At 45.0% G+C, this 144,179-nt stretch overlaps 2 protein-coding genes across 4 annotated transcripts in view; one reads left to right on the top strand and one right to left on the bottom strand.

Moving 5' to 3' along the window:
* RBM17 (RNA binding motif protein 17) overlaps positions 1-13,783 on the bottom strand; it is a 25,577-nt gene extending 11,794 nt beyond the window's left edge. The window contains exons 1-6 of one of the 2 annotated variants that reach the window (XM_075599405.1): positions 13,625-13,783; positions 8,379-8,516; positions 7,691-7,807; positions 6,789-6,955; positions 1,720-1,820; positions 136-192 (exon numbers count right to left, since the gene is read on the bottom strand). In XM_075599405.1, the coding sequence (XP_075455520.1) occupies positions 136-192; positions 1,720-1,820; positions 6,789-6,955; positions 7,691-7,807; positions 8,379-8,501 (565 nt within the window). In that variant the 5' untranslated portion in view covers positions 8,502-8,516; positions 13,625-13,783. Of the gene's footprint in view, positions 1-135; positions 193-1,719; positions 1,821-6,788; positions 6,956-7,690; positions 7,808-8,378; positions 8,517-13,528 lie in introns of both variants that reach the window. The other variant, XM_075599406.1, reaches the window with a different exon arrangement.
* A 60,285-nt stretch (positions 13,784-74,068) lies between these two features.
* On the top strand, positions 74,069-134,133 carry LOC142494356 (uncharacterized). 2 transcript variants are annotated; one of them, XM_075598914.1, is made up of 7 exons: positions 74,069-74,306; positions 113,215-113,406; positions 115,210-115,302; positions 118,468-118,653; positions 128,578-128,604; positions 131,782-131,851; positions 132,873-134,133. In XM_075598914.1, the coding sequence occupies exons 1-7, from the start codon at positions 74,240-74,242 to the stop codon at positions 133,000-133,002; spliced, it is 765 nt and encodes a 254-aa protein (XP_075455029.1). In that variant the 5' UTR covers positions 74,069-74,239; the 3' UTR covers positions 133,003-134,133. The 2 variants fall into 2 exon arrangements, with proteins under 2 accessions (XP_075455029.1, XP_075455030.1); XM_075598915.1 differs by lacking the exon at positions 131,782-131,851.
* Positions 134,134-144,179: the final 10,046 nt, after the last annotated feature.

Here is a 144,179-nt window from a genome sequence, read left to right as displayed (position 1 = left end):
ACCTACAGACGTAGCTACTACATCATGGGGTCCCCAGGTTGGGGTACCCCTGGTCACGCTAAAATAAAAATGTTAAAAATAAATTAACAGCGAGCAGCACAAACTGGTCCTTCAAAAACTATCCGCCATACTCACATTCCCGGTCCTTCTCAACAAGACACGTAGGTGGGGCAATTGCGGCTCCTCCCGGAGCTGTGAAGAAAAGAACATTTCTACTAATGTATTGATCCAAACAGGACATGAGATAGAGCACAATATTTATTTCTGCTGCATGAGCACAGGAACGGAAAGCATACACAAGCCTGCACCTGAAAGCACCATTTAAAGCAGGACATATGCAGGGGGTAAAACCGCACCATCCCTTCCAAACAAACAGTGTTTCTATTCACATGATTTCTCCCACGCAGAAACTGATGCAGATACAAACTGCTCTGCTATTGGAGTGGAGAGGCTCAGGTCTTAGAAGGCATTACAAGAAAACCAAGAGGATCCGCAGTTCAAGTGCAAGGATTTGGGGTTCTTTGGGGTATGTTAACAGCTGTATTGAATCTGAGCCCCTTCAGTCTACATCTGCGTCGCCCCAAAAGGCAGACAGCCTTTGGTGCAGCTAAAGGGTGTGAGCCGTTTGCTGATGTTAAAGCTTCTCTATTTCCATCTGAAAATCACCAGTCCTTTTATCCCCTGTACCCATTTTTCCAACTTTATCTGTCCATGAAATGTCTGTGAATTGACTGAATAACCCTGTTATTTTAATGTAAACATGTATTGTTATAACTCTGTGCCCAGGACATGCTTGAAAACGAGAGGTAACGTATTACTTCCGGGTAATAAAACATTTTTATAAATAAATAATACCTAGAATCACAGCCCGGACAGAGCACAGTGCTGCAAAGTTGACATAATACTGTGATCAGGGAGGAGATTTGAGGGAAAGAAACCCGCTGCAGAAGCCATTTTTAATGGTCTCCACAATTATTATTATTTTATTTGAAACTCAAACTGTTATTGAAGTTTTTCTAGTGAGGGGAGGGATCACAATGATTATTTTAAGGTTTGTAACAAACAAAAACAACTACTAGAGGGTAAAGATAATATGCAAAACTTAATGTTTTGCGCTGCTGATAAGCGCAACCTTAATCTGTATAATGGGGTCTTAATCCCACCATAAAAACACTCAAATATTTGTGCAAGGCGACACACATGCAAAATATACAGTAATACACCAGGACTTTGGTAAAAACAGAGGAAATCAGAGCTCCTAGATGTTCCACTTTGGACCTTACCTCCAATGCTTAAATAGAACGCTCTAATGTAAAAAAAAAAAACTATCCTGTTTATATTCGGGGAACATCTGCCCTTTGAATTATAGAAAATGTAGCCTGGGTATTAGATGATGGAATCTACCAAAATAATATGGATAAAGGATGTCAGCATCTGCATTTAATTGCACGTAATGTTTAATCTTTAAATCCTAATCCTGGGAGCAATATAAACCGCAGCATTCAGAAGAATGTGGTTTTTATAGGAGTCTCAACCTTACTCTAGCATGCAAACGGCTGTAAAACACACAGGGCAGTTCTTATTTTAACTGGAGCAGGAGGTAGACTATTTGAAGAATATTTATATTGTGTTACAATGAGATGTGTGGTCTGAGAACACATCTAATCAAGCCGTATGCTTCCTGGTCTCACAAGAAGCAATAGAAAGGCCAGGCCATACCCCTTTTCCGCTTTTCTTGTTCATATTCTTCATCCTCCTCTTCTGACTCTGGGTCAGGCCGTCGAGAAAACCCGCTGGCTTCATGCCGGTCCTTGCGCCTCCTAAAATATAAATAAAATAAAGAAGTAGAACAGGAGGGGGCAACTCCAGTCCTCAAGGACCACCAACAGGTCAGGTTTTCTGCTTCAGCACATGTGGCTCAATCAGTCCCATCCCAGGTGGCTCAATCAGTGGCTCAGTCAAAGTGCGAGCCACCTGTGCTGACGCAGGGATATCCTGAAAACCTGACCTGTTTACAAAGTATAATGGTCCTCTTCCAGCATGCCATTATGTATGTATGTATTAAATAAATACAAAAATTAAGACATATTTTATAAGTGTGACTTTTCTATCCTTATTTAAGGATATGGCACCAACATGTTCAGAAGGACAATACAGTACTGGAGACAAAAGTATCATAAATACAAGGCACATGCATAACATTGGAAGTATCCTAGCCATACACATATCTTAACTATTATCCGTCTGCAGTTCATGATTTCGCCAACATTTTTACTTTAGTAATGCAACCTTTTCACAAAGCTATATGGCAAAATAAAAGACAAAATAGCAGCCAGAATGGAATTGGAGCATTATACTGTATACTAATTAGTAGCACTACCCTGGAGATGAATCCAAGCAGTACATACTAATTATGTAATTATGGTCAAACTATAGACCTAAAAACACTACAGTATACAACAGGATCGCCCCTTTTCCGTCCCCGTCAAATCTCTGTATCCTAGTGGGCACATGTATCAAGGCAAAAGTGGCGCAATTCTGGGGCAAAAGGGTGCACCGCTGTGTTTCAAAGAAAAAAAATCCTATTAAAAAGCAATAGGATTTTATTCCTTGGATTTAACTTGTAGGCCCCTAAATGAGCACTTCTCACCAGACACCTCTTTTCACCCTAGTCTTTAACATGCTCCTACGTTGCAAGCTCCTCCAAGCAGAAACATCTTTCCTTATCTTTGTGACCATTTCCCATCACATCTCTATTATTTGGACGCCACAACCTCTCACAGTCAGAGCATGTTAGCACCTTAGAAGCCCTAGTTACAAAGAAATGAAACTGCAAAACGGAAAATAGCCGAGGCTGCCTGAATTGGTCGTATGATGTTACACGGATCTTTCAACTAATATATTCGTTGAGAGATAAAACCATTAAGAATTTCTCTCTCTAAAAAGGGATCTGTTCCTCCTTCCTGCACCAGTCACTGGGAGTGTGTGATAGTGACCCGAACAGCACTATCGCAGCTTAGGTACCAATATTAGGCAGTGATTCAGTGCTTGCAATATTTTCTAATGTAAAAGGCTGCATTCATTTTCGCTATAATATTAAAAATAACATTAAATTGTGTTGTCGTGTTCGGAGACACGACAAAGGGTGGCGGAGGTGATAATTCCACCTTGTAAGCAGGAAACGAGCTGACCTTACATCACTCAGCTGTCTGTATCACGGTATTTGAATACACGTGGCACAAGAACGATTACGAGGATTAAACCCCAAATCTCTCCCAGTAGCACTGTTGATTCGATGCTGCTCTATAAATATAGCTAGACCTGGTATGAGCTGTGTAATCCGCACTGTTCTGTTACTATAAATGCCACAGCAACTAATCGGGAATTACATTAAAATAGCTGCACTGAACGGTTGTTAATTGCTTTTCACACATTTAAGAAGGTCATTTAGTAATCTTAATTAAAGAAGAAATGACATCCGAAACGTGGGAAGCTGCAAGGTCGGCAGGCTCGAGGCAATTTGATTAATGGAGATATGTAGCTGTTAAATGAACATTGGTCTTATATTCTGTACATCACACACACACATATTATTGGGCTACCTTCAACGTGACCAAACCTGGGTGAGGTAGAGTCATGGGGGTGAACAAACCCATTGGGTTGATCATCAAATGACTTCTGGTCTCACATGGAGATGTCAAATGCACCCAAAAAAGGTACAAATGTACTCCTATTATTTCTGTAGGTCTCCCACCAATTGGTAGTAAGTTCTCAGAAGACATGGATTTATATGTATGCTCTGCTTCCATTTCTGATGTCCATGTGGCTCTCTCTGTTTTAAATGGCTAGTATTTTTAGCGGAACCCTTTCGCAACCACGTAATCACTTGGGGTAGCGATTATGCGATCGAGCCCGGGCACCCAGCAATTCAAAAAGGAAGAGGAAGCCCTCCACTTCCCAATTCCATTATCTGCTCCAATACCAATCTCCTTCTAGAAAGGTTATCTAAGTACAAAAGAAAGAGACGGATCAAAAAGGGCCTGACGTTTTACAGCGGGTAGGAATATGGCCAGACTAGGTGAGCCACGTGCTTCTTATCTGATATCTAATTCTATGTTTCTAGAAAACTAGCAATAAATCACATGGCATTTCCTGAACGTCATAAGGACGCCTAGAGTACAGGCATACCCCACTTTAAGGACACTCACTTTAAGTACACTCGCGAGTAAGTACATTTCGCTCAATAGGCAAACAGCAGCTCACGCATGCGCCTGTCAGCACGTCCTGAACAGCAATACCGGCTCCCTACCTGTACCGAAGCTGTGCGCAAGCGGGGAGACTATAGAGCCTGTTACACACGCGTTATTTACATCAGTTATGCACGTATATGACGATTGCAGTACAGTACGTGCATCAAAAGTGGGAAAAAGGGAGTGCTTCACTTTAAGTACATTTTCACTTTACATACATGCTCCGGTCCCATTGCGTACGTTAATGCGGGGTATGCCTGTACTACCTTTGAATGATGTTCCTTGAATGTCATAAGGGCAGCCTGGGGGTACGCACTGCATATATAGTATATAAATATACTATATAAAAACAATAAACTCCCAAGTGGGGTGTGATATGCATATTTGAACACACGCATATACAAAAACAAAGTATCCACCATTAACACAAGATAAAAGGGTACTACAACAAAGCAGCTGAGGAAAACCCAACGTGGTTTTCAGTGTCTTTAAAAAGTCTAAAATAAAACCCCACCAAAATCAACAAATTTCATTCAAGACAAGAAAACGGAGGTTGTGATGAAAGTCATTGGCAACGCACAACTACATCTGCACAAAGTAAAACGGACGGTTCTCTACTTTCCCAAAGCGCTTTATATCAGTGTACCGCTACTTGATAGAACAGTTCTATTTTCCAAGGACCAGATAAAAACAGGAATACAGAAGTGTGTGGGGGGGGGGGGGGGAAGGATGGAATACTCAGAAATATTTCAAAAGAAAAGTTGGTTGGACACTCAGATCCATCATTTAGTCATGTGGGATCGAAATCAGGGGTGAGCAAATCCAGTCCTCAAAGGCTACCAACAGGTCAGGTTTTCAGGATATCCCTGCTTCAGCACAGGTGGTTCAGTCCGACTCAGCCACCTGTGCTGAGGCTGGGAATAATCGAGCCGCCTGAGCTGAGGCTGAGATATCCTGAAAACCTGACCTGTTGGTGGCCCTTGAGGACTGGAGTTGCCCGCCCCTGCTCTAAACAGTGATAAAAGTTAGCATCTACACAATAAAGTTATCACTTTCCCCAAACATTGTTTTCTCTTTCTTGTTAAGCCCGGGTACAAATCATGCAGAACCACAGTTGTCTTCCAACCCGCACTTTAATCCCCTGCAGCCTGGTTCTGTTCTAACCACGCAGGAACAATAAGCAGTGGTAGACAGGTTAAATTGTAAGGGGGAAAGGGGTTAAATTGTGAGGGGGGAGAATTGGTGAGTAAGATAAATACATGGGGGAAGGGTGAGAGAAATAAGGGGAGGGGGAAGGATGAGAGAAAGAGGGGGGGTTGACAGGGCCGCCGACACAGGGACCAACATAAAAACGCTAGTCCTGGGCCCCTTGAACGCTGTCGGAAGCCCTACCTGCTCCACACAGACTGCTGTCGTTCCCGCCCCTGCACAGTAGCACCTCCACCCCCCCCACCTTTTTAGCATGACCCTTCCAGGTGTGCCGAAAATATAAAATACCAGGGAGCCAGCCAGAATTTTTAGAAAAAAAAGTTGTTAGGAGTGCGTGGGGGGCACTGTGTGTATCTGTGACACACACACACACAGATACACAGACACACTGTCTGACACAGACATCTCAGCTACCAGCTCTGACTAGCATCGCCTCTCTGTCTCCTGTTCTTCGATCCCACCACTCTCTCCAACACTCACATCTCTACCGCTCCCAGCCTTCGCACGCTTCCTGCTCGCTGATACCTCCCCTCACTGAGCGGTGCAGCGGTGACTTGATCGATCAAATCAGTCACCGCACAGGCGACAGGGACAACATTTTAGGTGGTCGCCAGGGATTTTGTCATCCCTGGTTTACCCACGACATGTCTGTCCGTTCCCTTAGTGTTTCCTGTGCTGCTACTACCTATTCTTAACTTCCATAGGGCTCTCATCTACAAGCTGTCCCTTCTGAGAAATAATCCTCTCACTGGGTTTTCACCATCACACATATGGGTACATGTAACAGGGACTTACCCCTATTCGAGAGAAACTGCCTCTAAACCCAGCAGTGTGCTGGTTAATGGCACACAGGCAATCAAGCAGACTCCACCTGGCTGATTAGGACTTTAAGAAAAAGCCTGATCTGAGAAACAGGAAGGAGATTCCATAGCTCACAATGGAGCTGAAATAAGGAAAAGGAGGGCTAAGGTCTGAGAGCAAGACAAAAGGGGACCAGACCTCTATGTCTGAACCCTCAAGCAGACACCTGCTGAAGGGCCACCTGCGTTAAGGTACCGCTGAGACTTTGGGGTGATAAGTGGGTAAGGGGCTTTTCCCCCCCAGCCTTGCAGAGAGGGACTGGGGAAGTAAGTTAGCCCTTACACAGGGATAGTTGTTTGTTGTTTTATGTATATTTTTGTTTGCTGTATTGTTTAAAGGAACAGGCTATAAAGCCTTATTTTAGTTTCACCTTACAAACGGTCCCCATTGCGTACCTCTGCAATCTCTTGCAGTACATAATTCACAGTTTTATGTTGCTGTTCCAACAAGACAAGCATATTTTCATACTTCTCTCGTTCTTCTATTTCCTTCTGTCTTTCCAGCTCGCGCAGCCGCTGCCTCTCTTCCCTCTGGCGCTTAACCACTTTTTCATATTCGCTCGGGTACATGGGATCATACTCATCAGCCAATGGGATGAGCACATCCCCCGCAGAGAACCCACTGGGCACAGATTCCTGAGGAAGAAGAACAAGGGATTTATCTAAAGCACTGCACAGATCAGCGGAACAGTCTGAACAGCGGCGCTCACCGACGCAAGTGTTCTAAACTCCACAAAGTAACCAGAGGAAGATTGCCCCACTGGGAAAGGCAACTTCACTCTTAACTTCGTATAGCCTACATGTTTCTGCAGCAATTTCAATATATGTTAGCAAATATCAGTTACTGGGAACTAAGCGAACAAGGTTTTAGGATAGATTACGGTTTTAGAAGACTGACAGTTAAAAATGTAGCGTGGGCCACAGATCACAATGGCATTTGCTGAAGCAGGGACTGATTGAGCCACCTGCGCTGAAGCAGGGATCTCCTGAAAACCTGACCTGTTGTGGGGGGCTTGAGGACTGGAGTTGAGCATCCCTGCCTTATCCGACTGGAGGTCTCAAATTCTTGGGACAACTGTTTGACACGCTAATGTTTTTATTTTTCTTTAACGTTGGTTCCGTGAAAGTTTTTAGAAACGTACAAAACTCTACTTATTTTAAGTATTAAATGAATAATTTAGTCCAAGTTGGTAAATTGGGTATACAACCAATGAAACCGTCTACATGCCAACATAATGCTAAATGTCGGTAAGTTTAGAATTATTTCGGAGCGCCTGGACAACTTATATTCTCACAAGTGCCTTCGCTCACCATACGGATCCTAAAATGCATTTTATATACCTCCAATAAAGCCATAAACGAAAACGTTACCTTTAACCCGACAGCTACATGGGGTGGGGTGTCCACGACCTGTCGCTCATCAGTGACGCTGCCTCGTTTAAGGTCAATTACAGGAGCGAGTACGGAGCTCTGTTTTGTCCTCTGTGTCTGTAATAAAATATATGCAGATTTCCAAGTGATTCGGTTACAACAGGACTTGCAATTTGTGCAAGAGGGTTATTTCCCTCCTCTTCTGGAAAGACATAACACAAATAACTCCTTTCACAGTTCACTAGGCCCTTTAGCGAGTCATTTCCAAAACATTAATCTCTTCTGGCAGCGAAAGGACTAATTATATCAAAACCCTTTGCCACATTAGCATAACAAAATCAGATGTCAACAAACACCAATAACAAAACTTCCTGCTGGTGTGTATTAAAAAATAAACTGGATGATACGTGAGCAGATACCAGAATCACCCAAAAATCCCTTACTAATGATGTCAAACGGTTACACAGAAATTCACACACACAAAAAAAACATTTGAAATTATCCACAGACCAAAGAAAATAAAGTCCAAGCATACACATCTGTCAACACAATATGGACAATGCATACTATGACCACAACAAGGTTTAAATAGCACACACACGAATAGAAATAATAATAATTGACTTTGCATAGATTTTGGAGGAGTACACGAACGACTGACCCAGGAAAACAGCCACTGCCCACTTACCTTCGCCTGCGTCAGCGCTGCTTTCTTCACTTGCAGCTGTGACTGCAGGAGCTTGAAGTTTTTCGACCATCCTTCTGTCTTTGAGTCGCTCGTCTCCACACCGAGGTCGTCATATAGAGACATTTTCCAAGTTTCAAACTGCAATACAGAAAAATGTATGGGCATAAATATTTGATGGCGATCCGTGTTACCTTGTTCTTTGCAGTATATAATTACAAATATAAAAATTCTACACGTGGGTTAAAAGGAGAACATTGTTGCTATACATTTAAGGTGTGTGTGTTCGGGAGAACAGAAATGCACAAGTTAAATCAGGGGTGGGCAACTCAAGAGTCACCAATAGGTCAAGTTTTCAGGATATCCCTGCTTCAGCTCAGGTGGCTCAATCAGTCTCAGCACAGGTGTCTCAATTGAGCCACCTATGCTGAAACAGGGATATCCTGAAAACCTGAGCTGTTGGTGACCAACCCCTGATTTAACCTGTGCATTTCTGTCCTCCCGTACACATGGAAATGCTTCGCTAAATAGCACTACAGAAACTAAGATGCTAAATCAAAAACGATCTTTGGTGTTATTTGCTGCACAAACCCATAACCAGTGTGAAAAAAAGGATCGTGATGCTCACTTTTTATAGCATATTACATGTATTTTAGACAGGGCCAAGACAGGGCTTAGCCAAGACATGGCTGTTGTTACTAGAAAACAGAAAAAAGCGAGAACAGGGGGAAAAAGGAATTTAATGTAGCCATGGGGTTTACACTGTTACATCCCTGTTTCAAGTAAAAGGCATTTACAAGCCATAATAGATGACAATTTTGTATCCATATTTTGGTCCAGGTTGATATACTTGTTTTTCTGTCGATGACTTTGGACCTGCTGAATGTGATTACAACGTCCCATTTTCTAGAAAAACAGCAGGGCCTCATTTACAGTGTTCGACAAACCTATACATTTGCTCGCCCCGGGCGAGTGGATTTAACATCGTGGCGAGCTCCTATTGGCCCAAGCAGCACACGTTTGGTACTAGGTGGCGAGTAGATTTTTGGGTGATTTGTCGACCACTGCTCATTTATATGTAAAACTTTGCATTTATAGCAATAGCATTGATTCTTATATATTTTTATCGTGAATCACACAGTATAGCTCTACTAAAAATGTAGCTATGGTTTTTCTGACTGAAACAAAACATTATTTGGCAGCATATACTTTACTGTCAGACGTCCAAGGAGAACCGATAGCTCACAAACGGAGCTGAGCATCAGCTTAAGCCAGTGTTTTTCAACAAGGGTTCCTAGGAACCGTTGGGTTCTCTGGGCACCCTTAAAAAGTTCCCTGTTATTTTCAGGTCATTTTAAAATTGTACCAAATACAGAAGAATTTACAATGCATCTGATCTCAGACACGCTATTAGAGAGGGTTGTGGTTCCTTACAATGCATCTGATCTCAGACACGCTATTAGAGAGGGTCGGGGTTCCTTACAATGCATCTGATCTCAGACGCGCGATTAGAGAGGGTTGTGGTTCCTTACAATGCATCTGATCTCAGACGCGCTATTAGAGAGGGTTGGGGTTCCTTACAATGCATCTGATCTCAGACGCGCTGTTAGAGAGTGCCCCAACCTATGGGAAGTGATGGTAGTGCCGTGATAGTGAAGTAAATACGCAAATAAAGAAGTGCAATACAATACACTTGATTGCTGCTCAACCCAAATAGCATCCTCATAGAAGTGAATAGGTGTTGGAAGGAGAGCGCAGAATTAAATATGGAAGAAATAATGAAAAGCATACATAATGCAAATGTGTGCAATTGACATTGTGTCTATCACCCTTATTCCCCTCACTTCACTGTGCTATTGCACAGTATTGCATTATGTATGTTTTCATTATTTCTTCCGTATTTGATTCTGCGTTCCCCTTCCGACAACTATTCATGAAATAACTCATGTAACATCCATTTTACTGCAAGCTAGAGGAGCAACGCATTACAGGCGAATCTGGTAGATAAAGGGTTAAAAAAAACAATAGATATGAGCAACAGAGAGGTGCAATACTATGTTACAGAACCAGGCTGCAAATATAGACCGCCCGGCCTGCGTTATTCCTAAACGCTGCGTATCTCCAGTCCCCATTTCATCCCTGACTTTTTTATATTTACAATACTATGTCTATCCCAAGCAACTATGGACTGTGTTACAGGATGAATCTCCCCTATTCCTGCTGGGAGTCTGTTACATGGATCCACTACTTCGTGACTTGTCCCTATTATGGCTAAGTCCCCGGTGGTGGCTGCTGCATGCGCGCCTAGCGTCCTGGCGGCACGTGCACAACTTAAAACCGTGATCTGCGGTCTGGAGGGAGCGATGGGAGATGCGGGGCCGTGGCCAAGACAGGGGGCGCAGCCATGACGTCAGACACAACAAAGCACAGCAGCTCAAAGCACTGCTCTCCCATTGGTCCAAGCTATCTGCCCTGCTATTGGCTCCCAGCACACAATGCACGGGAAGACAATTTGTTGTCTCCCCTGCTAGCTGACGCGCCATCGCACTGCGTGAGCCAACACGCGAGAACACACTGGGGCCTGCCTGATTGAGGTTAGTGTCTGGTGCGTGGCGTTCACGCCGCCATCACCACCTGGGACTTAGCCTAAGGCCCGTAATATACTGTGCGGCCGTGCGCGTGCGAACGCGCGGGCACGTGCCGCACACTATGTGTGTATGCTGTGAGCGACACAGTGAGGTACACTGTGTATTATAAATACGTTATATCAAAAACACAAAGGACACTGTATGACGCAAAGACACTGTGCATGCAGATAAGGCCCTAAAAATTGCACTCAAAGTCTGATACAGGAGAACACCCTGCTGAACATGCAGTGCAACAGAAAAAACTGGACCAAACGAAAAATAGTTGTAGTATAAAAGTATTTTATTAGAAATAACTAAATAATGATTGGTACCAGAAATTGAAGTAAATAAAGTGAACTGAATTTGAATACAGTGCTTACTCCCCTTAGGGGGGTCAAAAATTGGCAAAGTGCCAGAAAATCCAAAATACAACTATAAACATAAGCACTGTAAAATTCCAGAAAGCACTCTCACCTATGCCTGTGGTATAAAGGCTATAGGGGCTGTTTCTGGTGCATGACGTCACTAGAACTCTATAAAGTATAAGCACTCACATAAAGCACTAGTGTGTATATGAGCCCTATTGCACCAGTCTGTAATTTTGACCCTTGCGGTCATACTATGTTGAGCGGGTGCATCTCTTCTTTGTCTCCAATAAATACGTTAGCAAGAATAAATTGTTTATTAACATTGTACACACAAACACACATTCAGCGGCACGAAATCTTTATTTTCCCCATCTTCTCCCCTGTCGGCCGGTTCCACGCTCACTGTCGTGCGCACGGTCCCATTATAGGAAGACTGACTAACTACAGCCAACTATAACTGCTGCGTGCGAGCACGGCGCAGCAAGCGCGCCCTCTACAGAACAGCCCTAAGGCTACGACCCCAGTGTCAGCTGCTGCACGCGCGCTTGGCAGGCTGGCGGCGCGTGCCGCTGTGATCCCCAGTCTGTGGTTGAGCTGCAGGAGATAGCGACGGGGGGCAGCCATGACGTCACCCTTGTTCACCCTCTCATTGGCTGAACTGCCCCATTGCCTGGGGCCTGGCCAGCACTCCGTCGCCAGTTCTGAAGACAATTTTCCTGTCTAGAGAGAAATCTTGTCGAGCAACGCTGAGCGCCAAGGCAGAAAGTGGGCCGGCCCCATTGAGGGGCGGTTCTTGTTCCTGTGGTGGTGGGGGGTTGGACGGCACCACGATCTAAGACCTGCCAAAATTTTACCATGCCCCCCACCCCGCTCCCTCAGTCTGCGCGCTGACAGACACAGACCGCGATATGCGGTCTGTAGGGAGCCGGATGGGGGGCGTGGTTTGAGCGGAGGGGGGCGTGGTTTGAGCGGAGGGACCCGCTACTCCCCCCCCCCCCCCCCCCACGGTCTCGGTCTCCCGGGCTGCTGGAAGGTAAGCAGCAGCTCCCTCCCTACACCCCCCCACCCCACCTTGTGTAGGAAGCTATCTGACAGCTCCCGTCGCTGATTGGCTCATCAGCGCACCACCGCTCGGGATCACAATTTTCTTGCATCCCCTGGCGGCTGACGCGTCACAGCTCGTAGTGAGCCGTGCAGCGAGGGGGGACTGGGACCGACTCAGAAGGATTCCCCTGCTGGTGGGGAACACTCACGCGGCCGCCCAGCCCTAAGCCTCCCCCCTTATATAGTACGGCTCTTCAGTTCATTATCAAATGGAGTCAAATAGGAATTTCTTTTTAAAAGCAGGAGGTCTCCATTAGTATTGCTATGTAAACTTAGTAGACTTTAAATTAGTACAGTTAAAATTTTGCAAGTATTAACATCTATAATTACATTATTTACACTTGGCAGTTAAGTCCAGGATGTCTTCAACTGTCCAAGGGCCACAAGTTGAATAGCCCTGTACTATATTGCTGACCGTGTACTCAGCACTGCACGTAGAATTTTGGAAGCACAAGTCCCCCCGAAGAGCTTACAATCTAACTTTAGGTGCCCAAGCTGCTGGGGCTGTCCCAAAGTACACAAGGACAATCCGACACTGGGATTGGAACCAGGTTCACCCAATTCACAGGTAGCATGCTTAGCACTATTTAGCTACTCACCCTTATGTTGGCAGAGGGGGCGGCCAATGCATTGTAGGCCCCTCAGGCATTGAAAGGTTTAACCCAAATGAAGCAAAACTGCAACAGTTACTGTGATCTGACTCCATGTGAGGTGCAGCTATGGGGCCATATTTACTAAGGGGTGCTACGTCATACATAACCTCTCGTGCCAGAAGACACCTTGTGGTCCTATTCAAGTGAACGGGGCCATATTTACTAAACGGTGTCACTTAAGTACCGGACAAGTACTCATGTAAGGGGCTATATTTGCCAAGGCTCAATAAACAGGGTCTTATGGCGTAACACAGCTTAGTAAACATAGCCCTATGGCCCAGGTCTCCTGCCTCACAGCCCAGCTTGATCACCACGAGGTTCTAGGTTCTTACCTATTTATATACATACACACATTTATTCTGTATCTCCTAAATCTGAGGCGGTCTCCCGTAACTGCTCACCCACACTAGGCCGCAAGCCGGGTCCTCGAGTAGCCGTGAAACCGGGGCAGAAGCCGGGAACCGCGGCCGGATTTCACGTCCCCCTTGGACACTCACCTGCAGCCCGCAGCGGCTCCTCCATATAACGCAGATAACCCCCGGGGACCGGAAGGGGAAGGCGGGTGCAGGGCCGTGTATCACAGGCCGCCCTCTGCGCGGTGTACGGACAATGCGTACTGCAACTACCAACCGCGCGAGCCAGCGCACGTACCACTACGTAAACTGCGTAGCCAGGCAGCAAAGGCTGAGGCAAAGATCAACGCACGCGGGCAACCAGCGTAAACGTGCAGACGTTTTACACGTTCGTGACGTCAGTGTGGGCATGAGGGTGGGAGCCATCTTTAGTGTGGGCAAATGCACCCATTTATCTCCATTGGGTATTTTTTGGTGGGGGATCACACAGGAAAGTATTGAACATATGAATCTGCCCTGCTTTTACAGATAGTATCCAGGAAACAGAACAATGATATTTCTCAGCTGCCTACCATTATAACACTATGAATAACACTTACAGGCCTAAAGCGGCGCTTATATTGACGGCGACGTCACGCTGCGGTCGCTGGAAAAATGAAATTGACTTGACTTCCAGCGATCGCGACCAAGCCGTCGGTGCGTCGTACCGCCTCCACTATAAGCGCACGCGACGGCAGCAATGCATTTGTTTTCACGCTTGACGTCGCGTTGCCGGCACTATAAGCGCGGCCTCAATGTCTCTTCCAAAACGAAAGTGCAACTTCATTAGGCCGCGCTTATAGTGCTGGCGACGGCAACGCGACCGATGACATCACCGGTCGCCATCGCCTCTAGCGAAAATGAAAATTTGATTTTAAGCGACGTCGCTGGTGACAAGCCCAGTGACGTCACGAAAGGGGGCGGGGCCCCGGTCTCTGATTGGTTTAGAGACAGTCACATGTTGCGACTGTCTCCAAGAAATCAAATAGACCCGGCTTCAAAATTTTTGGTTGTTCCGTCGCGCTTACTATAAGCGCTTGCGACGGAGTCAATGTATTTGTTTCGGAGCGACGTAGTCAAAAGGCACTATAAGCGCAGCCTTAGTTAGTGTTAAAATTGCTATGAAAGGGGCATTTCATAACCAGCTCCCAACTCATCCTTGTTGAAAGGGAATCTTCCTCACTTGCATGATAATCACTTTCTCACACCATACATTGCAATGAGACCACCTTCCCAAAATCAAGGTCCTGAAACTTGAGGTCTCCCCGAGAGATGAATGGGATATCCTTTAAAAATCAGCACTCACTCACACATGAATCTATAGGCTTAGAGCGGTGCAACAGGCCAGCAACGCATCATTCAGTGGCGTGTGCATAGGCCGGCTGGCTGTCTCTTTTCTTAGTATTAGTGCTCTCATTGACATAAGTTACAGAGATGCTGTTAATTAAAGTTACTTCACCCAGTGTTTTTTTTCTTTTCTTACTAGATTTGAGGCAGGGGGTTTCTCCGGAGCTGAACTGCATTGATGTCAGCTCTGGGGTCCTCTTCTTCCCCTGATACATCAGAAGTGTCTGCCGGTAGCAGCTTCGTCTGGGCACAGAAGAAGTCTGTTTAAAGTTCCTGCGGGCTAATAGGATCGACATTGCTTTGTGGTCTTCGTATTTTCAGGGGAAACCTTACAACTGGAAGGTTTTATGTATTTATTTATTTATTTTGTAACACCCTTCTCCCCCAATAGATTTGTGAAGTCCCTGTAGGAAAAAACTCTCTTCCCTCCCCCTAAACAACTGCATCCTCAGGCAGGAGTAAAACAACGGTATTTATTGCGTCACAGCATACATCTTCTGGATCCCTGGAGCCAACCCACGGAGCTTGAGACCCCAAGAGTCTCTCCACAGATCCCTTACCCCCTGATGGGATAAGGGGTATCATCTCCCACTCCCCTGAGGGAGGGGACAGAACCAACCCCTGGCTCAAGAACAAGACACACAGACTCTAAATTTGAGCTGCAAGCCATTTTTATTACCAGGGGAGGGTCCCAGGTCTTAGCCCCGGTAAGTGGGCAGTACCTTAGCCGTCCCCGTCCCCCCCTACCCCTGTAACTAATAGGGAGTTACTGCAGCAAGAGCCAGGATTAACCCTAACACTGCCTGCGCTGGTACCAGGCAAAGGAATTTAGTAGCCAGGGGTCAATGACTTGATTCCAGACACTATGGGTATCCTGGGAGGGTTGGCAAAATCTTTAAGTATTTTTGGGAGGTAATAAAATATTGGTATTCTAGGGGACTTAACATTAATATATTTACATTCGTCTTTACTACGAATTCCTTCTTTCAAACCTCCATTTAGCAAGTTTAACAACTCTGCCACGTACATTTCCGTTAGGTTTCCATTCAAAATTACATAGTGTATGTCTCTTGTTTATAGTCATCTTTGTTTAAAATACTTATCCCACCTCCTTTATCAGCGAATTTGATTATTATTTCCTAATTTTTTGTCAATTCTTTTAATAACGCTTGTTCTCTTTTACTTAGATTTCTTGAACCTTGCTTATGTTTTTTGTCAAGTTTTTCTATATCTTTGCTAAAGGTGTCGATGTGACCTCCCTCAAAATAACCAGGGTAGATCTCTTTAGGATAGATCTTTTCTTAAATGAACAGGCCGTAGTCGTGTTATCTTTGTCACGGCTGTGCTCGCCACAAACCTGGGTCGGACCGCGTGGCTGAGGTGGGGTTGTAAAAGCACCGACCTTAGACCGTGCAGGCTGATCCGGATTGCGCAGTTCGTAGTCGTACGTAGCAGGATCAGGATAGGAGAAGACAGCATCGTCGGTGGACACGCCAGGGTCAGGACTGGAGACATCAGGGTAAACGTTGTTCAAGCAGTTCGGCAACAGGTAGTCAGGAGAGCCCCGCTTCAGCTTAGGAGCGCGGGAGTGGCCTCTGCGCGTGCGGTGACCATGGCCCATGGTACTGGTCTCAGGAGGTGGTAGACAGACCAGAGTAGCACACCGCCTAGCTGCACTGGTAAACCAGTGCTTCAGCGCAAGAGTCCTGAGCGGGCTGGGAAATCCTCTGTTTCCCTGCAATAGGGAAAGAGCAGCAGGCCCCAGGAACCAGGAAGCTGAAGAAACACAGGGGAAATCTCCGCTTCAGCACAGGCGACAGGAACAGACCGCTGCGTGAATATAGCAGCCGGTCACAGGAAACAAGGAGCTGAAGTAACAAGGAGAGTACTCAGCTTCAGCACAGGAAACAGGAACTGACCGCTGCATGAGACTAGCAGCCGGTCACAGGAACCAGGGAGCTGAAGACAACAAGAAGAGTACTCCGCTTCAGCACAGGAACAGACCGCTGTGTGACACTAGCAGCCGGTCTCAGGAACCAAGGAGACAGACAAGGCAAGGCTTATGGCAGAACACAGAGACATCCAGGAAGGACTATGCTCGGCAGGGAGCATTGTGGGAAAGCAGTACTTAAAGGTCAGAGAACCAATGGCAGAAGGGGCGTGTGGCAGTATTGCTTTGGTGAGTGAATCCAGGCTGCAGTAAATATCAGGGGAAGTGTTCCAGGACTGCACAATTCTGCAAGGTAAGGCAAACAGTAAACCGAGGAGCGGATTCCTTACAGTACCCCCCCCCCTTCACGTGAGACCTCCGGGCGAACAAGACCACTCATAGAGTTGGGGGACCAGGAGTTGTTTCTGAACCATCTAGGATTGGTGTTAGAGTCATGGTCCAGAGACTCGTGGTCACTCCTTTGTGTACCCCCACCCCCCGGAGAGAACTGCGGCCAGACAGGGCCATCCATGGGTCTCGGGGACATCGAGTTGTTCCTAAAGTTTTTTAGGCGGAAAGGGGATCTATAAACAGGCAGCTCCTTGGTGAGTATTGTTCTAGGATATGAGAGGGGTGGTAGAGATATCATTGCTACATGGCTCGCCCCGCGAAATGGCTTGGGAATCCAAGGCTGTGAAGAACCAAAGGGTTCCGGAGCAGAAACGGCAGAAGAACCCCCACTGGGAGCCCAGTCTTTAGTAATGGGACCAGAATTTAGGATAAGCGGCCTTGATAGTTGATCGAATATACCCGGGCGACCTTCGGGACAGACAAAGTCTTGGCTGACCTCTGCATGTAGGAATTTGAGAGGGTCTTCTCCTCCAGAGGTCTCCCAGGTAGTGGTCAGCGAGGGTATAGGGTGGGTGGGAGCATTTCCCGGTATTGGTATGGAAGGTGACAAGGCAAGCAGTAAACCAGACATAGAGACCGAAATCTTGGGATACGTACAGAGTATTTCCAACTCAAAGGAAATGACAGGGGCAACAGAAGGTTCCGAGGGGGAAAACCATGGTTTCACAGAGGCAGAGAAGCACTCAGCAGTGGAGCTCCCAAATACTGGGGAACCCTCAGTGGGAGAAAATATTGTCTGGGGAGTAGGAATAGGCTTTGGGGCTTTAATATCAGAAACTTGAGAATCAGGCAGAGCAAGGGTAGCGGAGGGAGGGGAACTAACCTCAGAAGCTGAAGTCTGTACTTCAGTGACCTGAGAGACTACAAAAACAGCAGCGAGTAAAGGAATTGACTCCGGAGCTGGAGGCTCGGAATCCATAACAGAAACATCTCGCAAAGCAGGGGTACCGATAGGAGAACTAGCGTCAGGAGCTGGTGCCTGGGAATCAGTGACTGGTAATGGGAGAGTAATGATGGGAGTTAAAGAGACAATAAGCGGTAAGTTGGAACCGTGGAAACTCTCAATAGCAGAAAGCTTTGAAGTAAAAGGAGTCTTATCCAAAACTGCAAGGGCCCTAACAACAGGGGTGCTTGTCATGACAAAAACAGATTTAGGCGTGTTTACTAGTGCAAAAATTCTGATAACGGGACTCCTAGCCAGTGGTGAGGGTGTCAGGGTTTGACTAGTGAGAAAATCAGATATAGTGATAAGTGACTTAGAATCAATCACTGAGGTTCTAGGTTTGCTGGACATGTGTGAGAAAGTACCCTTTAAGACAGGAATTTTAATTTTTACCCCGAGTAACCCAACGGTTGCTGGAGCACGTTTAGCTGCAGTGCTGAGGGACTGAGGTTTAGCAAGGGCAGTAAAACTAAATAGCTCAGATTTAAACACCAGGACTTGTAATATAGGCAGGGTGGTCTCAGACTGTACTAAGGGGGTAACAACAGATATGCTGATCCCTGGAGGGTTTGCATGGGCAGAGAAATCAGGGGAACTAACAGCAAGGACGACCTCTATAGAAAGAGATTCTGAATCTGAAGGGAGGTTTTTACCTCTCTGAGTATCAGGGCCGGCAAGGCAAATTTCAGAGAGGGGAAACTGTGTGCAGGCTTCTAGCTAGCACATATGAAAAAGCGTCGCTTTTGCGAGAAAACAGTGTGTCAGCAAACCCTCCTGGGAACACCACATGAACCCCAGGAGGGGCATACTGACCACTGTACGGTTTTAACCCTAAGCTTTGAGAAGGGGAGAACACAGACAGTACACGGGGGGTAATCATAACTGTACTGGTCTCTGAAGTGGGTATTTGGTAAGGAGTGTCTGGGAAACCAGAAATGACTGCAGATTCCATGATGTGGGGACTATGTGCTGAAGCAGGGATCATCGCTCTCTGGGTGACAGACTGGTTCAGCGAAGTACCCGGGAATGGGAACTCTGCGACCAAGCTTATGGAAAAACTTGGTAACTGAATACATTTAACTGGAATCAGAACTTTAGCCGAAGTTTCAGGGGGCACAGCAACTGAGACTTGAGCTAAAGCAGGGGTTTTATAGCAAAAACTAACTAAGGATTCAGCAACCTTGGGGAAGTCATTTAATGCAACCTCTGCTGTAGGACTTGGGGACACATTCTCTGAGGCTAGAACGAAGGCATTAGCTTGGAGGCAGCAAGAATTTACAGGAGTTAATGCAGACAGTACCTGAGAGTAGAACATAGAGAGTTTTTCCTCTGTAATAGGTGAGACAAGGGATTTTTCCTCTGGAGCTAGGGACGTGACCATGGCTGGCGGAGAACAGGGGGTTACCAAAGGGGACTCAGAGAGCTGCCCCACAGGGGTTAATACAGGAATGACCCTGGGAACAGAACTTAGAAATTCAAACTGAGTACGTGGAGGTAGGAGGGATTCATTCTCTGACAGGGAAGGCATGCAGAACTGCCTAGCAGGGGTTAAAGCAGGAAAAACTTCAAGGGCTGAAAAGGGAGATTCAGAGTTAGGAATAGAGGGAAAAAGGGACTTGTTCTCGGATACTAGAGCCTTAGTGTTGGCTAGAGAAATATACGTATATTCCAGGGGAACCTCACAAGACTGATCAGCAGGGGTTAACGTAGACGTATCATTGGTGTCAGAGTACCCGGGTATACAATCAGGGCTAGGGACCGTGGCAGCTTCTACGTTAGGGGGCAGTGATAGTGGGTCAGTTTGGTCATTTCCTGGAGAGGGAGATACATCCCCAGGTTTAGCGACAGGACTGGCAGCACAGGTGGACTGCCAAGCGGCAGCGTAGCTGGCGATGAGAGGGTCCTGTTCCTTTATGCAAATGTCCAAAGTCAGGGAAAGTACACGGAGTGTGTCTTGAGCATGAACCAACATGAAGAGAGGGTCCTGTTGTACTACGGGAATGTCCAATGATAAGGCCAAGGCAAAGAGAACATCTTGGGCGTTGGCAAGTTTGATAGGATTCACATTATCCCAGGTTAAAGGGGAACCAGGGGAGCAAATACAAGCGGCCAGAGACTGTTTTAAGTCCTTGAGGCAGTAAGCCTTAATAATGAGATCGTTACGGCGTTGTCTTTGCAACGGGGTTAAACCTTCATACATAATCTGTTCTTCAATCAGGGGTAGTATTTCGCACAGATCCTGGTTTTCAAACTGGGACTGGTCTACAGGCCGGGACAGGATTTCAGACAGAAACATACCAACCCTCACCACAGGGCGGTCCGAGTTTGTGGGGCCGAGCATACTGTCACGGCTGTGCTCGCCACAAACCTGGGTCGGACCGCGTGGCTGAGGTGGGGTTGTAAAAGCACCGACCTTAGACCGCGCAGGCTGATCCGGATTGCGCAGTTCGTAGTCGTACGTAGCAGGATCAGGATAGGAGAAGACAGCATCGTCGGTGGACACGCCAGGGTCAGGACTGGAGACATCAGGGTAAATGTTGTTCAAGCAGGAGTTCGGCAACAGGTAGTCAGGAGAGCCCCGCTTCAGCTTAGGAGCGCGGGAGTGGCCTCTGCACGTGCGGCGACCATGGCCAATGGTACTGGTCTCAGGAGGTGGTAGACAGACCAGAGTAGCACACCGCCTAGCTGCACTGGTAAACCAGTGCTTCAGCGCAAGAGTCCTGAGCGGGCTGGGAAATCCTCTGTTTCCCTGCAATAGGGAAAGAGCAGCAGGCCCCAGGAACCAGGAAGCTGAAGAAACACAGGGGAAATCTCCGCTTCAGCACAGGCGACAGGAACAGACCGCTGCGTGAATATAGCAGCCGGTCACAGGAAACAAGGAGCTGAAGTAACAAGGAGAGTACTCAGCTTCAGCACAGGAAACAGGAACTGACCGCTGCATGAGACTAGCAGCCGGTCACAGGAACCAGGGAGCTGAAGACAACAAGAAGAGTACTCCGCTTCAGCACAGGAACAGACCGCTGTGTGACACTAGCAGCCGGTCTCAGGAACCAAGGAGACAGACAAGGCAAGGCTTATGGCAGAACACAGAGACATCCAGGAAGGACTATGCTCGGCAGGGAGCATTGTGGGAAAGCAGTACTTAAAGGTCAGAGAACCAATGGCAGAAGGGGCGTGTGGCAGTATTGCTTTGGTGAGTGAATCCAGGCTGCAGTAAATATCAGGGGAAGTGTTCCAGGACTGCACAATTCTACAAGGTAAGGCAAACAGTAAACCGAGGAGCGGATTCCTTACAATCTTCCTTTTAAATTCTGCTTAATAAAACACTTCTTTAAATTTACGTTTCTGGAGAACTTACTAACATCTATTTATGTATTAAAAGTATTGCCCTTGTTGGCCTTATTGACCTTGATGGATGACGCAAATGATAATACCCCATTCAGTTCTTGTTCTTGCTCCTTAGTTGCACTAATTTTACTGAAGTTGAAAATCCTATATGATGTATAATTGAATAAATTTGTCTTTTTGAAGGCTTCGATACCTCTTCTCTTCTCTCTCATGACTGGAATGGTGTACAATCCAACAGGAATCCACAACCACTATTTTTCTACACCATGGTTCTAGCAGTGTGAGCTAAACCAGCTGATGGCTAGCAGTGCGCACTGTCTACTAACAGCATACCTCCAAGTGATATCTATTTTGTTGATTGTAACCTTGAAAGCACTTCAAACACAAAGTAATAATATGTACTGAGGGCTATGAGTTACTGAGGCCAGGTGACATTAAATAAAAGATGAACAGAACACAAGCAACCTCACTCTACTGGGTTAGAAGAAAATGGGTGCAATCTCTGCTGCTTTAGGGATTACACAGTTATAACTGCGGTTTGACAAGCAAGCGCTATTATTATTTGTAGACTAATATTCTTAGTACTACCTGGATGTTATAGATTTCCATTTTATTAGACCAGATCTGAGCAATCTCGTTTGCTTGATTGTACAGGGGGCATTAAATCCCTTCTATGTACCTATCTAATTAAGCGGATAGGGTTTATTTCAGGGTGACCGCACCTCTGAAGAAGCCAACGTGTGATTGAATGCATTTTGATTTTTCAATCTGCATTATCAAACAAGCTCTAAATCAGGAGTCTTTTGTTCTGCAAATATAAATATATACCGGCTTCGTTCATCGCTTAGCATTTTGCTTAAATTACCACTCTGTACTAGGTCTCACTACCAGGACCGGTACATATTATGGTTAATCACCCTCAGATCTTGTGCTTTTTATAATTACATTTTCTTTTATTATTCACTTCAATCTGTCTCTTAATAAATGTATAACTTTTTAACTCAGGTTAATACACAATGGAAATATGTGGGTGTGTAGCACTCCGAAAAGATGCAAATGAATGCAAAAAAACTGCGATACTTGGGGAATACCGGAGCTCCTTGTTCAGGGATGGCTATCTGCAACAATCCAGGGATACAGCAACAAGAGAGATGATCCAAGGCTCCACGGATTTGTAGAAAAAGAATTTATTCAAGATACGCAACGTTTCGGCCTCACTTAGGCCTTTGTCCAGTCACTTGACAAAGGCCTAAGTGAGGCCGAAACATTGTATATCTTGAATAAATTATTTTTCTACAAATCCGTGGAGCCTTGGATCATCTCTCTTGTTAATACATAATGGATACATTGTATTTAGTTAATGTATCCTCTATGTTGCAGCTCTTTGGAGGTCCTTTCTCATTCTTTTTAATTGTATATGTATTAAAAGTGACATTGTTCAGGTCATTATACATCTCTAAGGGGTATTTTAGCACCCACTTGGAGTATTTATAAGTACAATTCCTCCGTAGGATTGCCTTTTCTCTTTCTTCATATTCTTATAAAGATGAAATAAAACACAGGTTTTCTGCCACACACACACACACAAGTAAAAACAAGGTGTAGCACAGCAAATACAGCAGATGCAGAGAGAAAGTAATATAACAAAGTGAGATTGTGACTTGAGTTAATATCTTATAAAGGATAAAGACAGTGGGCCATATTTACTAAGCAGTGCTATGCTATAAAGCACCTTCGGGGCTGAAATACATTACAGCCAAATAAAATAAATGGACTGTAAGTTGTCTTCCGGTGCCAGACAGTGTCTCATGGCTGAAGACTGCTTATAGATAGTCTTCTTTATTCCAGAATAGGGTCAAGTGCTTTGTACAGGTTTGAGCACTCAGTGAGAAGTAGAGCTCAAAACTAAGTATACTGTGACAGTGGTGCTAGCCATCAGCAGGTTTAGCTCACACTGCTAGAGCTGTTGTCCTGAATAACAGAGGTTGTGTGGGTTCAACTTCTGATCCTGCTGGGTCTGACACCATACCCGATTCCTCATAAGGTGCCTTAGACTTGTCAACCTAATAACACTTTGTGTGCTGTGGGAAGCCACCCATCTCCTCCCCTCCATGACCTTTTTGAGTCAGACCCCTCAACGGGCAATATCTGGTCACCTTCATTTGCAAGGGTCTATTTGAGGATGGACTGTGATTGAGAACCAAATGGAGTGTGGTCTGACCAGACAGCTGGGTCTATTGTTAGTTCTGAGACTTCTAAACCGGACTGGAAAACAAGATCAAGTGTGTGTCCACTTTTATGGGTAGCAGAGCAAACAACTTGTGTGAATCTCAGAGCATTCATTGTGTGGAGGAGGTCTTAACCGAATCGAGAGATGTTATCATGATTCATAACAGATATTTAACGATTTAAAATTCTCCAGTTCAGATGGGACCGACTAAGTTCTGATATTTGAAACACTTAAACTGTGTAAATGCAAAAAAAAAAAAAAATACACCTAAATATAACACATTATATCATTATATCTAAAATTGTATTTCTTTTTATTTATAAAATGTGTTACCAGGAAGTCATACATTGAGAGTTACCTCTCGTTTTCAAGTATGTCCTGGGCACAGAGTTATAATGACGAATACATGGTTACAAATACATAGTTACAATAAGTGAAAAGGGTTATACATTATATACAAGACATTGCATGCACAGTTAAAGATAATATATATAATAGGCGTATGTAACAGTTACAGACCAGATTAAAATGTGAAACAGCTTTAGTTTTGAAAGAACTTAGACTGGTGGTGTCTGTGAGAGTCTCCGGTAGACTGTTCCAGTTGTGAGAGTCTCCGGTAGTGTTCCAGTTTCGGGGTGTACGGTAAGAGAAGGAGGAGCGTCCGGATACTTTGTTGAACCTTGGGCACATGAACAGTCTTTAGGAGTCAGATCTCAGATGATAAGTGCTGTATGTGTTAGGGGTGAGGAGCTTGTTCAGACAGGCGGGTAGCTTGCCCAGAACGTATTTGAAGGCAAGAAAGGAAAGATGAATTTTGCACCTAGACTCAAGTGATGACCAATCTAAAATAACAGAATATGGAGTAGCTAGGACACTGTACCAGATTGTCAGGGACAAATTAACAAACTGCTTATTACTTTCGAAAAAGAAACAGGATACAATGATAAATGCGATTATCTCAGAAGAGGATTAGAGAAACAGCTGGAACTTTGCACAAAAAAACTTTTAACAATGTGCAGTATACAAAAAAATTCTTATATCACTGCTATATGATATAAAGCAAACTTAAATCTATGTATTTGTTAACAAATGATAACTCCTCGATATGTGGGCAAAATGTAGTGATCCATCTTATTTATTATGGTCATGTCCTAACATTTTTGAATGATGTCATTTTGGTAGCAAGGTTAATAAAAAACATTCCGTTATTTATATTATTCCCACATGAATTCCCCAATCAGTCCCCTGATCGACATGGTAAGTATGCAAACCAGATTAATAATGATTAGGTGGAAAACGACATCTATTCCGTCCGTCGAAGAAATAATAAATGCGTCATCTAATTTGGCTTATTTAAGTTATGTTTTAAAATATATATTTCTACCTTTAACTCTGAGACTGCTGCAGTATATATTTCTGTCGTCCTTACGGAAGCCCTGACGGTGGCAGGTGTCTGCCATTAGTGTAGTGGTGGTGAATGTTTATGGCGTGTGAATGAAGCGCTTAGGCTAAGGCCCCGCTCCCTCAGTCAGCGCGCCCGCACTGCAGACAGGCGGCGCGCTGACAGGCACAGACCGCGATATGCAGTCTGTAGGGAGCGCGAGGGGGGCGGGAGTGGAGGGGGGGCATGGTTTGAGCAGAGGGACCTGCTTCTCCCCCACCTCCCTCCACGGGCTCGGTCTCCCAGGCTGCAGGAGGGAGCTGCTGCTGGCTGCTGGAAGGTAAGCAGCTCCCGCTCCCTCCCCCTTCCCCTTCCCCCACAAATGCCCTCCTCACACACGCTGATACACACGCTGATACACACACACCACCCCCTACCTTGTGGAGGAAGCTGTCTGACAGCTCCCGCTCCCCCCCCGCCGCTGCTGATAGGCTCATCAGCGCACCACGTGACGCGTCACCGCTCGGGATCACAATTTTCTTGCATCCCCTGGCAGCTGACGCATCACAGCACGTTGTGAGCCGTGCAGCGAGGGGGGACTGGGACCGGCTAGGAAAGGATACCCCTGCTGGTGAGGACGCAGGATATTCCCTGCACGCCGCCGGACGCAGCGGGACCAAAGCCTTATCATCAATAAAGCACTCGAACTGCTTCTAAAAACTTGTGAATAGTAAATAGAACTGTAAATAATAATCTGTGTGAGTGCCGTACTACGGTACACATTTGGAAGTTTTTTAGCTGTGTTAGTTTGTATATAAATATATCCAGGGCTCGACAAATGCGGTCGCCACAGGCGGGAGCATTTTGGCCGCTGTCGACTGCTTACCTGCGGCGTCTCCCGATCTCCTGCAAATTCATCTTTTCCCCCTGCAACTCCAGTTAAAATGGCGGTGCAGTGTCAAATGACGCCGCGTTGCCACAGCTACGCAACGTCATGACGTCACACAACGCCACACCGCGTGATGTCATGACATCACCGCGTCCCGTTGCCATGTCGTCATTTGACGCCGCACAGCCATTTTAACTGGAGCTGCAGGGGGAAAAGATGAATTTGCAGGGGCGAAGACAGAGAAGGCCGCACCACGCCGTCAGACCCGCAGCGGACCCCGCCGCAGCTAAGAGTTGTCGGGGGGGGGGGCAGGGGGGTAAGGGAGTGTTTTGGGGGGGCTGCGACTGACTTTTTTGGGGGAGGGGGGAGCGACTTGGTTTTTGCCCAGTTTGTCGGGCCCTGAATATATCTATACAAACTAACACAACATATTATATACATTGAATAAGATTTTGATATAAATCCTTCTATGAGGGATATGTATAAGCTTTGCAAGTGGAGCAGATTTGTAATATTGCTGCAAAATGACATTTCCTCCAATACGTTTTTCTACAATCGGTCAAGATAAATGCAAATAAGAATCTCACTTGTGAGCACATTCACATGTCTCAGACAGGTCGACAACCCTGCTATTCCCCATTATCTCCTAACATAGTGCTTCTACTGCAGCCAGGGATTCTGGGAAATTGCAGGCACATGAGCACAATGTGTCACCTTTTACTTCATGTCCATTTTAACATGGAACCCCTATATGCTTATGCCTGCCGCATTACACCGCTTTTTAATGCAGCCTGGGTTACAGAAGTGCAGAGCCAGTAAACGTACTCACAGACAGCTTTTTCAATCTTTTGCGTCTCTTCCCTGTGACCACTAGGTGGCACTTGGACACTAGTTTTCTTTTTGTTAGCACTGGTGTTCCCATACCCTGAAACTGTACCTATATACAGTATGTACATATACCTATGTATATATTGTATAATGTACCTAATAAATACCAACTGCACCTATTCAACCTATTTGTGCCAGTATAGGAGAGCAGAACTCTGCTGCTCTGTGCACCCATTGATTGGAACTCAGAACCTTTAACTAAATCATCTGTGGAATGTATAAAATACTTAATACTGTACTTCTAACATATATTTTGTATCAAAGTTAAATATTCCCCCTATGTGGTGTGTACATGTAAGTGTATACAAATACATACAAATGGTTTCATGGTAAAATGCTGTTGTGTGTAGATTTAAAGGAGAAGTTCCACTTGCTGTTTTTTTTTCCCACCACTCCCCTTTTTTGAATGTGTGAGGAGCAAGGTATTTCTGGGGCTGATCCACGTTCATTTAAGCCCCAGGGTTCCCCTCCCCGTTTGGTCCCAACTAGGCTAGCTGGAACCACCAGAGCCATTTGGGACATCTCTGCAAAAGATAGAGGGTCTCTGTTCCAATAAAAAGCTGGAAATAATTATAATATCCTCTAGGCGTATTGAAAGTATGTGAGTTTGCTCTTCTAATATACACAGGAAAAACTATCTAAGAGGGAAGGACTGATGACTCTGCAGGGGAGTGGATATAAGAGGCTGTAACATTTTCTAGAACTTTCTCCCTGAGTCTGAGAACTGATTCCTGAAAGAATTAACAGCAGTCCCCTTCCAAGGCTCCAGATCTTCGCTTTAAAAACTTCAGCGTCAGCTTGAGTTGGGAGACTGGATTGCTGTCCGCTGGGTAAACCCCTCCGAGGTTTAGAGCAAAGCTAGGAAACATCCAGCTATGTATTCTAGTAGAGAGGGTACTGTTCCTGAGTTAGACTCCTCACCTTATTAGTAGGCAGGGCTGCCGACAGCAGGGGGGAGCCGGGACAAGTGGCTGCGGAGTGCCCGGCCGGCACTGGAAGTTGAGCCTGGCCAGAGGTTGGAGGGTGAGGTTTTCTTTCTATTTGCAGGGGGGGAGGGGGTGTATATATTTTGTGTGGGGGGGGATTGTGTGTGTGTGGTCGGGGGAGGGAATGAGTGTGAGAGTGAGCAGGATTGAGTGAGGGGGGTAATTGATGTAGAGGGGGAGGGAGAGAGAGTGAGGAGAGGGGGTGTGAGGGAGTGAGGAAGATAGAAGGTTAAGCGGGGGACAGAGTGAGTGAGGAAGAGGGGTGGGGGAAGAGGAGTGAGACGGGGGAGAGAAATACATGGGAAGAGGAGGGGAAATAGATGTAGGGACTCGCGAGGTGTTAAATGGGAAGGCTCGCAAGACCACCGACATGAGCGGGGCATCGCCAGCATGGGGAGGGGCCATATCAAAACTCTAGTCATGGGCTCTGGGAAATCTGTTGGTACCCCTGTTAGTAGGGACATAAGCTCCACATACTTGGAGGATCTTTCGAATAGAAGGAACTGGACAGAGGATCATTATCCCAATGTGTTTACGTGGACCTTGAGAAGCGAACAACCGGAGTGTGACTTCATCAGGGGTGTACGCCTTCCACGTTATACAGTTAGATAGATACGGGATCAGGGCGGTGGCGTAACCATTGAACACATTATATAGCATCTCCATCTTGACCAAGGGTATGGAACTGGTGGTAATGTGGGATAGCAGTGCACGGCATGTTTGTTTTTTGTTGGACAATATTTGGTGGACACCTTTTTCTGTATAAACTATACAATCCATAATCTCTTTACTGAACTCAGGACATAATTCTACTTTTTGTGATGTTCTAGCTAGAAAGTTGAACTATGTTTATCATGACTCATTTGTTTACTAGCAGTATAAGACATGTAGTGGGTGTGTCGGGGGTTGCTGGGCAGATTACCATTCAAGTTCTGGTCTGGCTGCCAACTGAGTTGCAACAAAGTATACTGTAACTCCATAGACAGCCCCTTGGCATTTAAAGCACCAGTCGAAGCTGTGTCCACCCCCCCCCCCTCTACCCCTTTAATATGTGCATCAATACAATCCACACAATGATAAGTAATTAGCTAAATTGCAGATCGATCAATTCTCCTGTGATCAATCTGCGAAGATTCGGCTCGGGGGTTCACTAAATGGCTGTCAGTGCAGCAGAAGAGGACCAAAGATGCAAAGTTGTGTGGGGAAGATCTTGTGACCAGGCAGTCACTAGATACAATTGGGGCACTGCTAGAGAGGACAGGGCTCAAAAAGAGGTGTGCAAGAGCCTATTACAGAAGAGGAAGGGGAGGCAACTTTGTAAATGGTTGCTATAGACTCAAAAAATGCTTGTTACATTATAATACATTCAAAATGTAATTCAGAGTTGTTTTAAAAAAATGCTACAAGTATTTTCTCATAGTACAGAACTGATTTATTACAAAAACACACATGTAGGATATTGCTTGGTCTGTAGCTTAAATAACTCCAATATAACTCATTTTATCACAGCAATAAGTGAGAAAATGAGCATACAAATAAAGCATTAATGGCTAATTACCTATTTAAATGCCACTCATAAAACTCCAACACCTGCCAATATCGAGCTACCAACCAAAAAATATCACCTAGCCAAGACTAGTGTTACGACTATCTTGCCTATGTATTTAATGGTCAAGAGAAGACTAGCCAATCTAGAATAGTGGATACAAATAGATCATAGTAACAATGTTTCACTTATTAATATATCTACCCCGTAGAAATCAAAGTGGCTAGCTAATTATGGTTAGCAGTGCACCATTTGTATCTAGTGACTGCCTGGTCACATGACCTTCCTTGCAGAACTTTGCATCTTTGGTCCTCTTCTGCTGCACTGACTTCCATTTAGTGATCCCCCGAGCCGAATCTTCACCGATCGATCGGCAACTTAGCTAATTACTTATCATTGTGTGGATTGTATTGATTCACATATTAAAGTGAAAAAATAATAATAATAAAAACGGCAGCTTGGACTGTTACTTTAAACGTTAAACCTTTTATAAATACGGCTGTAAAAAGAACTAATTTTTTACCAATAATACACCACGGTATCAGTGTCTAAATCTAGCCCATATGCATTCATTTCGGGACAGGTTAATGTCTGATAGTGGTCACCTCTTGGGACCCTTCTGGGCCTATCTCTGGGGTTCTCATCTTGGATCTTTGCTTCTCTCTTAACAGAGCTTCTCTCTTAAAGTTTTTTACTCCATTCCTGGAGAGATGAAAAAAAAGACTTATTGATAATAGCAGACATTGTTGGGGGCTATTAGTTTATTAACTGCTGAATTCTGTGAAAGGCAATTTCAAATTGTTATGTTTGCGTACATCATGTTGTACTGTCCAGGAGACCGACCAGCTAGGCAGAGGTGGAGAGTATAGACCAACCCATACCAGGGATCTAGATCCTGAATCAGTAGAATCGTTTCAGGGTCTGGGCAGGAGAAAGGCAGAATGGTCGAGGGCACAGTTCCAGGGCTAGGGCAGGAGAGAGGCAGAATGGTCGAGGGCACTGTTCCAGGGCTAGGGCAGGAGAGAGGCAGAATGGTCGAGGGCACAGTTCCAGGGTCTGGGCAGGAGAAAGGCAGAATGGTCGAGGGCACAGTTCCAGGGTCTGGGCAGGAGAAAGGCAGAATGGTCGAGGGCACAGTTCCAGGGTCTGGGCAGGAGAGAGGCAGAATGTTCGAGGGCACAGGTCTAGGGTCTGGGCAAGAGAGGCAGAATGGTCTAGGTCACAGTTCTGGGGTCAGGCCTGGAGAGAGGCAGAATGGTAGAGGTCACTGTTCCAGGGTCAGGGTACGAGAGAGGCAGAATGGTTGTGGTCACAGTTCCGGGGACAGGGCTGGAGAGAGCCAGAGAAGTCCGGCAGCAGGCAGGGGTCTGAGGCAGGTGAAACAGCAACAGGGCTTCCAAAAGGAGATGTGACGCCGGTGCTGCCCGCAGACAAGCGCAGGGAAAGGGAAGGGACCGTTAGCGAGGTGGGGAGGCCGCAGGGGAGACGAAGGGAGTGAGTTGCCGCGCAGCTGGGGATCGGCGCACGTCGTCACGTGACCGTGCCGCATGCAGGAGAATGCGCGACGCGTCCGGAGGTGCGGTGCCTGGCTCAGAGACACGAGTGATCCAGCTGCATGTGCGCGCATGCTCTGACAGCAGAGCGGGAGTGCGCGCGTTCTCAGGCATCAACGCGGGGGTTGAAGGAAGCCACATGTGAGAAGCAGGGGAGGTAGTATCCAAAGCACACGGTCACTATAGTGGAGTGCATCCTGGAGGATGTCCAGCCTCCTTAAGGACAGAGTGCCAGTAGGTCACAATAGTGGAGTGCATCCTGGAGGACGTCCAGCCTCCTTAAAGGCATAGTGCCAATAACTGAAGAGTGCAGCAAAACTAAATATAAACATAAGGGTTCTTAGTCTAATCCATTGGCCAAGGAATTATAAACCTGCCACCACGTCAAGGTGAACCCTACTAAGCAGGTACCTACACTACCCGACGGTAAACTAACATCAGTAGTAACTGAGTGACTGTCCCAGTCTTCCGGAATCCACAGGAGATGAATAAAGATCCCAAGGAGGTCCAGGCAGGAGCAGCATACAATGGTAGGACATGCAGGAACCCAGACAGGTAGCCACTGAGTGCTATTTAAAGGAAGCAGCAGCTGTAAGCAATGAGAAAGTCAGAGAGAGGCTTACTTCCTGTCAGGAGGAGGAGGGCAGGATTTGCCAGGAAGCAAGATGGCGTCGTTTGCTTCGGAATCCTTAAAGACACAGGATCTTGACTCGCAGCTAGAGGGCGGCGATCAAAAGTAAACAGGTAAGGAAGGAACACGCCGCAGGGTCGTGTTCCGCACATCGTTACAGTATCCCCCTCTTAAGGATCGAACCCAGAGCGATCCAACAGACAAAGGGGCAGCGATGCATAGGAGATAAACTCGCAGCTTGACGGCAGCGCCCGCCACACAGAGAATCAACAGGGAATCTTGACTCGCAGCTAGAGGGCGGCGCACGCCATACAGGAAGACATCAGGGAAACTAGGCATGGGTAGAGAATACGCCAAAAGGGAGCGTGAAACTTGACCCGCAGCTGGAGGGCGGAGCACGCCGTCACGTGTACGCGCCACGCGTGAGAGAATGCGTGACGCGACCGGGGGTGGCCGGGCTCCGAGGTACAAGTAGGGAACCGCGGTTGCGTGCATGCTCTAAAGAGAGCGGGAACTGAGATGCGGCAAGTAAGGAGGGAGCACGCCGCAGGGGGCGTGTTCCCCGATTCCTTACAGGAGACAAGGAAGGGAGCACCTTGAACAGGCAAGGAGAGAGGGGAATGGAAGCCTTATAACGGGAGAAGGCAGGTGTGAGCAATCCAGCTCAAGCAGAGGCTGACTTCCTGCCTCTGTGGCCATGTTGGTAGAGGCAGCGAAGTCAGGGGGCATCCATGTTTGAGATCCTTATTCAAATATTACACAGAGCTCATACTGTATCTTGCTCTTGGAACAAAGTATATATTCAACAGATCTTGCTCTTAACTGTACCGAATGTTGAGGGTAAGGTGTTACACTTATTCACTGCTTTTGGTTAAGCTGCAAAATTAGGAAATTCTGGTACAAAAACCTTACAGTATATTAACACCGTTACCGAGATAAGACTTCTTAAAAATAGTAACGCCGTTGTTATTGGTTACACCTCCGATTGGAAAGAGAAGAAAACCTCCCTTCAGTATGGGTAATAATAAACCTAGGCTTACCTGCAGTTAGAAAGGCGATTTTAACATTAGATAAACCCCCTCCCAGCTACAATTTTCCAAGTAGATAAACTAGTAGTTGAGCTGAGGGTAAATCAAAATAATTATTTTAAAAAAATGGACTCTCTGTATTAAAAGAACAATCCAAGCACTTTATTTAAAACATTTTATTTCTTTTTTTTGCAAAGGATTGAAGTAGAAGGTCTCCGGTGCTGATCCCCATTCATTTCAGCTCCGGGGACTCCCTGCTTCCACAGATACCTACCTCCATAGTAGGTGCCAGTACCCGCTCTGGCTGAGCCAGCTGGGCTTTAAAGTTTAAAGCTCCCATGTCACGCGGGCCAATAGGAAAGATGAACCTGATGACGTCACGGCTTCCTATTGGCCGGCAGGGCGCAGGAGCTTTGAAACTCCACCACAATGTGAACCCTGGTAGCCGAGCAGAGTGGCTACTGCCACCTACTGCCATGGGCAAAATGTCCCATTCCGGTGAGAACACCACCTGGGAAACCCATTAACCCACTGGATATCCCAGTGTTAGCTTTCCCTGTGAACGTGGGGTGTTTTCTCCCTATGCCTCAGGAGCCTAACTTTGGGGAAGGTACTTTTGTGCCAGCAAATTTCTATACACAACGCTGTGTACACCTTCAGTGCTATATATGAAAAAATATATATATTAATAAATGTAACCCCACCTTGTCTGGCTCCCAAAAAGGATGGTCACATCGATGTGCATTATTTATATACAGGCACTCAGTGTCTTTGGTTATCTTTCTCAGGGTGCTGGCATCCGGCTGAAAAAACACTCCAACGCACAGCCAAAATAGAGTGGGTCCCAAACAAAAATGATAAAATAGAATCTTTATTGGTCCATATTAAAAAAAACGGAGGTAAGTACCCTCCTACGCGGATTGGCCGAGGGTAGACCCGTGACCTACAGCTCTATAGGGAGGATGCGGGTGTGTTGCTATGCCAGGAGCGGGGGGGAGGGACGAGTGCGCATCGGGGCGCGTGATGTCATCACGCATGGTTGCGCATGCGCGTCGATGCGTGTGACGTCATCGCGCATGGGTGCGCGCGTCCGTCAGATGGTAATTTTGGCGCGAACTGGGAAAGCTTGTATGGTATTTATAGGCAGGCATAGGAGGAACATATCACTCCTTGATAAAGTACCCGTGGGTACGAAACGCGTAGGAGGGTACTTACCTCCGTTTTTTTAATACGGACCAATAAAGATTCTATTTTATCATTTTTGTTTGGGACCCACTCTATTTTGGCTGTGCGTTGGAGTGTTTTTTCCTTTGGATTTCTACTTATTCTCCTGTTTGCATGCCTACAAGATACACTGGACTGGGGCAACTATATGTGAGTACATTATTACAATCTATGTGAGACTAGGACTCTCCCAATGAGGTTTTAGGTCTGAGTTTACCATTCTCAGTCTTTAGCCTTCAGGGACAGAGATATCCTGCTATTTGACTTTGCAGTCACCAAAGTGCTATGGTTATTGTTTATACACCTCACTAGCCCCAGCAGCCTATCCTTTGCATCTTCAAAAGGACTTATATTATTGAATTGTCTTTTTAAGACTGAAAGCAAATGTTGGAGAGCATATCACTAACTTGCTCTGCTGGCATCCGGCTGGTGATGTAACCAGTTGGTGATACTGTTCATGGTCCCAAGGCTCAACAAAGTATCCGGACGTTAATCCTTCTCCTACCGTGCACCCCAAAACTGGAACAACCTACCAGAGACTCTCACATCCACCACCAGTTTAAGTTCTTTCAAATCTAAGGCTGTCTCACATTTTAATCTGGTCTGTAACTGTTCCATACGCTCATAATATATATTTTCTTTAACTGTGCACGCAATGTCTTGTATATAATGTATACCCTGTTCATTTATGTAACTGTACTTGTAACCATGTATTATTTGTTTTACTCGGTGCCCAGGACATACTTGAAAACGAGAGGTAACTCTCAATGTATTACTTCCTGGTAAAATATTTTATAAATAAATAAATACGGGCACCAGGTACTTTATTAGACAAACATGGTTCTTTATACAGACAGACTTCCAGGATTCATACTTCTAACCCTGGGACACTCTTCCCTAACTTCAAAATAATAGAAGGTGACCATACTCTACACAAAGTTACACATTTACACATAAAGTTACACATATAAGACATATACTTTACACGGTGAGACTCCTCTCCTCCAGAAGTCTAGGGCCTGGAACCTCCTGCAGCTTTTTTTTTATACCCCTTTGAGTGATGTCCTAATCCCACCCTTATCACTAGGCAGAATAAAGACACTTTAACCTTTCATGAGTCTTAGGGGGCTATGCACTAAGCTCCGAGCTTTCGCGCTGGCCTGAAAAAAAATTGCACGTCCGATAAAAAATGAAGCCGGCGGCACGATTCACTAAGGCCCTGAGCCCATTTTCTATCGGACGTGCCCAAAACTGGCTTATCGTGCGTGCAATGTTTTTTCCCTCTGCTAGCGCACTGAAACTTCACGTACGCTAGCTGATAGAAAAAATAAGCCGCCTGTGACATTTGCATGGAGATTCTGCATCTCCATGCAAGGCTGTTACAGGCGATCGTACACAAAATAAATACATTTTAATAATAGTGTACAGCAGCAGGGGGTCTCCGGAGCTGAACCGCATTGGTTTCAGGTCCGGGGACCCCCTACTTCAGGAGATACAGGCCGGTATCCCCCTGCACTTTAAAGCTTCCGCGTCACGTGACCGGGACATTTACATTCTGCAGGAGATACCGGCACCCCATAACGGGGCCTGTATCACCTGAAATAGGGGGTCCCGAGGCTGAAACCAATGCGGTTCAGCTCTGGAGACCCCCTGCACATCTACACTACTGTCAAAACACACATTTCAATAAACAATAATTCCTTACCTTAGCGGCTATCTGCTATGGTAATGAAGCTGCATTAATGTACATTTTAATAATAGTGTGCGGGAGCAGGGGGTCCCCTGAGCTGAACCGCATTGATTTCTGCCTCAGAGACCCCCTGCTTCCCGAGTTACAGGCCCCGGTATGGGGCATCGGAGGCCAATGTCGCCGCCATCTTTATAGCGTCCAAGAAGCGACGTGGACGCTATAAAGATGGCGGCGACACTGCATCCGATGCCCCAAACCGGGGCCTGTAACTCGGGAAGCAGGGGGTCTCTGAAGCAGAAATCAATGCGGTTCAGCTCAGGAGACCCCCTGCTCCCGCACACTATTAATAAAAATACATTAAAGCAGCTTCATTACCATAGCGACTATCCGCTAAGGCAATGAAGGGGTTAAGGCACAATAGCATGTTTATTGGGGACAATTGCCCCCAATAAACATAGCAATATACAACACACATCCCCCCCGCCCCCTAACACATACAATACAGTAATGGGCAAAATAACTATTATCCAGATATGGATAATAGATTATTTTCCCATTATTAAACACATAAACCAGCATAAATAAATTGTGTTCTACTTACCCCCTGGCAATGGTGGGCATCCGGGCATCAAACGACCACCGTTGGCTAAAAAAAACATAGCAAATATTTTCAAATGCCAGTTAACTCCTTAATCACTTTAGCAGGTAATAACCACGACAGTAATTAAGGGGTTAACCCACCCTGCCCCCATTCATTTGTACAGTGTGATATATATATATATATATATATATATATATATATATATATATATATATATATATATATATAATCAAAAAATAAATAGATGATACCGTTCGGTACTGATACCACGACATGTATATATATATATATATATATATATATATATATATATAGCAACTGTAAGTATTCCTGTATATTCATTTGCATGTCTGCAACCCTGTCTTTCACCATTATCACCCAGCAAACAGCACTTCCACTGCAGCAAGGGATTCTGGGAAATGACATGCAAATGAGCACACAGTGCCACTTTTTATCTCATGCTCACATTACATGAGCAACCCTACAGGAATATTTACAGTTGCTTTATGCTTTACTGTGGAGGGTTTTAGTCACTTTTTTTACCCACCATAACCTTAATAGTGGTGGTGATTACCTACTCTTATCTCATTTGAGCAAATGTCAGTAAGCCAACCTCACACTGATGATACCCATCAAGGTTGAAACATGTCTGTGAGTGGGTTAACTGACTTTGCATCTCCCAAGTCCTTGCTTAAAAGCTGTGTTTAAAGCAGCATGCATTGGCTAAGGGTTGCTCATGTAATGTGAGCATGAGATAAAAAGTGGCACTGTGTGCTCATTTGCATGGCATTTCCCAGAATCCCTTGCTGCAGTGGAAGTGCTGTTTGCTGGGTGATAATGGTGAAAGACAGGGTTGCAGACCTGTCTAAGACATGCAAATGAATATACTGGAATATTTACAGTTGCTTTATGCTTTACTGTGGAGGGTTTTAGTCACTTTTTTTTACCCACCATAACCTTAATAGTGGTGGTGATTATATACACACACACACACACACACACACACACACACACACACACACACACACACACACACACACACACACACACACACACACACACACACACACACACACACACACACACACACACACACACACACACACACACACACACACACACACACACACACACACACACACACACACACATACACATATATATATACATATATATACATATATATACACATATATATATATATATATATATATATATATATATATAACACCAATATACAAATAAATGGGTAAGGATTACATAAAAATGAATAAATAAAAACATCAAATCTGAATCTCATAATTATCACATAATAAAATTAAACCAGCAGCACATTGCATCTTAAAATTAATCCAGCAGCACTTTTAAAAAGAAATGATATCTCCTCTCCTAACAGACCAGCAGCTAGACAAATATATACAGTGTTCGACAATCCTATACATTTACACGCCCGGGGCGGGTGGATTTAACCCCTGGGCGAGTAAATATTGGCCCAAGCAGAACACGTGTTCGTTTTTTAAAATTTCCCCCGCTCGCGCTGAAAATTTTCCCTGCTCGCGCTGGCTGAAAAAAAAAACTCCCCCTACCTGACAGCTGATTGGCGCGCGCTCCTAGGCTTTGTGGGCGCGCGGCCAGGCTCTATATGAGCCTGCCTCCAACGAGCGGCCATTTTTTCTGGCCGGAGATCTGTTGGAGAGTAAGTACTCTCCAATACTCCATCTTGCGGCCCCTCAGCTCCTTCCCTGCCCGCGCGGGGCAGGTGTTCCCCCTTCTCTCCCTGTCCCTGCTTACCTGGCTTCCCGCCGATCCCCGCGCGGGGCAGGAGATTGCAGTGGGGGTGTCCCCCCCTTCTCGCCCTGTCCCTGCTTCCCGCGCGGGGCAAGAGATTGCAGTGGGGGTGTTCCCCCCCTTCTCGCCCTGTCCCCGCTTCCCGCGCGGGGCAGGAGATTGCAGTGGGGGTGTTCCCCCCTTCTCCACCTGTCCCGCTTACCTGGCTTCCCGCCGATCCCCGCGCGGAGCTGGAGATGGTCACGGGAGGGTGGCGAGCGGGGCAGTGGTGGTGCTCGGTCCCGCTGCCTTTCCTCTTCTTCCTCCTGTCGTGTATGTCACCCACCCTCTCTCTCTCTGTGTATCACCCACCCTCTGTGTGTCACCCACCATTTCCCCCTCTGTGTCTCCCCCCCTCTGTATCTCCCCCTCTCTCCCACACTCTCTCTCTCTCCCGCACTCTCTCTCTCTCCCCCCCACACTCACTCTCTCTCCCCCCCACACTCACTCTCTCTTCCCCCCCACACTCACTCTCTCCCCCCCACACTCACTCTCTCCCCCCACACTCTCTCTCTCCCCCCCCCACACTTTCTCTCTCCCCCCCACACTCTCTCTCTCTCCCCCCACACTCTCTCTCCCCCCCACACTCTCTCTCTCTCCCCCCACACTCTCTCTCTCCCCCCAAACACTCTCTCTCTCCCCCCACACACTCTCTCTCTCCCCCCCACACTCTCTCTCTCTCCCCCACACTCACTCTCTCTCCCCCCCACACTCACTCTCTCTCCCCCCCCACACTCACTCTCTCCCCCCACACTTTCTCTCTCCCCCCACACTCTCTCTCCCCCCCCCACACTCTCTCTCTCTCCCCCTACACTCTCTCTCTCTCTCCCCCCCACACTCTCTCTCTCTCCCCACACTCTCTCTCTCCCCCCACACTCTCTCTCTCCCCCCACACACTCTCTCTCTCCCCCCTCACTCTCTCTCTCCCCCCCCCCACTCTCTCTCTCTCTCTCTCCCCCCCCACACTCTCTCTCTCTTCCCCCCCCCCCACACTCTCTCTCTCTCTCCCCCCCCCACACTCTCTCTCTCTCTCCCCCCCACACTCTCTCTCTCTCTCCCCCCCCCACACTCTCTCTCTCTCTCTCCCCCCCACACTCTCTCTCTCTCCCACACACACTCTCTCTCTCTCCCCCACACTCTCTCTCTCCCCCACACTCTCTCTCTCTCTCCCCCACACTCTCTCTCTCTCCCCCACACTCTCTCTCTCTCTCCCCCACACTCCCTCTCTCTCTCTGTCACTCACACTCTGGATCTGGATCTCTTATTTACCCTATATATCTTAACTGCCCTATACTACACCAAAATAACCTATACTGCTTTCTTCCAGATCTGACTCAAGCGGGATTGCTGCTTTAGATATTGTGAAGCGGGGACGTCCAGACACTGGTTAATAGGTTCAGGAAACTAGTCATTTACACCTGGCTTTTATTTCTAGATATGACATTTACACACACGTAACAAGGACGAATTGTAGTATAATGTGTGTGTGTGTGTATGCATAAAAACAATAAATACATTTATGTCAAAAACGAATATTGTTCTGACTAGGAATTTATTAAATGTATTTTATTTATATATTTTATTTTAAAGCGGGGTTGGGGGCGGGACTAGGGCGGGGTTGGGGGCGGGACTAGGGCGGGGTTGGGGGCGGGACTAGGGGCAGGGTTGGGGGCGGGACTAGGTGGCGAGTAGATTTTTTGGTTGGGCGAGTAGATTTTTGGGTGATTTGTCGAACACTGAATATATATATCAAATGTCAAACAATTGCATTGGAGTGTGTACATGATGCAATTAATCTGTGCATCATGTAACACTATGCAAAATCAATTTAAAAATAAAATACACTATGAACAACAACATACAATGCCATACACAAAATCAAATAGAAAGTATCAATCAATCAATTAATCAATTTCCTAAATCAATTACAATACAATCCAAATCAATTATACAATTCACTATTCAATTCCTAAATCCAAACCATTGAGAAAATAATTCTACTTCAAAGTAACCACCATCATACAAATCTAACTACCAGAAACAAGCCATTATTTAAAAGCAAGCCCCTGAAATATACTACTGCAAAGAGCATTAAAAATGACATGTAACTAAATAAAAATTAAATTACACACACAGCAATGTAGAAATCAAGCAGCTAAATACATTTGAGATACATGAAAAAAACATAAACATTAGCAAATCAATCATTTATTATCCCTATATGTCTATCCATATATATATACACATTACATACAGGGGCAATAAAAGAGCATAAAAAACAATGCATTTCCATCAAAAAAATCACAGGGGGTTACATAAATATTAATGTTTGCTCCAAAATTGCCTTGATACATCACTCGTTTCTTGTCCCCCCAGCACACAAGGGTGATTTTGTTCTATGGGAGAGGGTAGACTTAGGTGGAAAAAGAAGAAGATAGTATCATATACTCTGCGTACTTAACGTGACACTGCCGTCGTGGTAAGAAAGGTGTGGAATTCCCCAGTGCTGTGTGAGCATGAGGTATGGAAAGTCTCATTTCCACATGCTTCTATTGTTCACCTTAGACTACGCTTATAGTGCTGGCGAAGCGCTTACTATAATCACACGCGACGGTGGCAATGCATTTGTTTGACGCGACATCACGTTGCTGTCGCCGTCACTATAAGTGCAGCCTAAGGGCTTGGTCCCGCTGCGTCCGGTGGCGCGTGCGGCCGCGTGCACGTGCGCCACAAGCCCCTTACCTGCATTCTGTTGGTCCCCGCTGCCTCCTCCCTCCGTGGCTCACTACGTGCTGTGACGCGTAAGCCGGCCAGTGCTACCAGAAGAAGGTGTTCTGGAGCGTTGACGCGTCACGTGGTGCGTGTGTGAGCCAATGAGGAGGTAAGCAGTGGAGCAGGGAAGAAGCTCGTAGGGAGGCCTGCCCAAGCCATGCCCCCCCCCGCTCAAACCACGCTCCCCCCCCCCACACTGGCTCCCGCTCCCTACAGACCGCAGATAGCGGTCTGTGCCTCTCAGCGCGCTGCCTGCATGCAGTGCGGGCGCGCTGACTGAGGGAGCGGGGCTTTAGCCTTAGAATTAAGAACTTCACAAAACAGATACTTTTAGTGGTACCTACTTCTCTATAAGACACAGATGGCTGGCTTCTGATGAGAGACTGCCCCAATTAAAATAACTTAATGCAGGGCCCTTGGGCAGGGAAGAGGTTAATGTTTCCTTAGGTGCATCTTAGTAAACTAATGGCAGTAGCATGTTTTTTGGGTTAAGTATAAATAATTGGTGTCATTTAAGAAATATAAAATCATTTAAAATATTTTTTTTAATTACTGAATACTAACCAACTCTACATTTACCTCCAACTCTTTTGTTATAGGACTATAAACTGTTGAATATAGGGATAGATTGTCGGTGCAGACGTTGCGCATTTGTTAAACTAATTATGCTGCCATCATTATCCAAATATATAAAGGGAGAATAATGATTATTCGTATCAGCCATAGTAGTGGCCAGTCTGTATGCTTCTTATAACTACTCCATGTGCTTCAGTACATACTGCATGTATGTGGTCGGGGATGTGTCATCTTCTGTTACTCCAAAACACAGGTCCATGGGTAAATCAAGCTTCCCATCTAAACATTAGGTAATGGGGTGAACACCCGGTGGAGTCATTCTTGGTACAGTGATACTCGTGGACTGGGGTTATTTATTTGTAGCCATGCATAACAATGGTCTACAGTCATCTCTCCTGCTGGCAGCAAAACCTGGTAAGTTACAGGAATGCCAGCAGTAATCATGGAGGTTTGCCCTCACACCCTGGTGAGGTGCCCTATGTATGGATGGGAGTGGCTACATGCTCTGAGTCCCCGGTTAGTAACATCAGAGATGTGCCTGCCTCCTGAGGTATATAAGGCACCGCACTGCCTAAAGTTAGTTATTGCTGCAGGGTTGATGCTGCAAGGTGAAGCAGCTTGTTCTGAGTTGGAGGAGAATAAGACTTGGGTAAAGAGGGGCCGACTAGTGCCGTAACTAGTGGCCCAATTCTACATCAAGCCGGCCAAGGCCACACTGTGTCCAGGGACCTGGCACAGGGGTGATCTCCCTGCGAGAAAGAGGGGATCCCACTTCATTGGGAGGGCGTACCTTTTTTAAGGGAAGCACGGAGCGATGTGCGGCTGAGAGGCTACCTGTGAGGGGCAGCTGGCCCATACCACCAAGCAACAATAAATATGACTTGTTCAATGAGAACCCCAAGGTGTGAGTGTGAAATTACTCTACAGGGGCGATCACCACCGGGAAGGAGTTCCTCATCAGGACCATCTCCCTGCGGACGCATAGATCCTGATGAGGTTGAGGCGCTGCACGTGATATAGTTAGGACTCGCACCCACTACCTCAGCTGCCTGTCTGGATGACATCCCCTAACACCATCATGCGGGAGACTCAGGAGTCCTGTTGCCAACAGGTGCACCACCAGACACGACCATGTAATGGGGTTTGGTTAGACCACACGGGCCAATATGAGATAGGGTGGGTCAGGCAGGAGGGAATACCCGTTACATATTTATTTATTTATGTAACACATATTCCCCCCCCCCCCCCAATCGCAGATAGAGTGCATGTGAGGGATTCTTTATACGTTACCAGGTGTGGTTCAATATACCTGCAAGCTCACAGGAGGCCTGAGCTTCCGCTGATGGGAAACTGGGGTGCTCCTGGAACATCTGTTCGGTCAGCGCCTCCACCTATGTGGGATTCTGCAAATGTAGAATGGCCCTCACATAGGAACATCCAAAAAGTAACCAGCCCAGAGCAAAGATTATGGCTAAAAGGGTTTACTATAGGGATCAGAAACATAACATCATAACATATACAGAGGCGACACACTTTATTTAAAAACGGCTAGTTCCGCAAGCCGGGAGATTTCCCGGCTTGCTAGCCAAATCCCCTCGGCGTGCCGCGCGTCACCGATGCGCGGTCACGCTTCATCGGGTGCCTGCGCCCTCTGCGCGCATGCCCAGGGCTCCCCGAGGGAGCCCTGGTGTGCCGCGATGTAGGGGACGGCGGTGGGGGGTTCCAGGGGACCCGGCAGACCCGGAGAGGCGAAGGGGAAGCCCCGATCGGAGGACCGCTCCTCCGAGGCTTCGGCGCGCGCACGGGACACCCCGGCGTGCGCCCGTTTACTGTCGCGGCCGAGACCGGGTAAATGTTTAAATAAACTCGGCCGCGACAGTATCACAGAGTACTAACAGCTCTATACATAACACACAGCAACAGCTATATGCATAACACTTTGCCAATACTGACAGCTGCAACACTAGCCCCTAACTAAGCTGTCACCCCACACCTTCCTCCCCCAACCCTGTGTCCCATTAGTCCCAATCCACCCAAGTGTGTGTGATCAGGCCTGTCACATATGAACAGAAGGTTGGTGCACGTGTAGAAGGTGTAGATACCTGCCCAGATGCTCCCAGCACCAGGGTATGACAATCTTCTCAAAGGATCTACCGACGCCGCGATGACTGTGCTCCGCGTGGGATGGGGTCTCGACAGACGATCCCACTGTGAAGACCAGTCTCTCAATCAGCACACAGCAAACAGTGATCTGACCCTCAGACCAGATCCTCAGAAATTGCAGCAGACACTGTGTCCCTGACTATTACACATATAATGGGGCAGGGTCCCTACCTTAGGGCCTGTCCCTATGAGCTTACCCACTAACCTTGGTGGGGAGTGGGGCCTACCTGGGGCCTGGGGTATTCTCTGGCCTAGTACAGCAGAGCACTGCTCTCTGTACCCTACCTTCCCCAATCTCTTCCTGGATCCAACTGACTCGCATGGAAGCTGCAAGCTCTATTGGCTGTCTGGCTGCATGTGATAGGGATCATAGGGCAGTCCCCAAAGGCTGCTGGGTGTTGTAGTCCTTTACAGAGCTCTTTAACATTAGGGCCGCGTGCGCGAACCTCACTGCGCATGCGCGATACTGTAATGCCCGCCGCAACTCCTGACTCTATGCTGCGCATGCACGACTGCACTGCGCATGCGCGACCGCATGAAACATGGCGGCGCCCTGTGGCGAATGCCGCCAGGAGCCCCCGGCGACGCGCTTGCCCCTGCAACTGCCCTCACGCTGTCGGGGGTAAAGTAAAGAGAACCCGAGGTCCGGGGAGCCAGAGAGGACCTGGCTACATTTATAAAATGTTTTACCAGGAAGTAATACATTGAGAGTTTTCAAGTATGTCCTTGGCATAGAGTTATGATGACAAATAATACATGGTTACAAATACATAGTTAAATAAGTGAACAGGGTATATATTATATAGAAGACATTAGGTGGTGCACATGCTGACTCCATAATTTCTTTCCTTGATTATTTACGGTGCCCGTCATATTCAACAGGGTTCTAATGAATCTCTCGGGTTGCGTATCTCCCTGTGGGTGACTTGACTGGACTTCTTTTCCCCACATATGCAAAGTAATTCCTTCATTAATCGGCTTTCAAAGTCCTGTCCTTGGTCAGAGTGTGTCCTGGCTGGCAATCCATAATGGACGAAGTAATAAATAATTAATTATAATTAATATTAATAAAACCGTAGTGGCTAGTTGGTCCTTTGTTGGAAATGCTTGCATAGGGTGAAGTGATCTGTCACCACTAGAATATTACTGGTCTTTTTGCTATCTGACTCTAGGGACAAGAAGTCCAGTGGTCCACTGCTGGTGATATTGGTCAATGGTGTGCTAGGGATGCCAGGTGTCCGATTTTGAACCGGACAGACCGGTAATTTTGCTTTGTGTCCAGGGAAAAGATTGGGGTAATACCGGACACATTTGTGTCCGGTATTACCACTCTCTAGACTGCGAGTGCAGCACAGGAAGCGCGAGTGCGGTGGCAGCGGCTGGCAGGAAGTGCTGGTGCTGAGTGGGGCGGGCCGGGTGCAGTGAGGCGACTCGAGTGCGGAGTGGAGAGGATGAGTAGGTTACAGCAGAAGCTGTCACTGCAGTCAGAGGACGGTGGGGGCGGAGCCCATGACACTGGCGCCAGAAACTGCAGTGACAGCTTCCGATGCTGTCTGCCAGGAGATCCTATAGGTAAGAAGAAATACTATTTAATGGGTTGAGGAGGGGAATGAGATGATGAGGATGATGATGGGGGGAATGAGATGATGATGATGGGGGGAATGAGATGATGAGGATGAGGATGATGATGGGGGGAATGAGATGATGAGGATGATGATGGGGGAATGAGAGGATGAGGATGATGATGGGGGAATGAGATGATGAGGATGAGGATGAGGATGATGATGGGGGGAATGAGATGATGAGGATGAGGATGAGGATGAGGATGATGATGGGGGAATGAGATGATGAGGATGAGGATGATGATGGGGGAATGAGATGATGAGGATGATGATGATGAGGAGGGGGGTGAGGATGAGGATGATGATGGGGGAATGAGAGGATGAGGATGATGATGGGGGGAATGAGATGATGAGGATGATGATGGGGGAATGAGATGATGAGGATGAGGGTGAGGATGATGGGGGAATGAGATGATGAGGATGAGGATGATGATGGGGGAATGAGATGATGAGGATGAGGATGATGATGGGGGAATGAGATGATGGGGATGAGGATGATGATGGGGGAATGAGATGATGAGGATGAGGATGATGATGGGGGGAATGAGATGAGATGATGAGGATGAGGATGGGGGAATGAGATGATGAGGATGGGGGGAATGAGATGATGAGGATGAGGATGATGATGGGGGAATGAAATGATGAGGATGAGGATGGGGGGAATGAGATGATGAGGATGATGATGGGGGGAATGAGATGATGAGGATGATGGTGGGGGGGATGATATGATGAGGATGAGGATGATGATGGGGGGAATGAGATTATGAGGATGATGATGGGGGGAATGAGATTATTAGGATGAGGATGATGATGGGGGGAATGAGATGATGAGGATGATGATGGGGGGAATGAGATGATGAGGATGAGGATGATGATGGGGGGAATGAGATGATGAGGATGATGATGATGATGAGGGGAATGAGGATGAGGATGATGATGGGGGAATGAGAAGATGAGGATGATGGGGGGAATGAGATGATGAGGATGAAGATGATGATGGTGGAAATGAAATGATGAGGATGTTGATGATGATGATGATGGGGGAGAAACAGTGGAGGAGAGACATAGAGAAGGGGAGGGGGAGAAAGACAGAGAGAAGGGGAGAGAAAACAGAGAGAGGGGGGGAGAAATGGAGAGAGTAGGAGCGAGAGAAAAAGAAGGGTGGAACAGAGAGAGAAGGGGGAGAAACAGAGTGAAAGGGTGAAAACAGAAAGAGAAGATGGGGGGAGAAGCAGAGAGAAGGGGGTGGGAAACAGGGTGAGAGAGGCATATCAGACGTGGCGTTACAGTAAATGAGACCGCCCCACCCCCTAAATACTATACACTTGAATAACTTTTTCACAGGTTTGGGTTCTTCCAGGTCTGAAAAGCTTTTCTCAACATCTACAGCTGCCATTCATCATCCAGGTCCATGGGGTGTGAGGTGTCTCCCTGTCACTTGATGCTGGCCCCAAGCTCAGGCTGCACTGCTGGGCTCAGTAGGGTTACCAGGTGTCCAGTATTGAGCTGGACTGTTCTGTATTTGGACACTCTGTCCAGTAAAAAATGAAAGGTAATACTGGACATGTATGTGTCCAGTATTACCTCTCTGGACATAGTGAACTGACCGGCTTGGGAGACCATGGGATTTCCCTCGAGCAGGGAAAAGAGCAGGGCTGTTGCTAGGGGGCTGGGCAGCATCCTCCATCTTGATTGGCTGGCTGCTTTACCCAGAAGCAATCAGGAGGAGGTGTCAAGAGCCTGATGGTGGGGCTGAGAGGAGGAAACAGCATGGAGTGGAGAGAGAAGAGAGGTGTGTGTGTGTCTCAAGCATGTGTCTCACAGTCGTGCGTGTGTGTCTCGAGCGCGTCACACCTTTCACCATTTTTGGAGAAGCCACCTGACAACTCTAGTTGCGGCCCTGCTAGGCAAAGTCCTTCTGGGCACTCACCTTCTGCAGTTCTTACAATATTCCTAGACATTCTGGGCCAATAGAATCGATCTTTCACTAATCCCATTATTTTGTCTGTGCCCAAATGGCCATGATCATTGTGCAGGGAACTTAGGACCACTTATCTATACCGGTATGGATATACCAGTTGCTTAGTTACCTGGTGCTGCGATTTCTTAGCAACTCTGAACATTAACAATTAGGGCATTCCAGAGGTGTGGGGCAGTCAGTGACAAAGGTTTAAGGCGGGAGAGGGCTTTAGATACAAAGGGGGTAGAGAGAAGACATCCTTTTGAATTGTGTGTATGTGGGGGGGGGGAGGGGAGATATTGAATTGTGTGTGTGTGTGGCGTGGGGGGGTTGGGGTTTTTGAATTGTGTATGTGTTTGTGTAGGGGTGGTATTGAATTGTGTGTGTGTATGTTTGTGTGTGGCGGGTTTATTTAATTGTGTATGTGGGGAGGGGTTGTTATTGAATTGTGTGTCTGTGGGGAGGGGGTGTTATTGAATTTGTGTGTGGGGGTGGGGGGGTGGGGAGGATTATTGAATTTGTGTGTGTGGGGGGAGGGAGAGGGTTATTGAATTGTGTGTTTTTGGAGGTTATTGAATTGTGTGGGGGTGGGTAATTGAATTGTGTGTGGGGGAGGGGGGGTTATTGTGTGGTGTGAGATGGGGGGCCTCTCTTTGTAAGCAGACGAATGCTGAATGTTGAATGGTGTGGGAGAGGGGTATTGCATTATGTGTGGCAGGGGGGTATTGCATTTGGGGTGTGGGAGGGGATGGGGTATTGTGGGGAGGAATGGAATGGGTATCGGGGGGGATTGTGTGTGGGGGAAGGAAAGTGTGTGTGTGTGTGAGGCCATGGGGGAGGAAGGAGTGAGTGTGAGGGGGGATTGAGTGAGAGGGGAGGTAATAAAATGGGGCTCGCATGACCGCCAACATGGAAGGGAGGTATGTGGGTGGGGGGAGGGGGGCTCGGTCAAAACTAGTCCTACGCCGAGGTAAATCTGTCGGCAAATCCTGACCTTTATCTGCTGTTATTGGCTCTTGTTCTATTTAAGGGACCAGGGAATTTGGAGAGGGGTCAGAGGGGTTCAGGAGAGACTAAGGGAGGTCACTTTTGTTAGAAAGTAATGAAATAACATATTTCTTGGTAATTTACAGGGTATCTACCTGGTAAATAGAGAATTAGGCAATATGTTGCTCAAAGATACAATGGATGGAAACATTGTCTGTGGTCAAACACCTACAGTACTATCACCTCTACTTCCTGAAGTTTATCTTAAATTAAATCTGTTACATTTTCAGTCTACAAAACACCACTCAAAAGTTCTACTAATGCACCTTAAGATGAGTCAGTACAATAACAAAAAAACCCACAAGAACCCTCCATAACGAGACTCTTAAAATCAGTCCTTAATAGTAATTCTCCAATAATGTACACAGTGGTGTTTTTGTAGGGAAGAAGATACACAAAGAAAAAAAACTGATCAATTTCTGATCTTTATATAAAAGTACGAAAAAGAAGAAATTATCCCCTCCCTTCTAGACTTGTAGCCCCGTCCTTAATGATAGAAGTAATGTGGTGAGCGCAGAGTCAGATGTATAGAATAGATAAAAAGAAAAGCATAGATATGTAATATCATTCAGTCAGCAACAATGTGCAATGGTTACAGGCGTGCGAATCGGGCCAGTGTGGTGGGGTAAATATCAATAATATTACTCACACGGCCATGTGAGAGCAGAAGAGCCCTGCATGGTGTCTTTAAGTGCTATCCCTCATGGTTCCTCTCTCTTCCCTAGGACCGCAACTTGGATCACCGATGCGTGGTAGATGTATGTTCTCCCAGTCTCAGATGTTGTTTCCCAGTGTAGAACAATATACACAGAAAGGGTATGTTTAACAAGAAAGTAGATACATTTATTAAAACACGCAGTAGCATGCACTCACATGTAGTGCTGACTCCGACGGAGGCAGTTTGGCTGCTGGGCGCAGAAAGAACCCTGCTACCGCGTCCAGTATGCAGGGCTGTATCGCAGCGGATCCTACAAACTAAGGTGGCTGTCGGATGCCAAAAGTCCACGTCTACAGTAGAACAACGCGTTTCGCAGATGTCTCTGCTTCCTCAGGTTCTCTGTGATGGTGCATCCTCTGGGGTTTAAATACCTCCCGGATAATTGTAAAATTCAATCCACCTTGCTCCGTGGATTGTTCTGACACTTATCGGCAAATGCTTACAAAGAGATGGTGCACTCAATTGGGTACAATTGTGTATTATCTAAGGTTCAAATTGTATATTCAACATTCTATCTTTAAATGTCCTTATGCATGGTGATGGAATATAAACAGTATGTGAATATAAATAGTACAAATGAAGGTCACTCATATATCCAAAGATTTACATATGTAACAGACAAATCTTCTTCACAATATCTTGATACAACAGTGTGTAATTAAACTACATTTCTGGGATTGTGGTATCTGATAATAAAAGGTGCAATTACAGATACAATACGTATTAATAAAGGGATAGCAACAACGTCCCACAGTTCTTAAATCGTGTAGGTACTGTATTTGCACAATTTTATGCCGCTCTCACCCAGTGCACAATAGATTGCACTGTGAGGGTGCCTGTCACCCCTTTCTGAAATCCCTATCAGTGACTAGTCACACCCACTAGATATATTGCTAGATGGTATTGCACAACAAGTACAATATACATTGTTACATGAGGAAAAAAGGGGTTTCAAGCACACATACCGTTATACTGATACTGTAGTGCTGACGAGTATTCTAAAACAAATCTGGGGCTATCACCAACAAGACCCAGGTACATGCTGGGTACATGCTGGGTACATGCTGGGTACATGCTGCAACATTTCAGTGACATTTCTGCAGACAGACTAATGGTCCATCGGATTAACAGCAGGGGCACCTGGCAGTCCCATTCAATCTGAATGGGAATGCCAGGGACCCTTGCTGTGTTAATCCAATGGGCCATTAGTCTCTGCAGAAATGTCACTGAAATGTTGCAGCATGTACCCAGCATGCACCTGGGTCTTGTTGGTGATAGCCCCAGATTTTCCAAGGCAAGTTTGAGAATACTCGTCGGCGCACCTGTACACCTAGTGAGCACACTAGTGATAATATGATTACATATATCATGTATGGGAGTAGTGTTGCTCCAGAAAAAAGGACTCAATCCAAAGTCCAAACCAGGTACACTGAAGCAAAGTATCAAGAGCGCAAATACTCCCCGGGTATGTGAAAAACAAGAAAAAAACAACAACAATAGTGCAATTCCGTTTGAACCAATAAGTGCAATGACGGTTACAAAGTATCTCACTCCCAATTGTGAAGCTAAATAAGGGTGGCGCGGTTAGAGTCACCAACTCATAGGAGATTTCTTCAGGTGTTTGCTGAAGGGCCTCCCTCAGCAACAGGGTAGGAAGGATGGGGTGGTTCCCATGTGTGAAGAACGGAACCGAGAGGACACAGATAGTGTCGATTGTTTTATATTGATACAAATTAAAGTAACACACTTACATAAGTGCTATAGGTGCCGGCATGTGGACCACCCTGGGTCAGATGGTGGATAAAGATAGTGTCACTTCTTCCTGGCAACGTCACCTGTGGTGGCTGTCCACAGGGAATGATGTCCAGGTACAGTAAGGGGAAAAGACCAAGAAGACTTGGCTCACGATCCTCAGAATAGTTCTCCTCACAACTCCAGGAGGCTCCAAATGGTCTGCACACTCACCCTACGCGCTTCATTCAAAGAGCTTCCTCAGGGGCCACCACATATGGTTTGTATGAATAAAGTTCCTGGCGCCCATCATTGCATTATCAATGCCCAGCCTGCACGGATCCAGCACCAAGACACAGTAAGCAGCACTGAAACGGCCTCCCCGTTCTGTTCCCCCCCATTCTCTTCCCCCCCCATTCTCAAACTCCCCCCCCCCACATTATATTCCTCCTCCCATTCTCTTCCCCCCCCATTCTCTTCCTTCCCCCCCATTCTCCTCCCCCCTCCCATTCTCTCTCTCTCTCTCTCCCCCCATTCTGCCTGTTGCTCCCCATTCTGTGTCTGCCTCTCTCTCCCCATTGGTTATTGAAGTGTCATGTGACCCTGCTAGTTAAAAAATAAACAAAAATTCTGCACATTTAATATAGTGGGATTTCCCCCCCCCCCCCCCCCCCCAATTTTTTTTATTAAATCAATGGTGCGTCTTAGAATCGATGGCGTCTTACAATCGAGGAAATAGGGTATATATCAAATAGTCCGCGGCACAGTTTTTTTCTTAATTTAATCAGGGACAAAATAGAATACATTTTTCACATCATAATTTCAGTTATCATCAGGTTTCATCATTCAGGCATATAGTTATAGAGTGGAGAATCTTCGCTTGTTCTTTGCTTGGTGGTAAAGGATTCTGAATTTCATAAATTCAAATGCAATCTTTATACTTTTCTCTGAAACAGTCTCACTTGTTTTTCTCACTCTAAGCTCAAAAAACTCTTGGTTAATTATCAATCTTAGAACACTGCTTAATTTAGCAATATTTACTGTGACATAGAAGAAACTCTTTGGTCTGTCACAAAAAAACAGAATTAACTTGGTTCTGAATCCTTTAATACCTCTCTCCGTTGTACTGTATAGTCTTACTAACTTATTTAACTAACCTTTCAATTCAAACTCTTACAACTTAGCAAAGTTTTCTTCACCTGCCTTTCTTCAGACTTATTTTATGTTCTTATCATTGCAGCTAATCATTGTTCAATATAATTCTAACAACGTAACACTAAATTAACCAGTTATATGCTGAATATATATGAATATAGAGAATATAGCATAATTAATATTTAGGTTTGAAATCATCCTATCTTCAACTTCCACCTTGGGCAAATCTTGTGAACTCACTCTAGGCTTGTCTTGTCGTCACACCTAGCTGGTCTAGGAACAGGGCTACAGCCGCACAGCTCACTATATTGTGAATCTAGAGCTAAGGGTCCCTGTGACGGGATCTCTTCCCTGTCTAAAGGCTTTGATGGAAAATCGTATCTTTAGCTACTGAGTTCAACTGGTTAACCTGCAGCCTGAAGCAAGTAATCAGTCTGCACCTGGCTCATTAGCAGACTTTGAAAACCCAGCAGGAGTGACTGCAAGGAGATCTCTGGTCCAGGGAGACACCCTGTACTGCTGGAGAGATCAGACAGGGTCAAGTCTCTCTAACCCAGGAAGGCACTGGACCCAGGACCACTGTGGAGAGAAGCCTGCTGGAGGACTTTAAAATTAGTCAGAGAGGTGTAAACTGGGCCAGAAGGTAACTTACCACCACACACCTTTGAACTGTTTGTAAGGGGCATAGACCCCCAACCCTGAGATAGAGACTAAGGGGTTCATGCAGTAAGCAGCGGAAAGGCAATTCTCGCCACTTTCCCGCCCAAAATGGCTACCCCTATTCAGTAAGGGACGAGAATCAAAAAATCGGCCAGTGTGGTTGGCGGTTTTTTTTTCCCGCCGGTGGTGAGGCGAGAAGGCACTTTCCGCTTAAAATTTAAACATTTTCGCCACGCTGTATTCTAGTAGTGGCGAGTAGCTTAGCGGAGCTATTCGCCACTCTAGAATGGCGTTTTTCTGGCTAATCAGGCACGCAAGAAAAAGTTGGCAAGTTGATGGTGAGAGGCTGCTGATGAGTGGCGGATCGGCACTTAGAAAAAATTCAGGACTTTTTCCTGGCTGGGATTGATGCCGAGGGTCTCCTGAGCTGATACCATTAATACCAGCACCGGAGCCCCCCGGCATGCATCAGAGGCAGGAAAAATGCATTTAAAGGCCACTTCATTACCCGAGCGGCTAACCGCTAAGGCAATGAAGGGGTTAAACAGTCGTGCCAGGTTTATTGCAGTTAATACCGCTGCGGTCATGAAGGGGTTAAGGCCTCCCGCTACCAACCCGCAAGCCCTAAACAAACCACCGTTGGGGCTAATACCCCCTTCCCCCACCCCCGCTACCCACAATAAAAAGAAAACACACACAACAGCCCCACACTAATTAAAGATATATATATATACATATATATATTACACCAACAACACCTATACCCCCCTAACATACAGTATATTAATGGGCACAATGACTATTATCCACAAATGGGTAATAGTGCATGTGTCCATTTAAAATACATACAGAACAATAAATTCATTAAATACATGTAGCACTCACCCATGTCCGGCTGCCACGATGAAGGCCATCCTCATCTTCATCCTACCCATGCCCCATCCGCTTCTGCAAAACAGACACAAGAATTAAAACATCCAATGTAATGTCCCCTAACCCCTTAATCACCATAGCGGTTATTAACGCTACAGTCATTAAGGGGTTAACCCACCATCACCCACATACCCTACCCCACTACCCCCCCACCCCTGAGGCCTAACCACCCTCACCCACTACCCACAAGGGAGTCCTACCACATACCTTTGGGGCCAATACCCCCTCCCCCCACCCCACCACATACAGTACAATAATGTGCCAAATAACTATTATCCACATAGGGATAATACATTATTTGGCCATTATTAAACACATTAACTAGCATAGTAAAATAAAGAAAATTCTACTAACCTCTTCAATAAGAAGGCCCCGTCGCCAGCATCATCCTTGTGGTCCGTTGCCAAAATAATACATAGCCAATACATTGCAATGCCATTCACATATCAATGAACCCCTTAATCACCTTATCGGGTACTAATCGCAAAGGTAATTAAGGGGTTAAGCCATCCTGGCAATGCCAATACCACTGATCCATAACATCCTCAATGAAATCAAAAGCAATTTCCTAAACAAATCGAATATAATCATCCAATCTAAAGCATCAAATGCCAATCCAAAGCCTCAAATGCCACTTAACACATTGCATTTACATTGTATACATGCTGCATAAAATGTAAGCTACATGTAGACGCTGCAAATCAATGTTAACAATACAATATTTCATATAAAATAGCATTACATCAAAAGAACTATACAATGTAATCCAATAAAGTCACCATCAATCAATTTACATACATGAATTACATCCCAAAACAATTAAAATAGCATCCATACCAATTACACAATTAACTATAGCAACCGTTACAGAGAACAATTTACCATCATACAAAATAGGACACCAACAATTACAATATACTAAAGCAAGCCTCACCATGACCTAAAGTACAGCATAGAAGCCCAAAAATTACATCTATCTAATTATAAAATACATTTAACACACATCTATGCATAGCAGCATAGCCAATATCATTTACAATAGTGCAAAGAAAGCTTTTAGAACACTATCATTTATTACCCTGTATGTATTGTGACAAACGCCCCTCTTTTGTAGTGCTGACGTCTGTCTGGGTTCTTCCCGACACAGTCTTCTAGGGTTATTTAATACAAAAACAGGATCATGCAAAGTATTAAGCTGCTTAACTCAGGCTTCTGCCTGCTTTATTTTCATCCAAGTAAGGTACTGCAGCTTTAACATGTGTAGGTTAGAGGTACTCAGATACTTTCATTCAGCAGTTCACTCATTTCATTGTTACAGTATTTCCCACACTGTTATTTCAAGTAAAAAGAAACCAAATTATATAACAAAATCCTATCCCTTTCAGGGATCTAACTACACATAGAATCAGTCTCTCTAACAGCTGCTGGCCAACTAACCTGGTTCCCCAGCTTAAAACAATGCCCTCTCATTTAGGGTCACTTAGATACAGCACAGTCTTTTAGCAACAGCAGTAAACATTTGTTTGGTCTTATCTGTTCGTGGTGTCCAGGCAAATCCTCTGGTACTGTCATACGTGGAGAGGCCGTCAACCTCGATACTGGATGCAGGAGAGTAGCGACACCCCCAGCCCCCAGGCTCTAAGGAGAGAGAGAGAAATGCAAAACCTCTCTGCTCTAAATACCTGTGCATGTGATTAGAAGAGCAGGTGAGGGAGAACTAGAGCCATTGTAATCTGTGGTCTGGATTTTCCATCCAGCTGCCTGAGTTAATGTGAAGCTGTGGACCGGATCATTTTTAGCTATTCCTGCACTTTCTGCTCTAAAATGGGGCAGAAAGCTGCCTAACATCTTTGGACTATGTCACATATCCCCCTCCCCAGCTCACACCTACTGGGGTGAGCGGCCATGGACCTCACTGGGGTGAGCGTCCTACCTGAAATACTTGAGCTAACTCCTCAGTACAACATTAAGTATTCACATGATACGAATATGAACTTCATTATAAATTTACCAACCGAAAAGGGCATTTTTTTTTTTTTTTCATATTGTAAGCTACCAATATTTTTTCTCTTATACTACAGCCTTGTAATCTTAAGGGCCATCAACCCTGTATATTAATTTGTAGTTTAGCTATATTTTCAACACAGAGAACCAATATAACTTTGTAATATTGACAAAATGCTTATTTGCATAGTTAAGTGTCCGTGACATAGTCCACACGTGTAATAAAAAAAATAAATCGGTCAGTTCCCCCAAACTTTTTTTTTTTTTTTGACTTCCAGTCTATTGCATCCTTTGACTTTATTTCATAGTCCGCTGCAACCTGCAAATGACTGGACTGTTTCTTTAGCTTCTGATGAGAACCTTGGACCAGATTCTCCTTGGCTCCACAGTGTGGTCCAGATTGGTGAGATATGGAACTATTCAGGCGCCGTGTTAACCTTCGTTGTTTTTTCTTTTCAATCTTTGATTTCCCTTTTGTGGCCATTACCAGGCCTTTGGGTTTTGGAGACCTAGTTGCCTCTGTACAAACGTAGTCCATATTAACCATGTCATCAGGATCTGTCAACAAGTTTGTGTTTTCAGGAACTGCCACCCACTTGGCTAAAACATCTTCTGTGTTGTCCTGGGTGTGTCCACTAGTTTGATAATCTTCTGGACAACGTAAATGAAATTGAGGATCTGGATTTTTGAATTCCAGATCAGGGAGTATATTCTCAGGAGGGTGCCTATCTGTTTCTGGAATAACAGCAGCACAATCAAAGTCAATTCTTTCTCCTTCCTCTTTGTCATCAGTGAGGGCATTGAGTTTACGTTCCCTGGTCTCCTTTTGTGACCGTGTCTCTTTTAGCCTTGGAATCTCTTTCTCCAACTTCATCTTTATAGCAAATCGTAATATTGCAACAGCATTGAAGATACACGTATAGGAACGTACAGCTTGCTTGGTTAGGAGGTAGGATTGATAGCCCGACTGAACCACTTTAGCCGCTTCTCCCATGTCCGTCATCTGTTTCAGAGCGAGGTTTAACTCTGTTTCATTTTCTCTATTCTTGACCTGCAGCTGCAGGTGCTCCTTCCGGGTCTTGTCCAGCTCCAGCTGCAGCCGGGCCCCCTCATTTGCCGTGTGGTCCAGCTGCTTGTAGATATCGGCCATCTCGCTTTTATAGCGCAGTGTCAGGCAAACCACCTGACGGACGGACACCTCCTCTCTCTTGGCGCACTGTATCTCGCGCTCAGCCATCTGCTTCTGCAGCTCTTCAACCTGATCGTGCCAGACCTCCCTCAGGGTCTTCACCTCTTTCTGGTGCTTGCTCTGGGTTTGCATCAGCGCCTCCATTTTTTGGAGCTCTGCAGTTTGTGTCGCCTGGATCGCCGCTGATTCTGTATTCTGCAGTGCTTCCTGCATTTCTAACTTTTCCTGGATCAATTGCTTCTCCACTTTTCCTGCTTGGTGAAGCTTCTCATCACCTTCACTGATCTGGTCAGTCAAGTCTGAATTTTTCTGTGTCAGACTTACATTCTCTCTTTTTACAGTCTCTAAATTACTCAGGGTATTCTCATAGGTTTTCTTCAATGTACACAGCTCTGTGCTGCGAGCGTAGACCTCATGGCATGAGAGTTCCAGCTCTGCTTTAAGCGCGCTAGCCTCTTGCCGAGAAACCCCCAACTCTGTGATGAAGTTTTGCACATCTTTCTGGGACATCTCATAGCATAGTTTCCAGTCAGTTCTTGTTTTCTTTGATTCGCTTGGCTCTCTGCCTATGATGGTAGCAGTAGCCTTTGTCATCTCTAGGCGTGTCGTCATTCCTGGGACGATTGCGCCAGGCCCTCTGGGCTGTTGCTCATCTCGGCGCCTTTCTGACGCATGTCCTGACAGTGCAGGTTCAAGTGGCTCGGTCACTTCCCCTGTGACTTGAGGAACAGTTTTCTTTCTTTTTTCTTTATTAGCTCCAGAGATATCAGTGGTCCTGGGCACACACTCACTGTTATCAGCTTCCACATCTTGCTTGCACTCACAGGGCGTTGCTTGCTTTTGCAGCTGTTTGTCTTTGAAAATTTTGGGGCACACATCTTCCATGTGACCTACTTCACGACAGGCCCAGCATACTAAATTCATCTGTGGGTACGGCTCTCCTCCAGGGTCGTGATCATAGTATGGCCTGAAGGGACACTGTTTTGTATGGTTACGTACATTACACAACAAACATTTCACGTCGGCCATTTTAGAAACCCGGCAGGGACAATTTGCTAGCTGCAATTTCACTCACTTCAGCAGCTTACATACAGCACTTGCTAGCTGCAAATTCACTCACTTCAGCAAAAGGCATTAGCTTTACAAACAGCACTTGCTAGATGCAATTTTTTTTTTTTTAAGCAAAACATTTTGGTTTTCTGTTTGGGTTCAGGGTGCTATTGCATCCACACTTCGCACATTCTCTGTGTATGCTAGAAGCACAACTGATATACACAGTGGGACAGACTTCACTCATAGCATCTGTACTTTAGTTCAGCTCGGCGGCCATTTTAAACCCCCGCATTTATTTGCAAACCCACAGACTTTTTTTTAGTGTTGCCCGCATTCTCCACCATATGTGACAAACGCCCCTCTTTTGTAGTGCTGACGTCTGTCTGGGTTCTTCCCGACACAGTCTTCTAGGGTTATTTAATACAAAAACAGGATCATGCAAAGTATTAAGCTGCTTAACTCAGGCTTCTGCCTGCTTTATTTTCATCCAAGTAAGGTACTGCAGCTTTAACATGTGTAGGTTAGAGGTACTCAGATACTTTCATTCAGCAGTTCACTCATTTCATTGTTACAGTATTTCCCACACTGTTATTTCAAGTAAAAAGAAACCAAATTATATAACAAAATCCTATCCCTTTCAGGGATCTAACTACACATAGAATCAGTCTCTCTAACAGCTGCTGGCCAACTAACCTGGTTCCCCAGCTTAAAACAATGCCCTCTCATTTAGGGTCACTTAGATACAGCACAGTCTTTTAGCAACAGCAGTAAACATTTGTTTGGTCTTATCTGTTCGTGGTGTCCAGGCAAATCCTCTGGTACTGTCATACGTGGAGAGGCCGTCAACCTCGATACTGGATGCAGGAGAGTAGCGACACCCCCAGCCCCCAGGCTCTAAGGAGAGAGAGAGAAATGCAAAACCTCTCTGCTCTAAATACCTGTGCATGTGATTAGAAGAGCAGGTGAGGGAGAACTAGAGCCATTGTAATCTGTGGTCTGGATTTTCCATCCAGCTGCCTGAGTTAATGTGAAGCTGTGGACCGGATCATTTTTAGCTATTCCTGCACTTTCTGCTCTAAAATGGGGCAGAAAGCTGCCTAACATCTTTGGACTATGTCACATATCCCCCTCCCCAGCTCACACCTACTGGGGTGAGCGGCCATGGACCTCACTGGGGTGAGCGTCCTACCTGAAATACTTGAGCTAACTCCTCAGTACAACATTAAGTATTCACATGATACGAATATGAACTTCATTATAAATTTACCAACCGAAAAGGGCATTTTTTTTTTTTTTTCATATTGTAAGCTACCAATATTTTTTCTCTTATACTACAGCCTTGTAATCTTAAGGGCCATCAACCCTGTATATTAATTTGTAGTTTAGCTATATTTTCAACACAGAGAACCAATATAACTTTGTAATATTGACAAAATGCTTATTTGCATAGTTAAGTGTCCGTGACATAGTCCACACGTGTAATAAAAAAAATAAATCGGTCAGTTCCCCCAAACTTTTTTTTTTTTTTTGACTTCCAGTCTATTGCATCCTTTGACTTTATTTCATAGTCCGCTGCAACCTGCAAATGACTGGACTGTTTCTTTAGCTTCTGATGAGAACCTTGGACCAGATTCTCCTTGGCTCCACAGTGTGGTCCAGATTGGTGAGATATGGAACTATTCAGGCGCCGTGTTAACCTTCGTTGTTTTTTCTTTTCAATCTTTGATTTCCCTTTTGTGGCCATTACCAGGCCTTTGGGTTTTGGAGACCTAGTTGCCTCTGTACAAACGTAGTCCATATTAACCATGTCATCAGGATCTGTCAACAAGTTTGTGTTTTCAGGAACTGCCACCCACTTGGCTAAAACATCTTCTGTGTTGTCCTGGGTGTGTCCACTAGTTTGATAATCTTCTGGACAACGTAAATGAAATTGAGGATCTGGATTTTTGAATTCCAGATCAGGGAGTATATTCTCAGGAGGGTGCCTATCTGTTTCTGGAATAACAGCAGCACAATCAAAGTCAATTCTTTCTCCTTCCTCTTTGTCATCAGTGAGGGCATTGAGTTTACGTTCCCTGGTCTCCTTTTGTGACCGTGTCTCTTTTAGCCTTGGAATCTCTTTCTCCAACTTCATCTTTATAGCAAATCGTAATATTGCAACAGCATTGAAGATACACGTATAGGAACGTACAGCTTGCTTGGTTAGGAGGTAGGATTGATAGCCCGACTGAACCACTTTAGCCGCTTCTCCCATGTCCGTCATCTGTTTCAGAGCGAGGTTTAACTCTGTTTCATTTTCTCTATTCTTGACCTGCAGCTGCAGGTGCTCCTTCCGGGTCTTGTCCAGCTCCAGCTGCAGCCGGGCCCCCTCATTTGCCGTGTGGTCCAGCTGCTTGTAGATATCGGCCATCTCGCTTTTATAGCGCAGTGTCAGGCAAACCACCTGACGGACGGACACCTCCTCTCTCTTGGCGCACTGTATCTCGCGCTCAGCCATCTGCTTCTGCAGCTCTTCAACCTGATCGTGCCAGACCTCCCTCAGGGTCTTCACCTCTTTCTGGTGCTTGCTCTGGGTTTGCATCAGCGCCTCCATTTTTTGGAGCTCTGCAGTTTGTGTCGCCTGGATCGCCGCTGATTCTGTATTCTGCAGTGCTTCCTGCATTTCTAACTTTTCCTGGATCAATTGCTTCTCCACTTTTCCTGCTTGGTGAAGCTTCTCATCACCTTCACTGATCTGGTCAGTCAAGTCTGAATTTTTCTGTGTCAGACTTACATTCTCTCTTTTTACAGTCTCTAAATTACTCAGGGTATTCTCATAGGTTTTCTTCAATGTACACAGCTCTGTGCTGCGAGCGTAGACCTCATGGCATGAGAGTTCCAGCTCTGCTTTAAGCGCGCTAGCCTCTTGCCGAGAAACCCCCAACTCTGTGATGAAGTTTTGCACATCTTTCTGGGACATCTCATAGCATAGTTTCCAGTCAGTTCTTGTTTTCTTTGATTCGCTTGGCTCTCTGCCTATGATGGTAGCAGTAGCCTTTGTCATCTCTAGGCGTGTCGTCATTCCTGGGACGATTGCGCCAGGCCCTCTGGGCTGTTGCTCATCTCGGCACCTTTCTGACGCATGTCCTGACAGTGCAGGTTCAAGTGGCTCGGTCACTTCCCCTGTGACTTGAGGAACAGTTTTCTTTCTTTTTTCTTTATTAGCTCCAGAGATATCAGTGGTCCTGGGCACACACTCACTGTTATCAGCTTCCACATCTTGCTTGCACTCACAGGGCGTTGCTTGCTTTTGCAGCTGTTTGTCTTTGAAAATTTTGGGGCACACATCTTCCATGTGACCTACTTCACGACAGGCCCAGCATACTAAATTCATCTGTGGGTACGGCTCTCCTCCAGGGTCGTGATCATAGTATGGCCTGAAGGGACACTGTTTTGTATGGTTACGTACATTACACAACAAACATTTCACGTCGGCCATTTTAGAAACCCGGCAGGGACAATTTGCTAGCTGCAATTTCACTCACTTCAGCAGCTTACATACAGCACTTGCTAGCTGCAAATTCACTCACTTCAGCAAAAGGCATTAGCTTTACAAACAGCACTTGCTAGATGCAATTTTTTTTTTTTTAAGCAAAACATTTTGGTTTTCTGTTTGGGTTCAGGGTGCTATTGCATCCACACTTCGCACATTCTCTGTGTATGCTAGAAGCACAACTGATATACACAGTGGGACAGACTTCACTCATAGCATCTGTACTTTAGTTCAGCTCGGCGGCCATTTTAAACCCCCGCATTTATTTGCAAACCCACAGACTTTTTTTTAGTGTTGCCCGCATTCTCCACCATATGTGACAAACGCCCCTCTTTTGTAGTGCTGACGTCTGTCTGGGTTCTTCCCGACACAGTCTTCTAGGGTTATTTAATACAAAAACAGGATCATGCAAAGTATTAAGCTGCTTAACTCAGGCTTCTGCCTGCTTTATTTTCATCCAAGTAAGGTACTGCAGCTTTAACATGTGTAGGTTAGAGGTACTCAGATACTTTCATTCAGCAGTTCACTCATTTCATTGTTACAGTATTTCCCACACTGTTATTTCAAGTAAAAAGAAACCAAATTATATAACAAAATCCTATCCCTTTCAGGGATCTAACTACACATAGAATCAGTCTCTCTAACAGCTGCTGGCCAACTAACCTGGTTCCCCAGCTTAAAACAATGCCCTCTCATTTAGGGTCACTTAGATACAGCACAGTCTTTTAGCAACAGCAGTAAACATTTGTTTGGTCTTATCTGTTCGTGGTGTCCAGGCAAATCCTCTGGTACTGTCATACGTGGAGAGGCCGTCAACCTCGATACTGGATGCAGGAGAGTAGCGACACCCCCAGCCCCCAGGCTCTAAGGAGAGAGAGAGAAATGCAAAACCTCTCTGCTCTAAATACCTGTGCATGTGATTAGAAGAGCAGGTGAGGGAGAACTAGAGCCATTGTAATCTGTGGTCTGGATTTTCCATCCAGCTGCCTGAGTTAATGTGAAGCTGTGGACCGGATCATTTTTAGCTATTCCTGCACTTTCTGCTCTAAAATGGGGCAGAAAGCTGCCTAACATCTTTGGACTATGTCACAGTATATATCTCTCTAGACATACATACATACAGTGGCAAGAAATGATGTGCAAAAAAAAAAATATACACATGAAAAAAGCAACAAAAAACACAGTTACATTGAAATAAAGAAAGAAAGAAAGAAGAGCAGGGCGTGGCAGCAGACGGGAAGAAGACCCCGGAAGAAGGTAGAAGAATACAAATGAAGATGGATTACAAGTAGAAGACCCCTAGATTGTCGTGTTTTATTATTTTAATGTTTATTATTTTCTGGTTTATTATTTTATGGGTTCCTGTTCGTGGATTGGTTCGCGAGTAAGGTGATCAACGGGAGTCGGTGAGTGGGTCAAGTAATGGTAAGTTAACTAAAGAAATGTATTTAATGTAACTTTGTTTTTTTTTGCTTTTTTCATGTGTATATTTTTTTTATTGCACATCATTTCTTGCCACTGTATGTATGTATGTATGTCTAGAGAGATATATACATACAGGGTAAGAAATGATAGTGTTCTAAAAGCTTTCTTTGCACTATTGTAAATGATATTGGCTATGCTGCTATGCATAGATGTGTGTTAAATGTATTTTATAATTAGATAGATGTAATTGTTGGGCTTCTATGCTGTACTTTAGGTCATGGTGAGGCTTGCTTTAATATATTGTAATTGTTGGTTTCCTATTTTGTATGATGGTAAATTGTTCTCTGTAACGGTTGCTATAGTTAATTGTGTAATTGGTATGGATGCTATTTTAATTGTTTTGGGATGTAATTCATGTATGTTAATTGATTGATGGTGACTTTATTGGATTACATTGTATAGTTCTTTTGATGTAATGCTATTTTATTTGAAATATTGTATTGTTAACATTGATTTGCAGCGTCTACATGTAGCTTACATTTTATGCAGCATGTATATGTAGCCCCCTGTAAACAGCACAGGCTATACCTATCTCCCTTCTACTGTGGTAAGTCCTGTTAAGATCAGGCACCAGTAATCATCATGGGTTTTCCCCCTTCATAGCCCTACCCTGAGTGGTAGACGCAGGCCTGGACTCTGCTGCAGGCGTGAGCAAGAGGGGAGGTTCTGCTGACATCACGAGAGATGGGGCTAGCTCTATATTTAGCAGCCAACTCCTGTGAGTTAGAGAGTTACCAGTTAGTATGCCGAGAGTCTGCAGTGGGACATGTCTGAGTCGTGAGCCCTGCGGATCAGTCCAAGGAGTTGGAGGAGACCGTGGTCTCCCGTGCACAGCCGTGCAGGAGCAGAGAGAGGAGTGGAGAGACTCAGCCACTTTTAGTAGAGATTATTGCGTTATAGACCTGGTGGACCAATGCCCCTCACCCCCCTGCCTGGGGTGATGGGGAGAATCCAAACCCCACCGTGAGGATAACCTCGGGGGTGGGCCGCGGGGTATTGAAGCCTCAGCCCAGACTATCCTGTCGGAGGAGATATCTGTGTGTGAGGAGAGCGGAGTAATAAGTACAGCTTGGCTGTTGTTGCTGCGGCTGGTGGACGCCACTACCGTTGGGAGTTGCTGATCTGCCAATAAAAGAGACTATCCTTTGTTACCAAAGACTGTGTGAATTGGAAGCTATAACCCTGGGACCCAAGGGGTTCTTCTGTACAGGTCCTGTCCCATATTCCTGGGAGTATAGAAGATAGAGGCGCTGCACCACTAAGAGATCATGGAGGCTACCACCCCAGAAGCCCGGTCCTGGCTCCCCAATAACATCGCGGGAAGCTCAGGCCCTCCTGTTCCTCACAGGTATGCACCACACCGCATGTAATCTGCCCTCATGCACCCTAGACACCACCGTAGAGTCTGGGGGAAGGGGGGAAGCAGGGTTACATATGCAATGTAAATGCAATGTGTTAAGTGGCATTTGGGACTTTGGATTGGCATTTGATGCTTTAGATTGGATGATTGCATTCGATTTGTGTAGGAAATTGCTTTTGATTTCATTGAGGATGTTATGGATCAGTGGTATTGGCATTGCCAGGATGGCTTAACCCCTTAATTACCTTTGCGGTTAGTACCCGATAAGGTGATTAAGCGGTTCATTGATATGTGAATGGCATTGCAATGTATTGGCTATGTATTATTTTGGCAACGGACCACAAGGATGATGCTGGCGACGGGGCCTTCTTATTGAAGAGGTTAGTAGAATTTTCTTTATTTTACTATGCTAGTTAATGTGTTTAATAATGGCCAAATAATGTATTATCCCTATGTGGATAATAGTTATTTGGCACATTATTGTACTGTATGTGGTGGGGTGGGGGGAGGGGGTATTGGCCCCAAAGGTATGTGGTAGGACTCCCTTGTGGGTAGTGGGTGAGGGTGGTTAGGCCTCAGGGGTGGGGGGGTAGTGGGGTAGGGTATGTGGGTGATGGTGGGTTAACCCCTTAATGACTGTAGTGGTTAATAACCGCTATGGTGATTAAGGGGTTAGGGGACATTACATTGGATGTTTTCATTCTTGTGTCTGTTTTGCAGAAGCGGATGGGGCATTAGCAGGATGAAGATGAGGATGGCCTTCATCGTGGCGGCCGGACATGGGTGAGTGCTATATGTATTTAATGTATTTATTGTTCTGTATGTATTTTAAATGGACAACTGCACTATTATCCATTTGTATATAATAGTAATGTTGCCCATTACTGTATTGTATGTTGTGTATTGCAATGTTTATTGGGGGCATTTGTCCCCAATAAACATACTATTATGCGTTAACCCCTTCATTGCCTTAGCGGCTATCCGCTATGGTAATGAAGCAGCATTAATGTATTTTAATAATATTGTGCCCTGCTTCCCGAGTTATAGGCCCCGGTTTGGGGCATTGGTTACAGTGTCGATGCCATTTTTATTGCGGGCACGTAGCGTATGGGACGATATAAACATGGCGGCGACACTGCCCACCCGATCACACATACCGGGGCCTGTAACTCGGGAAGCAGGGGGTCCCTGGTCCACAAAGCAATGCGGTTCAGCTCGGGGGACCCCCTGCTCACTGTACAGTATTATTAAAAATACATTCATGCTGCTTCGTTACCGTAGCACATAGCCGCACAGGTAAGGAATGAGTCTTTATTGATATGTGTGTTTTATTCATAGTGTAGATGTGCAGAGGGTCTCCGGAGCTGAACCGCTTTGGTTTTAGCTCCGGGGACCCCCTGCTTCCCGAGATATAGGCCCCTTTAGGGGGTGCCGGTATCCCTCTGCTTTGTTTACATTCCGCGGTCATGTGATCGGGACCTTTAAATGCAGAGGGATACCGGCACCTTATAAAGGGGCCTGTATCTCGGGAAGAAGGGGGTCCCCGGACCTGAAACCAATGCGGTTCAGCTCCGGAAACCCCCTGCACATGTACACTATGAATAAAAATGGTTTTAACAATAATTTTTAATGTGCTGATGTTTGCGCCGAGAGCAGCGGATCTCTCTCTGCTGCAAACACATCTCGCCTGGGGACTGCTTCTCGGCAACTTCTCGCCAGGCAGCCGTCTCGCCACCAGTTACTAGCCATTTTATCAAATGGTGGTGGCTAATTCATTCGCCAGGGATTCACCCTTTACAGCATACAGCCAGTTTAACACGCCAAAACATGGCTAATTGCTAAACTAGCTAATGCTTTTTTTCGCTGCTTACTGCATGATGCCCTAAGACTGATGTTAGTCTGAGCTTCCTATAGGAGCTAGGTGTAGCCCCCTTTCCCTATGCCTAAGGGAAACTACACGTGCTGCTATACCTGTTTGCTCACAGGAGGCCAAGCCTCCGCTGCTGGGAGCCTGGGGTGAGCTCTTCCTCGTTTCAGTGTAGCGCCTCCATCTATGAGGGATTCCAGCATTGTAAAACTAGCAGAAGTGAGAGTCACAGCCAGGAAGCGTTTACATCCTGGCCCTTGGTGGTCAGACTGGATCACCAAGCATCAGAAGTAAGAGACGTTCTAAAGGTGGATCGCTCCACGCGGGAGCCACCCACCGTAGAGACGGAGGTATCGTGGATCATCCTTCTGGATCCGTGGATCCCCAAGTACAGCCCCTGCGCGCTTGGGTGAAGGCACACCTGACAGCTACCTTCCTCACAACACGTGCACCAACCAACAATTCAAATTAGTGGGCAACGCTGTCTCACACTTGGGTGGGTGTGGGACTCTTGGGACACTGTGTTGGGGAATATGGTGTGGGGTTAAGGCCCTGGAGGCCTAGTGTTACAGGGTGACACTACTGTTATGATTGTGATACATATAGTAAACTGTTTTTACCTATAACCTTGTGTATCGGTTACTGTATGTGGGTCCTGTGTCAGGGGTTATTCTACACACTAGAATCCTACACAGGTGGAGGCGCTACGAGCAGACGTTCCAGAATACACCCCAGGTTCCCATCAGCGGAGGATCAGGCCTTCTGTGAGCCGAACAGGTATTGCACCAGACACGGTAATACAGTTAGGTCCGGACATAATTGGACACTAACACAATTTTCATAATTTTGGCTCTGTACGCCACCACAATGAATTTGAAATGAAATATCCGAGATTCAATGGAAGTGCAGACTTTCTGCTTTACTTCAAGGGGTTGAACAAAAATATAGTATGAAACGTTTAGAAATTGCAACCATTTTCATACACAGTCCCCTTATTTGGACAAATTAACACAGTCATAAATATAATGTTCATTTTTAATACTTTGTCGAGAATCCTTTGCAGGCAATGACTGCTTGAAGTCTGGAACACATGGACATCACCAAACGCTGGGTTTCCTCCTTTGTGATACTATGCCAGGCCTTTACTGCAGCTGCCTTCAGTTGTTGTTTGTTCGTGGGTCTTTCTGCCTTAAGTTTTGTCTTCAGCAAGTGAAATGCATGCTCGATCAGGTTGAGATCAGGTGATTGACTCGGCCATTGCAGAATATTCCACTTCTTTGCCTTAAAAAAACTCCTGGGTTGCTTTTGCAGTATGTTTTGGGTCATTGTCCATCTGAAAAGTGAAGCGCCGTCCAATCAACTTCGCTGAATTTGGCTGAATCTGAGCATGCAATATATCTCTATACACGTCAGAATTCATCCGGCTGCTTCTGTCTTCTGTCACATCATCAATAAATACTAGTAACCCAGTGCCATTGTAAGCCATGCATGCCCATGCCATCACACTGCCCCCACCGTGTTTTACAGATGATGTGGTATGCTTCGGCTAATGAGCCTTTCCAAGCCTTATCCATACTTTTTTCTTCCCATCATTCTGGTACAGGTTGATCTTAGTTTCATCTGTCCAAAAATGCTGTTCCAGAACTGGGCTGTTTTTTTTAGATATTGTTTGGCAAAGTCTAATCTGGCCTTTCTATTCTTGAGGCTTATGAATGGTTTGCACCTTGTGGTGAACCCTCTGTATTTGCTCCCGTGAAGTCTTCTCTTTATGGTAGACTTGGATAATGATATGCCTACCTCCTGGAGAGTGTTCTTCACTTGGCTGGAGGTTGTGAAGGGGTTTTTCTTTACCATGGAAAGGATCCTACGATCATCCACCACTGTTGTCTTCCGTGGACGTCCAGGCCTTTTTGTGTTGCAGAGTTCACGAGTGCGTTCTTTTTTTCTTAGAAAGTACTAAACTGTTGATTTGGCCGCTCCTAATGTTCCTGCTATCTCTCTGATGGATTTTCTTTTTTTTTTTTGCAGCCTAAGAATGCCCTGTTTCACTTGCATTGAGAGCTCCTTTGACCGCATGTTGTGAGTTCACAGCAACAGCTTCCAAATGCGAATGCCACACCTGGAATCAACTCCAGACCTTTTACCTGCTTAATTGATGATGAAATAATGAAGGAATAGCCCACACCTGTCCATGAAACAGCTTTTGAGTCAATTGTCCAATTTACTTTTGGTCCCTTGAAAAAGAGGGGGCTACATATTAAAGAGATGTAATTCCTAAACCCTTCCTCCAATTTGGATGTGAATACCCTCAAATTAAAGCTGATAGACTGCACTTTAAGCCCATATTCATTATTTAACTGTAACTTTAATTTATTTTGGTACACAGCCGAAATAACAAAACTTATATCAGTGTCCAATTATTTCCGGACCTAACTGTACATGTAGATTCCCACACATGGTCCCTATCTGCGATTGGGGGGGACGACGACTGTGTTACATACAAATAACACATAATGGGAAGAAGTGCTTCAGACATAAAAGTAACATATAGAAAAAGGAGCTCCAAAGAGCTTACAATCTAATTGGCAGGTAGGAAGAACGCACAGAGACAGTTGGAGGGCATTCTGGTAAGTGCGTCTACAGGCCGCGCTTATAGTGCCGGCGACGCAACATCGCCCGAAAACAAACACAAGCCATCGCGAAAACCTGAAGCCAGCAAAATTTGATTTTTCAAGGGCCGTCGCGTCACGTGACGGCCCTTGAACAAATCAAATTGCCGGAATCCCGCGACCCGGCCGCCCGGCGAAACATAACTTCAGGTGACGTCGCCGTCGCCAACGACAGCACTATAGGCACGGCCTAACATTAGGTAGAGATAGAGCGTCAAAACGCCTTGTTCTGCAGCAGTCGGTGGACCCCGCCTTAGAGGCAATCACAATTTGACTACAGTATCTTTCTGCTACTTTTCATATTATAATGTTTCAGACTATATTTACCAGGCACGGAAACTTTTGAGTATGCTCTTCTGAGGACGTGAGCCAGCCTTTTTATCTGTCTGATGCGATCAGATGATATGAACTCGGTGCCGTCTGGATACAAGCCAGGATCCCCTATGCACAACAATTATAAAGATACAGATGATAAACCATTGCACGCAAACAATAGTGAACCTGATGAAGGGGCAATAACCCCTAACACGTTATCCTATCTCTTTCTCAGCTAAATAAAGACAACAAGAGAATTGTAAAGCTTTTATAGCACAAGTTATTCTTCATGTGTAACAGATTATCATCTGTATTATTTTTACCTGACCCATTGAAGATAATGTTTTGCATTAAATATTTTTCTTCCCCTCGAGTATTTTCAAGACAATCCGGCTATTTCTTTGAAATGCACTGATTATTTGTAACTCCTGAGAATTAATCCATTACTGTGACTTAAAAGGAGCCTGTTAAAAGAGATGTGTTTTAATAGAGACACTTCATTGATTAGGAAGTAAAATGTGTAGTAGTGAATGGTAACATATTTTTGGGGAATAAAGTTGCTATTTTAACCCACCAATTACCAATGTGTTTTACTTTACTATTTTGGTATCCCAGCCTGTTAAATAAGTTTAGTATTAATGATAATTCAATAACCCACATTAGTACTCTATATAAATAAGTAACCCAAGAGGAGACCAACTAATTATACATCACTTTTATCAGCACAAATTAAGTTTTTTTAATCTGTGTGTAATCTTGAATGGATTGTATATTGTGACTAAAGGTGAGAAAATGTATCAACATTTGAGCTGTGAACTGTTTGCTGGGTTTTTTTTTTTTTTTTTTTTAAACAAAATTCAATTCGCAGAGAAATATTCGTAGGCGGGTTGGACAGTTAAACATTTGGGCAAATGCTCATGTGAATGCTGTAAGATTCGATTCACCCAGAACTTCCACACCCTGAAATGTGGGTGAGGGAGGAGAGAGTGAGAGAGAGAGAGAGAAAGAGAGTGAGCAAGAGAGTGAGAGAGAGAGAAAGAGAGAAGAGAGAAGAGACAGAGAGAGACAGAGAGAGACAGAGACATTCCCCTGGCTTCCTTCCTATACTTTGTATACCCAATCAATTAGCATATCTCCCAGGTATCTCAGGTGTTTGGCTTTTTGTGCACACGGCACATTGAACTGGCAACCAGGAAGTGGCAGTGATCGGCTTTTAAAGAAAGCCAGGGGAATACTGTCCATAAGTATGGTTAGCTACAGCGTGAGCAGGGGAGCTCAAACGTATTTGAGGCTCTTCTAAAATAGGGGTCTCGATCTCCCTCTCCTAGTGGTGGCGGGCGGCATTGCAAGCATTGGAACGAAGGTAGGTGAAAGGAACTCCCACATTCGCACCAACAGCCAGTGAAAGATTCACCCATCTCTAACTGTGACCAAGATTAATTTTCTTTTACTTAATATAATCCTATTGTTGCACATTTATCTAGCAAACTTCCTCCTTTCATTAAAAGGAATTTGATTTATTTATTATTTCCCCTGGTTGCTTGAGTACACCGGATATGAATAGGTGTATATACTTTTTGGGACAATACTGAACCAAAATGAGCAAGACTGTTGAATTGTTCAGGGCTGCGTGTACAAGGTACACGCCCTCATTGACAAGGCAAATCTACCCCTTAGCATAAAAATACTTCCACAAAAGTATTATTTTCTAAAAGTACATGCCACAAGGATTTTAAACATGGGTAACATGTCTTTCCCCAAAACATTTTCCTGTCTGTTAATCTTTATTGAAAATAGTGTCAATTTATGATAAAAATATCAATATATCAAGACCATGAGCATGATATAAACCAGGGGAGCGCAAACTTTTTAAGCTGCGCCCCCCTGCCAGGCCTCCCCTGGTCTTGCGCCCCCTCTCTTACCTTCTAGATACGTCAAATGATGCGCCGGGGTCGCATGATGTCACATGACGCCGCAGCGTCATTTGAAGCCGCGTTGCCATGGAGACGTGTCTGATTCCAGGTAAGTTTCCTGTTGCAGGGGCCTCACGCGATCCCCCGGCATTAAATTAAATGCCTGGGGGAAGAGCGCAGAGCCTCTGCAATGGTCCGCGGCCCCCCCAGACAAATCTCCCGCCCCCCTGGGGAGTGCGTCCCCCTGTTTGCGCACCGCTGATATATACAGTGCTATAAGAACACTCCAACTCCTGCACTGCCACAATACCTCGATCTAATCCAGCAGCGACATTGTTTTCTTTAATAGGCTAACCGTGGAGAAATTGTTTTTTTCTGTGTCTTCACTTAAAAGGGGTATACCATATATTCAGTTACTACTATCTCCATATTCAGCCCTCTGCCTGTCTGCTTCTTTAAAAATAGATGTAGTGATTTTTATACACTATTTTGATTGGTATTAATAAAAGTTTGACACATGAACTTTCAGTTTTGTCCAAAGTTAACTCTTGGTGCAAGAGGGGCCCTTTCGTCTCTGCACTACCCCTGCTCGGTTTTTGTCTGTAACCCCCTTGTAATTTCAGGCAGCTGATACACATACACTGCCCCTTGGCTGCAATATTAAACTACAATTCACAGCTTTCTGTGCTGCAGCAGGGAGCCACGTCCGGTACAGGAGGATGTGACTTGTCATGGACAGGGCCTCAGCCAATGAGATTGGACTCTGGAGAGGCGGGACTAAGGAAGGAACTCTCTAAGGCTGCAGCCCCAGTGCGCACGTGGCGCCCCCCGCGATGCGGTGCCTGGCGGTGCTCGTTCCCTGCATCAGTGCAATCTGATGGACTCCAGGCAACTCGCGATGGGGAGGCGTGACAGGGGTGTGGCGGGGGAGCGGCCATGACGTCACGCGGCTTGTTCACCCTCATTGGCTGAACTGAAGCCGTGACGTGGCAAACGCTCGCCTGCCGCGCCAAAAGACAAATTTCTTGTCTTTAGGCAAAGGCGGTCGCTCATCGCGCTTCCTACAGGCACGCATTGGTAGTTACTGAGGCCAGCCCCATAGAGGCCGTACTGTGTGTTTGCCACGCTCGCCGTAGCATGCGCAGCAGCGAACAGTGGGGCCTTAGAGTCCCTGGCAGGACACGCAGGGGCAAAGCTGTAAGGGGAGAGCGGCTACAGCATATCTGCCTGAGCCTGAAGTACTTCAGGATTGACTGCGTGTGACAGTTTGCGTTCCACTAAAGGGAGCAGGCATTGACTGAACGGAGAACAGCAGATCGTGCAGGAGGCCCAGCAGATCGTTGCAGTGAAAGCAGCATGGAGGAGCGAGCACCATCAGAGGGGACCCTCGACGATTTCAGACTAAAAGTGGTACCGAAGTATTTTGCAAAGTACAGGCCTGCTACACTTATTTGCATTAACAAGCTCAAACTGCATGCCGGCACCATCGCACTGGCCTTGATAACCAGGATTGGGTGGCCGCAGCCTCAGACACAGACATACACCAGCACAGCGTTTATGGGGAATGTTATGTAGATGTGTAATAATATTAATGTAGTGATCTTTTGCCAAGGGTCACAAGGTTCCTAAGATTTATCCATTCTTGCTATATTAAAACGGTTATATTACAAGCATCATTGTAGAGCTAAGGGGGCCCACAGGATCCAGTCATAGCAACCCAGATTTGCGTCCCGATTGGTTATAGTAACAAGCTCCATGGGAACCTCAATTCTGAAAACGATATCCTTGTGGACCTCTGGTGCAATGGGTGCATCAATCGCACGGGATAATATGTCAAACATAAAAAAAAACCACAAGTTTTAGAAACCCCAACAGTGAACTAAAACAATAGATCAAGAAAATATTAAAGACTATTTAAAAAAAATAAGGATTCTTAAAGATATATATTTTTTAAATGTCAGGTTGAATATTCCTCTAGGGTCATACTCTATATCTGAGTACGGAAGTCAATTAATAGATCATAATCTACTTCAAATCTCAGTAAGTGACATCACTAATCGGTTATGTTTGATCAGGAATTAATCAGGAGATCAATATATCAGTACCAAGGATCAAAGTGATCCAAAATGACCAAGAGACAGGTCAATAGGGAAATGGAGAACAAGATATAGTAGGTCATGAGGGAGAGACAATGAGTATAACTTGATAATCATGAATATAATTGAGTATCCATAAGCTTGAAACCAGTACCTAGCTAGGAAGTATCTTTCTATAAGTTATTTAATCTTGTCTGAAGGTGAAAACCACTACTGATTAATGTACGAAACCACAATTATCTGCATGAATTCAGAGTAAACAACTTCAAATAACATTGAATCCAATGTGATGATGAACATGATTATACCCATCAAAATGCATCTGTAACAAGCCCTAGACATAGGTAACAAACATGATTAACCCGATTAACACGCTAGTCTTTCAGTCCAAGGGATTTCTCCCACGGTGAGGAACAGGGGTTCCTCTCCTGAGTGCTGAAGGGTTGTCTCTTCGTGAGTCAACAGGTGAATCCTCTTTTGGACTTCTTTCAGGTCTAAGCCATACATACGCACAGACAAAAGTATGTTCTTATTCCAATCGCCTCATTCCGCTTCAGTCTACAGTAGCTCGCACACACAATTCTAAGGCTAAAGCCTGGGACTCTATGAGCAGCTGTAGGTCTCTCCCTTAATCCCTCAATACAATCCTACTCTTCATCTTTCTCCATTTGCCCTTATAGTGTCCTCCACTTTTCTCCCCTCCATTTCTTTGCAATCTCTGACCCAGGCTGGGCCCTCTTTTAGGCTTAACACATATGTACATCCAAGTCTATTCCCATTCCTCTCTTCTCATTCCTCCTCGGTCTATCGTAGGTCACACACACAAACCTGACTTTTATGAGTAAGTCTTCCCCGGTGGCATTAACCAAACTTTCCCAGATACAAAACCGGACCAGTACATGTGCAAAAAGACAGCACCAGCTTTATCAAAGAAAAAAAAACTCCAATATTGTCTATTAGATTTGACTAGTAATCCTTGTGCTGTTCATTGCACCTGACATGCAGGCCAAACGACCTAACCATTATTTACTATAATAAGCACATTAATTCTAGGAATAAAAGGCAATGATGTGTGGTAAGTAAGACTCATCTTTAGTAAGTGAGAACTGAGAGTATTGTGCCCTTATCTAGGTAATGAAACTATGGCTCATTGGAATCTGAATGCCAGAGCACTATAACCAAACCACTTCCTACAAGCGACAGCTTTTTAGTTCTTTGAGTGTGATTTCCTGGCTAAAATGTTAATACCTGTATATTCTGTACAGTGTCACAAAGACCGTGGGCAGGGACGTGATGAGCACATTCTAGCTTTGTCCAAAGTCACGGTGCTCAGTGTGCTTCGATCACACGAGAAAACACACATATATTTTATGTGATCTCAAACACTCAGAGTCAACGCTATTTCACTTCCTTTTTTTTGCCTGGTAAAGAGAAGGGATTGTGTTCCATGGAACTCCTCCTGCCTGTGATCGGACTGATATTGTCATCTTTAGAGGGATGTGCTAGCAACGCAGGTAAGACAGACAGCTGTTTGAGACATGATGATGCGGGTGATATATTAAAGGGATCCATTTACCAGTCTCCTAGAAGCAAAACTGGGACAAATGAGTGTAAGAAACAGCATCAGATTTATACAAGAAAAATAATCCCATTGAAAGCAGAGTAATACGAGTTGTTTCTTTGATACATCTGGTGCACTATATTAGTAGTGGTTTTTCACTCGGTTTGCACATGGGAGACAATGATAAATAAACCCTTTGATAAGCGAGTATTGCCCACGTTTCCAGGTGGCAATCCTTTTTTAAATGTTATCTTTACTGAGTTTTTCATTTTCATAAGAAGAGAATGCATGCAGTTGGTCAGTGTATTCAGACTCAGGGTTGCCTATTTCAAAGGCCTGGCCCTTAACTACACAAGCACTGCTTAATTTGGATTATGGAATAAGGTGTAGTACTGTATATATCCCCAGATAACAGTTAGTACCAACCAATTCAAAACAGAAATGGAAAGCAGGCAAGGGCTGTTTGACCCACTTACACTGCCATGTTTCACATAACTACAACAGTCATAGAATCCAGAAAGGAGGAATTCATTTAGAAACTTCCTACCCCCAATTATATGTCTATGGCTATGCCAAGCATTTTTATTTCATTGTATGAGCTCCTACCACTGGAACTGCAAGGCTGCTCCATGCAAACCATGATCTGGTGGTGAACATGTCCTGTTATGTTTAACTACTAAAAACACTGCACATATATAAATTCCCTATTATTTTGATAGACGAGTAGGCAACATTTTGCTAAGGGGTTTTATTGATGGGTTAATTCAGATTTATTTTTTTACATGTACAAGGAATCTAAAGACACAGAAGTGTGAATGTGAAATGGGCACAGAGTAAGAGATACCGTGGAGAAGGAAAGAGGTAGCACATGGAGAGATTAGCCACCATCCACCGCTGGAGGACACGTTCGGGCCCATTCAAGTCAATGGTCTGGAAGGTGTCTTCCAGCATCGGAGGCGCTTTGAGACAGAAGACTGCTTAGGAAATATGTAGAAGAGGTATTTTAAAAGATAATTGACCATATTTACTAAGCAAATGGAAATTGAGGTGACCCTCAATTACTAGTGCTACAAAGCATATAACCCACTTGAAAAAATGAGTACTGCATCCGGATCTATAGTAATGATGAGGTTTTATGTGGAGCTGTTTGCATAACCCCTAGTTGGAACAAGATCTGGCTAGAAAAATAAGGGATGTCAGGGAAAGGTCCTGAGACCCTCCCAGACCCCTAAATAAACTAGCAACTGTTGATCAAATGAACCTGGGGCAGCTCCCACAATTAAAGAACATGATGTACTCACATAAGTCCATGGCTGCTACCAGATCAGTGTGCTCCTTGCTGTAGATAGATGCAGGCAGAAAAATCACCCTTACCAGAAGAGGGTGGGGGGTAGATCAGCAGGCACCACTGTGCAGGAAAGAGATGCAGACGGCTGGACTGGGCTAAAAAAATACTTTATTAAATCATGAATTTAAAAACCAAGAGGAGGGGAGCAATCCCCTGCACCTCTAACGCGTTTCACCCAGATATGGGCTTTTTAAAAAAAAGAAAAGCTCTTTGAAAAAGCCCATATCTGGGTGAAACGCGTTAGAGGTGCAGGGGATTGCTCCCCTCCTCTTGGTTTTTAAATTCATGATTTAATAAAGTATTTTTTTAGCCCAGTCCAGCCGTCTGCATCTCTTTCCTGCACAGTGGTGCCCGCTGATCCACCCCCCCCCCCCCCTCCTCTGGTAAGGGTGATTTTTCTGCCTATAATTACTAAGCAGTGAGGCACGTTGCAGCCAATACACGCAAATGAGCCTTACATCTTAGTACCACTTAGTAATTATCGCACAATGTCCTCTCATTTGTAAAAGTGTTATAGTACCTACAGTCACACATTGCTGCACAGAAGCTGAATGCTCACATACACTCTTACTCTCGCTTAGAAATGTACAAATATGTATGGGTATTCCATGTAGGAACATCAAAAATAACAGGATAGAAGCTGTCCAGTATCCTGGGATCCCTCTATATCGCATTTATTACAATTCCCCGGTTTCTGTCACAATATATATATATGTGACTGACAGTGTTGGGGTTGGTTGCATAAGATGCAGTAACCCCCTAGGACCCCCACTTGTCCACTCTCCTATGTATGTATGTCGCGGTTAAACTGACAAGAAGACAGTGCGGCGGATAAATGGAACTTACAGGTTCTGAGATAAGAGCCTGTATGTGAAACCCCTTGCAAACAGTGGGACATATTATGTTGATTAAAATACTTTATTTGTTTTCAAATGATAAAAAATGGTGGGGTTTATCGGCACACAATGAACTAAGACACTGTATACAAAACACACAACATGACAAATAATCAGGGGTAAATACTGCTCTGATGGTAAGTGTGAACGAGTCCCATTGTAGCTGTGATCCAAAGACAGGACACGAGTCTAATGCCTAGTGCACCTTATTAACCCTAAACGGTGTGTGTTGTTATTGTCTATTCTGAAACACGCGGCTCGTACCATTTAGAGCCAGCATGCTTGCTAGTGTCCTCGTTGATCGGGGAGCTCAATAGACTGGTTTTATGGTGCTTCCTTTAAGTCTTAAGCCAGTCGGCAGCGTCGGGACTTGTTGACCTATAGGGACTGTGCAATAGTGATAGTGTAGGAGCAAGTACGAGCTTATGTTATTACAGGGGCTTCTGTGATTACACTGAATTAGATATACATTCAATCTTCCTTGTAGAAGAGGTCATACCTATTACATGCTTAGTAGCCAAAATGTATCTCTAAGTTTGTCCTTGGTTGATGCAGTGTCGTGAGGTGAAGTAATACCATTGCTTGTAATTATAGTACTTCTCTCTGGGTTTAATTGCTATATCAGAGAGGTGCTGTTGGCTAAATTGCTGCAATTGGAATACTGCTGTCAGTACAAGTTAGAGCCCTCTTGTGATATCTGCTATAGTTGTCGATTAGCAGGGATCACAGGGAAACATATAACAATATACAATACTCATATTGGTATGTCGCATGAGTATTGGATTGGCTTACTGTAGCAGGAGTACCTCCCGATGGCCGATGGTGTACGTAATGTGCGTTACATTATCTGTGAAAGTGCCTCCATATTGCAACTCTCCACCTCGGAGGTGTGTTAACAACTCAGCTGATTCCCCCATGATCAACGGGGTCTTAATTAAAGCACATAAATCACTCGTATGGTAAGTATAATCTCACTTCACCACAGAGTGTCTGTACATATAATTGTGTACAGCAGAATGGGAGTAGTTCCCCTCAGCTGTTTAGTTATAACATCAGTAAGGTAGGTGTCATATGAGCGCTCGTGATCACTGCCGTAGCGAGTATGCAATCTACTTGCCTAGGAGAGTATGGGTATTTTCCACCCTTCCCCAGCTGTTTTCTGAGCTGTCTGGGCACTTGGTGGTGTGACTTCTTAAGCGCTAAAGTTCACTACCCTAGCGAGTAAGTATTCTATTCGCTATGGAGTGTAATGGTAGCAGTGTGTCCATTATAAGGTATTGTTAGGAGAAGCATAGTGCTTCTTGAAGCCAGGAGCCTTTATGCGGTTGCAGCGGGACATCAGAGATTCGATCGGTGCTGCCTGTTAGTATCACAGCTGACTACAGGACTGCCTACAGAATTACGTAATCACGTCTCCCGACATACGTTTCGCCGATTTCGAGGGAGGTGCCAGACTTGTTAATGGTGAGTTTAAATACACTCCCTGTTTTGAGATGGGGCGGGGTTATGGTTATTAACCCCTGATGATTAATTTAAAGATATAAAGTGGAATGCATATGCAGAATGTCACTTAGACTCTGATATTTGTATATAAGATAATATTGCATGATTACTTCTCTATATTACTTGAGGAGCACTCTGATTAATATTATTGGTGCACATTTATTATTTATTTCGTGCTCAATGATATTTGGATATAAGATATTTCTATGAGCACATGGAGTGATATTATTGGTGCACATTATTGTAGCCATGTATAAAAATGGTATACAGTTCTCTCTCATGCTGGCAGTAAACCTGGTAGGTATGCAGGATTGCCAGCATCAATCATGGAGGTTTGCCCTCACACCCTGGTGAGGTGTCTTATGTACACCAGGGGAGTGGCAGCATACTCTGTGTCCACTGTTAGTGACACAAGAGGTGTGGCTATTCCCTAAGTTATATAAGACACAGCACTGCCCAAAGTTAGTGGTTAAGAAAGGTGTTATTCAGAGTAGGGTTGAGTTCTGAAGGTCTGCAGCAACCAATGCTGTCAGATATATTTTATAGGATCTGCACTGTGATCAGGGACCTGACACAGGTGGTGATCTCCCTGCGGGGAGAGGTGACCCAACTACATTTGGAAGACATGACCTTCTGAAAGGATGAGCAGCAAAGAAATGAGCGGCTAAGTACAACTGCTGTGAGGGGCAGTCTGTCTAACTATGCAAATAAAGATGCCCAAGTTCAACAAAACCCTCATGTGTGAGTGTGGAGTTACTCAGCAGAGGAAGGCACCACGAACGAGTTCCTCATCAGATCCATCTCCCTGCGGACGCAGAGATCCTGATGAGGTGGAGGCGCTGCACTGGATATAAGTAGGACTCAGAGCACACTACCTCAGCATCTGTCTTGCTGATATCCCCACTAACATCATGCGGGAGACTCAGGAGTCCTGTAGCCAAATGGTGCACCACCAGACACAACCATGTAATGGGGACCGGTTAGACCACAGGGGCCAATCTGAGATTGGGTGGGTCAAGGGGGTTCCAGAAAAACCCTTACATTATTTTATATTTCTTTTATTAAGAGAGATCAGAATAGATTTCAAGCTCAAAAGTTTATTGTAGACTGGCCTATCAAAGGAAGGGTGTGGACAAGAAGCCGTCATTCAGCCCTTTATGGGACTGGCTCTGAAGTCGATAGATCCATTTGGTCTCACACTTCAGCAGGTTTTTGTCCCAGTTGCCCCTTCTAGGGCCGGTATAATTACTTTGAGTGGAGCTAACTGGGTTCTTTTCGTTATCCTGGAGTTAACGTGTTGTGCTATATAGCCCTTTCTAGGGCCAATTTTGAGGTAGTCGATTCCTCTGCAGCTCATCACTTTGGTATCCCCTGAATGTATCTCATTGTTGTGACGTGCTACAGGGGTCTCTAATTTGTTGCGAATTGAGCCTACAAGTTCTGGAATCCTTCTGCATAGTTGGGGTCTAGTTTTACCTACGTATTGTTTCCCGCATCTGCAGGTCATTAGATAAATCATTCCTTCGGTCTGAGAGTTTATGAATTGTTTGATATTAAAGTTTTGACTGTTTTCTGAATTTAAGAATTTCTTGGAGGGCACCATAAATGGGCAAGATTTGCAGCGTCCACATCTTAAAAAAAACATTAGTTTTTTCCGGTATCTAGGTGGGTGAACGTAGTAGGGGCATATGGCTGCGAACCAGTATGTCTTTAAGATTCTTAGCCCTCCTACTTACCAAGGTTGGGCGGGGTTTGAGTACTTCTCTGAGATCTGTATCTTCGAGAAGTATATGCCAGTATTTAGACAGGACTTTATTGATGGTTTGCCACTGTGAATTGTAAGTTCCTATAAAACGTATAGTCTTGTCCTCGGGTGTCCCTGATGGTTTTGGAGTTAGTAGTGTGTTGCAATCAGAATATTTCACCCTTTTGTCGGCCTTTTTAAGGCACGATTTCGTGTACCCTCTTTCAAGAAATCTTGATGTCATGTTTGAAGCTTGTTTGTCAAATTCAGTGACCGTAGAGCAATTCCTACGTAAACGCAGGAATTGACCAACTAGGATGTTGAGTACCTGGTGTTGCGGATGATGTGTATCTACTCGAAGGAGGTTCTTGGTGGAGGTCTTTTTCCTAAAAATTGTGGTAGTCAGGATGCCTGTAGAGATTATGGTTGTTACAGTTTAAGGCTAAGATAAACTCATTAAGTGCAGCATCTGTACCCTTCCAGAGCATGAATACATAATCTATGAAGCGGATCCATAGCTCCACATACTGGGAGAGATGTTCCAAGTCTCTCCAAAGACAGTAACTTCTTCCCACCAGCCAGGTACAAGTTTGCATAAGTAGGGGCACAAGTTGTGCCCATAGCTATACACTGGGTTTGGCGGTAAAGTTTATTGTTGAACAGAAAGATGATGGGCCTTAGTACAACATCTAAAAGTTTGAGAGTAAGCTCGGTGTGCTCTATCAGGTTGGTCCCCCTTGACCATAAAAAATGTTTAACTGCCAGCATCCCTGTTTGATGCGGGATGCTGGTGTACAAACCTTCGACGTCTAATCCCACCATCAGGACGTCCTCACTGGTTGATATGCCCTCAAGACGTCTGAGCACATCACTGGTGTCTTTGAGGTGTGACGGTAGCTTGGTTACATAGGATCTCAATATTATGTCAACATATATACTCACATATTGAGTGCTATCAATACCGTATACAGTAGAGGCAGAGATTATTCTAACAAAAAACAGTGGCAATTCCCCAAAAGACCCAGGTACACCCAGGTACATTCTGAATACATGCCTTAAACTTTCCTTAAACTAGCCCCAGCATTTCTGCATTGATTAATGGCCTATCAGATTAACAGCGGGGGTCCCTGGCAGTCCCATTCAAACTGAATTGGATTGACAGGGATCCCTGCTGTGTTAATCCTATGGGTCGTTAGTCAATGCAAAAATGCCTTAAACGTGCCTCAAACTAGCCCAGAACATACCCAGCACATACCCAGCACATACCCAGAATGTAACCCGGCTAATTTACAGCAAATGTTAGAATAAACGTTGCCTCTACTGTACTATTGGACGTCCTGGTGATGGAATCTTGTCTTTGTTGTTTGTCTTTTGATAGGCTATAAAACGTTGCTATTCTGGATACAGATCCCAGGATGAAGTTGTATTCCTTTTGTGTTAGTGTGTGATGGTTCAATCCTTCATTGAGTATTATTAGGAGTTCTTGTCTATACTGATAAGTGGGGTCGCTGTCCAAGATTGTATAGCAGGATCTATCCGACAGTAATCTGAGATTCTCTTTAGTGTAGTCCTCTCTAGTTTGTATGGCAACATTTCCACCTTTGTCGGATGGTTTTATAATAATAGACGGTTCATCCTCAATTTCCTTTAGTGCTAGTCTTTGCGCCATGTTTAGATTACTTTATTGTATTGACGTTGGGACACTATCAAGATCCTTAGTAACTAATCGAATGAATACTTCCACATTTGGACTAGTACTGGAGGATGGAGAGAAGAGTGAACTTGCTTTTAGGTCAGTAAAAGGAGCGGTTGTTAGGTCTCTTTCGTTCTCTCTTAGGAGTGCCATATATTCCTCTAGGAATTGAGCTTCCTGTTCATTCATATCACTCGGTGATGTGTCCCTTTGGGCCAGTCGCTGTCTTACTCTAAAGAATTTATGAAGATACAGCTTCCTCGTGAATAGATGCGTGTCTTTAACCCATTCGAATAGGTCAAATCGTGCTGTTGGTGAAAATGAGAGTCACTATTCGAGGACCTGTTTATGCATCATGGTTAGTGCAAACATAGACAGGTTTATGAGGTGGAGGTGGCTGCCACCAATAAGTGAGCTTATACTTACCATACGAGTGATTTATATGCTTTAATTAAGACCTCGTTGATCATAGGGCAATCTGCTGAGTTGTTAACACACCTCCGAGGAGGAGAGTTGCAATATGGAGGCACTTTCACAGATAATTAAATGCACATCAGTACACCATCGGGAGGTACTCATGCTACAGGAAGCCAATCTAATACTCACGCTACATACAGTACTAATATGAGTATTGTAACATTAACAACACGCACCCTTTAGGGTTAATAAGGTGCACTAGGCATTAGACTCGTATCCTGTCTTTGGATCACAGCTACTATTTCAATGGGACTCGTTCACACTTACCATCAGAGCAGTATTTACCTCTGATTATTTGTCATGTTGTGTGTTTTGTATACAGAGTATTAGTTCATTGTGTGCCAATACACCTCACCATTTTTTATCATTTCAAAACAAATAAATTATTTTAATCAACATAATATTTCATACTGTGTCCAAGGGGTTTCACATACAGGTTCTTATCTCAGAACTTATATGTTCCATTGATCAGTCGCACTGTCTTCTTGTCAGTTTAACCGCAACAGACATAGGAGAGTGTACAAATAGGAGTTCTAGGGGGTTACTGCATCTTATGCAACCACCCCCAACTCTGTCAGTCTATATGTATACCCAAACCCCTGTGCACCCCTAAAATTTACAATTACATAGCTGAGCAGGTGGATCACTCTTCCCTGGTACTCTATCTATATATATATATATATATATATATATATATATATATATATATATATATATATATATATATATACTTATATACTAGCTGAGAGACCCGGCGCTGCCCGGGACCAAACCTCCTGCTCCGTCCTCTCTTCACCCCACCCCCCCACCCCCCAGTTCCCCTCGTCTCTCTCCGCCGCCCCCCACCATGCGCAGCTGTGGTCCTTCCCCCCCCCCCCCCCCCCCCCCCCTCTGCTCCGGTCACCCCCACGCACTATGCGTTTGACGTCACTGTGACGATAGCTTCCACAGGCTTATTAATATTACACAAAGATAATTGGGTTTGAACTGAACGAGGCTTAAGATATAATAAATTGTATTTATTCCTTAGAATAAAGGTGAACACAACAGATAATGCAGTAACAAACAAGAAGTACACTTACATTGGGGTTGGGGAATGAGAAGTATGATGTAGCATTTCTCTCAGCAGTCAGGAAATCATTCAGGTGAGATCAGGTTACCATATCAGCAAACGAATGAAGACTTTGCATGAAGACCAGAAATGAAGACAAAGGATAGATGGGGAACAGCAGGTTATAAACCTTTTGTCCCTCTATCTGTAACATTTAAGAACCTGTGATTGGTTTGCAATTATCTCCAGCCAATCTTTGATGGGGGGACACATTTTAGGACAGGCCCCCCTGCTAGCTGGCACATGTGCAGTAGAACTCTGGGGTCTCCTTTCTGAGGCCCCACATGTGCAAATGGAATGCCAGCCCAGCTACCCCTCCGGATCTTGGACAAGATAACCTGTGTTGGACAGTGATAAGTGGGACACTTAAAAACTGCTATGGTATGCGCCCCCTCCACCCTCACATAGACAGGGTGATAAAACCTTTTGAACAAAGCTTAAGTTCTAGCCATTGGGACCCTATGGCCATCTATCATCCTGATAGCAAGGAATTTCTTTGAAGCTTTGTCCATACCTTGAGACACAGTATTAACGGACTATTAACCCTTGTGCTCCCGGATGGATTCTAGTGTGTGTGTGCAGACACTGATGTACAATAACAGAGAGGAAACAGGAAAATACACATTTACAGGTTATAACAGGGGTGAAATCACATTTCTGGACCTCAGTCCAGTTAACCCCTTGTCTCCCGGGTGGGGTCAGGGGTGGCCAAATGGGGTGCAACCCCTTTAATACCGGGCCACCCCCTTTCTCCCATCTACAGTCACCACGCGATATTATGTTCTCAAGGGGAATGATTTTCAATGTACCATCTGATCTCCTCTAACCAATGAGGCTTATGGATATGACTCCTTGGTAATTAGGACATTATGTCTTTAGGAGAATACTCCCATTTATCACAGCTGCTGTGGATTACATGCTAATTTGGTGCTAATACTCCACCCTTACTTCCCCTATAAATGCTAGCTCATTTCTCCCCTCACCACTCCCAGAAGAAGACAGTTTCAAGTCGAAACGCGTTGGAGTGGGAGTCTGTTGAGGGGGGCCCCTACCTTCTTTTTCTTGACATGAGGCTTTGGCCTACAGTTTGCCCGTGACACATACCTACTGAGTGGTGATGTATACAATATATTGTTGCTTGTATTATCCTTGTCTCCACTCCATACAGCCTTTCATTTAGATTGTGTGGTGATTACCCACTTGTACATGTACCTATCTCAAGTGTGTGTACATGCTTTCACAGGTGTGCTTTTACAGAGCTCCCTGTGGTTTTTGTGTGTCAGATTTGGCTTTATGGTTAGACCCTTGCCTCAAGGTTTATATACTTGGTAGTGTTGAGTCCCCCTCATCTTTTAACTTTATCCCCTGTTTTAATTCACCTGAATAAAATCTGTGTTTACACTTGCCAGGTATGTCCGTGTGCTTTTTATAAGGTTGCTTTCTCTGTTGGTTCAACACACATATATATATACACTGTGAAATTACATTACAGAACGTGTGCACTACATTATATATTTGTAAATACAATGTTCATCTATACAATTGTTACGAAAATTCTCCAAAATATATAAATATAAGTATATTATGTGGTGTAAAATGCCTGATCTATTTTGTATATTTGTTTAGTCTTGGGCAACCCATTCTCACAAGACTCTATTGATATTTTAATACTGGGTTTCCTGGAGCACAGGAGCAAAAATACATTGTACTGTAGATGAGATGTCCCCTTGTCGTAAGGAACTAAAGATGATGTCTGTTCAATTCCTGCTTTGGCCACCATACATTTTCTCAGTGATTTGGGGCAAATTTAATTTGTCTCACTTTATCCAACTGTAATTGAGTATCTATTTGTGTAACATTGTCCTCCTTTTTGGAGACCGCAACACGGACCAAATAGACAGAAAGGTCTTGGTCGGACAGGTTTCATGGGCCAAAGTTGCTGAGAAGTGTGTAGTAAAATGGTTAACTGCTATGGAACATTAAATGATTATTACGGTAATGAGCATTACGGGTTTGCTCTTGAAGATGATTATCACTCTTGAATAGCCCATACTGGCTGAAAAATACCATGTTCCATGAAGATAAAGGTCCATATTGACATGAACCGGTGTCTTACAGTTTAGCACTTCTTAGCCCAGAACTTGGCCCAGAACTACTCATTAGAAAATGCAGAGTTAAAAACCAAAGATGGTGATTGCTCATCTTCCTGCCTTTCCTTCACGCCATAGAGCATGGTGGCCAACTCCCAGTTCTCGCCACCAGGAGGTCAACTTTTAAAGCTATCCCTACTTTAGCACAGTGTTCAACTGAGCCACTGATTGAGCCGCCTGTGCTGGAGCAGGGATCCCCAACTCCAGTCCTCAAGGACCGCTAACAGTGCAGGATTTAAGGATATCCTCTCATTAGAAACGAAGCAAAAGGAAAAAGAGAGTTGAATGAAATCCAGGAGAGCGTGTGCCCATAAAAAAGAATGATTTAATGGAGACCACAAAAAAATACAGCTACATTATGGGGTATACAGACCCCCACCAACGCGTTTAGAGCGTGAGCTCTTTCTCGAGGTGACTAACTAAAGTACTCACCAGTCTGCTTAAATACCCACGAGGCGCGCTGCTGTCCATTCGTCGTTCACTTCCTGAAACTCTCAGGATTGACGCAAACGTAATGACGTCAGCACATGCCGTGGGCAATACAAAATATCACAACTTTATTAACAAGAAACATTTATGAATTAAAACACTATCTATATGTAATGTGACAAACGGCTTACTCCGGGGTTCCGTCGTTTGTCCGGGACTGTTTAGAACACGGTCTTTTAGGGTAGGTTAAATGATGAGGCGTCACGTACTGTTCCTTTAAACAGGCTATGCCTGGTTTATTCAGTCCCAGGCACTGAGACTGCCACAGTGCATACAACAGAAAACAGATCAAAACAAAAGCTGCTCACCTGAGCGATAACTTAACTTAGATATCCCTGACTCAGGGTTGGAAGTGGCTTTTCCACTTCCAACATCAAAACATGGTACTTTTGCAGTCTTACACAAATGAACAGAAAGATTGAACCTGTTTGGGGAAGAGGCTTCTCCCCTCTGTAGTTCAGCAGCCTTCCAGCCTCCTGGCTCTTGTGGGGAGACCAGAGCAAACAGGAAATCAGTCTTTCATACCTGATTCCTAATTAGCATGACAGGTGACAGAAATCAGGCAGCAGACAAACTCTGGTCTGGATCTCTCATCCCTCAGTTCCAGCGCTTGCCAAACTGTGGGATGGAGTGTATGTATTATAAGGCTGCACTCCCAGGCCAAACAGGATAGAAACTGTCTAGTATCCTGGGAGCCCTATATACGGAATTTATTACCATCCCCTGGTTTCTGTCACATATCCTCCCCCCCAGCTCAGACCTCGAGGGATGAGCGACCATGGATATTAGGGAGTGCATCCTTGACAACCCGTCAGCATTGCCATGTTTGTGCCCTGACCTGTGTTCCACAGAAAATTTAAAGGGTTGTAGGCTTAGGAACCACCTGGTCACTCTAGCATTCTTTTCCCTGTTTTGACAGATCCAGGTAAGGGGTGCATGATCTGTGACCAACCGGAATTTTCTCCCCAACAGGTAGTATTTGAGCGTCTCTACAGCCCACTTTATTGCGAGACACTCTTTCTCTACTATGGAGTAATTTTTCTCCTGGGGATTTAGTTTCCTACTTAAATAAAGGATGGGGTGCTCCTCACCTTGAGACTCCTGGGAGAGTACCGCCCCCAGCCCTACCTCAGATGCGTCGGTTTGGACTACGAACTCTTTGGAGAAGTCAGGTGTGACCAACACTGGTTGGGCACAGAGAGCTTCTTTCAGGCTTCTAAAGGCCTGTTCGGTTTCGGGGGACCACTTTACCATTAGCGGTCCTCTTGCTTTTGTGAGGTCAGTTAGTGGGGTTGCCTTAGTTGCAAAATTGGGAATAAACCTTCTATAGTACCCAATTAAGCCCAAAAAGGTCCTTACTTGTTTTTTTGTAACTGGCCTTGGCCAATTTTGTATCGCCTCCACTTTGAGTGTTTGGGGTTTGAGTAAACCTCTGCCAATAGAATATCCCAGATACTTGGCCTCCTCCAGACCAATAGTGCATTTAGCGGGGTTAGCAGTTAGTCCAGCAGACCGGACTGCGTCAAGCACAGCTTGGACCTTTGGAAGGTGGGATTGCCAATCTTCACTATGGATTACCACATCATCCAGGTAGGCGGCAGCATACCGAGCATGTGGTTTTAAAATTTTATCCATCATTCTTTGGAATGTGGCGGGAGCTCCATGTAAGCCAAAAGGCAGCACCCTATACTGAAAGAGGCCGTCTGGGGTTGAGAAGGCTGTCTTTTCTTTTGCCCTTTCTGTGAGGGGAACCTGCTAGTACCCTTTTGTTAGGTCTAGGGTTGTGAGATATCGGGCTTTGCCCAGTCTCTCTACAAGTTCATCTACCCTGGGCATAGGATAAGTATCAAATTTTGACACCGCGTTTAGTTTCCGGTAGTCATTACAAAACCTTGTTGTACCATCTGGCTTTGGGACTAAGACTATAGGGCTGTTCCACCCACTTTGGGATTCCTCAATTACACCTAGTTTTAGCATTTTTTTAACCTCTAAACTTATAGCCTTTCTTTTGGCCTCTGGGATTCGGTACGGTTTAAGGTTAACTCGGACCCCCGGTTCAGAGACTAAGTCATGTTCAATTACGCTAGTTCTACCTGGCCGTATAGAGAAGATTTCTTTGTTTCTTTTCACTAAATTCTGAACCTCTCGTTTCTGATGAACAGACAGTGTTTCAGCTATGCTAACCTCTGGGTCAGTTTCTTGATTCTCTATCCTCCAAGACCTCATATGGCCCATGCCATTTAGCAAGGAATTTACTCTCCACGGTGGGAACCAGAACTAGTACCCTATCACCTGGAGAAAAAATTCTGACCCTAGCACCCTTATTATATGTATTCCTCTGTGCTTCTTGAGCTTTCTCCATGTGTTCCCTCACTATGGGTAGGACTGCAGCAATGCGGTCCTGCATCTGGGCAACATGCTCTATTACACTTCTGTAAGGGGTAACCTCGTGTTCCCAAGTCTCTTTGGCTATATCCAGTAAGCCCCTTGGGTGTCGGCCATACAATAGTTCAAACGGGGAGAAGCCTGTGGATGATTGGGGAACTTCCCTAATGGCAAATAACAGGTACGGTAACAAACAATCCCAGTTTTTCCCATCTTTATCAACCGCCCGCCGTAACATGCTCTTTAAGGTTTTATTGAACCTTTCCACTAAACCATCTGTTTGTGGATGATAGACTGAGGTTCTGAGATGCTTGATTTTTAGGAGTTTACATAGCTCTTTCGTTACTTGGGACATAAATGGTGTTCCCTGGTCAGATAGAATCTCTTTAGGAATCCCGACCCAGGAAAACAGAACTACTAACTCTTTTGCTATGTTTTTAGCTGAGGTGCTACGTAGGGGAACTGCCTCCGGATATCGGGTGGCATAATCTAATATTACCAATATATGCTGATGTCCCCTAGCAGACTTTATTAGGGGACCTACTAGATCCATAGCAATCCGGTCAAATGGTACCTCTATTATGGGAAGGGGTACCAATGGGCTGCGGTACGCCTTGAACGGGGCGGTGATCTGACATTCTGGGCATGAGGAACAATAATTCGTAATTTCTGCCAGAACCCCAGGCCAATAGAAGCTTCGGAGAACCTTTTCTTTTGTCTTTTCCACCCCTAGGTGTCCCCCCAATGGATGACTATGTGCGAGGTGTAATACTACGTTACGGAATGTCCGTGGTACCAACAATTGTTTAGTTGTAACTGATTTCCTTTTATCAACCCGATATACTAGGTCGTTCTCTACCTCGAAGTAGGGGTAAGCAAGTGACCTATCTGGTTGGCCAGGAGTACTATTCTGGTCCCGTATATTTCCCCTTGCTACCGCTAATGTGGGGTCCTCCCACTGGGCCTTCTTAAAACTCCCAGGACTGACCTCTAGGTCAGCGAGGGTCTTATCTGGTTCTGGGGTGGTAAGTGTCTGCTCAACATCTTGATTTGGGGTATTCCCTACCAAAGTAGTGATGGGGAAGGGAATTTTACAGCACTCCTCCTTTTCCCCCTTCTTATTTGGGCCCTCGTCAACCTCCATTTCTGAAAAAGGGAAAGGATTTGTTTCTTCTAATACTTCGTTATGGTCCGCTATTGAACTCTGGGCGCTATTCTGAGCGGGGGACCACATTTTTAGAAAATGGGGAAAGTCGGTCCCTATTAACACATCATGTGCCAGTTTGGGTACAATACCCACCTTGAAATCTAAAGAACCAAACTCTGTTTCAAAAAAAACATCAACAGTGGAATATTCATGATTATCCCCATGTATACAACAAATTGCCACTCTTTGTGAACTGTTTCCCTGTTTCTTCTTAATGGGCAAGAGGTATTCGGACACTAGTGTGACCATGCTCCCAGAGTCAAGAAGTGCCCGAACCCTCTTACCATTAACCTTTACAAATGCCCACAGATGGTTATTCAAGGGGTCCTCTGGGCTAGGGCCCATACATTGGGACAACAGCGAATAAGGTTCCACGCTGTTGCATTGCATGGGCTCATAATTTAGTGGGCAGATTTTTGCTGTGTGGCCCCTCTCATGACAATTTACACATTTAGGTACATAGTCTGTGTCCCACTTAGAGCCTTTTCCCGGCTCCCCATGTTGGCTATTGCCCTTAGTGTGCGAACCACTGTTGCTGGTGCTGCGTGAAGGTGGTCGCCGCTCTTCAGCGCCCCTTAACCCCGGTACCCTTTTACCGTCTCTGGAAGAGTCCTGGAACCTCGGGTAGTGGGGTTGCTCCACGACTGTGGGTTGCGGGTGCTCTTCTGCTGCATTGTACCTTTCTACGAGGGCCACAAGCTCATCCGCATTGTGGGGGTCACTCCGACTGACCCAACGGCGTAAGGCAGAGGGAAGTTTCCTCAAGAACTGGTCCATGACCAACCGTTCCACGATGTGGCTGGCTGAGTTGATCTCGGGTTGTAGCCACTTCCGGGCGAGGTGGATGAGGTCATACATCTGGCTTCGGGTGGCTTTATCCATCGTGAAGGACCATGCGTGAAACCTTTGGGCGCGAACAGCCGTGGTTACGCCGAGGCGGGCGAGGATCTCGAACTTCAATTTTGCATAGACGTTAGCTTCGGCTGGCTCTAGATCAAAGTAAGCCTTCTGGGGTTCGCCGCTTAGGAAGGGTGCGATTAGACCAGCCCACTCAGCTTCTGGCCATCCCTCTCTCTGTGCCGTGCGTTCAAACGTGAGAAGATAGGCTTCCACATCATCCGAGGGTCCCATCTTCTGAAGGTAGTGGCTTGCCCTGGTCATTTTCGGAACTGGGGCTGCCGCTGCCAGTGGAAGGTTACTGATAGTCCCCCTCAGGATCTCGAGTTCCTGCTGTAAGCCCTGAGCGAACCGCTGTTGCTCCTCTCTCAGCAAGCGGTTTGTCTCTTGCTGGTTTGCATTCGCGTTTTGCAGGGCTTCATTCGTCTGTTGCTGGTTTGCATTCGCCTGTTGCTGGTTGGCATTCGCCTGTTGCTGGTTGGCATTAATCTCTTGCTGGGCTATTAGCAGCTGTTGCTGGGTTTCATTCGCGTCTTTCTGGGCAGCGACATTGCGTACCAGCGCACCCACCACGTCTTCCATCTTGTTTGCAGAGGATGAAAAAAACTTTTTTTTTTTTTTTTTTTCAAAGTTCTTCAACCCGCAGACCCCCTAGTGCTCTGCCCGCATTCTCCACCATATGTGACAAACGGCTTACTCCGGGGTTCCGTCGTTTGTCCGGGACTGTTTAGAACACGGTCTTTTAGGGTAGGTTAAATGATGAGGCGTCACGTACTGTTCCTTTAAACAGGCTATGCCTGGTTTATTCAGTCCCAGGCACTGAGACTGCCACAGTGCATACAACAGAAAACAGATCAAAACAAAAGCTGCTCACCTGCGATAACTTAACTTAGATATCCCTGACTCAGGGTTGGAAGTGGCTTTTCCACTTCCAACATCAAAACATGGTACTTTTGCAGTCTTACACAAATGAACAGAAAGATTGAACCTGTTTGGGGAAGAGGCTTCTCCCCTCTGTAGTTCAGCAGCCTTCCAGCCTCCTGGCTCTTGTGGGGAGACCAGAGCAAACAGGAAATCAGTCTTTCATACCTGATTCCTAATTAGCATGACAGGTGACAGAAATCAGGCAGCAGACAAACTCTGGTCTGGATCTCTCATCCCTCAGTTCCAGCGCTTGCCAAACTGTGGGATGGAGTGTATGTATTATAAGGCTGCACTCCCAGGCCAAACAGGATAGAAACTGTCTAGTATCCTGGGAGCCCTATATACGGAATTTATTACCATCCCCTGGTTTCTGTCACAGTAAACAAACATACGAATACTTGGTATCACTTCCAAAAAATAATTTAAACATTAGAAATACAGTAGGAATGAAAAAATGAATGGAAAAATGGTAAATAATGATAACACACATCATTATTTATCATTTTATCATTTTTCCATTCATTTTTTCATTCATATTTCTAATGTTCAAATTATTCCTTTGTTTAAGGTTTTTTTCAATTATATATTGCAGCACGCCTCGTGGGAACTTAACCAGACTGGTGAGTACTTCAGTTAGTCACCTTGAGAAAGAGCTCACGCTCGAAACGCGTTGGTGGGGGTCTGTGTACCCCGTAATGTAGCTGTATTTTTTTGTGGTCTCCATTAAATCATTCTTTTTCATGGGCACACGCTCTCTTGGATTTCATTCAACTCTCTTTTTGCTCTTTCCTGAGAATTAGTGCCGCTTTTTCCTTTTGCTTCGTGTCAAGTTACCCAGAAAAAACGGAAGCACACCCCCTACTGGGAAAGAAGAAACTTGGACAGCCACAAGGACATTATCTACTCCAAATGTTATTTCATCACTAGCATAGACTCCATTCTGATATTACATGCTGGGACACTCTATTGTGTGGCCCCTTACTACATTGCTCGTGGGGGCCCTAGCCCACTAGTCAGATTACAATGGAGGAGTGATTAATACAAGATTGTGTTGTGTCCCATGGATTGGCTATCCCTTAATCATTATCCAGGGGGTTTCATTTCAGGAAACATAATATGCATCTATTGAACTTTGCAATTTTTGTATAACATTTTGAGGCTTTTTTTCAGAGCACCACACATTTTTTCCATTTTCCTATCCTCTCATTAGCACAGGTGGCCCAATCATTTTGACTGAACCACCTGTGCTGTATCAGGGGTATCCGTAAAACCTGCACTGTTAGTGGGCCTTGAGGACTGGAGTTGGGGACCCCTGCCCTAGAGGGCTGGAGATGGCCACTCCTGCCGTAATGTCATCATGTAAAACTAAGAGAAAAGCATGGGTTGATGTGGGGGTGGTCTTTGCTGTTAGTTATAACTGCCGGCTAAACTAAAGGCTGTGCGATATGATACCCCAGTTAAGCATCGTAGGCTTCATTGTGCTGCACTTTATTTTAGTTACATTCTATATAAAGAAGCTGTGGAAAGATGATATACAAGGCGCCAATTTCCTTTCTGGGTAGGAGTTAGCAATTTCCTCTGCCTCACCCCCATCCCCAAATAAAAGGAACTGTCCATTTTCGTGCATTGCTGCTAAATCCTTCAGCTGTTTAACTTTAGGTGATATAAAAAATATTAAACAACATGGTTCAGATATCTGATAACACACAAGTTTCATACATGTCACTCATTACTCATATCACAAGTGACAGAAAGCAGAACCTAAGCCCGTGTTCTTTTTCCACTCAAAACACTTCCTAGGAGAGATTTCAGAATAGAGAAAACAGCAAGTCGTGCTTCAGCACTACAGGCGTCTGTCTCATTTCTCCCATCTATCTCGGCTGAGACGTGAGATCAGAAAGCCCTCGCTCATTTCATCTGCTCAGACTTTCCGTCTGGCTGGAAACCTCGAGGTGCATAAGAAAGAAAATGTCAGTGTGCTTCATGAAGAACAACGCTAAAGGTTATTAATAACTCATGCACATTGTCTGGATGGGGGGGGTAAACTAATGACTTAAGATAGATCGATGCTGCTAAATGCTAAATCCTCTGGTACTTTCCAGTGGAATAACTTTTTTTTAAATTCAGATACAGATAAGCTCTTAAAAAAGAAAAGACACAAATACTACAATATGAAGCTAATATAAACACAAGAAAAACAATACAAATATATATATATATTTAGTCTTTGGTTGATGGGATTTAAATGGCGTAAAAGCAAAAACAGATCTACATTTATCTACCATTGCGGAACAGTTGTTGTTTTTCCAGAAAGTTTTTGTACGATATTTTTTATGCTTAACAAAAGTGTAAAAAGGAGAGAGGCTTCCTAAAATAAATCCATTATTCTTTCAATAGAAAGTGGAACAATAAGTTTGTCAGGGGCAAAAAAAAAAAAGTACTTGTACCCAGGGGTTGTAAATAATAAAAAATAAAAAGTATGTAGCCCGCAGTACCATCATGTTTTGACTACTGTGCATACTGTATTTCATCACTTAACAGTGGTGGAGGCGGCCCCAGAGCGATCCCATGATCCACTTCGGGTTGGGTCATGTGGAGCCCTGACCATGATCTGCCCTAAAAATGAGCAGAAAGCCCATGACATAGCCAGACCTTATGACGTCATGGCTACATTATGGGGCATCCGATGGGTCAATGTTAACCCTAACAAAGTGCTACTAGGCAAAATGCATAATGCGACACAAGAAGATAAAGAAAACATTGTAGGTTAACATGTGCCAATATATGAGTGGGGTAACAACAACTCTTGTCAATCATACATACTGTAATCCACAAATAGGAAATAACCTGTAATCATGACTACGTACGTAGCAGATGTTATGGAAACCGCGACAGGAAATACGTTTACAAATGGATAGGCAGCGGGGAGCTGAAATAAGGTGCTCAAGTAGAGATCAAATTGGGACGAAGGAACTGCATTAAACAAGGCAAAACGGTTATATGAGACAAATGATCCGTACCGTCCCTCAGTGGTCAAGGACATGTGGTCACCGCCGTTTTGCCAAGACCAACTCGCTGTCTGCGTTTTTCCGCCACTCACCTCGCTGCCGGGACATCTCTCCAGAGGCGGCTTTGGTAAGCCCCTAACCATACCCTTTATCATAAACCCCCCACATTTTAACCCCTAATACTAACGCTACCCCCTACCCTAAAAACCTTAACCCCTTACCCTAAAACCTCTTACCCTAAAACCCCTTACCCTAAAACCCCTTACCCTAAAACCCCTTACTCTGAAACCCCTTACCCTGAAACCCCTTACCCTGAAACCCCTTACCCTGAAACCCCTTACTCTGAAACCCCTTACTCTGAAACCTCTTACTCTGAAACCCCTTACCCTGAAACCCCTTACTCTGAAACCCCTTACTCTGAAACCTCTTACTCTGAAACCTCTTACTCTGAAACCCCTTACTCTGAAACCCCTTACCCTGAAACCCCTTACTCTGAAACCCCTTACTCTGAAACCCCTTACTCTAAAACCCCTTACTCTAAAACCCCTTACTCTAAAACTCCTTACCCTAAAACCCGTTACATTAAAACACATTACCCTAAACCCCTTACCCTAAAACTTCTTACCCTAAAACTCCTTACCTTAAAACCCCTTACCTTAAAACCCCTTACCCTAAAACCTATTACCTTAAAACCCCTTACCCAAAAAACCCTTACCTTAAAACCCCTTACCTTAAAACCCCTTACCTTAAAACCCCTTACCTAAAACCCCTAACCTTAAAACCCCTTACCCTAAAACCCCTTACCCTAAAACCCTAACCTTAAAACTCCTTACCCTAAAACCCCTTACTCTAAAACCCCTTACCCTAACACCTTACTCTAAAACCCCATACCTTAAAACCCCTTACCCTAAAACCCCTTACCTTAAAACCCCTTACCCTAAAACGCCTTACCCTAAAATACCTTACTCTAAAACCCCTTACCCTAAAACCCCTTACTCTAAAACCCCTTACCCTTAAACCCCTTACCCTAAAATACTTTACCCTAGTCACTCCTTACCTTAAAACCCCTAACCTTAAAACCCCTTAACCTAATTATCTTCTCTAAAAACGTAACCCCTCACCCTAAAACCCCTCACATTAATTCCCCACCCTATCCGCTAAAACCCCTTAATGTACTTACATTATTGGCAAAATGGCCAGCGTCTGAGTGTCCAGCGGCTGCGGTGAAGGCTCCCTCGGCGGCTAAACTCCGGCGTGGATGGTGTTGCAGAAAAATGGCTGCGACGAAATGTCCAATTCTGCCCTGAAATGCTGCGCCATTTGCTAAAAACCAGTGGGTCTCAAACGTTGCATTTTTGCAGACAATTTATAAATTATTTTTAACAGAAATATTGCTATGACTACTGTCTGTAACATCTGCATAGGCTGTTTCCTTTTTTGTTACCAGATTTACGTAAAGTAGCGAACCAGGTTCTTAAATTATCACTAATCCTTAACTAATTTAATCCCCAAAAAGTATTTTGGCTGGACTGGAACATAAAAGGAGAAAATAATAAATCTCGCCAAACCTCAGGACTACCTTATTCATAAGAACAGCTCCACCCCACCTGTAATTGGAGGGGTTTAAGGGCCTCATGCAGAGAGCAGCGCTATGAACAATCTCGCCATTTTCCGGCGAAAATCGCGCTAAAAACAGCCGAAAATGGCGAGTTTGGAAAAAAGCGCCATTTTTTTTTTCGTTTTTAAAATCTCGCCGCGCGGCTGGCGAGAACCTACATCTCGCCAGTTTTAAAACTCTCCTAATGCAGAGAGCCGCGAACGGCATCTAGCGGCTGTTCGCGCCAAGAAAATGGCGCGATTTGCTAGTATTTGCCTCGCCAAGAAAAGTTGGCAATTACATGGAGCTCGCCGCCTATAGGAAAGGGAAAAAAAATGCGCGATTTTTTTTTAACACATTTCTACAGCGCGCATCTCTCCAATTCTAACTCGCGACACGCATTAATGACAAACATTGCAGAATTCGCACATTTCTGCATATGGAGAATAAAACTCTCCAAAAAAGCTACTTTTTATTAAACTCTCCAATTTTAAAATTCGCTGCTCTCTGCATGAGGCCCTAAATCAGGGATGGCAAAACTTTTTTTCAGGCGTGCCAATATATCGGTACAGACCGTTTGCCGGGCCTCTGTCCTGCTGCCCTCTACATCCGGTTTAAATTAATAGCTAATCCTAAACTAAAGAATGCAAAAAACAAACAAGGATATTAAAAAACATTAAAATATAATAAACCTTTTTTATGGTGAAAAGAAGAAACTTGAAATCCCCATAAAATATATATTTAAAAAAAAAAAGAGAGAGAATCTGAATATAAAATGTCTCAATGGGATTTCTAAACTTGTATTTCCGTCATCCGTTTCTCAATATTAGGACAGATTTTCGAGGTTGATAACAGGAGCAGACGGCGCCCGCATTAGTGTCTCTCAGGTGGCTCAATCAGTCCCTGCTTCAGCACAGGTGTCTTCGACTAAGCCTCTGATTGAACCACCTGTGCTGAAGCAGGGATATCCTGAATACATGACCTGGGTGGCCCTTGAGGACTGGAGTTGCCCTCCCCTGACTTATATCCTAAAAGGCTATGTATATTTTAAACACAATCCGGTAGAAAGCTGCTTGAATTGAATTTCAAAGAACCACCATTAATGTTGATAGGTACAGAGGTGTGGGAGCAACGTAATGTTTGGGCTAGAAGCTCTATATTCAGCTCTATATTCTGGCAACCTACTAATTATGCTCAATATTAGAAGAGAAGAATGACCAATATGCTCAATATGCTGTTACAATTATCAGTACCAGGCATTGTCCTTTAGTACAGTACTTCGCCAGCAATGTCAGGTGACACACAGCTCTGTCCCAATGCCAACTAGAACTGCAGAACAACACTTCTCTGAACATGGCTATAACCATGAGTTGGTTGAATCCATTAATAGTAGGGAGAGGGAGAGGGAGACTTATCATAAAGATTTACTTATTCTAAAAGCAAAATGTATCAACAAAATGGATCTGGCTTTTATTACCAAATATAGTACGTTCTGGAGACAAATTCAAATTCATGCTTGAAAAAAAAATTGGTTGATTCTTAAATGTTATCCAGTGTTCAGCACTTTGCTTCCCAAAAGATCTCAATTTGTTTTAGCTAAGGGCAGAAGTAGGAGAGATGTGCTTAAGATATTTCTTTACTAAAATTAAAAAAACTTACGAGAGCTATAGTTTCCTAAAATCTTACCAAAGTGAGGTTTTAAGTCTGGCAGCTGTCTACAATGTACAGTAAATGTATTGTTTCTACTAATGATTTTCCTAATATTGACGGCACAAACAATATCAGATTAATACCTGGCTGAGTTGTCCTAGTAAATATGTGACGTGCTTGTGGCAGTGTAGTAGGCATTATGTGGGACATACTGTTCCAGATGGGCATTCTGTAAGAGGGTTTATGAGCACCTACTGTATATGCGATTGTAATGGGATAAATAAATAGGTGACAACAGAACACACTTTGTACAAACCTGATGTGGATGGCTATATATATGTAGCCATGCTGTAAAATGGCTGCAGTCATCTCTCCTGTTGACAGTAAGGCCTGGTAAGTTATGGGCATGCCAGCAGTAATCATGGAGGTTTGCCCTCACACCCTGGTGAGGTGCCCTATGTATGGATGGGAGTGGTCACAGGCTCTGACTCCTCGGTTAGTGATGTCAGAGTTGTGTCAGCCCCCAGAGGATACATAAGGCACAGCACTGATCAAAAGAGTTGGAAGTAGAGAGTAAGAGAGTGTTTGCTGAGTTATGGAGGAGGAGTTAAGAAGCTGTTAAAAGGACAGTGTTGGAACTGTGACCATGGACCTGGTCACAGGGAGATATCCCTGCGGGGATAGGGAATCCCTACATTAGGAGGACTATACCTTTCAAAGGGAAGTACGGTGAACAATGGAGGGCTAAATTCACCCATTGTGGAGGGCAGCTGGCCCACCGTGCAAATAAAGATGTTCCTGTTAAAAGATACCCTCGTGTGTAAGTGTGGAGTGATTATGCAGGGGGCTGCACCACAGAGGAGTTCCTCACCAGGACCATCCACAAGCTCAAGCTGGGACCCTGATGAGGTGGAGGCGCTGCACTGGATCTAGGTAGGACTCAAGCACACTACCTCAGCTGCCTGTCTGGGTTGGCAATCCCCAATACAACATCATGCGGGAGACTCAGGAGTCCTGTTGCCAACAGGTGCACCACCAGACATCACACTGTAATGGGGACTGGTTAGACCACAGGGGCCAATATGAGATTGGGTGGGTCAGGCTAGTCCAGAAAACCCGTTACATATATATAGTTCCATAGTCGAAGCTGACTGAATCACAGTAAGTGAAGTTGTAGAGGCCTACACACGGTCCCCCAGCATTTAAATGCCTTGGGGAAGTGCGCGGGGCCTCTGCAACAGCCGCACGTCAAATGTGCTGACAGCAAATACTTACTCAAAATATACTGAGATTCTGCCCCCTTACTCCCCAGACAAAGCTTAAATACTATCTATGGGGATGGGGGGAGGAGTCAGCAACACTAACTAAAACATTCACTTTTTGAGAGTGCTATCCACAAGACTTAGACAGTCACTGAAAAAGAGGAAGTTAGCTATCTGAAACTCACAATAAACTATATACTGGCAGTTTCAGACTGTGTAAGCATAATTACAGCAACAGTAGACATTTTAAACTAAGATTCAAAAATGAACCCATTACATGCCTTGGGTTAACCCACTGCATGCCTTGGCCATCAGAAACAAGACAACCTTAATGTAACGGTGTTTCCCCCACCCTATGGGAGATTCCCCTGTTACCAGCTGTATGATGCATGCTACATGTTGGCTCACAAGAGGCTGAGGTGTCCGCCGATGTTTGTGGGGACTGCAGGACAGAGTTCTGGGTACATACCCGACATTTACTCCATGGTACTCAGCGCCTCCAGACATATGAAGGTAATCTCCCACAGTAGAACAGACTCCTCTCGCTCAGGAAAGATTATGCACCAGGCAGGAGGTATATATAACAGGAACTGGTTTATTCTTCTGCTCAGCACAGTCTCTAGGCAATTCTGCCCAATGCAGTCACAGCTCTGGTCTCTCAAGCTTCAGATGGTCCCTGGGGCTGCACTACGGGTCAAGGGCCCTTCGCAGCAGTCCTAGCTCTTCCCTGATACTCTTGCAGGACCAGAGGAATAGGTAATCACTCACTCCCCCCCAAAGGGAAGAGCACCTGGGCCTGCCAGTACACAGCAGCCCAGTGTGATACCTTGTCTCTCTCACGGTAGAGACCAACTAACAATTTAGAGATGCACCCCCTTCAGTTCAGTAGAGGGAGGGTACCAGGTCTGAACCCAGGATTGGGTAGAACACAGACCTGATTCCACCTCCTCCCCTGTCACTCAAGGGTACTGCCTGAGTGGGGAAAACCCATGATTGGTCCTAACATTGCCTGCTGTTATCAGGACTGATAAGTCAGGACAGGGCAGAATAGTAGCCAGACATGGCATGGCTACACCTATAAAAAAATAATTTATATATATTCCACATATATATTTTTCTATGTATTTTTTCATGAATTTATCGGTAAATGTTTATGTAGAATGTGCACAATCTCTTTCATATATCTTTATGAATATTGTTGTTACCACTGCATTTTTTCTGTTTATTTTATGACATTCTATTGCATAAATGTAACTATATCCTATTTACAATTGGCCCACCTATTAGATAATAGGAGCGTTATGTTAAGCTCAGGCGGTTGCGCAGACCATTCAGAGACGCCATTGTAAACGTGGCACTGCTGGTGTATTTTGTCTGGAGCTCAAGGTTTTGTATTTAATTGTAAGTCTAGATATTGCTTTTATTTCCTACAAACATATTTGATACTTAAGTATGGGAAGACTCCTTGCTCAGCTGATGTGTGGAGGGTAGAATGTACAAAAGGTGCATAGACAGGATAAGTATGAAAAATAATCACAAGAGGGGAAGTCTCTGTATGTTGCACTCAGATATAACGTAGGATTGGACAAGAAGAATATAAACATTCACTTTTAATACACAAAGTTAAAATGTAGTCAAATTATAGAAAACAAACCTGACGGTGAATCAGCCGTGAAGTTTGTGTTCTATAATTTGACTGCATTTTAACTTTGTGTATTAAAAGTGAATTTTTATATTCTTCTCACCAATCCTACATTACATCGGAGTGCCACATACAGAGTCTTCCCCTCTTGTGATTATTTTTTATTTGATACTTAAAACAAGATGAGGATGATCAATATAATTAATGAAATCAGAACTCACCAGCTATGAAAAAATAAAAAAAGGTGTATTTAACTACATAAAAATGATACAAAAATACACAAACTAGACAAAAATAATCTCCTCCCACGCGTTTCACGCCCTCTCTTATTTGATACTTACCTTGTTGCGTTCGCTTTTCTTTTGATTCAAATGCAATGGGCTAGATCACGTGACCCTTTATGCACTGCCATTGACCCCAAATTCGGGTGAAAAAGTGACGGAATTCTGGCGAAATTGGTTAAATCCTGTCAAACGCTTACCACGACTTAATGCCATTTTTGTGTGCGTAAATTTGCTGATTATTGCTACTCATTTCTGAGTAAATAATATAATTTGTCAATAGTAGTAATTAAAATAAATATTGCCGCAAAGTTGTTTCTGAAAACCGTCAAATTTTAAAACAGCAAAACGTGTGAAATCTTATGGGGGGGGGGGGGTAAAAAATAAATCAGTTCTGTACTATTAGATAATAGTGACTATTTATTTTTAACTGTTTAATTTTTATTCAACTTTTAATGAGTATTAAAGCATCCTTTGATTTCTATAGCAGGCTTTAGCCACCTTCCCATTAGTATAAGATCTTTGAAACACTTTCCTGTTTGTGATCATTTGTTGCCAGTGTTCCCAGTTGTTTGAGCTGCAAACTGTAACAATAGATAATGTTACCTTCGTAATATGAGGATACATTGAGCTGACTGAAGGATTGATTGAAACTGAAAAGTGGCATTCTGTTAGGCCAGTGTTTTTCAACCCCTGGGTTTCCCAGGCACCCCTAAAGAGTTCCCTGAAATTTTCTGGTCATTTGAAAATTGTACCAAATACAGAAGAATTTACAATGCATCTGATCACAGAGTTGCAATTAGAGAGGGTTGGGGTTCCTCACAATGCATCTGATCTCAGATGCGCTATTAGAGAGGGTTGGGGTACCTTACAATGCATCTGATCTCAGGCGCGCTATTAAAGAGGGTTGGGGATCCTTACAATGCATCAGATCTCAGAGTTGCTGTTAGAGATGGCTGGGGGTTCCTCAGAATTTCACTTAGGATTCCTTAACCAATAAAAGGTTGGAAACCACAGTTGTTGTTTTTTTTACACTTTTATAACAGGAGCACCAAACAATTGCCAGCTTAGGTAAGACTGTAGCATTATACATTGTCACATGCTTTACATATAAAAGAAAGTGGTGGGGGTGTAGAAGATAGCTGCTATATATATACCTTTAGTGTATCTAGTGGCAAGGTCCATATTTACTAAGCAGGCCTATCCCAAAAGAAACCGGGAGGCACATTACTGGCCATTAAAGTGAAGGGGCCATCCTTGTAATGTGTTCTTATTTATTCAAACGAAAGATTTGTGCCTGTGTGCAGATATCTACCGCACACTGCAGTTTAAGGGAAAGTGATACTAGATTTCCATTAATGTTTTTGTCGGATAAACCATTAAGAAAATGACTTTGCCGTTCTGTGGCTAGGCTGTGGCTTACTCTTTGAAGCAGCGGCTTTTGAAGCCACCTGTCTCTGCACGATAGGTTTGAAGCATTGTCACGAGGCTGGTTCGCTCTCATTGGCTGAACCGCTCATGTGACCCGGCCGTCGTATGACAAAAAATAAAATCATTTGTCTGCTGAAAAATCTGCCTCTCAGCCGCGCTTCCTCGCTTGCGCGCTCGTGCGCTCGTGCGCATTATGGCTGGCCCCCATAGATCCCCTGCATTTTGTTAGAGCCGCGAGCGCCATCGCGCTCGCCGTTGCTCCACCATGGCTGCGGCCTAAGTAACCGAAGTGCCCAGCTAGCCATGGGCATCCCATAATAACATCACGTTGTTATAAAGATAACATAGCCTTATCCTGAAAGAACATGAGGTTACTCTAACACCAATGAGCCAAGTTACTGAATGATATTATTTTGCATATATGTTTTTGTTATTCTTTGCATATATGTAACGCTCGGCCTGCCCACAAGCCAGACGAGACCCCGGGACTGAGGTGGAAAGGAGAAATACCACACACCTAACAGTAAACGGGGGCACGGCCGGAGTGTGGAAGTAGCGTAGCTGGTCCAGGGAACAAAAATAGAAAGAGTTCAGTACTTGCCAACTCCAGTGTAGAAGGGTAAAGTCCGTAAGCCAATGGTCAAGGTGTAGGGAGAGCAGCGTGGTAGAGTGTCCGTAAGCCGAGTCCAAGGGATATAGAAGACTGCAAGGTAGAGAGTCCAAAGCCAAATCCAAGGGGGTCCAGAGAGCAGAGTGGTCGAAGTCCAAAGCCAAAGGTCAAAATCCATAGAGGTCAGCAGAGAATCCAGGGACAGGAACAGGGACTGAAACACAAGAGAGCCAAGCCGAAGCAGACAGCACCAAGGTACAGAAGCTATGCAGAGCAATGTGGTAATGGTGAGGGGAGACTAAATAGTGGGCTGGGACCTATCAGGGGAAAGGGAGGAGTGGAGGTGCGGCCCAAGGGAAGCCCTGATAGGGGAGAAGAGCCTGGGGGCAGACCTGGTGGAGCAGGGGCAGGAAAGCATTCTGATGCGCGCGCCGCACTGGAGGAGGCAGGGTCAGGCTCCTGGCGCCAGAAAAGGGAAGCCTGGGTCCGCGCGTGTCACCATTACGGACCCGGAAGTGCAGGAGCAGCCAATGGGGAGACGTCGAGGACCGGGGAACGCCGCCGGGAACCAGAGGCAGCGGGGAGAAGAGGTAAGGAGGAGCTGGTAGCGGGAGTCCCCGCATCGCGGGTCCTTACAATATAATTTGCCTTGAGGATACCATGTTAATTTATAGAACACCACGTTGGTTTCGGTTTTAGGCAATGTCATGTCATTTCTGCATAACACATCTAATAAAGTAAAAGTCATGGTTAAGGAACTGCAGGGGACCCTCTCAGAGACAGCTGTTGGGGTTATAATTTGTGGTTCTGCATTGTGAAGCAGATAATAACATTATACAAGTAGAATATTGTGTCTGAGATATGTAAAGAACTCTGGAGTGCTTTCTGTATCTTCTTTATGTCTGCTAAGAAAGGCTAGTCTCATATTTTTTTTATCAACCTCACTGTTTATGTTGAACACACAGTAAGGGAATTTAACAATACTTGGGAAAGACCTAAGGATATCCTAAATATGAAGGAGATCCAGGAATCAAATAGGGTTGGACATTTTGTGACATATCCCGTGTATACACCTGTTAAGTACTGCATACCTGTGAGCATGTGACCTACATATGGGACAAAGGTTATAGCCAGCTGTATAGCTAACCCACTTTTCACCTTCCGCAAAGGTCCCTCAAATAAAACATTTTTCCCCTCAATCTGTCCCCCTATCCCATCTGCCAAGAACAGCACACAAGTGACCATGTTACTCTAGCAAATTCATCTTTGTCCTTGGCAAGGAACTTTCAATTAGTTAATATTAACCCCTTACTCGATTGCAATCATATCTATCCGCTTCCACCACCCAAGAAATATGCAAAATATGTAATTAATATATATCTGCCAGGGTCTCAGGATCCTGTGTATTATAGAAAAACCTATGCACTTACAGTAACACAGAAAAATCCGTTGTAGCAAAATGTGTCAGAAAATGTAAACTTCTCTACACAGAGCGTGCAACAGTTAATTCGGAGCCCAAAGCATCACTTATTAAATGTTTTAATATATGTGTACAAAAATACATTGCTTGGATTACAGAAAAAGGATTCAAAGAACATGCAGTTACACTAAATGCAGAACAATTTCTTAAAATCAAAGGATTAAAGCTACATATAAATTCCTATACTTTACCACATGTCATAGGCTATTCCCCAGAGAGGTCACTTGCGTAGAAAGTCGAAAACTCATGAGTCTGATCCCAAACACACCTCTGTTGAATTCTGATTTTCATATTACCATGCTAAGACTTATGTACTATTTTTACCCATTGAAACAATGTAAGCCCAGCCCCTGAAGCACCAGATTGATTAAAATACCTAATAGTTCCCACCATTTTCATTACAAAACGTGGAAACAATATGTCCACCGGAATCAACCTCCCTCTGCCAGCCAATAGAATGCTGCGACATCATCATCATAAGATGATGATGGGGCTTTTGGTGTTCACTTATAAAGAGTAAATGGCAAAGTGGAAACGTTCCATATAAGTTGGTATATGTCTGAGGATAACAGTGGCAGTCTGCTAATAGTGACTGTGAATAATTTGGAGACGTGAAATAATATGATCTGGTTAATTATTAGGGTTTTTTTTTATTTGTGTATATTTCAATTTCATATTTCACCTGCAGAACATAAAAACATTCAAGTAGAAAATAAAGGTCTGCCGAAACATCAATAGTCTGTAAAGTGTCCTTATTTCACATCCATTGTACGTGGCAAAGGCGTTCTGCATGTGCTTATTTCTTTTAGCTCATGACTGATATATAATTTAACATTGAGTCACCGATTACCTGCAATTAAGACATAAATAGCTCTTTAAAATCACATAGAAGAGCATTTTATTAATCAATTATGGCTGCTATAAAAATATAGAAACATTTAATTATCCAAACGTATAATAATTAACAAACCACATTATTTCATCACGTGTTGTAATAATGAATGTTTGTACAATACGCCAGGGGTTGTCAACTCTCAACATCTCACATATAGTTATTCTGTAGGTATAGGACTGCACTGCTCTCACTAATAATGTATACGTGGCAGCAGTGGCAGGTGGTACATTGAGGTGCTATTCTTGCGGTCGCTCCTTTCACTTGCTATATGAATGTTTGCATTTAAATTAGACCAAGGAAAAACGTGAGACATGTAGTTATATGCTTCATTTCCTTTTGCCCAAGGATGTCTTTTACAGATGTTGATAAAATTCACCTACTACAGAATAACTCTGACAATGATGTAAAACAGGGGTGCGTAATCTTTCCATGCTGCCCCCCCCCCCCCCTACCTGCTTCCCTCCCTGCTCGTTCCCCCCCCCCCCTTACCTTGTCTCCAGCTCTCGGCGTCCTTTGACGCTGAGAAGCCATGGCGACACATCGCCGAAAACAAGGTAAGTGAAGTTCCAGAGGCCTCATGCGATCCCCCAGCATTAATTTAAATGCCTTGGGGGAAGAGCGCGGGGCCTCAGCAACCGCCGCACCCCCCCCCCCCTCTGAATAATCTTGCGCCCCCCAGTTTGCGCACCGCTGATGTCAAATTCAGTTAAAGAAAAGGTGTGGTATGCTCAAAACACTGCAATTCATGTAACTCAGCAGTGGCAGCTATATGGTTGAAAGACATGAAATTGAACATACAGTATGTATACAGTATCACTCACAGTACCTGGAAGATCATTGGGGAGGCTTACATCCAGCAGTTGATCAACAAGAGGGGGTTTGGAGGATGATTATATATATATATATATATATATATATATATATATATATGTAACGGTATTTCTGAACCGGCCTGACCCACCCAATCTCACATTGGCCCCTGTGGTCTAACCGGCCCCCATTACAGTGTGGTAGTGTCTGGTGGTGCACCTGTTGGCAACAGGACTCCTGAGTCTCCCGCATGATGGTGTGTGGGGAGGACCCGTCCAGACAGGCAGCTGAGGTAGTGTGCTGAGTCTCACCTAGTTCCAGTGCAGCGCCTCCACCTCATCAGGGTCCCTGCGTCCGCAAGGGGATGATCCTGTTGAGGAACTCCTCCGTGGTGCTCCTCTCTGTACATTCACTCCACACACGTACACGAGAGGGTTTTTGAATGAGAACATCTTTATTGGTGATGTGGGCTAGCTGCCCCTCGCAGTAGAGTATTAGCCACTCATTCTGTAGTCAGTGCCTCCCTTTAAAAGGTGTCTCTCTCCTTAGATAGGGATTCCCTATCCCCGCAGGGATCACTACCCTGTGCCAGGTCCCTGGACACAGTCTCCTCTGGGTCACTACAACATAACCCCCAGTCTCTTAGGCTAGTACTTGAACTTGGATGCAGATCTCTGACAGAACTCCTGCAGAGCTCCTGCAGAACTCTGTCTGAACTGAACGTACACTGGCGACACACTTTATTCGAGCTCGGCTAGTCCCACGAATTCGGGTATACCCGGGTGTATTGAGGTTTGTGACTGTTTTCTGCCCGAGTGCATTGAGTTATTTTCCAGACAGGGATTGAAGCATTTTATTCCCTCTGGCTGCAATACTGCACAGTATATATATATATACTGCATTACAATTCATGAATTTATGCCATCTGGTAGACACGCGAAGCATTGCAGCCTATTAAATCCTAATCATTATCATTTAACAGATCAGCCGCCCATCAGCCAGGCATGAACCCAGGCTGGGAAGGCAAATGCAACGGGGCTTGTCAGAGGTGAGGAGCGGCGCATTCCAGGTATCTGCCAGGTACATACCGGGTATTTGCTCGAATAAAGTGTGTCGGTGCAGTAGATCTGTGCAGAACTAACTTTAGGCTCAGTGCTGTGCCTTATGTATACTCTGGAAGCTGGCACACCTCTGACATCACTAACCATGGAGTCAGAGCATGTGACCACTCCCATCCATACACAGGGCACTCCACCAGGGCGTAAGGGCAAACCTCCATAATTACTGCTGGCATGCCCACAACTTACCAGGCCTTACTGTCAGCAGGAGAGATGACTGTAGCCATTTTACATGTCCGCTACATTCTCCCCCTGGTGAATCCCATCGTCCTCGCTGGGACCTAAATTTGTATACCCTTTTCCAGGAAGCACTGAAATACAACACATAATTGGTTAACTTTTCATACAAATCTTCATGGTGTATAACAAAAATGACTACAGTACATTCCGCCAAGCCCGCCCCGACCAGCAGCCACGAACCCGCGTAATGTATCAGTACCTCCTAAAAATAATGATTCGGGTCAGGCTTCTTGACCTCTCTTCCGCCCATATCTATGACCATGACGTGATAATGCCTAGGCAGTCCCCTCTCAGGCCTATAGGTCACCCGGTGCTTATAGATGTTTCGGCCAATGCCCCATACCCGCACTAAGTGCTCTATGCGCTCCTCGGCCTTCTTCCCTATCACGGAACTCCCTCTTCCCACTAGGAGCATCTCGATGGCCTCCCTAAGCCACCTATCCCGGTTGTCCTCTATCTCATCCATGAGAGGCTCAGGGACATACGGTTACTCCAACCCGTGGGAAGATTTATACCGAGCCATTATGGTTCTCTCGGCCCTACTAATTCTAGTCAGGTCAGCCTTACCTGCCCTCCCAGGCAACACCCATGATAGGGGCTCATCAGGGTCCACGGGGTCTGATATTATGCTAGGACCCATGGGCTCTATTTCCCTATTCTCAATCTGCAGCCACCGCTCCTGCAGCTCTCTGTCCCTCTGTTCGGGGGTAAACTCTCCCACAGCCCACCAGTAGTCCACTACATCCTCTCGCCGGATGAGGAACCGAGTGCGGTCCATCCAGGCGGAGTACCCTTCAAATAATGGGGCCCACCAACGGCTCTCCTTAAATCTATCTGACCTCCCTGACTCCCTATCATCGTCTATGGAAAATATCCCCGATGACCGTGCGGATCGCGGCAGGAACCACCTGGACAACCCCGGGGCCCTTATCGCTGGCTCCGGTGCCGCCGTGACCACCCTCAATTCTCCCCCTCCCCGAGAGTCACCTTCCGTAGCGCCACTGCGCTGTCTTTCCCCAGTCCGTCTCCCTTCTCCCCCTGATGATATGTCCACGGACTCCAGACTAGGCGGGGAACCCGGGGACCGTGTGATTGGAGCAGGGGTTTTAGCTAGGGCGGGGTATTGGGCGGATGGGCAAGGAATGGGACCCCACGGGGTTACGACCCGTTCCTGGCTGTCCGTAGACTGGTCCAATGAGGACACCTCACCCTCCTCAGTCCTTGGATCGCCCCTCCAACTCCTGGGCCTTGTAGGTGATCGGGGACCTTCCCCCGATCGCCGAAGCGTCGCTGCACTCTTCCTTTGGGTTCCGCTGTCGCCACCGGAAGTGATGTCCTCCCCGGAACCGGAAACACCGTCGTCGCGGGTTGGACCCCCATTCGGGATCTCTTCCTCAATGACGACATCCGGAAGCTCCGCCGTCGTCCTCACCGGAAGTGATGCCGTCTCTCCACGTGCGCCTGCGGCCTGGCATGGCCTCTCCGCTCCTACACCGTCTGCTGGGGCAAGGTAAGTGAAGGGACTCCTCTTACCCGTCCGCAGGGGTGCCGGCGTCTCTCGTCCGTCGCCGCCACGTTCTGAGGCGGAGGGACTCCGTCTCTCGGCTCGCCGATCTGCGGGGGACGTCCTGTCTTTCTGACAGCTGCTAGTACCACGGGGTGTCGTCCTCCCCGGTTCTATTCTGGGTGTCGCTGCTACCTCCGCAAGTTCCCGGAGATCCTCGTCCGAGTATTCTCCCTTCTCGTTGCGGTCAGGAGGTGACCCGACTGCTGCGGTTGCGGCCGACCCAGCCGACTTGACCGGCTCCAGTCCCCTTTCTCCGGGACTCGCACGTCCTATCCACAGTGCGCCAGGGGACTCGGCGGTTCGCTTAGCCTGGTCCCCCGGGGGGTCAGCCGATTGTATCGGAATAAACGTTGGCATAGGCCATAAGTACAGTGTCCCGCAAATGGGGCAACGTGCCGCCGTGTTGACCGTGCCTCCGGGCAGCCCGCATTGTAGGCAGAGCCCGACCACCGTCTCGGTGTTAGCCACCCTTACTACCAGTAGCCCGCCGGGTACTGAGTAGGGCTGAGTGGAGACCATAGTTCCCACAGCGGAGGGGCAGGCCATTCTTTTTGTAGGGACCACTTTCAGTGTGGGTCTCTCCAGGTCAGTGGTTCCTCGCAACTGACCGGTAGAAGCCTCTGGGCCAGCCACTTCCTGCCTCGGCTCCTCCTTTCGCTGACATAGCTGGAACCCGCCCCCAGGGGTTGCAATTATGGGCGGGTCCCACAAGGGAATATCATGCCCCGTAATTAAGGCCGCGCCTCTCTCAGTCCTGGTGGGCGCGGTCTGCGTTTTCGCGCCAGTTTCCTCCTCAGAGCTGGATTCTTTTCCCGCGGCTAGTTCCCGCCTTCTCCTTGCAGCAGTTTTGCGTGCAAAATATCCCTCTTTCTTGCAAATCATTTCCGCGGCCGGAACTACCTTTTGTAGTGGCGCCGTCTGGATATCAGTCCCTGGGCCCAGTGGGTGCATTCCCACAGGCCATAGTTGAAAGTCACTCCCCCTGGTGGAAATCAGTGGAGGGTCCCATAGACTAAGCGGTTGACTCAGCACAGGGGCTGAGTTAGTCACTGTCCATGCAGGCGCAGCCATAGCTTTCGCGCCATGCCCCCCATCAGGGCGGGGCTCTGCTGTTCGCGCCATTCCTGGCCAGCTTTTTGCAAGTCCTGTATCAGCCACATTTTCTGTGACTGGCCCATGCGGTTTCCCTAGCAAGCGGGAACCGCCATTTTGGTTGGCTTTTAAGCCCAAAAAGTCACTTTGTTTGTTCTTCTCGCGGGGTTCTCCCCCAATTATTACAATTTCCTCACACTCTTCAAGGGTGGCCCCTCGGTGTCCCAGACAGGATAAAAACGGGGCAGCCACGGCCTTCGCTCCGCTCCAGAGCAGACTGGTTAACGATAGCTCGGCGACTGTTTGCTCTTCAGTGGGGTGCACGCCACGGGTGCCCTCCCCATCAGCCTCTGGTCGCCATTTTGGGTTCTCCGCACCACGCGGATCCTCCATTCTTTGGGTTGTCACACTCTCGTACCAATTATCGTACGGGGCGGGGCAGCCTCCACATCAGTACAATAAAGAGTTGCTCAGATGCACCACCACATGTGTACCTGAACTAGGCTGGACTCATGTTGCACTACCTCAGGCTAGGCTCACTCTCTCAGTGTCTGCTGTGACTCCTTCCTCCCAGTCTGTGCTCCCTATGGTAAGTGCCTGGAATGGGCTAGGTACTCTGGCTCTGCCATGCAGTACTTGGGGCGTCTACCTCTCTTGGTCAGCCTAGCGCAGACCCTCTCCAGGATTCCTGACCAAGTTACAGGCTATCCCTTCTGACGTCCTACCAACTAGCACTGCCTCAAGGTGACTCGGTCAGCTATAGCCCGGCTCCAGACCCCTCACTCCTTTCAGGCCCCTAGGTCGTCCCTGCGAACTGACAATATCCCGTCAGCCCCTTGACCACCCCTAGGTCCGTCCCTACGCAGCACAGAGTGGCAGCAGACGCTCTCCCTGTTTCCCAGTGTGCCTAGCTAGAGCCTGTCCTGATGACAGATCTGATCTCAGCAGCGCCTCCAAATGTAACGGTATTTCTGAACCGGCCTGACCCACCCAATCTCACATTGGCCCCTGTGGTCTAACCGGCCCCCATTACAGTGTGGTAGTGTCTGGTGGTGCACCTGTTGGCAACAGGACTCCTGAGTCTCCCGCATGATGGTGTGTGGGGAGGACCCATCCAGACAGGCAGCTGAGGTAGTGTGCTGAGTCTCACCTAGTTCCAGTGCAGCGCCTCCACCTCATCAGGGTCCCTGCGTCCGCAAGGGGATGATCCTGTTGAGGAACTCCTCCGTGGTGCTCCTCTCTGTACATTCACTCCACACACGTACACGAGAGGGTTTTTGAATGAGAACATCTTTATTGGTGATGTGGGCTAGCTGCCCCTCGCAGTAGAGTATTAGCCACTCATTCTGTAGTCAGTGCCTCCCTTTAAAAGGTGTCTCTCTCCTTAGATAGGGATTCCCTATCCCCGCAGGGATCACTACCCTGTGCCAGGTCCCTGGACACAGTCTCCTCTGGGTCACTACAACATAACCCCCAGTCTCTTAGGCTAGTACTTGAACTTGGATGCAGATCTCTGACAGAACTCCTGCAGAGCTCCTGCAGAACTCTGTCTGAACTGAACGTAGATCTGTGCAGAACTAACTTTAGGCTCAGTGCTGTGCCTTATGTATACTCTGGAAGCTGGCACACCTCTGACATCACTAACCATGGAGTCAGAGCATGTGACCACTCCCATCCATACACAGGGCACCCCACCAGGGCATGAGGGCAAACCTCCATAATTACTGCTGGCATGCCCACAACTTACCAGGCCTTACTGTCAGCAGGAGAGATGACTGTAGCCATTTTACATGTCCGCTACATATATATATCGGGAAACATCGCCCCCCTTTATCTTGTACTTACCCTTTTTTCTTGCCTGATGAAATAACATATATATATATATATATATATATATATATATATATATATGTTATTTCATCAGGCAAGAAAAAAGGGTAAGTACAAGATAAAGGGGGGCGATGTTTCGGACCTCCCGGTCCTTTATCTAGCTCCTTGGACCAGATTTATATCCAACAGAGTGCTACAGTATTTTTTGATTTTTGTGTTATCAATTTTCCTGCTGGATGGTGATACCAGCTGCTCTGCAAGCACCCTGACTTCAAAGATAAGTAACTTATTCTTTTTGATATACCTGCTTGAGTTTCACTAGGGTTAGTCCACTAGACAATAAGAAATAATACACATTTAGTGTAGGTACCTGCCAGAACGGAATTCACCTTGATAGGGTCAGCAGGGGTAATCATTTTTTTTAATTAAAAGATGCAACTACATAACTCATTTTGTTATAAGGATCAAAATGTCAAATGTCCCTGATAAATTGCAAACCAATTCGGGAGGATCGCAGGGTTTTTGTATTTGTTTTCCACGTTAATACGTATGTGGAATGGCGTACGTAGGGATAAGCAGATCACTTCCACTACATTTCTGCTCCGTTTGCCTGAAACACAGGGACTGATGTACTGTATCAAGGCAAATTTGGTGCAACATTTAAGCAAATTGTGTCATCTACTTCTTGCGTCACTTTGTGTCAATGTATCAAGGTCTTTGCTTTACATTTTGCTTCGTTTGTGTCCCCATGCGATTTGGGAAGTTACAATAAGTTAGGGAGGAGTCACATGACACGCAGATTATAATGAGATGCATCAAACTGGGCGTCTTCGTGCGTCACTTTTATATCTTGTATTTGCGTCCCAAAAATCCGCCAGGTCGGAGGTGGCGCAAACTTTTCTATCTAACAATTTGCCTCAAACGTAAGAAACATTTTCTTACGTTTGACGCAAACGCGAGCAGAAAATGAAGCCAATGCATCAAAACAAACTTCTACTCGAAACGACATTGTGAATCTGCAAAGCAAACACAATAAGGTTAGCGAGAGTTAAACAAGTGACACGAGTCTACACTGTACAAAAGATAGCACAGATAAGAAACTCGTGAGTGCATCTGCGAGTCTTGCGCTCAGCGTCCATTTGTCGCATTTCATAGAGTGCTTAAACTACAAGCTGGGATCCTGGGTAATAACTTGCAGTTGAGAACACCGTGCTTTCCTCTTTTTAGCTTCCTAACCATTTTAAACAGGCGTGGTTTCCTAAGAATGGTGTCAAAACCCTTCATACTTAACCCATAGTACATATCACTATGGTTAATTCACTTTAGGCCTTGTTAGGACAGCATCTGCAAAAGGATCAGAGGGATTACTGTAACAAAAGTTTTTATTTTTCATTTTTGCAGAGAAATGTATATGAGCCACAACATCTTTACACACTTGTTGTTAAATCCCGGAGTCCAAAGCACTGAAAATAGATCACGGCACAGATCCATTGACCAGCGTATTTCTTGCTTCTTTTCAATTAGGTTCCTGTAAACCGCCATCTGACCCCACAGAGTTCATTGCTGAAAAGTTTTTGGTTGGAAGTAAAGTGCAATACGAGTGCGAGAAAAACTACACCAGGATTCGTGGGACAACAAACATCTATGACTGTCTCAATTTTACCGGAGGCGCCCGGTGGGAGAATAGGAAAAAACGTGATGAGTTTCAATGCATTCGTAAGTAACTTGCTAAAAGGGAATTTGCATGTTGGTACAGTTTTTTACATGGAATTTTTTCATTAGTATTTGCACCAATATTACGCCAGTTTTACAGCCCAGAGACGTTGAATCATATCCTTTGTTGGGAGATGATGGTTCATTTTTGTTCCAAACCGAATCAAAATGTTCATCGCCATCAATTTGCGCCACTGGCAGAGACTTGTTGATTAGAGATGTGCGAATCCGCATAAATACGTTTCCCAGATTTTCACCGATGTTACCCCCAAAATCCGTCTGGAGGTGTAAAATCTGCAAATGTTTTGTGCGGCTCCATTCCGCGCGGACTCATCAAAAAACGCCATTGGATACAACCCGTGGACGGATTTGGCAGATTCCGTGGATGTGATTCCGTCCACGGGTTGTGGAATCCGCAGAGTGTATGTGTAATAATAACAAAAAAATACGCAAAGCGCAAATCGCCCTTTTTCAGATTGATCCGCTGAAATCCGCTGACCAAAGGGACCAGCCGATCCGCTGCGGATCCAAATTTGCCCCAAAAATCTTTATTGTTTTTTTTTTAAATCTTTTTGAATCCTTCTGTGAAATGACTTCCAAAGAGCTCCACAGTGAGGATTACTAGGTTCAGAATTTCTTGAATTCATGGTACCACTACTTTATTTTACACTGAAAGCCACTGAACTTTCACACATGGTCACAGAATCCAGTTCAGTCTTGAGTAAAAGATGGTTTTTGAAAGTGGGCAAAGCCACAACTCACATGGTCCCAAAGGGACAGATGACACTAAAAGGTATCTTTGCGAGTGTCTCAACGTCAGCATCGGTCCCCCACCTGAATCCCATAATGGTAGGAAATCCGACAGCCCTCACAGATCGTGATATAATACAGCCAGTTGCTGCTGCAGCCCCAGTAACAGAGGATACACAAGTCTACTCTTAGCTCACAAGACTGCTCAGCTCTGGACGTCTACAGTGGAGGGAAACATTTCTTAATAGACCATTTTTCCACAGGTTTTTCATGCCCTTAACTGGATTCTGGACAATCCTGCGCTGTATGTGTTTTTCTTTCTTTTACTTCCACATATAATTCTGTGCTCTCAAACATCATAATTCCCATATAAAGAGGACTGTAAGACACCCTATCCAGTACCCCCGAGGAAGCCACTAGTGGTGGAACTCACTGGGTGGAGTCTTCTCGGAGAACAGACATGACCCCAAATGTGCCGTGGATTGTAGCAGAAACCAGTTGTACAACAGAGAAGGCTCCACAAGTGTGAACTTGTATTACTGTGCTCTCTTAGGCATTTAATAACAATTTCTTTGTGAGTAATAAAGAAATTATATTATATGAGCTGCCATAGTAAAATATATTGCACGATATGTCCGCACTTACACTCTTTCTATGTTCTTGGATATGGGAGGATATGGAACACTGAAACCATCTGGTGTAGTACAACTTGAGAGTCATATTTACCTCTTAATATGTGTAAAATCAGGAAAGAATATGACAATGAGAGGTGTTAATACAACATCGTTTTGGGACAAAACTGTCCATAGTTACATAGTGCGTTTGACCGAAACGTTGATCTGGGTTTTAAAATTCTCTCTTTTTTTGTATGAAGACCTCTGGAGTACCGGCTCCTTCTTGTTTTCGGATGATGTGTCATATGTGTTACATAGTTACATACTGTAGTAGATATGGTTGAAAACGACATATGCCCATCAACTTCAATCTATTGATATATTTGTATATACAGTATTGTGATCCAGATAACCCTGACATGGCCCTTTTATTTGGTTACAGCTATATCATCTCTGTCATCTACGGGTCTTGCAAAGCAGCCGGAGGGAAGAGAGGGCAACCTCTCAAGAGATGGAAATGAAACTTCCCCGACAGGTAAAAATCCATCCGCAGATTTCTTATCTATTGCAAGCAAGTCACGGAGGTCTCTTTTTTTAAATAGGCTGTATAGAATGTACGTTAGTCCTCTTCAGCACTGGGATGTGACTTCACAGCATATTGAATAAGGGCCTAAAAGATCAAGAAAATCACCATATATCAACCATTGTCATCAGAGGGAAATCAAGAGCTTGATGTTGCAGGTGCTCTGTTACTGTATATCAGATCAAAACCCCATCTGTCTGCGCATAGTGAGTTATTACATTCAATATATATATATATATATATATATATATATATATATATATATATATATATATATATATATATATATATATATATATATATATATTTATTTATTTATTTTAATTGCACCATGTATACTAAACCAAAAAAAAATTGCTCTTAATTAATATTTTCTTTTTATTTGATAACGGGCCTGTTTTTGTCTGATTTCTGCCGTTGGAAGAAATTGGAAGAAATCCAAAGAGTGACATACTGTACCGACACAGCCTATCCTTACAAAAGCCGCCGGTAGACCGGGGCTTACTCTAGCTGGCGCCGGGTCTAGACCGCGCGCCGCCGCATCTCTGTGCACCCCCTCCGCTCGTGCACGCTCCGTGCTCCCCCTTCCCGACCCCCTAGCTGCTCGCCCCTCTGCTTCCCCGCACCCCCGCTTACCTCACTTCAAAATCAGGGGTGTCGGGGAAGCCGGCACGCAAGCATCCGCACGCATCCTGCCGTGCGGGAAATGTAAGGATAGGATGTGTCGCCACTGTATACAGTACTGTCGTGCTACTTTGCATGTCATTACCCAGAATCCCTGGCTGCAGTGGAAGCACCGTTTGTTATGCGATAATGGGGGAATGGCAGGGTTGCAGACCTGTCTGAGACATGCAAATGTACCCCACAAGTGGTATTTTTATTTGAAGAAATCCTAAAGTGTTACTAACCACTGAAATAAACCACCAATGTTAAAACTGCTGGGCCACCCCCCTCCCCCCCCAAAATTCAGAGCGCTAAGGATTGGTACCCTTTAACCCCATTGCTGCCAGCGAAATGGCGTTGCTGGGCCCCACTGGCAGGGAAGGGGTTAATATTTTGCCGTGACAAAATGGCATGTTAGTTTTTGGGACTTGGAACAAATAAACAGTTGATCGTTGAGAAATAAAGAAAACAAAAAATACTTCTAGGTTAGTTTCACCATGTATTTTTTGTTCTCCAAAAAAATTGGCAATTTTGATTTGAAAGAATCACACATAAGTCAGTGGATTTAGAACAGAAAGCAGTGCGGTATTCTTCTGATTGGCTGAGAAAATGATGCTTAGGGTTAGAATGAAAGTTAAGGGAACCAGAGTTCGTGCTTTCTAACTGCAATATGTGGGTTGAAATTCTTTTAATGTAAAAAAAAAAGTCCATGAATTTGTAAACTTCCTGGCACGCTGTCACATTCCTTATGTAAAGAATTCTCCAATCCTGTTGTCTTCCTTAAAGAAATGTAACTGTGCTAAAAGCACAGATTTGGCTGCTTTTGTTTATTAGAGGATACGCAAAATGTTTCTTCTTCGGGGGTGGCCTCTATCTGGGGAAACGTCAGTCAAGCCATTCCTCTACTCATATTCCCCCCTGTCCTTATCAGGGAGCCATCAATATAAGGCAGGGGAGAAAGGAGGCCTTTGCCTGTGCAAACTCTTGTTGAACACACAGTGATATCAGACAAAGGGGAGTAAGCAGAGGAAAATGAACCCCTCCAAAATCTTAGCTCACCATGTTCTCACACAAAGTTTAAACCCTTACTTAAATATGTAACACTTTGTGTCGGATTGAGATTAAAAAACAAACTCCTAACTCCTATCTAGGGTTGCCATTTGGCTTCTCCAAAAATACTGGACACAATGCCTGAAAGGTGCGACACACGCAAGACACACACACACCCACACCCCTCTCTGCTCCATGCTGTTTCATCCTTCACCCCCAGGCTCATGACACCTCCTCCAGAATGTCTAGTATTACCTCTCATTTTTTTACTGGAAAGAGTGTCCAAATACAGGACAGTCCGGTTCAATGCTGGACACCTGGCAATGCTACTCCTACCACTGCCACACTGTATACTTCAGTCCTAGAAGGGACTGCTCCTATAAAGTATAGTGTAACAGTGTACCCTCCCTTGCCCCCTCCCTGGCAGTGGTCCCGTCACGTGGCAAGGTTTAGTGAGCTGTGTTGGCCAGGTTGTGGTTGGCGCAGCCACATACATAGGGACTGTGTGTAAGGCAGCGGCCATTTTGAGGTTGGTGCTGGAGGGAGAGGAGGTCCTGGCTGTTCAGGATTTTCTCAGCTGGCTGGAGACAGCATGCTCAGTCCTGACGGAGCCGGCGTAGTGAGAGGTAGTGTCTAGGGAGCTTGTCAAGCCCCTGGACTAGGCCAGATCCATTCACCTGTAGGCCCCAGCTAGTTCCCCTACACTGTAGTGGAGTGTTGTAGGGCTGGCCAATAGTAAGGGACTTGCCCCCTTAGTGTGCGGACAGTTCAGCTGAGCAGACGGAACCGCCGAACCCATCATGGACGTAAGACGAGATGGGGATTGTGTCGGTGTCCCTGCATCGTGGGATCACAAATGCGGCCTGTCGGAGTATATCCAGGTGTACCCAAGTACCCAGGAAGGTACCCACATGCACCAACATCACACGGGGAGGGTAGCGCTGCCCTCACTTATATCTCTGGGAGGGACTTTTCTGATGGACATTGGGTTTTAGGTGCCCAGGGCACCGTCAGTACTTTGGGGGATGTTTACTGTGATTGTGTATACTGTATTGCTGAGACTATGGGACCATGGTAAATAGGTTGTATATACTTTGTGTGGATTGTGGTTATGGGAGGTATACCATATAGGTATACCGGTTCCCGTGAGGGGCTATCCCACCAACGCAGGGATCCTCACGGGTGGAGGCGCTGCACCAGCCCCCCCAGGCTCCCCAAGCGCGGAGGCTTAGGCTACTTGTAAGCCTAACAGGTTAGCACCATAACACCCGTATCGGCCAAATCTCCCTGAGGAAGAGGGAAGGGGTGTTACAATAGTATAACATGCAGAAAAATCAATGTTAACATGATCATCTCAACACCAAACATGGCTTAATGTCATTGCCGTTCCTTTTTCTTTGCCAGATCACTGCAGCCATATGCTTATACCCAATGCCAAGGTGAACGTGTCCTTCTCCAGTTATCCACATGGACAGGAGTTGTATTACAGATTCCACCACGACTGCCATACTCCGCCTCGTTGTGGAATTGAGTGCATGTATTGTAATGGAGAAACAACCTGGGTTAACTTGAGCGGCGGATGCACGAACAGTAAGTATGAATATGGGTCACTGCGGCACAAACTGGCTCCCAAGTCATGGAGTTGATGGATAAAGGGAAGGGGGGGGGATCCTCAGGCGCGTCGTTCCACTCGTGATTCCAGGACACATACAAACGTAAAGAAAAAATGGGGGACCACAATCAGGGGTAATTCAATACATATGAGTACCTTATATCTTGTTAAAATAGGGGGGGAAGAAACACACTTACATCAGATGTCTGGTCCTATCAATGGACTGATCTTCTGGTACAGATGGAGGGGGGGGGGGGGAGAGAGGGAGAACCCCTTGATGATTCCTCAAGATAGGGAAAAGAAGGGAAATATAGTGTGATACCGTTTTTTAACAGAAAATAAAATAGAGATTAAAAACTCACAAGCGGCCAAATACTATTGGCATAGAGAGGAGATATGTCCAGACTCCCCAGAGCGTCCCTCTGGAAGATGGGTGGTCTCTTGTGGCTCCGTTCTAGCTGGTAGGGTCTTGGAATGGTGCGTGAGGTCCAGTAAACAGCAGGGAGGGTCTCCAAAAGCCCGTGCACGAACTGGGTCTCCTTCCGTTTGCTCCCCTCCTCACACACTCCTTTCACAGCTCCTGCTCTGTCGCACATGCGCATGCGCTCCGGTCGAGATGCTGGCCAAGCTGGAAATGCTTTTCCTCCTCTGTACAGTGGCCAGGACAAACTAACTTAATTTCCCATGCAATCGAGACAGCACCTGGCCACGCGAGCATCATGTACAGGGAGTTGTAATACTACGCATGCTCACAGGTGAGACGCTGATCTTACCGATGAAGACTTGGAATAATTCTCATGGTGTAATAGCCCTACGACTTTCAGGCAACCTATAAGGACGGGAACGTACTTTTACCCCCAGGTGATGTCTCGATTGCATGGGAAATTAAGTTAGTTTGTCCTGGCCACCGTACAGAGGAGGAAAAGCATTTCCAGCTTGGCCAGCATCTAGACCGGAGCGCATGCGCATGCGCGACAGAGCGGGAGCTGTGAAAGGAGTGTGTGAGGAAGGGAGCAAACGGAAGGAGACCCAGTTCGTGCACGGGCTTTTGGAGACCCTCCCTGCTGTTTACTGGACCTCACGCACCATTCCAAGACCCTACCAGCTGGAACGGAGGCCACAAGAGACCACCCATCTTCTAGAGGGACGCTCTGTGGAGTCTGGACATATCTCCTCTCTATGCCAATAATATTTGGCCACTTGTGAGTTTTTAATCTCTATTTTATTTTCTGTTAATAAACGGTATCACACTATATTTCCCTTCTTTTCCCTATCTTGAGGAATCATCAAGGGGTTCTCCCTCTCTTCCCCCTCCCCCCCCCCATCTGTAAAAGCCACAAAAAACACAGCGCACGACGCTCATAGTGCATTAAAAATTATATTGACATAAAGAATATTAAAGGTGAGTATTAAGCGTACATCAGAGTAATAATAAACAGGCAATTTTGGGATAATGTTACCCAACACCACGTGGAAGCCGGATCAGATGTCCTCACATAAGGACGGAGGCTGGTTCCTTTCACACCGGTTCCTGGTCAGGTAAGTGGGAAGTCTTTGTTAGTCCTTGCTCCCAAGAGTGAATCAACACGTTTGCAGCTCTGTCCTCGATCGCTGCATTAGACGAAGCTCCACACCAGCTGAGATCCTCTCTCACACCCCTCCGTTGGAACGCTTCCGGGTTGGTGACGTCACCGCGGGGTTTCTCGCCGATACTGGCGCCGGTTACACTGGGTATGCTCGTCGTAGTAAGGCAGTGAAGTTAGGAATAATACTGCTCTAAACTCTTCCAACGCGTTTCGAAAACCGAAGTTTTCTTCATCAGGGAATAAATATAAATGAAATTACTTGGGTTTTAAATACCCCACGCCATGACCCCATTGGTCCAATCGGTTAATTAATCCACCAATGAGAGAATGGCGGAGAGGAGTCAAAGTACCCGGACTGCACGCCCAATCTGTTGTCATTGACAACATAACAAAAACAAAATGAACTTTATTAACAAGCAAATACAGGGACACAAATGTATATAAACAGTATTAAAACGCGATAGGTGATTCTAAAACCAAAGAGAGGAATATTAATGCATAGAAAAGGTATTAGCAGCATATTGGTGGCGCATATAACCTCCCATCATATCACCTTTCTCGAAGGAAAAGCACGAAAAATAGACTAATATGGACTTGTGGAAATTCTAAATAAAAACTACAATAAAACATGCCAAAAAATGCATGCTATATTTTGGCATACATAAACAAAGGATGATATATGCCTTGCACAAATTTAAAAGGACAAAGAGGCAAAAGTTAAAATATTAAAAGATATATAATTGAAACTGATAAAAAATTAATAATATAGTCAGGCATAAATCTCATGAGGACAAATCAATATTTATTATATGTGGGACGTACTAAACGCCCATTAAAAGTTCGCATTCAAGAACATCTGCGTAACATTAGAATAGGGTATATGAAGCATAGCCTGTCGAAACATTATGCACAATGTCACAATAGTGACCCCTCCTCCCTTCTATTCAAGGGTATCAAATATATACCAAGGAATAGAAGAGGGGGAGATAGAGTCAAAGAACTATCTAGACAGGAGACCTTCTGGATACATAAACTCGATACTCTGCATCCAGGAGGTCTAAATGAGGATATAGATATTTGGTCTCTATATTGATTTGTCCTCATGAGATTTATGCCTGACTATATTATTAATTTTTTATCAGTTTCAATTATATATCTTTTAATATTTTAACTTTTGCCTCTTTGTCCTTTTAAATTTGTGCAATGCATATATCATCCTTTGTTTATGTATGCCAAAATATAGCATGCATTTTTTAGCATGTTTTATTGTAGTTTTAATTAGAATTTCCACAAGTCCATATTAGTCTATTTTTCGTGCTTTTCCTTCGAGAAAGGTGATATGATGGGAGGTTATATGCGCCACCAATATGCTGCTAATACCTTTTCTATGCATTAATATTCCTCTCTTTGGTTTTAGAATCACCTATCGCGTTTTAATACTGTTTATATACATTTGTGTCCCTGTATTTGCTTGTTAATAAAGTTCATTTTGTTTTTGTTATGTTGTCAATGACAACAGATTGGGCGTGCAGTCCGGGTACTTTGACTCCTCCCCGCCATTCTCTCATTGGTGGATTAATTAACCGATTGGACCAATGGGGTCATGGCGTGGGGTATTTAAAACCCAAGTAATTTCATTTATATTTATTCCCTGATGAAGAAAACTTCGGTTTTCGAAACGCGTTGGAAGAGTTTAGAGCAGTATTATTCCTAACTTCACTGCCTTACTACGACGAGCATACCCAGTGTAACCGGCGCCAGTATCGGCGAGAAACCCCGCGGTGACGTCACCAACCCGGAAGCGTTCCAACGGAGGGGTGTGAGAGAGGATCTCAGCTGGTGTGGAGCTTCGTCTAATGCAGCGATCGAGGACAGAGCTGCAAACGTGTTGATTCACTCTTGGGAGCAAGGACTAACAAAGACTTCCCACTTACCTGACCAGGAACCGATGTGAAAGGAACCAGCCTCCATCCTTATGTGAGGACATCTGATCCGGCTTCCACGTGGTGTTGGGTAACATTATCCCAAAATTGCCTGTTTATTATTACTCTGATGTACGCTTAATACTCACCTTTAATATTCTTTATGTCAATATAATTTTTAATGCACTATGAGCGTCGTGCGCTGTGTTTTTTGTGTCTTTTTCTGTTAGCTATAGGGGGTCCCTGAGCCCTCCCTTCTACCGCAGCTGCAGACGCTCTAATTACCAAGGTCACGTATTTAATTCATATTTATCACATCACTATTTACATTAGTTGCGCACTTTTTTCTTCACTCATTCCCCCCCATCTGTACCAGAAGATCAGTCCATTGATAGGACCAGACATCTGATGTAAGTGTGTTTCTTCTCCCCCTATTTTAACAAGATATAAGGTACTCATATGTATTGAATTACCCCTGATTGTGGTCCCCCATTTTTTCTTTATGTTTGCATGTGTCCTGGAATCACGAGTGGAACGACGCGCCTGAGGATCCCCTCCCCCCCCTTCCCTTTTTCTATAATACTACAGAGGTTGGTGAATCATCTCTAAGAGACTCGGGCAGCGGGACTACACTTTGTGAAGGACTGAAATCACGGACTATACATTAGGACTTTTGGCGTAACTATTCAATTTCTCCTTTAAATGGAGTTGATGGAGATGGTACAGTATGTTATGTGAGATCCTCTTCAACCCTGGTAGAATGGTCCCCCAGTTTTGTTCTGACTGTACAATTGTTCATCATAGACTAGTGCAGTGAACCTGCAGTTAGGTGATGAGAGGGAAAAAAACCCTCATCTCAATCTCCAGAGCTGCCGTTTCCAGCAGTGACAACTGTCATTTCACAGAATGAGTCTGTCACGCCCAACAGGAACCACAAGAAAGTGTTTTCGAAGTCACGCAGTCAAAGAGAGAAAGGAATGAGGGTAATGCAGTTCTGGTTGTGCCTGTCTATCTAACAATCGAGACAGATGCTTCATGAATGAACTGTCTGAGAGCCAGATCCACAGAATCCTTACAATGTACAGATGTAGCAGATGTTATTGCCCCAATATGTGACGTTAACACTGGCGTGTTATTTAACAGTATTGCTTTTCAAAACAATAGTTAAGGAGACAACACATTTTCTAAATGGTTAATTTGTGAGTTAGCTCGCGTTAATTGGATAATAATGCTGGCTACATCTGTTAGTTGGTATTACTCTAGGTAAAGTAACATAATCCTTTATGAAGCTGCAAATCCTAATTCACTGAATAGTTCATCTCCTTATTTTTAAGTCCGTTACCTAAATCAGAAATGGTTTATTTTCTCTGAGGTTACCACTTATCCACAATATGTGTATATCTGCGTCGCCCCAAAGGCGGACGCCTGATGGGGCTCCCCAAGAGCTGCTCCCCTCTGCACAGGACCAGCGTGCTAAGGGTTAACATTTGCTTGTCCTTTGTGGAACGTCAACCCCACCCACTGGAATGTCAATGAGCCAAGAGGACAAAGAACTTTGTATCTGTGAGGCTCAGAGAAACACACCGCCGTCGGCACGCTCCCCACTCACCTCTATCCCCACGGGATCCTCCACACCGTCCGCTGACGTTAACCTAGAGACAAGCCCCTGGTCCTATTGGCCGGTGGGAAATTTTCCCATGCTCTGATTGGTCACTCCTCCTACTTCCATGCTGAAGATAGCTCAGCGTAAGGAGAGGCCCCAGTCAGAGTACCAGACCATCCTGTAACTTGAGTCGATGAAGCTAGGGCGGGCTTTTCAAAGTTGCTTTGTTCGAAATAGCAAAGCAACCGGTTTCATTTTGAAGCTAGAAAAGCCTGCCTCGCACAGACTAAGTCCCTTCTTTTGCAGTCAAGTTTTACAAATCGTTCTAGCGGTCGCGGTCAGGACTTTGTGCTGAAATCGGTTCCAGGGGATTCAGGACTAGGTCCTGGTCAGGATTTTGGGCTGGATTTCGGTCCCAGACGTTCGGAACTTGGTTCCGATCAGGGTAAGCCCTTGCAAGCCCTGCACCTAGAAAAGGCTAGATTGTATCCGCACCCCGATAAGTGTGTATATTTTTGTATGCTGTATTTTTGTGTGTTTCCAAGGTCTTCATCCGAATAAACCTCATTTTATTTCATTGCCTTGGTTTGCCTATTGACCGATCCCTTAAATAAAAATATGTTAAAAGACCTTGTCTCCCATGAGAAGGATCAATGCACTTGGAGACACGATAAGGTGCAGATGTTATTGCACCAGTCAACACAATGATTTCCGTTATCACTGGCGCGTTATTTAACAGAATGCAGTAGCTATTCAAAACAATGGCTAAGGAGACAACAAACACATTTTCTAATGTCTAATATCTAGATTGTGCATTAACTCAGGTAATGGGGGTCATAACAGTAATTGCCGTTACATTGTGGAATTCATTACCCATGAAGACTGTGATGGCAGATACAATAGCAGATGGCAAAACAATTATTCTTTGTGGAATGTCAACCCCACCCACTGGAATGTTAATGAGCCATGAGGCCACAAAGAGCTTTTGTTCACAGCTGTATTGCATCTCAGCCACCCACCCCAGTGTTCATCTGCGTTGCCCCAAAGGTGCACAGCCGAAGGGCAGCCAAAGGGTGGGAGCCGTTTTTAAATACTTTTAAAATGATTAAATTAGTAAAAACATGAAAGGCTGAAATTTCATGAGTGTGCATAAATTGGTAACACATGACATGATCAATGATTATAATGGGTCCCCCATAAATAAATTACAAATAGGGACCCCAATAATAACCCACATCTCCTATGTCTTAACAGAACATAACCTCAGGGGACTATGGATACGGAACAAGGTTAAAACTGGTAATATTGGGAGAATTATGATGACCCCCACTTAGATCATCATTTCAAAAAGGGGTTTAATTCAATTATTTTGTTTAACCCGAGGGGTGTTTTGCTAGGCATGGTAAAGATACAATACTGTTCCCGCTGCAGCAGCCCCCCTTCTTGGATCCCGCTGCAGCAGCTTGTAATCTGAATCCCCCCTTCTTGAAACTTCCAACCCTCTAAATCTCAAATCTCCATGTCTCCTCCATGGTGATCCGAAAAAAAATTTGGCCAAATTATAAATTTTCTTGCCGTTTTCCAATAAATGTCTCGCATTTTTAAACCCATTAACTGTCACGGTAGACCAGGTCATTTAACACATTTATATTTAAGGGATCAGTTGCAAGGCAAAAAAAAGGCAGTGAAATAAAATGAGGTTTATTTGGATAAGACCTCGGAAACACACAGAAACACAAAATACAGAGAATATATACACTTACTTGGGGCTGGGGGTGAAATCTAGTCTTTCCTAGTTGCAGGGCACCTGTTTCAGCAAAAGGCATTACCCTGTCCATTCCAGTTGGTTCCAGCCTGCTGGCTGGGCTTCTCCATGCCTCTCAGGGGTGGGGCGGTGTATAGCTTTCACCCAGAAGCACCTTTGAGAAGTCCGCCAGTAGCTCCTTGTCTCTTCAAATCTCCAACAAAAAAGAGAGCTATCTTCTACACTGCTCTCTCTTATATAGGGCTTGTTGCATATCTATATCATTGAAGGGTCTGGCAGCCAATTAGAGCATGGATTGTGGTTGTGCATTAAATGATAGGAGGGGAAAATTCAAAACTTGGCAATGGAAATCGTGCCTATGAGTTTGAAACCCAGCAACCGTTTCCTGGCTTGCCCCATACTTCCCGCTGGGTAGGTTCCGCAATGTCTAGCTGGAACAAAGGCTTTCAACTCCAGATATCCTGTTCACAGCCCATCCCACTCACCATGTGCCACAAACCTGCATGTCATTTGCAATTAACACAGGGAATCCCTATACTTGGGCTCGTGGCATTGAAATGCTAATCCACATTTGGCTGCCTTTTGTCCAGTATGCAGTCCAGCTCACAGCACAAACACAAAATGCACTGTAGTTTTAAGCCACAGCAAAACTAAAATTTGATCCATAGAGCCGACACTCTAAAACTGGGATCTGCGAGCTGGGGTTCTAAAACCAGCGTTAGCATACAAGCCTTCTAGACCCCGCTCTAATACCTTGCTGGCAGGCAATACAGATTAACCCTGTTTGCCCCCAAATGTCTCCCTTTTTCCTCATGTTCCAGAAGTCTCTGCCCTGCAGCTATGTCTCATAATGGGCCACCCATACAAGGCAACCCACTTATAAGCTTGCACAGGCAGCTACGGGATCACGAGTCAAAGGGAATACCGCACTGAATGCATTAACTGGGCCACTGGGCTTACATAAAAAAAACCCACACATGGTTCCTAGCTTATAACCCAATGGGGGACAGTACAAGGGAAACAGAGTTACAGAAAATACATGGTTTTCCCTTACTGGACCCAAGAGCTAACCCTCTTGGCCCATTACCCACGGTTTCTAGAGGCAACCGGCCGGGCTTCACCTTTATTAATGAAGGCCAGCTACCTCCAACTGTCACATTAAAATGTTCCCCAATTTGTACTTTCAAAGATCTAATAGTTTTCCCAATATAATGTTTCTTACAGGGGCAGTCAATCACATAAATAACATAAGTGGTCAAACAATTTATAAAATGTGACACCCTGTGTTCTTGACCTGTCACCTGATCTACCACTACCTTGTCCTTTACCATATATTTGCACATTACACATTTCTCACAGGTGTAGTTATCAATTGGTTTACTCAGAAAATTCCCAGCACCTACCGTCGGAGTGGGTTTCTTAAGTGCATTAGGTGCTAAAAGGCTCTTAAGATTTGTCGCCTTTCTAAAAACAACCTTGGGTTTATTCCGAATAGTTCCTCTTAAAACAGGGTCCATTTTTTTTAAATGTTCTAATATTTGAACATAATTTGTCTAATCTTAGGCCTGGGACATGGTACAGCAGGCCGTGCTGAGCCGCGCTGAGCAGATGCACTTACCCCCTGCATCTGTCATCAGCGCGGCTTTAGCAGCCGCTTCCGCATGCGTGCGGAGGCTCAGATATTTTGAGGAGACAGGCCGCTCAGGGGAGCGGAGGAGTGGTCACGTGACCGCTCACATCCAATGGGAGCGAGGGACTAGCCCCGCCCCCCGCCACGCTTCCGTTACGCCTTCGCCCCGCCTCCAAAGCACGCTCACTACCTCGCCTGCCAGGACACAAAAAAGCTCCAGTTTGAGCAGGCGAGGCAGAGCAGGAGCGCGGATAAGCGTGGCCCGAGGCACCATGCCCGAGGCCTTAGATTCCTGTTTGCAGAAATCAGCAACAAACATGAGTGTATCATTACTGTTCATAGCTAAACTTTTAGTTTTTGGCACCAAAAGTGTGTCTCTCTTAATTGTTCTACTTCTCATTATGGATTTTTCCACCAAAGTGTTGTCATATCCCTTATTAATAAATCTTTGTGACAACATTTTGGACTGATTATCATACTCGCTTAATTCAGAACAGTTCCCCATACCCGCAGAAACGGTGCATATGGTATTTGATTCAGCCCCTGTCTCGAGTGGTTGCTTTGATAACACAAATATGAATTAACACCCACTTTTTTAAAAAAAAGGTGCTCGTGATAATGCAATTGTCCCAGATTCAGATCTAGAAAATTAATTTCCGACGGGCTATTTGCTCCACTAAGCACAATATTATATGTATTCGTATTCAGGTCAGTTGTAAATGATTCCAGTTCCTGTGTAGATCCTGACCACATGATCAGGATATCATCAATATATCTTCTATAATATTGAATATATTTTTTTTAAAGGATTTTTGTTCCAAATAAATTCACATTCCCACAGGCCCATGAATAATCCTGCATAATTTGGAACAAATTGCGTACCCATGGCTGTCCCATTGGTCTGAATATAATACCTGTCGTCAAACATAAAATAATTGTGATTGAGTATGAATAAAATGCAATCAATAATAACATTTTATTGAATAAGGGATAATGTGTCTTGGTGAAATAAGTAGTGTGCCACCTCTGCTACACCCTGTGCATGTCTTAGACTGCGCTTATAGTGCCGGCGACGCGACGGCGCTGGAAAAATCAAATTGAGATGACTTCCAGCGATCGCGACCAAGCCTTCACCCCGTCGCGTCGTGCTTGCTATAAGCGCACGCGACGGTGGCAATGCATTTGTTTTGACGCAATGTCGCGTTGCTGTCACCGTCTCCGGCACTATAAGTGCAGCCTTATATATGTCATACATATATCTAGTGGTTGCCTCACCTTTTTTTATTCTCTTGGGTGTGGCTCTTTATTATTGCTGACATTTCTTTGGGGTGCATTTTCTGTACATTAAATATGTCCCTTTACAAACGTACTGTCTTTCCTCTACTTTGAATTTCAGGATTGATGCACTTGGAGACAATAAGAGGTACACTAGAATATCTCATTATTTCTATGTCTTTTGCTTCTCTATTTGCTCTAAGAAATACCGATTGGAAACCAAACATTACTACATATACTGCACAGCCATGGCCGATCTCCGTTAAAATGACTTTAAACTGAAAATGTTGGTCATTTACACTCCTGCCTTAAATTGTTTACAAACTTGATCTGATTTTAACTGCTCTTTCATCCCCCCCTCCACCTCTCTCTCTCACCCACCCTCCATCTCTCAACCCCCTCCCACCTTAACCTCTCTCTCTCACCAACCAACTCTCTCTCACCCACTCCGCAACTGTCTCTCACCCACTCTCCAACTCTCTCACTCACCCACCCACCTCTCTCTTTCACCAGTACCCCCAACTCTTTCACCCACCCCGACCGCTCTCTCACCCACACACCCATTTCTCTCTCACTCACACCTCTCCCCCCAAACTCAATAACCCCTTCTCCCCAATACACACTAAGCCACTCCCCCAATACACATAATAACACTCCTTCTTCCAATACTAATAACCTCCCTCCATCCAATACACATAACTCCCTTACACATAATTGCTCCTCTCCCAATACACATAACAATCCCTAATAGACATAAAAACCCTCTCCCCAATACACATTATACCCCCCAATACAAATACCCATCCCCAATACACATAATACCCCCCAATACACATATCCCCAAACCCCAATACACATACCTCACTCCCTTATGACACACAATAAGCCCCAATACACACAATTCCTTACCCATGGAGACTGTGATCGCAGATACAATAGATATCTTCCATAAAAGTTTGAACACCCACCTCTCTCTCTTTCACCAATCCCCCACCTCTAACCCACCCCACCTCTCACCCAACATCTCTCCCCCCAAACTCAATAACTACCCCACCCCAATACACACTAAGCCCCTCCCTCAATAAACATAATATCACCACTCCCTCCAATACTCATAACCTCCCTCCATCCAATACACATAATGAATGCTGGTGTGGGCCAGTAGCTACTAATACCATTAGATAGCAGACTAGGTATAATAGCCACTATTATGGAAGGCAGCTGTCGGTGATCAACTCACAAAGGAGTGTCCGTGATGAGGAAAATCGTAAACCATACATTGACCAGTACACCCCTATGACTAAGGAGCTGATAGGTATAAACCATGCTGGTTAATAATATAATTCCACAGTACCCACTTTACTAAATAGCAGCTGTAAGTGGTAGATATTCACAGGAACATATCAGTATGTAGCTAATTAACTCTAGGGTGTGTACCCACATACAGTATATGGTTACCAGCAACTCGTAGACAGGTGAGATACAATAAAATTGCACCCACAGGTCAAGTGCAGAGCTATTAACAGAGCTATCTACTTTAGCTGATAAGCCACGTGACGCACTGGGAGAATAAAGTGTGTCCCTGTGAACCAGTGAAGTCTGCAGATAGGAATTAGAGCCGATAGCCCACTAGTTGCTGGTTCAGTGCTACATTAGCACATATAAGGGTATAAGAAACCATCAGGGAAATGGGCCATAATATGTCTTCCATGGCTGGAAGGTCTTTTATGGCATAGCAGTAAATACGAGCCAATATGACTTAGGGCTGTAATATAGTGCCGGGAGCTGCAGGTAATGTATATATATATATATATATATATGTGTGTATGTGTATGTATGTGTGTGTGCATGGGTTGTGTGAGTGAAAGAAAGTCCTAGATAAGATTTTTTAAAGAAAAAAAAACTTTAATATATATTTTTTTTACTTCTGCAATTATTTGCACACACACACACACACACACACACACACACACACACACACACACACACACACACACACACACACACACACACACACACACACACACACACACACACACACACACACACACATCCATACAAACACACATCCACACATACATGCATACATACATACATACACATACACACATACACACACATACACACATACACACATACACACACATACATACATTTGAGCCCATGCAGCGGCGCGAAAAGATTAATTTCCTCATCTTCGCCTCTGTCTGTCGGCTCCCCTCTCCCTGCCGTGCGAGCGCGTGGCACATCTATAGAAAGGCTGACTAACGTCAGCCAACTAAAAATCTGTGCGCGCGCATGGCGTAGCACGCGCCCCGGCACTATAGAACGTGCCTTACACCGCCCTACCCTTCCGCTCTCATTTTTCAATCTCGCCAGCCTTGGGTAGATTTTAAAAAAAATGGTGCGATATCATTTGTCAGCTTATCTCGCACTTTATTAAATACTGTGTGATTACTTTGTTTGGCAAGATTTGTCCATTGGCTTCCAAAAGTTGCATATGACACATAACTGGCTGCGTGTAAGCGCGTGCACGCATACTGACGTCACCTAATTAGTCCGACAGAAAAGTGACTAAGTAGCCAACTTAAATGTTATCCTTCAATGGGTTCAAAAGGAAATGAAAGTGCTCCATGGCAGTGTCTTCCATAGAGGGGGACAATAAAACCTGCTTTGTGCCATTGCCGCATTCCACTTAGGGCCGTTCTATACTGTGTGCGGCCGTGAGCACACGCGTGCCTGTGCGAACTCGCGTGCCTGTGCGAACTCGCGTGCCTGTGTGAATGCGCGTGCACGTGCCGCACGCTTTTTGTGTGTATGCTGTGCGTGTGTGTGTGTGTGTGTGTGTGTGTGTGTGTGTGTGTGTGTGTGTGTTTAAATAAGTTTCGAAATAAATAAATACTTAAATGTTTTAATAACATTGTACATACCTACACACACACACCCACATACACACACATACACACACATATACATACATACACACATACACACACATATACATACATACATACACATACATACATACATACACACATACACACACATATACATACGTTTTCAGCGGTGGTAGCGGTGCGAATTCATTCTTGTTCTAATCCCACTGTCGGCCGGTTCCACTCTCTCTGCCGAGCCACTCTCCGTAGCGCGCACGCAGTATAGAACCGGCCATAGTTGTGAAACTGCAGACACGGGCAATGACATGGAATTCAGCACACACATTACATGTTTCCCCGGTGCTTTTGTCTGTCGCATTACGCAGCTTATAGGAAATCCACAGAATGCATTTCAATTATACGATTTCTTCTCTGTTTGTCTCTCCTAGTAGCCACATGCTGCACAGTCGGTGTTATTGTCATAATCTTTGTATTGTCGATAATTGGAAAGAAACAATGGTGCGTATTCATGTGCTGCTTATTTGCAATATGTGGATGTAACAGTAGCCTCGGTGATTGTTCAAAAATGTGTTAGCTCCATGATTACATTAAATATTAAATATCCAAATGGATGAAAAGATTAATTAGTTTACACTGTTTTTATTTGTAAAGTAAATTTTGCCTACTGTAATCAACACTATAATGTTTCATGCTATGAAATTATAGAACTGATTATTAGCATCGACTTTAACAGTAGTTGTAGCTGCAATGTTGCAATCTGTATGAATTAGCTGAGTAATTCATTGTTATTGTATTATACTGAAGCAGCTGAGTACAATCATTTGTTTAAAACCAGAGACAGCACATAAAACACAGACAAAGCTCAGTTTTAGCACATCCAGTGAAAATCATACACGGTACAGTGCCTAAATATATATATATAAATATCTATTAAGTAAAATGGTCTTTTAGTTTGACATTTTTGGCCAAAATTGTTGTAAGCCCCTGAGCCAATGTCACGGCAGACCACAATTCAGGGGTCCCTAACGCTAATATAAATTCTTAATAACCTGTGTAACAACAGGAAGAATGATTTATAGTAAATCTGTCAATATTAGTTGCAAAGTTCTAAGTCTGATTGAAGCCTTTATTAACCTGTACATTACCAGGAAAAGCACTCTGTATTAGAGATGTCACAACCATCCTGCAAGCAAAAAATTATTTTGGGGGTTCAATAGGAGCTTGTTAGGTGTCCAGTATATTTTACAATCATTTGTTGCCTGATCAGCTTTATAAAAATATATATTGGGCTATATAGTGGTGCCAATCATAGCACCACCTCGGGCGCCAGAAGACACCTTATCGCCAATTCACTGAAATAGGCTTTTTTTTTTAAAGCTGACACAAATGGAACTTAAATTGGTTGTATGGTATTATGTAATATAATCATAGTGTGAGCTTGTGTTAACTACACTAATTCTGTAACCTTCTCTATAATGGTATATAATATGTAATATGCCCGTTTCGTCTATTATTTCAGGGAGAAGAAATCAGCAAGAAGAAACAAATCAGCAGAAATAAATCTGATGCCAAAACGAGCAACAGAAAATACGATGGCTGAAAATACGATGGTAGATGTGGTCAATATACATCTAAATGAGCAGCAATGACAGAGTGGGATCAATAGATGTTAATGAAATAATCACCCTTTAGCAGCTACGACCCTCCACCTTCAAGGGGGATATTTTATCCAGCCTTCTGAATACAGCAATGAGCAGATGTGGCTGTACAAATATCTACTATATATTTCTGAAAGCATTGTATGTATGTATGTTTCACTGTGTTCCCTGTCCCTAGCGGCAATCTCATTGGTCCCTTGGCGCGCCCGCCCCCGCACACCTCTCATTGGCCTCACACACTCACACCACTGCTTCAGGCCCCCTTGGCCCGCCCCCCACACCTCTCATTGGCCTGAGGCGGAGTGACGGGCCAAAGGTCCAAAAAAACACACACCTCTGTCTCTGTCCTCTCCCCCCCCCCATCACACTCACCTCCCCCCCTCCCCGGTGCACCACTCACCTCCCCGCCTCCCCTCCGCTCCACTCACCTCTGCTCCACTCACCTCCCTCCCGCTCCACTCCCTCCCGCTCCACTCACCTCCCTCCACCTCCCTCCCACTCCACTCACCTCCCTCTCCACTCACCTCCCTCCCGCTGCACTCCCTCTCCACTCACCTCCCTCCACCTCCCTCCTGCTCCACTCACCTCCCTCTCCACTCACCTCCCTCCCACTCCACTCACCTCCCGCTCCACTCACCTCCCTCCCGCTCCACTCACCTCCCTCCCGCTCCACTCCCGCTCCACTCCCTCCCGCTCCACTCACCTCCCGCTCCACTCACCTCCCTCCCTGGCGCGGGGACAGGCAGTGGGCAGGGCAGCCTGCCGCTGCCAAGCGGCACCTAAGATGGCGGCGGACGGAAGGACCCCCTTCCTCCCTCGCGGACTAAGTAACATGGCGGCGGACGGAAGTAGAGGTGACGTGTGTGTGTGTGTGTGTGTGTGTGTGTGTGTGACACTGTGTGTGTGTGACACTGTGTGTGTGTGTGTGTGTGTGTGTGTGTGTGTGTGTGTGTGTGTGTGTGTGTGTGTGTGTGACACAGTGTGTGTGCCCCTCCCCTCCTGTCCACTCTCCTCCCCCTCCTGTCCACTCTCCTCCCCCTCCTGTCCACTCTCCTCCCCCTCCTGTCCACTCTCCTCCCCCTCCTGTCCACTGTCACCCCCCTCCTGTCCACTGTCACCCCCCTCCTGTCCACTGTCACCCCCCTCCTGTCCACTCTCCCCCCACTTCTGTCCACTCTCCTCCCCCTCCTGTCCACTGTCACCCCCCTCCTGTCCACTGTCACCCCCCTCCTGTCCACGGTCCCCCCCTCCTGTCCACTGTCCCCCCCTCCTGTCCACTGTCCCCCCCCTCCTGTCCACTGTCCCCCCCCCTCATGTCCACTGCCCCCCCCTCATGTCCACTGCTCCCCCTCCTGTTCACTATCCCCCCCCCTCCTGGCCACTACCCCCCCTCCTGTCCACTGTCCCTCCCCCCACCTTTTCCTAGCGGCAAATTTAACTCATGGGCAACGCCGGGTCTCTCAGCTAGTATAAAATATAGTATTGAAACTAAAGGTCCATTCTTGATGGTTACAGTAGAAGGTTCTTATATTTTGGGTAAAATTTGGGCATTTAGGAGGAAATTACATATCTGCTGAAATTGCTGTTCAGGCAAAGGTCTCCAGTCTCCTCCAATGGGGATTTTCGGTCGAAAGCAGCTGCTTCAGCAGATATAGAATTCCTCCTTAAGCGGTTAAATACTTTTCTTAGGGTAGTTGCTATGGGAACGTGTAATAACGAAACATTTTTGCAATTATTTTCTTAGTTTCTAGTTGTAGTTGTTGCAATTACAGTTATATTTGTCAGTAGCTTCGGGTTAACCATGTAGGGTTACTGTGGTTGAGGGGTGCGGCTGCATCCCTGTCCCGGAACTTACCAGCTAAATGTGAGGGCAAGTTTACAGTGGGTTCCCAAGATCTGTTCAAGTGGAGATGGAAAGCAAAGTTTCCAGCTAAGATTCCTCCTTCTAAACTGGAACCTTTCAGAGACTCGTCACAACCCTATGGTAGGATTCACCCAAGTGGTGTTCAGGGCTCTCAAAGTGAAGTGCCTCTGGTGCAGGGTTGTACTATCATTGTAGACTAGGTGAATTTTTGCTGTATTTAATCCTTGAATAAATAAAGAACAACCTTATGATTAAAAAAAAAAAAGTGTGTCTTGTGTTTATCTATATAAAAGGGTTGTTTGCAGTGAAAGCTTTTGTTACAATATAATCCTCGTGGCAATAATCTCTGTGAGAGATGGGGTGTCCGGCACACTGAACATATTCACGGGGAAAGCCACAGATGCAGAACCAGGGATCAGGATGCGAGTAGTCAGGATGCGAGCCGGAGTTGGGACCAGGACTGTAGAGTAGCCTACAGGTGAGCGTCATCACACTAGAATACCTAAGTACCATCAGATCTCCTGTAAGCAGGGGGGGGGAGGGCGGAGCGGGGGGGAGGCGAGGGGGGGGAGGGCGAGGAGGGGGGGAGGGCGAGGAGGGGGGGAGGGCGAGGAGGGGGGGGAGGGCGAGGAGGGGGGGAGGGCGGGGAGGAGGGGGGGCGAGGAGGGGATAGGGATGTTACACAAATTCTATGCAGGTATATAAATTCTATACAGGAATATTTTCTGTTCTCCTGAGTTTTGGCACATGTTTTTTTTTAGTTTTATTAATGAAAAAGTTAAGAATAGGGCAGGAGTACTAACAGGGGTTGTATTATTGGATAGCCAATGTCTATATTTGTTGTGTGGGGAGTAGCTATTTGCCTAGCTGCAGCCGGCTGTTTAATTAGTCACAGATGAGCTTTGCCATTAAATATCAAACATTTCCTAGTCTCCTTTGCTAGCTGCAAATATAAATCCGCCACCCACCCCTCTTCCTTATCATATTCTCTTTCTCCTTAGTATTGGCCTCATACCCTCCACGTTCAAAGCAAAGTTTCCTAATTCCATAAATTGTTACTGATTTCTTAACGTCGTGCACACGCAACAAATTGGATCTTTTTTCTACTGCATTCTTTCATTTATAGCTCAATGATCTTTTGCAGTTCAGTTATAAATATGGTTGCCAGGTGGCTTCTTCAAAAATACTGGACACAATGGTGAAATGTGCAACGTGCTCGAGATACTATCACCCCTCTCACCACTCCATGCTGTTTCCTCCTCTCTTTGGAGCCACCCCCAGGTTCCTGATACCTCCTCCTGATTGGCTGCTGCTGGGTAATGCAGACAATCAGTATGGAGGAAGCTGCCCAGCCCCCTAGCAACAGCCTGGTTCTCTCACTGTTCTGGGAAATCCCGCCGCCCCCTAGGCGGTCAGGTCACTGTGTCCAGAGAGGTAATACTGGTATACACATACATGTCAGTATTGCCTCTAATTTTTTACTGCATAGAGTGACCAAATACAGGACAGTGTGGTTCAATAGGGACACCTGGCAACTTTAGACTATAAATACATTTTTTTTTACAGTTCTAAACAGCACCTTTTCCCCCCAAACCACTGATTATCTGACCACATATGATCATCTCTCTGCTCACACTATGTTTATCCATGTATTATAAAAGGTAGTCAAACTGAATGACACTTGTAGTTACGATTTGCAATGTGTTTTGCTGTGGTTACTGTAAAAACACAACAAAATCAAGAGGAAACTCCCTGTGTCTCCTGCCTGATGCTTTGTCCCTTGTAAACATTTTCCTTCGGACGGCAGGATGTCCTGCGTGCGTTTGTCAGGTGGGGATGGAAGAAATGATCCAGTTCAAATAGCGAATGCCAAAGGTGATAAACATGTTTCAAGTTCAGGATAAGCTGATTCCTGGAGTAATGATGTGTGTTTGGCGTGGATAATCTTTCTAAATGTGTTATGTTCAACGCATTGACCCTCGCGAACGTAATCTCTGCGGTCTCCGATACCTCTTATTAGTCCAACCCGAGAATTATAAGCAGGAGTTACAAAGGGATAAAGATATGGTTTGGAACAAATATGAGGTTGGTGTAATACTGTATCGGCTCACGGTGATAAAATAATATCATGCCGTCAGACAGCGCTTCCCACGCCACACGTGTTATATGCTTTGATACATTTAGGTTGTTTTGAGGGGAAAAAAATGTTTCTTTCAACAGAAAAATTAACAGGTAGTAGGACTGGCAATTACACAAACTCTGTTGACAGCTTGCAGTCATCTCATTTCTAAAGAGGATGATGAGTCCCGTAACAAGAGAGAGGAGTACAAGCAGATCCCTCTCACACCAGTGTTACTCCTGAATCTATCTGGAGGGTAAGGTACTTTAAGTGAAAATATAGTAAGTATATGAAATATAGGAAAGGCACATGACTCTGATAACAACGAGTTATCAGGGGAACCTGGTTCAAATCCCGGTGTTAGCTCCTTGTGACCTTGGGCAAGTCACTTTGTCTTTCTGTGCCTTAGGCACCAAAAACATAGTTTGTAAGCTCATCAGGGCAGGACTGTGTCTGTAAAAATTCCATGTGCTGCGTACCGCGCGCTATACTGTAACTGTGACGCGCTTTGAGTCCCATTGGGAGAAAAGAGCAGTATGCTATACGCTTTAAATTGGTTTCACTCATACCTATCTGGTAGTTTCCAATTTGTGTCTATCTCGGGCTCTAGCTCCAACCCCTTGAATATCAACTACTCTTTTCAGTCTTCATTCATGATCTTTCTACAGCTTGTAAGGCAGTTTCAATGCACATGTGTGCAGATGAGACAATCTTATACTGTATGTAAACATCCCTAGCCTCACTGACTTACATGAATCTGATTTGTCAAAACTTGAATCCTGGATTTCCCAAAACAAACTGTTTTTAAATAGTGTCCTGGATCTAGATTCCATATTCTCTGTCTCACTTTACAGCTTATGGGATTCATTTCTCCCTAGTTTAGCTGCCTGTTATTTTCCCTGTCCCAGCAGCTAGCTGCATGTGAAAAGGCAACCGTATTGTTACATGTTGGTTACACAGCCTGTGTTGGTTGCCTGCATCTCCTATTCTCCTAGCTGAGAGTGGGCTATTCCTACCCCCCTGTCCTTGCTGACAGTTAGTATAGTCTCGCTTCCCTTCTAGTGTGACCCTTGCTCCTCACTTCCTTTTCACCCTGGACTCTGAGTGAGTACCTGCCTGCTATTTACCCCAGCGAGGCCTTTCTGTTTTACACTGCCTCATCCTTGATACACTGCACTTCAGACAGAGAAGCACTCTCTACCTACACTACATCTGCAAGTACCTTTCTTCCTGTGATTTTTCCTCAATAAAACTAAGAAAGACTAAAGGACTTGTTGTGCTTTGGAAGAGGGAGGACATGAGTTAAGCTTACTGGAACTATTCATACATCATTCGTGACCCTGGTTCCAGGAAAAATAGACAAAACTGTAACAATGTTATTTTGGACCAAGGCTAAATTTCTAAAGCTACCAATGATGGAGCTTCAGATCAAAACCAACTCTAACACCATCCTAGCCGCTGAAGTTTTAAATATCTGGGAATTTGGCTTGACTCCCACTTAACATTCGGGATGCATATTGATACTCTGTTAATAAAAAACCTACTGCACCGACACACTTTATTCGAGCAAATACCCAGTATGTACCTGGCAGATACCTGGAATGCGCCGCTCCTCACCTCTGACAAGCCCCGTTGCGTTTGCCTTCCCAGCCTGGGTTCATGCCTGGCTGACGGGCGGCTGATCTGTTAAATGATAATGATTAGGATTTAATAGGCTGCAATGCTTTCCAGTGTCTACCAGATGGCATAAATTCATGAATTGTAATGCAGTATATATATATATACTGTGCAGTATTGCAGCCAGCGGGAATAAAATGCTTCAATCCCTTGCTGGAAAATACCTCAATGCACTCGGGCAGAAAACAGTCACAAACCTCAATACACCCGGGTATACCCGAATTCGTGGGACTAGCCGAGCTCAAATAAAGTGTGTCGCCAGTGTATGCCAAACTAGGTGTACTTTACAGAAACAAATCCTTCCTAAGCCCGCTGGTCAGAAAGTGCATCGCACAGCAGATGCTAGTACCAAATATAGACTATGGGGACACAGCACCCCAAACTCACCTTAGGAAATTAGACACCCTCTACAACGCAATATGCCGCTTTATCCTCCAATGTAACACACCACTGAAAAATGCTCAAAGAATTAGATTGGCCACCTATTGAGTCCAGGCACAAAGTACATTTTCCTGTCTTGCCTTGAAATACTTTCTGGACAAGCTACAGTACCCGCCTATCTGAACAAGCTCCTCACCCCTACCACATGCAGCACTTATCACGTGAGATCCGACTCCAAAAGACTGTTCACGGTCCCAAAGTTCATCAAAGAATCTGGACGCTCCTCCTTCTCTTAACCTGAACCTCACGTCTGGAACAATCTACCAGAGACTCTTTCCAGGGATGTTCTATTCTGTGTGTGGCCGTGTGCGCACACACGCGTGCCTGTGCTAACGCGCGTGCACGTGACGCACACTTTTTGTGTGTATGGTGGTCTGTGCTGCCGGGAGCGACAGGTTGTATATGTGTATATGTGTGTGTGTGTGTGTGTATATACACTATGTGTGTTTATGTATGTATGTATGTATGTATGTATGTATATGTGTAATTTATTATTTATTATTATTTAAAAAAAGACAGTGTGAATAAAATATTTATTAACATTGTGCACACACACATACACACACGCACACACACATATACACACAAACATATACACACACACACACACACACACATACATTTCAGCGGCGGTAGCGGCGTAAATTCTTTCTATTCATCATCTTCCCCCCCTCTCGCCCGGTTCCACGCACACTCAGTATAGAACAGCCCAGTAATTTCAAGACTTCAGCTATCTCTTATTTTAACCTTGTCTGTAACAGTTACATACACCCATAATCGTATAATCTCTAACTGTCTGTAAATTGAATGTATAACCTCTGTTCAATTAATGTAACCATGTATTGTCATAACTCTGTGCCCAGGACATACTTGAAAACGAGAGGTAACTCTCAATGTATTAATTCCTGATAAAACATTTTATACATAAATATGAAATAAAGTTTATTATTATGAAATCCACAGCTTAAGAGAAGCAGACACCATATGATCACTCAGATGTTACACAATAGTATATTAAGGTAGTGCAGCCAGAGTAGAGACCATTCCAAGAAGTATAACAAGATAACATAAAATAATGAATTGTTATAATTAAAACAATTCAGCAGGAGGTAGAGAATCAAAAAACAGTTATATATAGTAGCACATGCTAGCTACACCTGGAAGTGCAAGCCTGCAGCGTAACAAAGGAATAAGTATACATTATAACATACAATGGTATAAATAAACAAACACCAAGAACTACAGTGACCACAGAAGGGCTCCAAAGTAGAAGCCAAAATGACCCATGCAAGTCCCTATCAATAATAAAGAGACTCTGAAGTAATGCCAGAAGAGTGTATCACATCAGATATGGAGACAATCAGCAATCATCTGTCCCTCAAACTCATACCTCAGCAACCAGGGTTTATGTCCCTGTAATATAGGGGGACCTGATTTGTCCTGGCAAAAACACGGGACAAATGAGACGCATGCGCAGTCGCTGATCACCGACTGTGCATGCGCAAGGAGCGCTTGCTGACTGCACATGCACAATCTGCACTTCCCGGCTGCTCATGCACATGCACGATCGGCACTTGTTGACTGCGCATGAGTGAACGGCTTTGCCGGGAAGTGCCGATAGCGCATGCACAGTTGGCAAGCACTCTTTGCTCATGTGTAGTCAGCGCTCGACAGCGGAACAGAAAACCAGGACAGAGCCCCAAAAACCGGGACATCTGTTCACTTACTGTAATAATCCCTTTCAGTAGGTGAGAGTGAGAGGAGAAGGGAAGTGAACAGGTCTCTTCAAGGTGGAAAATAAACATACAATATGTAATTATAAATACATAAAGTGCAGAAATATTTCCCTATTAAGGGAGACACAAAGAATTCCCATAGACTGCACTCATTCACACATATTACAGTTAGGTGTTGAGAACAATTGAATCTCTGAGCTAGAGCTCAAACTCCTACTGTACACAAAAAAGATAAAAAACAATAAACTATTTAATCAACAATTATGCCATAATATATACAAAATATACAAATCAATGACTGAGATATATACCAGTGGTGCGCAAAGTGGGGGACGCGCCCCAAGACTCGCTGCGGGTTGCGCGGAGTTTACAGAGGCCCCCGCACGCTTCCCGAATACATTTAAATTAACGCCGGCGGAGCTGCAGGGCCTCTATAAACTTCTAAATACCTTGTTTCAGATGCTCCTGGTCACACTTCGCCATGGCAACGCGGCGTCAAATGACGCTGCGGGGTCATGTGACGTCGCGTTGCCATTGCAACGTGACATCATGACGACAGGACGTCTGAAGCAAGGTAAGCAGGGGGGCGCGAGGAAAGGGGGACAGACGGCAGCGGGGTGCAGGGAATAAAGATTGGGCTCCCTGCTATATACAATAGTGTGTTTAAAATCCTTTATGGTGAATTACTGGGTCATAACGTTAATGCAGTCAGTTCATATGTAGGAACACTGCCATCTATTGGTTGTGGTGTATATATATGTGGCTGGTATATGATCTACATCCTCCTAGGGGTGCCTCACAGTTGCGTGAGGTTCACAATAATTAGGAACACAATGTATTTGTATGCTTGTGAAAAGCCCCCAATATAATCTGTGATGTGATAGTCAATCAGATACTCAGAGATACACACTTTACTCCTGAGAGAGGATCACGAGGAAGTATGATCCCAAAACCACTGTTAACCACTATTCATAGTAATACAAAGTGTTGACAGACGTGCACATATCAATTCATGTGAACAAGACAATCGCCTTATATGTTAGGGTGGGGTAGTTGTCAGGTATGGAAAGTATTGCCACATTCATAAGTGTATAATAAACGGGATTCGATATCCCAAGAAGCCACTTATATACACTCTATAGGCACACCAGAGGAAATGTCTGTATACAAACAGTCTGTGTCAATGAATAGGGCTGCACTGTAGCAATGGATACATGTGTAAAATGGCAACAATTAAATCTCATGCTTGAGTCTCAATTGCAACTGTGTCAAGATGCATGTGTGAGTACAAACAGTCTCTACCAATGGAAGAGGCTAAACTGCAGCAATGGATACACGTGTGTGTGGCTAATGTATCAACAGCAACAAACTTGCGTCCATGCTAAACAGATACAGGCAACTGCAGAGACTGCTGTGAGGACAGCAAAATACTGGAGTGCCTATAATAATGCGCAACTTGTTAATAGAAAAGCGCCATACAATCGTTTGTCTTGGAGATTTTTCAGACCCCATTCACCTTGTCGGCGTCACCGTCGTAATTATAAATACCTCTGCTGAGCAAGGATTCCTGCTTTTGTGATGCCACTATACGTACTTACTACTATATCCGTTTTCGGTACAACATTACTGGAGCCGTGCCAGTGATGAACACTAGCATATATGAACTCCATAATCTCTGTAATCTGCAGGAGGGCTTTGACGCTGAGCAGTGCAGAAGTAACTACTTTGCTTGTTCGGGCCCCAAATTGCTAAAATTGGGCTGTTCTGAAATTTACCAGCATGGAACTCATTGCTGGACCCGAAGGCTGTTCAGAGTAGAGATCCGGGCGCCTCTTCAGGTTCTAAAGATCGGTTACCTGGACAAGTTAACTTTTAATGAAGGAGCTGAATTAAGGAGCAGATGTAATATACAGTATACTAGCCGATTTGATACATGGTGTGCTGTGTCCAGCTCTGTGTTTTTGCCCCTGCTGTTGCTTAGTAACCTTTGCTTCAGTTTCTCCCCATTGTCTATCTCCTCTGCTACTATATATCTCTTCAAGGGCTGTCCATCTGCCTGTTGCCTCAGCAACTACTCTTACCCCTCCCCTGGGGGTCTTGTTTCTATCTCTTCCTGCTTCTGGGGAGTGTTTACTGTTGTAAACTGCGTCCAGGGTGAATCCAGCACTGAGGCTGAGGGAAAGCGAGTGCTTTCCCTGGCCTTAGACCGCTCGCCGTCCGGGGGCATGTCGGGGGGTGGGGGGCTGTGACGTCACGGAGCTGGTTCGCCCTCCTTGGTGGAACCGCTCACGTGACCGGCCCTGCGCTCCCATGAGCGTGAAAATCTAAAAATTTGGTAAGACCTACGCTTCAGCACGCGAGCCCCTGCTAAAGCCGCTCTCGGCTGCAGGGGCTCACTGCCGAGCAGCAGCGCGCCTCAGCACGGGTCGGCGCCTAAGCGCTGACCATGCCCGAGGCCTTATCCCTCTTGGTCAGTGCTACAGCTTGTACTCTCAGCTCTGGCAGTCTGTGGCCTTGTCTCACCCCCATGCTCTCCTAGGGATAGCACTGTTTCTTTACCGTATTCTTTATTTTATGCATTCCCAAACGTTCTCACTTAATTTCTGTTTATGTTCCTGTGAATAAAAGTTCATCAGAAATTGCATGAAAGAAGGAGATGAATTAAACTGAGAGCTATTACCATACTTAAACTCATTATGATACAACAACATATCAAATAATAAATGGACAAACAGAAACTTCATAAATAGACACTTGAATATATATGTAACAACAAACTATACAATCTATTTGAGACAATAACAAAGAGAATAACTGGCTATATTCCAAGAAATCTAAACATTGTATGAATGTATTCTATCCATATCACTCTTGATTTGATTTGTATTGCATACATATATGGAAAACCAATCACATTACGTGTATGTATATAGGAGAACCATACAAACGTATATTAAATCATAGCTAAACCTTAAAGTATGTTAGTAATTATCTCTCAGTATACAGTAGTCAATGCATTGTTAAAAGAAAATTATAATACATGAATGCAACATATTGAACATAAATGACCACAATGATGGTAAATACAATAACAACTGCATCTTAAAGGGAATCGATCAATTCTCATTTTTATATATATTGAATATTCTGTTTTAAAGAAAATATTTGAGGTCCAACTATGAATTTAACCCTTTGGGAATCAGAGTATCAAGAGAGAAAATCCAATAAGCTTCCCTTTTATACTGTATAAGGCATTGGTTCTATCGCCTCTAATGTGAGTCTTAATATGTTCAATAGCAAAACATTTAAAAAGTTAGATAAAGATCCTTTT

The sequence above is a fragment of the Ascaphus truei genome, chromosome 5, assembly GCF_040206685.1.
Source record: "Ascaphus truei isolate aAscTru1 chromosome 5, aAscTru1.hap1, whole genome shotgun sequence".
Lineage (NCBI taxonomy): Eukaryota > Metazoa > Chordata > Amphibia > Anura > Ascaphidae > Ascaphus > Ascaphus truei.
This window is presented reverse-complemented; position numbering and strand designations above follow the sequence as displayed.

Excerpts from the sequence above, each read along its gene's own strand:
- LOC142494356 (XM_075598914.1), top strand. The coding sequence starts at position 74,240 with ATGGAACTCCTCCTGCCTGTGATCGGACTGATATTGTCATCTTTAGAG. Across the intron at positions 113,407-115,209 it reads TGATGAGTTTCAATGCATTC|CTATATCATCTCTGTCATCT; the intron begins GTAAGTAACTTG and ends ATTTGGTTACAG. Across the intron at positions 128,605-131,781 it reads GCACTTGGAGACAATAAGAG|TAGCCACATGCTGCACAGTC; the intron begins GTACACTAGAAT and ends TGTCTCTCCTAG.